Source organism: Balaenoptera musculus, chromosome 4, assembly GCF_009873245.2.
Source record: "Balaenoptera musculus isolate JJ_BM4_2016_0621 chromosome 4, mBalMus1.pri.v3, whole genome shotgun sequence".
Lineage (NCBI taxonomy): Eukaryota > Metazoa > Chordata > Mammalia > Artiodactyla > Balaenopteridae > Balaenoptera > Balaenoptera musculus.
Genome location: NC_045788.1, coordinates 50,489,715 through 50,600,198, shown reverse-complemented (window position 1 = coordinate 50,600,198; position 110,484 = coordinate 50,489,715). Strand labels below are relative to the sequence as shown.

Below are 110,484 nucleotides of genomic sequence, written 5' to 3'. Positions count from 1 at the left end.
AACTAGGGTGTGCCCAGCATTCCAAAAGGTCTCCTCACTGAAAATAAGTTAAGCCAGTGAAGAAAGCAACCTGTTTCCTCTGTGCCTTGCTCCGTTAGGCTTTGCACCCAAATCTATTGATTGCCTACACGGTATCACCATACAAATTGTATGCTAACCTAACAAAAGCTATACTTGATTCCTTTTAAGGGTTATATGGCAGTTTGACTAGCAAATAAACGGGCAATACAGTCTTCTAACATCTCCTAACCATGTGACATCCTTTTCCATTTCCTAGGCAAGTAACCTCAAGCAAATAATTTAACCTCTCTATGCCTCAGTTTGAGTTTTTATAAAAGGGCATGATAGTACTTACCTCAGAGTATTGTTGTGAGGATTAAAAGTTAATACATGTAATTCAAACATATTCTAGCATATAATAAACATTCAGTAGATGTTAGCTGTTAATATTACTACGACTTTGCTGCTGCTACTATTACCACTACTGTTACTTCAGCCGAGGCCCTATACTTGCCTGATGGGACTGATGGTCCTCTACACCGCCTTCTCACCCCTGACCACAGGAGCATTGGCAGCAGTGTTTCTGTTCCCTTTGCCCCACCCATCCCCAGCCACAAATCCCGCCACCCTCCAGACCAAGCTTGGTGCAGCGAGGACCTCCATTACATTCTTTTCCTACCAGAGAGAGGACAGTCCTTCTACACCAAACCTAATCTCTCTTCTCTTTTAAGGGAAAGCCTGCAATGCTCAAGATGTCTCCTCTTGTCTCGAAGATATGGCCTTCTTGCTGCTGCCCTTGGCCAGGCTTCTGTCCCCTTCCAAGGCAAGTCCCAGCCAAGATTCTTTATGCTAAATGCAAGCCTCTTCCTTCAGGTGCCTTCACTGGAAATGTAGTTATTGAATTCATATGTCAAGGGGACAAAACTGTTTACAGTACAGGATAAATAGATAGATAAATCAAAATGAGAAGTTCCTTGAAAGAATAAACCATTTAAAAAACTCTTACGTGTTATTCACAACTCCTAAGATGCTGAATGAACAGTTTTCAACAAAAAATACTAAAGGAATTGAACTAAAGTACTTAGTATATTAAAGTGCGTGACATATTTTCATCAAACAATACGATAATTTCTGAGGTGGGGAAATGAAATGTGGAAGATAGAACTACTGAGATTCTTCCTTTGGAGGATCAACTTCTCCACCTCCATCTCTGAATTGAGTGACACGCTGGACCATCTTTCCTGACTCTCATCTTAACATTTGTTCCTCTTCCAATTTATTCCCTCCTCTTTATTTATAGTTCCTTTCTTTCCTTACGCCCTCCCCTTTCCATCTCCATCTTCGTTTTCCATATGTACTCCTTCAGGGCAGCAGAGAATGGGGAGTTAGGAAAGTTAGTTTGGGGTTATGGAATATCTTTCTCCACCCTATACCCACCCGCATTCACAAGTATGCACACTGCCCATGCCATCACTCTTCAAATCAGAATGAAGATTTCTCACACTTTTGTAGTTTGTTCTTATCTGCTAATAAGAATTAGCATATCTGAAAAGACTATTAAATTTTTGCAATAAATGGGCAATATTTGTTGTGGTGGATTTTGTTTTTATTACCTAAAGTTGTGATGAAATAGAATTTCTAGGTTTTACTTTTTATTTTTATTTTTTAAAGGAACATTTCTTTCTCTTTTTTTTAATAAATTTATTTACTTATTTTTGTCTTCGTTGGGTCTTCATTGCTGCACACAGGTTTTCTCTGGTTGCGGCGAGTGAGGGCTACTTTTCTTTGCGGTGCATGGGCTTCTCATTGTGGTGGCTTCTCTTGTTGCAGAGCACAGGCTCTACGTGTGCGGGCTTCAGTAGTTGTGGCACATGGGCTCAGTAGTTGTGGCTCGCGGGCTCTAGAGCAGAGGCTCAGTAGTTGTGGTGCACAGGCTTAGTTGCTTCGTGGCATGTGGGACCTTCCTGGACCAGGGCTTGAACCCATGTCCCCTGCATTGGCAGGTGGATTCTTAACCACTGCACCACCAGGGAGGGAAGTCCTAGGTTTTATTTTTAAGTATGAAATGTTATCGACCAATAATACCATCTACTTTATAGTAAATTTAACTATTTCATCATAGAATTAAATGTTTTACTGTAACTAAATATTAACATTGTAATGGCACATAGAACTCATGTAATTGTTTTTCTCCTCTGTCACCATCCTTACCACCTCAAAGCATTTGTGAAATACATAGCTATATATAAAGCCACACTAGGTACAGTTACAAAGATTCAGTCCCTCTAAGAATTTATCACTTAAGATTTTTGTTTCGAAATCTTTAATGAGTAGCCATGGAATTCTGTACTTTCTTGGAATTATTAACATTTTCCAATTAAAATGTTGTATTTCCAAGTTGGTTATAATATAGCATCTTCCAACCTGTCATCTCTGCCTGTGAAACAAGCTTTAGAAATTGTAATCACTGTGAGCCAGAAGAAGCTATTTTACATACCTCAACGTCAGTAATTAGGATATGAATCATTGCTTTATTTATATGAATCATTAGGCTGTAAATCACTTGACATAGATTTGCAATACTGTACAAATTTACCACTTAAAGTTTCACTTGGACAAATAGAATTACCGTTCTTTGATGGAGCAAGAGGTTTCCAAATATGGTGAGGCCATTTTTAAAATTATGTAATTTGATTAGCAAAATTTTAGATGTGGAAAAAAAAATCTCAGTTCACTAGTCTCATTCTTTATTTTACAAATGAATTTTACCGAGGCCTGCAACATAGAGCTTATATTCCTTTACCAAGGTCAGGTAACTGGTTAATGGAAAAACCAAGATCAAAAATTTTATTTCCATTAATCTATTTTGTCTTTATTAAATTAAAGATACTAATATTTATATTTTACATTAAACTTATAAAAGTACCAATATCTTTATTCATACTGCTTATATATTTTACTTTTGAGGACATTAAGATGCTTTCAGGGACTTCCCTGGCAGTCCAACGCAGGGGGCGTGGGTTCCATCCCTGGTTGGGGAACTAAGATCCCGCATGCCACCCGGCATGGCCAAAACTAAAAAAATTTTTAAATTAAAAAAAAAAACGCGGGCTTCCCTGGTGGCGCAGTGGTTGAGAGCCTGCCTGCCAATGCAGGGGACACGGGTTCGAGCCCTGGTCTGGGAAGATCCCACATGCCGCGGAGCAGCTGGGCCCGTGAGCCACAATTACTGAGCCTGCGCGTCTGGAGCCTGTGCTCCGCAACAAGAGAGGCCACGATAGTGAGAGGCCTGCGCACCGCGATGAAGAGTGGCCCCCGCGCGCCGCAATTAGAGGAAGCCCTCGCACAGAAACAAAGACCCAACACAGCCATAAATAAATAAATTAATTTTTAAAAAAATCTAAAAAAAAAAAAAAGATGCTTTCAGTCCCATAAGAGCCTTGTTGGTCTTGTTCACCAATGTATCTATCTCCAGCACCTAGCAACAGTTCCTGGCATATAAGATGTTCTCAAAAGTTGTTGCATGAATAACATTGTAATTGATCTTCAGAATCCATATTGCCTTCTTCTAATTAATTCTCAAGTTTGCATTTAGAGTGACATTATGCAAATCCAAACTCATCATATCACTACCTCCTTAAAACCCTTCAATCCTACTAGGCCTCCATGGCCTGACCTCTACTCATTTCCAGCTTCATCTTACACCATGTTCACTTTCTTTCTCTTGAGTTCTATACCTGGCCTTCCTTCTCAAGGATTTTTGCATCTGCTCTTCTCTCTACCAATTCCTTTGATCCCCATTCTTTTAACCTAAGAGACAACTTCTAATCCTTTTAGCATTTGCTCACTTACTACTCCCCAGAAGATCTTTGCTAACTACCCATAACATCAGAATCCCCATTATACAGCCCCCAGCACCATGAGTATCTCTTTTGTGGTACTTATCAAAGATGTGATTATTGGATTAATGTCTCTCTCCTCCACTATCTAAGCTACTTGAAAGGGAAAATGTCTTTTTGTTTACCATTTTGTCCACAGTGAAGGCACTCAATGAAATATTTGTTGAAATAACAAGTAAATGAATTAATGATTAAATGAACTTATTTTTATAATAATATCAGTGATGTCCTTTCTAAAGTTATTTTAAAAGTTTTCTTTTTTTTTTTCTGATTTTTTTTTTGGCTGTTCCGTGCAGCTTGTGGAATCTCAGCTCCCCAACCAGGGATTGAATCCGGGCCACAGCAGTGAAAGTTCAGAGTCCTAACCACTAGTCCACCAGGGAACTCCCCTAAAAAAGGTTTCTATTATTTTTACTTTTATCTAACCCGTTATTTATGACAATTTTTCAGGAAAAATTAAGTGGCATATTTCCAAAATTAATAAATTTACAAAAGGATAAAATAATTTACATCTTTTATTGACAATTGAGTAAATTACCCAAGAACTGAATGCTTCTTATACCATGCCTATTCCAGCTATGAGTGGAAGAGAGTTAATGCTAATAGTACTAAACTGATTGGATAAAACTTGCCAGTGTTTATGAACATAGGCAATTATCCATATCAAAAATTCAGTTTTCCTACAACCTACACTTTCATACATTATACACTGATACTTATAAATTGCCTCTTCCACACTGTCAACTGACTTGTAAACATCAAAGTTATCCCAAAGTGATTTTGTCTTCAGTTTAGTTTTGACAGTAACTCCGTCTTTGTAGAGTAGTACTGAGATTTACTATGACAACAATTTGAATACTTGGATTGTACTTAGCAATATTTTGTTGCTGCTATTCAAATGAATGGAAAAATGGAATTGCTAATGCAATTGAAATAAGAATGGAACCCAGGTCCTCAAAAAATGGTGGATATTTGACCTCAGTTGGCATGAGGATTTAGCATAAGCAGATTAACCGTGGGTTTAATAATGAAGGAAAAATTACATGTAAATAGAAATGCATTGGGGAAGGTATTTTAAAGGTGAGATATACTGTTTTAAGTGATATTCAAGTGTATAATGCAACTATATATAAATCCTATGCCTAGAAAAAAATTAACATTAATGAAATACACAAAATGTTCTTAGTGTCTCTATCTTGACCATTGCATTTGCATTATTTCCCCTTCTCCTTTCCTTTTTTTTTTTTGGTACTTTTCAAATTTTCTATCATGAGCATTTTAGTGGACAGTTGTTGCTTTCCTGGCTGTTGAACATTTAACCATTCCTTCCTAATAATAGTCTGATTTCCCTTTTGAGAAATCACTCATTGAATATGGTTTTAGTGCAAGGTAATGTTCATCTGTTACCATAGATCTGAGTGGAGCCACATCCTCTTCCCATGCTTAGAGCTCAGTCATCATCTGCTCTTTCAAAGGATTTTGAATTTTTAGCATGTGCTAAAGATATGGGAAGGGTTAAGGATCATATATTGATACATTCTAATAGCATCAACAGTGTGCAGACCAGCTTCTTTGAGTCCAGTAATCTTTGATGGTATTTCCACTGCCTACACCTCTGGAGCTCTCTAGCTCCTCCCAATTCCCAAGGCTGACCCTCATACTGATTCTGTGAATTTGCAGAATAAATTAAATCCTTTTTTCCTTCAAGATAGTTAGAACTGGTTTCTATTGCTTGTGACCAAGAATGTCCAGACGCGTTGCTTTTACAAATCCAAATCTTGTTGTTTCTACCTTCAAAATATGTCCATAATTAAACTAGTTCTTATCCCTCCATTACCCTTTTCTACACTACCATTATCTCTTACCTGAATTATTGCAATAGCCTCCTAACTCATGCCCCCAATTTTACCCATAAATCTTCACCATCTATCCTCAAAGAAGCAACTGGAATATTCCTGTTAAAATATAAGTCAGATCATGTCACTCTGCTCAAAACCTTTATTGGCTTCCAATTTCTTTCATACTAAAGCCAAAGTTCCCACAGTAGTCTTCATGGCCCTACATAATCCTCATTGCCATCCTCACCCTCTCCCTTTCACACCTTTACTTACCTCTAGCCACACTGGCTTCTTTGCTGCTCCTCAAAGACATGAGGCACACTCCTAACTCAGGCTGATTTCTCTGCTTTTATGTTCTTCCTTCATATGTGCCTGACTTACCCCCTCTTCTCCTTCAGTTCTTGCTCACATTCACCTTATCAGCTAGGTGGCTACCCCTCCAAAAATTGCAGCTCCTCCTCAAGCTCTCCTGGTCCCCTTTGCCTTACCCTTTTAATTTCATAGCCATTATCAACTACAAGTATGTATTTATTTGTTATGTTATTATTTATTGTCTATCTCTCCATACTAGAATGTGAGCTCCATGAAGGCGGCAGGGGGGTTTTGTCTGTTTGTTCCCTAGTATATTTCCAGTGACTAAGTCAGTACCTGCCACATGATAGGTACTCAGAAATTTTTTGAGAAAAAGAATAAATGAAAGAAGAAAGGAAGGAATAAAAATAAGGAAGAAAGGAAATAAATATTTCTAAATATTACTTACATAATATAATGAAAATTTAGTTAATAGTTTATCCAGTGTTTTCAAGCTTTTTGAATATTTCTTCAAATGAAATGTCACAGTGAACTCCAATACATAAAACAGATAAATGCCAAGCTGAATTGACATAGAAGAAGAGAGGTCATGATTTATCTTCATAGAGACTGCAGGAATTTTAATTCTTCTAGAACATAGAATTTGAAAACCACTGACTACTGACAGAATTTGGAAATGATTGACCATGGTATCTGAAGGGCCAAACCCTTTATTTACAAAACAAGAAGATGAGATTTACTCCTAATAGATATTCACACCCATCTATGAAGTTATCTAGCAAAAAAAAAAAAAAAAATCTTTTTGAATCTGAATCTAGTTAATCTCTAGATCTGATTTTTAGGAAATACAGAGAACAGAGAAATGTGATAAATTATAGCACAGGGATACAGTCAGTAAGATCTAGCCTTGTAGAAACTCTACAAGAAACCCTGATTTCTTCAACAAATAATTGAAAGGGGAAAATGAGTAGTAAAGGGATAATCAATAGATGAGACTTAAAAGACATAAAACCAAATACAACATGTAGATTTTATTTGGATCATGATTCAAACTTTTTTAAAAATTATGACAGCAGGATTTCTGCTTCTCCTATAGCTGAGTAAACTGCTGAACAACCAACTCTTTCACAAATAACTATAGATATAGGGGAAAAGTACAAAAAACAATTACCCAAAGGATTTGAACAGTGAACAAAAGCAGGTAGACTCTGCAGAGGAGTAAAAACTTGGACTGACATGGGGTGTTTAAAAATGTTATAACTTTTAGAATAAGAAAACTCTGCAGTTATTGTTATGCAGAGGCCAAAACTAAAAGTCAGTCTTTCTGTCATAAGGAGCAGAGGACAGAGTTTGGGGCAACCACAGCTGCTGGAAAGTAAGGGGGTACAGAGGGTCCTCTAGAGAGCCTAAGAGAAGCATGCTAAATTCTGCATATAAAATGAAACCATCTCTAGCTGAATCCTTAACCATGCAAATACAAGGAGGACTGCAAGTAATCCTGTCAAGGAAAAAAGAACAGAACTGAGATTTGAGCTGCTGCTCAAAAGACAGAGTTTTCAGTTTGAGTTCAAACAAGTAATTGCCTGACAATACAAAAATATCAGCATGTTTTTGAAGAATAAAACAGAATTCAGAATCTCCAAGATATAACCATCACATCTATGTTCTGTGCCATATAAAAAAAAAAAAAAAAAAAAAAAGGCATGACACATTCTAAGAAAAATAAACCAATAGAGGCTAATTCTGAGGTAGCCCAGATTTGAAGATTAGGATACAAGGACTGTAAAGCAGTTATTATAACTATGCTGAACGAGATAAAGGAAAGTATTCTTGTAATTAGTGAAAACACAGAAAAATCTCAGCAGAGAAATAGTATTAAAAAGAATCAAATGGAGCACAAAAAGCAAGAATCATAATATAAATTAAGGAAAATTTTATAAATTATATTTCATAAAATTAAAAACTTCTACCCTCCAAAAGTCACTGTTAAGAAATGTCAACAGTTAAGAAAGTGAAAAGATAAGCCACAGACTGGAAAAAAATTACTTTAAAAATACCTATATGACTAAAGATTCATATTCAGAATATTTAAAGAACCCTCATGACTTAATAAAACAAGCAACCCACTTTTTTAAAATGGGCAAAGAAAGATTTGACAGATACCCCACCAAAGAAGAGACACTAATGGCAAATACGCACATTATAAGATGCTCAGCATCACCATTCATCAGGGAAATACAGGTTAAAACCACATTCAGGTACTACTACACATCTATTAGAGTGGTTAGAATTTAAAATAAAAATGGTCAGTACCAAGTTCTAGTTAGGATGTGGAGCAACATGACCTCTCATACATTGCTGGTTCTTACAAAGTAAAACATAATTGCCAAAAGACCCAATAATCCCATTCCTATGTATGAGAATCATGGAGGAAATTTTATTCATAATTGCTAAAAACTGGAAAGAACCCAACTGTATATCATTAGTGAATGCATAAACAAGTACATCTGAAACATGGGAAACTACTCAGCAGTTTACATGCAACAAAATGGATGACTCTCATAAGCATCATGTTAAGTGAAAGAAAACAGAAACAAAATACATGTTGTATGATTCCATTGATGTGGCATTCTGAAATAGACAATGGTAAAGGGACAAAAAACAGATAATGGTTGACGGAGGCTAAAGGGTAGGAGTGGAGGCTTACTGCAAAATGGCACAAGAGAACTTTGGGGGATGATGGAAGTATGCATGTCTTGATTGTGGTAGTGGTTACACAAATGTATATCTCTGCCAAAAGTCATGAATTTACTGTATTGAATAATGTCTTAATAAGCATAACTTTAAAAAAAGAACAAAATGGGAATTCTAGGATGGAAAATAAAATAGCTAAAACAAAAAATTAACTGGATGGGCTTAATAGTAGATTATGAGCCTGGCACACTGCCTACTGTGCTAAGGAGGCAGATGGATGGACCTAATAGAAGAACGAAGAGTCAGTCAGCTGGAACATAGACCAATAAAAATTACCCAATCATAAGGACAGAGAGAAAATTTTTGGATAAAAAATGAGAGCTTTAGGAACCTGTGGGAAAACATCACATATAATTGGAATCCCAGGAGGAGAGAGAGAAAGAGGAAAAAATAATTTTAAGAAATAATGGCCAAAATTTTCTCAAATATGGGAAAAGACATAGCATTTGCCAGAAGAAAAAGTTTCTATTTTCAGAAGCTCAGAAACCCAAATTAGGATAAATACAAAGAATGTCTCTCATATCATAGTCAAATTGCTGAAATCCAAAGATAAAGGCAAAATCTTAAAAGTGGCCATGGGGAAAAAAAAAAGACACATTACAAATAGGAGAACAACAATTTGCAAATATACTAACTTCTCATTAGAAATTACGGAGACCAGGAGACAGTGGTACAACATCAAACAAATATTGAAAGAAAAAACTATTAACCCCAAATTCTATATCTAGTGAAAATATCCTTCCAGAATGAAGGCAAAATAAAGACATTTTCAAATAAAAGAAAACTAAGAATTAACTGCTAGAACACTAGTATTACAAGAAATGCTAAAGAAAGTTTTTCAGGCTGATGTGAGATGATTCCAGCTAGAAACTTTAATACTCATGAAGAAATGAAGAACTTTAAGAAATGGTAAATAACTGAGTAAATGTGAAAGATTATTTTTCTATTGATTTCTTTAAAACACATGTAACTGCTTAAAACAAAAATTATAGGCTTTTTTATGGGGTTTATAATGTAAGTAGATGTAATACATATGACAACTACTGCATAAAGAAAGGCAGGAGCTCTAAACGAACCCACATGGTTGCAGAGTTTGCACATGTTGTCTTAATCTGTTTAGGCTGCTTTAACAAAAACAACATAGACTGGTTGGTTTATAAACAGCAGTAATTTATTTCTTTTTCTTTTTCTTTTCTTTTTATTTATTTATTTATTTATTTATTTATTTATTTATTTTTTGACTGTGTTGGGTCTTCATTGCTGCATGCGGGCTTTCTCTAGTTGTGGCGAGAGGGGGCTACTCTTCATTGCGGTGCGTGGGCTTCTCATTGCGTTGGCTTCTCTTGTTGCGGAGCATGGGCTCTAGGTGTGCGGGCTTCAGTAGTTGCAGCACGTGGGCTCAGTAGTTGTGGCTTGCAGGCTCTAGAGCACAGGCTAGAGCTAGCGCAGGCTAGCTAGCGCAGGTGCAGTAGTTGTGCTGCACAGGCTTAGTTGCTCCGTGGCATGTGGGATCTTCCTGGACCAGGGCTTGAACCTGTGTCCCCTGCATTGGCAGGTGGATTCTTAATCACTGCACCACCAGGGAGGCCCCAAAAGCAGTAATTTATTGCTCACAGTTCTATAGGCTTAAAGTCCAAAATCAGGGTAACAGGTGGTAAGGTTCTGGTGAAGACCCTCTTCCAGGTTGCAGACTTCTGACTTCTCACTGTGTCCTCACATGGTGGAAGGGGTGAGGGATCTCTGTGCAGTCTCTTTTAAAACAACAGTAATCCCATTCATGAGGGCTTCAGCCTCATGACATAAGCATCTCCTAGAGGCCCCACATCCTAATATTATCACATTGGGCATTGAGATTTCACCATATGAATTTTGGGGGAATGCAAATATTGAGACCACAGCACATGTTATATGAGGTAGAATATGAAAAGTTGACTGTATACTGTAATCCCTAGAGAAAACACTAAATTAATAATTCAAAGAGGCATAAATAAAAATGCAAAGAGGCAGAGAAAAAAATTAAGTAAAATTCTAAAAACATTTAAATAAACCAGAAGAAGGCAGAAAAAGGGAAAGGAGAGAATAAAAAACTGAGAATCCAAAAACAAATAATAAATGATAGATCTAAATCCAGAAGGTTTAAACAGACACTTCACAAAAGAATACAAACTAATGGTAATGACCAAGAAGCACATAAAAAGGTGCTCAATGTCATTAGTCATCAGAGATAAGCAAATTAACAGCAAAATGAGATAACACTATACACTCATTAGAATATAATAAGACTGATAATACCAAATGTTGGTGAGGATGTGAGAAAATCAGAACCTTCATTGTTGGTCGATGTAAAAAGCTACAACCTCTTTGAAAAAATATCTGAACCATTTCCTGTAAAATAAGTATGCACCTACCCTGTGACATTAATGCTTACTCAAGAAAAATCAGTACATCTGACCACAAAAAGACTTGTATAAGAACTTTCATAGCAGCTTTATTCATAATACTCCAAAACTGGAAACAGCTCAGATATCCATCAGAGACTATATAAACAAACTGTGGTATATTCACACAAGGGAATATTATTCAGCTGGAAAAAAAGGAATGAATCACTGATTTCCACAACAATGTGGATGACTGACTCTCAAAAACATTATGCTGAGTGGAAAAAAAGCCTCACACAAAAGAGTAAGGCTATTTATATAAGGTTCAAGAACAGTAAAATCTAATCTATTATGGAAAATAATCAGAACAGTGGTTGTCTCTTAGGTAATGGAGATAGGGAGTAAATGGGGAGGGGCATGATGGCAATGGCAATATTCTGTATCTTGACAGCAGTTTGAGTTACAGATATATGCATTTGTCAAAACTCAGTATATACTTAAGATTTGTGCATTTTATTGTTTGGAAATTTTATGACAAAAGAAAAAGTAAACAAATATTTTACTCTAGTTAATGACGTGCGTATTGAAGTAAATATTTAAGGGAAATTGTACTGATATCTGTAATTTACCTTGAAATGTGTAAAAAAAAATAGATGAACTAGTGGATACACAGAGGGATAGATATATGATAAAACCAGAAATAGAAAAACATTAATGGTATCATCTAGGTGGTCTGAAAATAGGTGTTCACTGTAAAATTATTTCAACTTTGCTGTAGGAAAATTTCACAATAAAATGTTGGGGGGGGCTTCCCTGGTGGCGCAGTGGTTGAGAATCTGCCTGCCAATGCAGGGGACACGGGTTCGAGCCCTGGTCTGGGAAGATCCCACATGCCGCGGAGCAACTAGGCCCGTGAGCCACAACTACTGAGCCTGCGCGTCTGGAGCCTGTGCTCTGCAACAAGAGAGGCCGCGATAGTGAGAGGCCCGCGCACCGCGATGAAGAGTGGCCCCCGCTCGCCGCAGCTAGAGAAAGCCCTCGCACAGAAACGAAAGACCCAACACAGCCAAAAATAAATAAACAAATAAATAAATTAATAAAAACAAGCTCCTGCTTTAAAAAAAAAAAAAGTGTTGGGGGAAAGATTCAGTAAAAATTTATTTAAAATAAGAGGATATCAAAGAAATGTGAATGCAGACTGGATATTTGATGGTATTAAGGAATTATGTATTTTGTGTGTGTGTGATAATGGTATTGTGGTTATAGTCTTTAAAGATATCTTTTAGAGATGCATTACAAAAAAAAAATCACGTTTTTGAGACCCTTGCAAGTTTTTCTTTGTTTGTTCCCCAAATTTATACTTTTTTATTCATGTAAATTGACCTTATGGGCTTCCCAGTTCTCTGTTTTCCTATGATTGTGATATATTGACCCTGAATATGATACCTTTACTAAATTCTGGAGCAGAAATAGAACAAAAGGGTGACTGTTAGCAGGATTCACAACTTATGGGATATGAGTTCAAAGGTACTGGGACTCGAGAAGTTTTAAACCCACGATGACTGAGCTACTAAAATTCTAGCAAGCGTTAGGGATCAAGTAGTATGTAAGATGCTATAGACCAGAGCCACACACAGGAAAAGAAATCCCATACTTTGGACAACAAAGGTGAATCAGAGGAAACCTAAAATTCAGGCAATTGTGTGATTCCAGAAGTTCTTAACCTTTGCCCTGTAGCAAATAAGCTAATGGGTACCCCATGAAGTGGTCTGTGAGTTTTTGTGCGAATTGTATAAAATGATGTTAGTGCTTAGAATAATGATACATAGAGAACACTCAATCAGTGCTAGATATTATTATTATTATGTATTTGACAAATATTTTTTAGGTACTTATTATACATCAGGCACTGTGCTAGGCACTGGGGATAAAATTATGAAACAAATTGGTGCAGCCTTTGCCACCATAGAACTCAGAGTTTAGTGAGCTCTATCTAGACAATCCCCACTCCATCATAGTGCTTTCCTTTTTTTACAACTGGAGTTCACAAGGCCATATAGCATGCTAACCATCCATAACAGGTAATTTTACGTTAATATGTATAAAATAGAATAATGTTTCCCTAATGCCTACTAACATGAAAGTTGTGATGCTTGATAGAGTCGCAGATGTGAAAAAAAAAAACAAACTAATGCTTTATGTCTCATTATTTTTACCTTCTCTTTCACACACAGTTGAACTTATAGAGGCTATTAAAATATTAGGCTATTTTCTCCTTCATTAAGCATAATTTCCTTTAATTTTTTATTAACATTTTGCATGCTTCTCTTTTTGAAGATTAAATGGAGCTATTATGTATAGTATCATAGAGTTGTTTATCAATATTTTCAAATTATGTTTCATTTTCCTAATTAAAATCCTTTCTTTGTTTTCTTTTTTGCATGAATATGACTGACCAAGCAATTGGTATATATTAAATCACTGCTCTTGAGAACACCAATGTGAAATTAAAAGCCAATATCTTATCAGATAGTAGATACCTTTAGACAGCACTTCTATGTTGATTTTTTTTTAATTGTAAACATGGATTACTTATATAATTTAAAACTTGGGAAAACAAAGCAGTCCTATTTATGCCATTTTCCTTATCAAACCTTTGACTTCCTGTTACCAGTAGCATATGTCCAAGCACTTTCCCATGAACATCCAAGGCCTTTTACCAACTCTCCCCCAAGCAGAAAGTACAAATATGTTTCCATGCTTTGAAAATAAGGAACATAAGTTAAAAGACCCATTTCCTGGAAACTCTTGGAATACTTTAAGGTAGAAACCACAATTCATATATTTATCTGAAGTTTTAATAATATCTAATTAGATATTAAATCATCTACCCATAAACTTTACAAGTATAGTGTAAATCTCAAAACAAAACAAAGCTTGAGTTTCTAGTCTATTCATCTATTGCATTATCTTGTTAAAATTGTAATGAATATATTTAGTATCTTACTATCTTAGGTTCCTAAAGAAAAACCAAGTATGTGTTTGATTATCACAAGATTATCATAGGGAAAAGAATTTTTAGTAAAACAGACTTTGTACTGTCTTAAGCAAGGTCTGCCTTGATTTCTTGAGCGTACTTTAGAATTCCTCAAGACAGAAAAAAGTTTTATTATTGTGGCACAATTACTTTTCTTGAACCAGGAGAAGGGGGTTTAAGCGTAGGCTTTGTTTCCTAGGCCATAGAAAGGAAGGACTGTGTTCTAGTTCACCATCTTTGGCTTATACCACATTACTGGGCTTTACCTCCACCTGCTTCACTTGGTGGTCCTTTTTTATATCTCCTCTCAAATGTGGACACATTCTGCCAGGAACCAGGGATCCCACAGTGGTCTCCCTTTTCTATGGGTCCTAAATAGCTCAGGCTGAGTCAGAGTACACTGGGCTGCACTATATTTGTAAAGGATATGAATCTGCTCCACAATCCTGGATCCAAAAAAACATCATTTTCTTTATTGTTCTAAATTAGATATGCATGCCTAAGCTTTCTACTCAACAGGATTGGTGGGATATTTAATCCATCTTGTTTAGCTGATTATACAGGAGAATGCATGTAAGGCAGATGGGCTGCACCCTTCTCTAGTATCATAAACAATCTGGGTCATCGTATACAATCCAGAAAATTTGGGGGAAAGGATTCTGGTCTTCAGTCCATTTTGATCACCGCTGAGATGTTAATTATTGATGCCTGCATAAATTATTTACAGGCAGCCACCTCTACTCTTGTCATACCATGCTTGAAGAAGAGTACCATCTGTTCCCCAAATGATGACACTTCGCTTCAGTCCCCAGGCATCCCCAAGCTGCCCCTACTCAGCAGCTGCCCCATTTCTTACTTTTCCTGGGGAGCCGCGTGGGAGTGGGTCTGAGATCTTTATCACTCTCAGGACTGCCTCCACCATGTTTCAGGAAAAATGCCCCAAAAGTCAGACCAGAATCCATCTTCACCTCAGGGAACTGGTCTCTATCTTCTCCCTCTCCTCTTTCCAATCTTCTGAAACCCAAAATGGCCTTCTTCCTTGAGGGCAATGGTGGGAGTGCAGATGGGATCTTCAATGTTATGGAGCTTTTCACGGAAAGGAACGCTCACTTCTATATGTACTTTGTTTAATGCTAACTTACTGCACTAACTAAACATGAGTTATTATGAGATACTAAATCAAAACAAATTTAAACATTGATTATTTAATGAAACAGAAGTGTATAATAGAATTTCATATTTATTAATTAAAAATCATGTCTGATATATCAGGTCTTCTTAAATAATATATACACATTTATCAAACTAAAAAACACAGATTATATTGATTAAAAAACTTATTACTACTTTTATACTTCAAGCAATTAAAAAGTATTAATACTATGGATTTAAATTTGTTTTTCATTATTTCTATACTATTCTCATTATTATTTCTCATTACCCTTAGTGGTTGCCTTCCTAGGGTTACAGAAATATTAATTACCTGGAGGGGTATAGTGCCAAATTAAAAAGGAGAAAACATCAATGCAGGGTAGCCAAGGTTGCAGTTTCTGGATTGTCAGTATGTTGGGTCTGGCTGTATCTTTCAAATCTCAGCTGCTGATCTCCAGGCTGTACTTACTTTTCATAATTATTTTTGTAGCAAAGACTCTAATGTGAAATTTATGATAAGGTATTTTGGGCAAAGCAGAGCCAGAATCAATAAGAACAGCAGGGGATAAACCATGGAATATTAAAGCTAGAGAACACCTTAAAGTCAGTCTCTGCTCATTTCATTTTTCAAATGAGGAAAAAGAAAAAGAAAAGATGCTGGTGGTAAGGAGACAATTAAGATGGCCTTTTTTTTTCCTCCCAGAAAATTGTTTATGTGATACTCTTCTTTTTTTTTAAATACATTTATTTATTTATTTATTTGTTTATTTTTGGCTGCATTGGGTCTTCATTGCTGCACGCAGGCCTTCTCTAGCTGCGGTGAGCGGGGGCTACTCTTCGTTGCAGTGTAGGGCTTTCTCATCGCAGTGGCTTCTCTTGTCGCGGAGCATGGGCTCTAGGGTGCGGGCTTCAGTAGTTGTGGCATGCGGGCTCAGTAGTTGTGGCACGCGGGCTCAGTTGCTCCACGGCATGTGGGATCTTCCCAGACCATGGCGCAAACCCGTGTCCCCTGCATTGGCAGGAGGATTCCTAAGCACTGCGCCATCAGTGAAGTCCAAGATGACCTTTTTAATAGCCCAGGAATTGTGATTCTATGGTCTTGAACAAGGGTGGCAGCAGTAAAAAAGAAGGCAGATGTCAGAGGCAGGGTAAACAAAACTGAAGACTTGCTGCTGACTAAGTTGAAATGCAAGTTTCTGTAATTGGTAACATGCTATGGGGAGTTGGTTTTATAACAAAAGTGTAGTTTATTTACAGCAGAGCTTGCCTTGTTTCTCAAAGCAGTAAAATTAGTAGAGCCAGCCAGTGAATGGAGTGATTGCCATTGAACAGTGTTATATCCCCAGAAGGATTGGTTATCAAATTGGTTTTCCTTCATACTATGCAGTAATTTTAGGTGTTCTAAAACAATGTTACCTAAAGTATGATCTGTAGATCAGAACCAGTCTATAAACAGTTATCAATTCACAGTGAGATAAATACAGAAATTATGAGTAAGCATTTAGAAACTTTAATACCAATTTAACATTGCTGTGACATTCAACTGCATGATCAGAGTAACTTAACAAAATATTGGTCTGAAAGGATTGGAAAAATCCCTGGTCCTTCACAGACAGTTTGAGAAACTCTGTTTTCAAAGACAAGGGAAGACTGGTGGCGCAGTGGTTAAGAATCCGCCTGCCAATGCAGGGGACACGGGTTCGATCCCTGGTCCGGGAAGATTCCACATGCCACAGAGCAACTAAGCCCGTGCACCACAACTACTGAGCCTGAACTCTGGAGCCCGCGAGCCACAACTACTGAGCCTGCATGCCACAACTACTGAAGCCTGCATGCCTAGAGCCCATGCTCCGCGACAAGAGAAGCCACCGCAGTGAGAAGCCCACACACCTCAACAATGAGTAGCCCCTGCTCGCTGCAACTAGAGAAAGCCCACACGCAGCAACGAAGACCCAGTGCAGCCAAAAATAAATAAATAAATAATAATAATTTTTTTAAAAGACAAGGGAAGATATTCACAATATATGAAATTATAAAAGCAGTTGATAAAAACTTAATATTGTATGAAACTATTTTTATAAATATATACATTTATCTATAGTAAAAAGATAAAAGTAGAAATATATTAGCCAAAAAAGAGATTAAATAAAATAATATATATAAAATACTTAGAACACTGCCTGGTACAGAGAAAGAAATACTCCATAGGTGTTCCTGATGATGATGATGACGATGCTGGGACCGCTCTGCAGTTGCCAGTCCTATTCTGGCTGTTCTATAACCATCAAGGATTTTAATTCTATTCCGTAGCTGCTGCTACTGCCACCACTGTGCTTGCTGGTCCCTCACTGTTGGTACAGACCCCACCCCAGGGTCTCTGCCTTATCACTGTGCCATTCCAAACACACATTCATCATTAATCATGGATTGTTCCCTCGGCAGCCAAGTCTCATGGCTCTTTCTCTTTCTGAGTCAGTTTCAACAGGAGTTAACAGGATGTTAAGCCTACCAAGAAACGTAACAATAGCTTAGGCTGCTTAAAAATCAAAATGCATAGAGTAGCTTGTGAAAGTCAGCTTACATCTTCCTTGCTGTTCTTATCTAGATTTACAAAAGAATACATTTATTTAGAGGGGTATAGCTGAAAGAAACACAAGAGATCACCTAATGAAGGTTAAAGAGTAAAGCTTTGGTAACAATGTGTCAAAGTCCATAGTCCAGCTCTGCCGTTGCCTAACTGTGACTTTGGGCAAGTTACTTAACCTCGCATAGCTCCTCTCTTAGCCTGAGATAGTAATATTACTTATCACTCCTTCAGCAGTGACTAGCAAAGTATGTGCTCAATAAATAATAGCTGTTGTTATTAACACAACCCTACCATTTACAGAGGAGGAAACTAGGTCAAAGAGGCCCAAGATCACATGATTGGTGCATTATTGAACTAGGACTAGATGCCAATGCTCTTTCTCATACCCCTCACTGCCTTTCACAACTCTGTTCTGAAATTCTATAAATCCTCAGAGATGCCTCAGCATTGTGTTTATTTGTGTCTTGGAAAACATGGGCAAAAATATAGATATCAGGTTCAGCATATGTTTTTATTTTGTGCACTCATTAATTCTGGAGATGCGGTGGTATAGACCTATAGATGGATGTATACGGAGGAGGAGAGGAGGAGAAGGAACAAATGCAACTAAGCTGTAATTCCTCTGTATCCTACGGATATGCCACCACTGGCTAGCCTCTACCTTCAGGAATTCTCATATATTAATGAGCTGGGTTTATAAAATATTAAAAATCATCATAATTGTGAATTTATTCTGTAAACGATTGTATCTGGGCTTTCTGTTATAAACAACAGAACCGACTCAGTCTAGCTAGTTTTAACAGAAAAGGACCAATCATTCTCAGAGGCTAAAGCTTCTTGGAGCAGTACCCAAAGCCATGAGACTGTCCACTGTGCCTTTGGGAACAATGAGGACAGACAGTACCACCCACCTTCACCTCTGACACCGCTGAGAGCTCTGTGCCTCTCAGCCAGACTCTTTTTTTTTTTTTTTTTTTTTTATTTATTTATTTTATTTATGGCTGTGTTGGGTCTTCGTTTCTGTGCGAGGGCTTTCTCTAGTTGCGGCAAGCGGGGGCCACTCTTCATCGCGGTGCACGGGCCTCTCACCATCGCGGCCTCTCTTGTTGCAGAGCACAGGCTCCAGACGCGCAGGCTCAGTAATTGTGGCTCACGGGCCCAGTTGCTCCGTGGCATGTGGGATCTTCCCAGACCAGGGCTCGAACCCGTGTCCCCTGCATTGGCAGGCAGATTCTCAACCACTGCGCCACCAGGGAAGCCCAGCCAGACTCTTCATGATGCTCTTTTGAGTCAAAGGCATTCCATGAGTGCTGCTAATGGCAGAACCTAGGGCACATACTGGGTGTCTGAGATGTGAAAGAGACTGGAGAGGTGACATTTACAGCTTCTAGCTTGCAGACCTGGGATTTACAATGTGGGAAATTACCAACATTTAGAGTGTTCAAAAGATTCTGAGAGGCCACAGATTTACAAAATGCCCACTATGATCCTCATGCAAGTTTTCTCTGGAATAATGTCCCATTCACCTGCCCCCAAATATATTTACTATAAGATGTATGAAGTCAGATGATTCACCTTTTAACATGGAATAAAATGAATATTTCTGAGGAGTTAAATAGTTAAAATTTTTTCTGTTCTCTTTCCCTCCAACACTCCCTCTTTATCCCCTACTTTCCTTCCTATTCTCCCTCCTTTTTCTCTTGTCTTTTTTCTGTATCTGTGATTTCTCTAAATACTTATCAATAACCTGTATAAGTGACAATTGTCATTAAATTTTAAGAAAATATTGAGTGAATTTACCAAGTTTTTTCATACTGTTAATGTTTTAAGTATTCAGATCTACATTTCACTAAGATCTCTCTCCTGAGATCCACACCTATACATTGAACTGCCTCCCAGAATCTCCATTTGGAAGTCTCACAATTACTCAATCTTCAGTAAGCCCCAAACTAAACTCAATATTATCTTACACAGATCTTCTTCTGCTGTATTTTCTAAGTGAATGGTGCCACCTACCCAATTGTCCATGACTTTAGAAGCTTTGGAATCATCTTCCACTCCTCCCTTTTTCCAAGCTGTAATAGCCCAGCAATCCTGTGTACTATGCCCCTCTAAAATCCATCCAGTTATTTCCACCCCTTCTGCTGCTATCTTATTCAGGGTCTTAGCTCTTTTCACACAGACCTTGGAAGTGATGCTTCCAGGCTAACATCCTGACTTTCATCTTGCCCTACCCACTACAGCAAGCATATGTTATCAGAATTATCTTTTTAAAAATGTTGATCTGATTATGTTATTTACCTTCCATTAGACTATCTCAAACAACTTCCTTAGCCTTCAGGTCAGTATAAAGCTTAAGCTACACCTTGACAATCAAAGTCCTTCATGATGTATTTACTGTCCCCTTCTCTTGCCAAGGGGTAGGGCTTGCCCTGAGTTGTATATTGGAGTCCAAGGGTCCAACTGGGGCAGGGCACTCTACCTATCTAAGGATGGCATATATGCACACTTTGGGCCAAGGATAGTTTTGCAGCATTTCAGGGTAACTTCCTCAAGTTTTTGAAGGGTTGCATTTAGCAAGTGAGCGATATGTATTTGTTTAGTATCTGAGACCATACAAGATTGAACATTTGTACTTACGAGATTAAGCTTAATCAGCAGGGATTTTGGTTAGTCTTAAGAGAGATAAGTATTTTCCTGTTAGTTTGATTAATCCTGAAAGCAAGTTGTCAAATCTCTAGAAGTGTTCAAAAACATAATCTTATTTTGAGTAACTAGACATTAATCTAATACCAGGAGACATGCAGTTGTAGGAAAGAATTTTTTTTAAAACAAAACATTTTATTAACAAAGATTTAATATACACAAAAATATTATATCTTATCACAAGAAACCATGGTCCACTCAACATACTAAGGGGATAAGACACAAGCTTAAAGTTTTATGGGGAACCTCATCCCCCCAGTCCTGCTGGCGTAGCTCTGTATTCATCCATTTGACCTCATTTGGAAATAATTCAAGGTTCATCTTTGAGGTTGTTTGTTGGTGTGAGTTCAGGGCCAAATGGCCCTCTGCAACAACCCCTCCCTCCAGTTTCTGGTTATGACTTTTATTTTAAAAGAATACTCTTTGTTCAAATAATCAGTATAAATTAACAATGCTAAAATAAATAGCTACATGGTTTCAGGCAATGCTTTCCAGAAGACTCTCTAAATGCTCACTGATTCATCAAGGGTAGGTTCCCACATCCTCTTCTGAGGGGCTTTAACTTGCTGCAGAAGACCTTGGCAAAGTGATATGTGATGGTTCCCTGCTCTGCCCCGGAGTGCTGGGCTGCAAAAAAGGGCCAGGATCAGGCAAGAGAAACACGGATTTTAGAGCTGAGCCCCGGCAGAAACTTATTTAGAGTTTGTGTCAGTACTCAATATGGGTGTCTACAGGGCATTCACTGTTCCCTAGGGAAGGGTTATATCACCTCAGCACTGAGATATGAATGGGGTTTCAGTCAGGCCAGTGGTCACTGTCACAAAACAGCTTTGCCCACCGTGCCAATCATACTGTCATTCTTGTTGACCTAAAACAAATAGACTGCCAGTTACTTCTCCAGCAGAAAAGAAGTGAGTTTATTCAGGATCAGCAGAGAATTGCAGTTTGGGTTCTACAACCATGATGAGCCACGGGCAAGTCCTTGCATGGCAAGGGAAGGAGAACTCTTTTACAAAGGGGTAAAGAAAGTTGGGAGGGCTATAGTAAACAAAGAGTCCATGGCTTTTCATTGGTTGAGTCCTTGCCCGGAAACCAGTCTTTCTTCTTCCTCTTGGGCTCTGCTATCATTCAGGGTGTGAGAGCTCCCCCTTCTGGGCTCCCAACTCAATTTTTTTGAGGTTTCTGTTCATTAATTTTTTAGTTGTAATAATTGTTATCATGGGATCAATACCTTCTAATGTATATCACTCTTTACAGTTTACAGCATACTTTCACTTGCATACTCTCAGATTGTTCTCCCAACCATCCTATGATGTGGGCATTATTATACTCCATGTGTCAAATGAGGGGACTGAGGTTTAGAGAGATTATCTCACAGCTAAGTCATTGGCATAGCTGGGATTTGAATTGAGAGTCCACGTTCTTTTTTTTTTTTTTTTTTGGCCGTGTCACGCAGCTTGTGGGATCTTAGTCCCCTGACCAGGGATTGAACCCGCGCCTTCGGCAGTGAAAGCGGGGAGTCCTAACCACGTGCGAGAGTCCATGTTCTTAACTGCTCCACTGCAACCATCTCAGCCAGAGCCTCTCCATCCCCAAAGCTGGTGCCAACCAGACTCTATTTGTTGAAATAGTCTGCTTTAGTGACTCAGCAGTCAGTGCAGTGGAGTGAAACAAGCATGGCTGTGCAGTCAGACCCAGGTTCAAATCCCAGCCATCTATCTGAGTAGCCTTGGGCAAATGACCATGTCATTCTCAGCCCCAGCTTCCCGTTGCAAAATGAGGCTATTGAAAGTATGCCTCAGGGAATTGTCATGGGTGATGGATGAGGGTGGGCAGGGCAGGAAGGGCAGAATTTGCTACTTCTTTTACCTTTATTGTACTTGTGGCTATGTTGTATGTTGAATGTCACAGATATGATCTGGTCCCTAACTTCAAAGAGGGGAGGGCCATATGTAAAGTGGGAAATGATTCAGAGAATTCAGAATAGGAATTAATTCTGCCAAGGGAGGCTCCGGCCAGAAGAGAGTATGCAAATAAGGCTTTGAGAGAGATGAGGCCATGGGCTGGGTACACTCACATCTGCACAGGATATGTGGTTGACAAGGAATCTCATACCTGTTATCCAGTTGATCTCCACAGTAATGCTGGGCTGAGAAGGGTCTTTAGCAGATTACACCTTTGCAACTGGGGAAACTGAAGCAGACTATATTCAGTCAAGGTCACAAGTCAGCAGGGAGCTTCCTGCCTGTCTTCTGACTCTAGACCAGTGCCCAATGCCTCTGTTCCTCTCATAATAAAGTGACCCCAGGGTACCCGACTATCCCTGAACAGCTTGACAGAGCTTGTGTGCCTTTCTCTGGTCTCTGGCTGAAGAGACCCGGGTCATTCACATCTCCCTGGATTCCCACAGGGGACAGGCCCCACTTACTTAGGAAGGGGAAGGTGCCCAATTTGTGCAGATTCTCCTTCAGTTTCCCGTAGTCCGCCTCTGCAGTGTCAGTGGAAGGGGTGGTCATGGAAGTAGATGCTTGTGATGCCCACCTTCCTCCCCTCCCTGAGGCCCAGCCGCCCAGGTTCCTAGACAAGTTCAGGGGCCCAGCATCTCTGCAGGAAGGAGAGGCCCATTTGGTCTCTGCCCCAAGGGAGGCTGAGTTTGGGTTCCTTCCTACCCCTATTAATGATAAATGTGTCTAATTAAAAATTTGCTACCCCCTGACTTGTCAGCCCTGGGGCAGGCCTAGGCTGGGTGGACTTAGAACGTCCACATGGACTTAGAAAGAGTGGAAAGGATAACGTTTTAAAACAACAAAAGTAAAAGAGCATAAAAGATAATTTTTAAAAACTAGGGAGATGCAGTTATTAAGTAGATGATCAAAGAATTTATAAAATTAATGAGACCTTCATTTAATAGAAATAGACCATTATATACAATAAAAAACTCATTATATATATGTTTTTCAGACTAGCCTGAGAAGTAAGTTTCTTCTTACTTCCTTACTAGGACTAGAAAGAACACAGTTTCCTTTGTTGGATGCTGAGATCTCTACCACTGATTATAGAATTGATCTTGTAATTCAATTCGTTAAAGCTCTATTTATAAAGTAATTAGTAATGAGTTAGTTAGTCATAAGTATTGCAAAAGCTGAATGATTCATTTTACCTAAGGAAAGGAAAAATAACTTTAGGCCAGTGAGTCTAGGAGAGCTTAATTATGCTCCATGTTTTTTCCCAATGATAGAGTTTCTTGCCAAATATACATTTCTGTGGATTATGATCACCTATTGAACTAATACTGTATTTTAATGATTCCTTATTTTTTCCCACATAAGTTACCTTTTTGTGTGATAGTTTTTGTATTTTTCTTATAAAAGTACATTTTTAGAGCCTTAAAGTGCCTTTTGGAATATGATTAGCCTGTATTTGCATTCTCATATGACTGGTAGCTCTTGGAGCTAGAAGAAATCTTAGAGATACTAGGTCCAAATTATTATTTTACAGATGAAGAAACTAAGAGTCAAGAATGATGAGTAATTTTCCCTAGGTCATATAGATAGCCCGTGATAGAGCCAAGTCAATAACTCCCAGCCAGCTTTCTTTCTATTAGGATAGGCTGTTTGAGGTAAATAAATTATAAAGGATTGTTTTATAAATAGAATTTTAAAATTGGATAAACAGATGTAAATAATGTAACTTTCAATGAAAGTCCAGGTTTATCTGGTATAAGATGGTTCCAGTACCAATTTTCTTTGGCATCTTTGTGACTTTTTGTTTCTAAGTTATTTTAAAAACATTATAGAGTAATGAATGAAGAAAATTGAAAATTTCAAAGTAATAAAAAGAAAATAAAATTATTCGAAGTTCTATTATACAAACACAAATGCATTTGAGGTTTGGGTGTATTTCCCTCCATTTATTGTATTTGTATTGTTTTAAACATAATTGTTACCATAATATATATTCATTCACTTATAACTAAGCAGTTGTTTGTGGTGGTGGTATCCTGTTTTTTAAATTATTTTAAGGAGAAGGTGTTCTATTTACATTTAGATATTTATTTTACTGTGTAGAAGAAACTTATATGTATTTACTTTAAAATAAATATTTTTCTACAAGAAACCATTTACATAGTTTCCAAGGTGTTTTCAAAAAAAATGTAGATAACTAATCTTTACTAAAGAATGTTTTCTACATAAAGATTCATAGCATCATTTATAAAAGGAAACTGGATACTGTCTATTTACCTACGTTTCCCAACATCTGTATGATGTATTCTAACTTTATAATTTTTTGGAGGGAAAGCAGGACCCTGGAAATTATTTTACATTCCTTGACTCTTGGAAGGTTAAACATTTTCCTATGTGTCTCTTTACTACCTGTGTTTTCTGCTACATGAATATAAACATTGTTAAAATGTACTTATTTTTATCAATGGAGTTTTATATTGATAAAAATTTTTAAATAACAGAAATTTTAAATGTTTAAACAAATGTATCAAAAGTCTACCATATTTTTTACTGTGTGTAGCAAATTATCATACCTGAGTTACAAACTTGAGGAAAAAAAAATCCTAAAACAGAGTTGACATGATACAATACTGCAATAGTTGAATCACTTTTCAGGAGTCTTGAAATTACAACTTGCTGAATTAATTGTAAAACTCCCCCTTTAATGACACACATGCACAAGCAAAAAATAAAATCCTGCACATTTTAACAATTTTTTCCCTTACCTTTTAATTATTGGTTTCAAGAGTTTGTTTATTTGTTTGTTTGTTTGTTTGTAAGGGTGGGGGCACTGATATTAGTATGATGGTGGCATAGATATCCCTCATTTCTGTCTTCCCTCCCACCCCAGCAACAAAAAAGTCAGCATCCATCCACAGACAGAAGTGCCTTTGAGGGGGCTGTGGGTCCCCGCATCATATGTCAAGGGACCCAGGAGGAGTCTTGCCAACCTCTGTGTCAGGTAATAGGCAGACAAACCTTGACTCCAACTGTGGACCTTGCAGTGACCCATAAACCATTTCCAGCTTTTCTCAGTCAAGATCTGGGAGTCCCTAGAGAACACTGACTTGGACAATCACTCACAAACCAAAGAGCCTTTGTGGAAGTCCATGTTTGCAGAGAAGTTCCCACACTCCATTGGAGAAAAAAAAAATTTGAGACACATTGAACTGAGCATTTAGTAAAGACTAGAGGAAATGAGAAGACAGCAACACAAAAACTACAAGGAACATGAAAAATCAAGGACACATGATACCACCAAAAAAATCACAATAATCTTCTGGTAACTGAACAGAAAGACATGGAGATCTCTGACTTACTGGACAAAGAATGCAAAATAACTATTTTAAGGAAACTCAGTGAGCTACAAGAAAACACAGAAAGACAATTCAGCAAAATCAGGAAAACAATACATGAACAAAATGAATTTAACAAAAAGATAGAAATCATCAGAAAGAACCAAACAAATTCTGGAGCTGAAGAATACAATGAATGAAATTAAAAATGCAATAGAGAACATAAGATCAGACTTGATCAAACAGAAGAAAGAATCAGTGATATTGAAGACAGGAACTTTGAAATTTTCCAGTCAGAAAAGAACAGAGAAAAAAGAATGGAAAAGAGGAAAGAAAGCCTAAGCGAGTTATGGGATACCATCAAAAGGATCAGTTTGTGATCATTGCTGTTACAGAAGGAGAAGAGAGGGAGAAGGGGGTAGAAAACTTAATTAGAGAAATAATGCTGAGAAGTTCTCAAATTTGGGGAGAGATTTGGATATCCAAGTTCATGAAGCTCATAGGTGACTAAACAAAATCAAAGAAACCCTTCCAAGACACATTAGAATAAAAGTGTCAAAAATCAAAGACAAAGAAAATCTTAAAAGCAGAGAGGAAAAAGAGAAACCCTCAAAAAGCTATTAGTAGACTTTTCAGCAGGAATCTTACCAGCCAGAAGAGAGTAAAATGATATATTAAAAGTGCAGAAAGAAAACTGCCAACCAAGAGTACTTTACCTGGCAAAGCTGTCCTTCAGAAATGGAGAGATGAATATTTTCCTAGACAAACAAAAGCTGAGGGAATTCATCACTACTAGACCTTCCTTACAAGAAATGCTGAAAGGAGGTCTTCATGCTGAAATGAAAGGATGATAATTAGTAACATGAAAACATATAAAGATATACAACATACTGCTAAAGGTAAGTATGTAGTCAAATTCAGAAAACTCTAATACTGTAATATGGTGGAGTGTTAAACACTTAACTCTAGTATAGAGGTTAAAAGAGAAGAGTATTAAAAATAACTATAGCTACAATAATTTGTTAATAAGTACACAATATTAAAAAAAGGTAAATTGTAACATCAAAAACATAAAAGGGGAGGAGTAAAGGGTAGAGTTTTTGTATGCAATCAAAGTTAAGTTGTTACCTGCATAAAATAGACTGTTATGTTTATATTTTATGTAAGCCTCATGGTAACCATGCAGCAAAAACCTAAAGTGGATTCACAAAAGGTAAGGAGAAGAGAATAAAAGCATACCAATACAGAAAATCATTAATTCACAAAGGAAGGCAGCAAGAGCGGAAGAAAGGAACAAGGCAATTGCAAAACATCCAGGAAACAATTGATAAGATGGCATATGTAAGTTCTTACCTATTAATGATCTCTTTTTCACAGTCAGCCTTTCAGATCTAAATATTAGACTTTACCAGCTATAACATTTATTGAACTTCAACTATGTGCCTAGAACTGAGAAGAGACCTGGATATAGGGCTTAGAGCAGGCACCGGAGTAGGTAATAACTTTAATTTTGCATTCAAATTTTTAAAAAGAATAACTTTCTGGGAATATGCTACAGAACTAACAAAAGTAAATGCCCAATAGATCTAACCAATCGTTTATTTTTCCAAGATGAGTATTTAAAAACCATGAGGCAGTAGAGAAACCTAACTGTGTACATAGCTCACTCGATTTACTTTTAACATATCTAGTTGCTAAAATTAAAATGTCATCTTGACTACTTCGCCAGTAGACATTTTTAATAGCTAATTATTACAAAGCATATTTTTATCAATATAAATCATTTATTCCTGAGAAGTATACACTGATTATGCTATCATTGATTTATATAAATGCAATTAAATCACTGAAATGAATTATGATTGTAAACCACTAACTCAGGTCCCACCAGTAGTTCAGTTAAAAACAGACTTGTTTATATGATTCATAAAATCAACAGAAGTTGCTCCTTGAAAGTGTCATGCTCTTGCACCCAAACCTTTGATTACACAATATGCTTGCATATGCCTTTCTGCCCTTGTCTGTGTACTTCTACTCAGATATTCTTTCTACACCTCTCCTATAGCACTTAGCAAGTTTTCTTCTGTTTATTTTCCTGTTTATTTATTTTCTTTCCTACTAGACTGAGAATTCCTTCCCTGCAGGGATATCGTCCCATTCCCAAGAATGAAACAGTGTTCAATACTTAGTAGGTCATCGGTAAATGTCTACAGATTTTGTAAATAAATGACATCTATGTCCAAAGATAATAAGGGAATTGTAACATATTGTGATATTATATACGTTTAAATATTATCAATTCCTTTCTACATAGTTTCATGCATAGACCATGAAAAGATATCTGGTTCTTGAATGCACACATAAAATGGAAGGAGCTACTTTATATCAAGAACTATGAAATCATTTTCTCAGAGTTTAAAGGAATATAAGCCTTAAATGTGTTACCCACAGTCGTTTGCATCAATCTGAAAATCTGAAAAAAAAATGGAAAATGGAGAAAAGATACTTAACCAGAACCCTACTAAAAGGCTAGCTTTTAAGCAGGCAAATATTCAATAATCTTTCCGAAACAAGATTCTGAAATAAGAAAATCATGTTAGTATTTCAGAAATATTGAAAATTACTTTAAAACAGGTTTCTTCAGGATACAAATATCCAATAACATAACTTTCTGTCTAACTCATCCCCTTTACCCAGAGGTAGGTCATTTAAGTTGGCTTTGTGAGAAAGGTAAGAGTCTTAACTGCTAACTGATCAGGTAGCAGTTACAGAAGGTGCTTCTATGACAAGCTTCAAGGTCCAAATGTATTACATGCTTAACATTGTAAGACATTGTCACTCTGAGGAAGTGACATTTAAACAGATACCTAAATAATAAGAATGGGCCAACTAGGATGAAAAGAAGAGGGCAGAGAGTGCCAGGTAGAGGAAATGGCACAGAATGACACAAATAAAGACCCAGAGGCAGAAGAGCCTTCGTAGAACTGACTTACTGAAAAGAAGCCAGTGTGGCTGCAGCATAGAGGACAGGTGAGGAGGGCACTAGGTGAGCTACAGAGTAGGCAGAAGCGGACCAGCCAAGGTTGGTAGGCTTGGGAAGAACTTTGGAATTTATTTGAAGATTATATTCAAATTCACAGGTGATTGACTGGAACCCTGATTTCCAACTCACCACTTTCCATCAGACGCACCCCAGGACCGAGAACCATGCCCAGTCATCTACCTGGGTCACACCTTTTCCGGTGGATAGATCCACCAAGGACACCTTAATAACAATCAGTTCCTTGGAGAGCACAGAAGTTTTTAGAAAATGGAATGTGCCTGACTTTAAACGAGAAATACCTTTGGTCAAAGATCCCAACTTGTATCTTATTGCTGAGTACCTTTCTCCTTTGGCAGTACCTGAGCTAATGCTGACCAGATGCTGGTTTAAAAAAATGGTCTCACATGTTTTCTACTGACCTTATTTACCTTCTGATTTTTAAATTTGGATCTTATTTTAGAAGATGTGTGTGTGAGTGTGTATGTGCGTGTGAACACGCATGCACGCTGTAGATTCTTTGAGCAGTGCCACGGCCATGTTTCTGCAAACAGCCATCACCACTGGCCATGATCCTCCCCACATATACTCTTCTTCTATCAGCCTGAAATCTGAACAGTACAGTTTTGAGTTAGAAAGCAAAGGAAGTATTACTTCCAAGAGGCCGTCAGTCAATCATAAGGAAAGTTCCTATACATCCCCTACCCTCACCCCACCCCTATTCCCATCAGTCTGAATTAGTTATTAGATTAGGTGTCAATCCAAAGACAAAAGACTGAGCTTCAGAAGATGAGCAAGGGGAACATCACCTGTATAGGAACTGCCCAAACTATCTCAGGAGGCCTGGGAACCATGCGCACAGCCACTGTGGGGGAAGGGGCAGGATGCCCAGCTAATGTGCTTCCATTACTCATCTGACTCGGGTACTGTACTGGATTGAATAGTGCCACACACCCTTCCCAAATTCTCTTCCTTCCCAGTACCTCAGCATATGACCTCATTTAGAAATAAGGTTGTTGCAGATGTAATTAGTTAAGATGAGGTCACACTGAGATAGAAAGGACCCTTAATCCAATATGACCGATGTCCTTATAAAAAGATGAGACACAAAGACCTGTACACAGGGGGACAGTCATGTGAAGACAAGAGGCAGAGATTGGATGCATCTACAATCCAAGGAACGCTGAGGATTGCCAGCAACCACAGAAGGTAGCATGAGCAAGGCAAGGAAGTATTGTCTCCTAGAGCCTTCAGAGAGAGCATGGATGTCAGACACCTTGATTTTAGACTTCTAGACTCCATAACTGTGTGACTATAACTTTCTGTTGTTTTAAGCCACTCAGTTTGTGCTACTTTATTACAACAGCAATAGGAAGCTAACACATTACTGAGGGCAAGATCCAGGAAACTGGGAGATTGGACGTCGCTGTGGTCGCTGAGTTGTGTGTTTATGATGGGAAGAGGAGGCAATATGATGCTCCCGATCAAGGAGCATCACGGCTGTTTTTGTGAAGTTGCCATAGGCTGGTCCATGCTGGATTCTTGTGTGTGTGTGAAGTCATAGATCTTTGGATGATACCGTAATAGGATGGTTGCAAGAAAAAAGAAAAACTTCCTTTTGTTCTTTGAACACAAGCCGAGGTTTTCTGTCTTAAGTGAGTATAATGTCACAATTGGCAAGATCAAGGATGAGCTTCAAACCATAATCAGTAGAGGGATTATGAAAATTAGGCACATACATTATAAATACAGTAATTCACAAACTAATTTTCTTCAACATATCATGTAGTAGCTTTGACCTTAATCAAAGGTCACAGCACTGAACTCATCATCTTACCCTCAAACCTGCTTTGCATTCAATATTTCTTATGTCAGTTGATGACATTACTCAAACCAGAAACTTTGAAGTCATTATTGACTCCATCCTCTCTCTCCCCTTTCAAGAATCCAGTTAGGAAACTCCATAAATTTAACTTCTGAATGATTTTCTCTCACTTTCACTATCCATCGTTACTCATTTGTCTAGATCAGACAGTCCCCTTTCTGACCACTTCTTCTTGGCCTCTGTTGTCAACTTGTCCTCTTCCTTCTCCTAATCAGTAAATGTCAAGGCCCTCAGGCCTGGCTTTCTTCCTCACACTTCCCAAGCTCTTAGCTTCTCTCTCTTCCACTGTCAGGGCTTCAGTTATAGGATGAAGACTCCCACACTTACATCTCTAGCTTGGACCTCTCCCATGAGCTCCTGACTTGTATGTCTAGGAGTCTACTCAATATCTCTTCTTGGATGTTCCATAGAAACCTTAAACCCAAATACTCCCCAGTGAATTTGTCATTTTCCCTCAAATCTTTTACTCTTCCACCATTCTTTATCCAGTTGCTTCAACAAGAAATCTGGGAAATCACCTTTTCCCTCCCTCTCCAAGTCCTTTTGATTCTACCTCTTAGATCTCTTCGGACTCTTCAACCCCATTACCAACACTTCATACAAGTCTGAACTACAATAGCATCCTCTTTCTCGGACACCTTGGAAGTGACACACTGCCAGCAGCTTCCCCTGCTCTCCTCCAGGCCGCATACCCTCTCCATTGTCACTAGATCTAACGTAAATCATCCAGTGCCTCCCCACTGCCTAGGGGATAATGTTCAGACTCCTTGGCACAACCCACCAGGCCCTGCATCGCATGACCTCTGCCTAACTCTTCAGGTTAATCTCTCCACCTTCCTGCATTTGATGCCCGAGAAGTACCTGAACTGCTTGCAGCTCATACCACATTTCAGGACTTTTGTGTGTGCTCTCCTCTCTGCTTGGGATGATCTTACCTAATATCCACCTGCACACTCCTGTCCAACCTGCCCAATCTGCTCCGTCATCACCTTTCTTGTAGGTCTTCTTACTCCTCACTCTTCTAGAACAGATCTACTCATGATTTCCTCCTCTCTGTAGCTCTGGAATTTGTATATTTCGAATAATAAAAAGTTTATCTGACTTTCTCTCTGACTAGAGTGGACATTGTTTTGTGGGAAAGGGACCATTTTTATCATGACAGCACCTACCACAGTGCTTTGTAGACAGCAGGACTCAGTAAGTGTTTGCTGAACTAAAGTTCTGCTTGTCCTTAGATGAAGAAGCCCACTTCACATGGCGTAGTATATGGCATTTTGGGTAAATTATTTCAAGTAATAAAAGTAAAAATTCTGTTAAGCAATGATATTACTATGTCATATAATTAGGAGATCTTAATAAAAACTAATTTAAGATATTCTATATAAATAGAAACATCAATTCACACATTATTTCCTTAGAAGCAGAGCATTTTATTGACTCTTCTCCTTTTATCACCCTTCACAATCTGTGAGTATGTCCTGTCTCCCCTTTCTCTAAAATGTATTCTAAATCTGCCCCTTCTCTCTGTCCCACCGTTAACACTGCCCCTCCAGGCCACCATCATCTCTGATCTGGATGACTGAAAAAGCCTCCTGTTCTCTACAATGCAGCTGGAGTGCTTCTTTTCAAATACAGATCAAATTCTCTTGCTCCTCTGCTGCAAAGTCTTCAATGGCTTCCCATGCCACCTCCTTATCACGACCCACACAGTCCTAGACGATCCACCCTTTTGCATCCGTGCTACCTCTCTGACTGTGCCTGCTCTACCGCCCCTTGCACATGACCCCTACCTCTCCAGCACTCTCTCTGTTCCCTGACCTCGTAACACCTCAGGGCCTCTACACTTGTTCCCCACCCTCTAGATTCCTGCATGGCTGTCTCCTTAGTCATTCATCTGTCAGCTCAAATGGCATCTCCTTAAAGAAGTCCCCTTCATCACCCAGTTTAAAGCAGCAACCAGCCACAAGGTATCACACTACCCTGTTCTATTTTCTTCCCAGTCCTAACCACTTGGCAGCAGGGTTGAGCAGTAAAGCACATGAGCACAAGGGCCAGACTCCATGGGCTCAAATCCCAGCTATACTTCCCACTACCTAGGTGACTTGGGGCAAGCACTTCATCTTTCAGTGCCTCTGTTTTCAGAATAAGAAGAGCACATACTTCATAGGAATTGTTGTGAAGACTAAATGAGTTAATACATTCAAAGTGTTAACCACAGAACCTGGCTTGTGGTTAGCGTTCCATGCCTGTTAATTGTTATCATTTATCTATTGTTTGGCTCTCCTTTCTCTACTTTCCTTACTCTCACCCCACAACTATCATCACTACCAAGCACGCAAAATCAAAAAGAGCAGAGACCTTACTGCCTTGCCCCCACTCCTTTATTTCCTAGTGTGGACCAGGTATATTTGTGGAATGAATGAAGTATTAGAAACAAGTGATGAAGGTGTTTAAATTTATCTCAGATTGGTTTCATTTTATAAAGACTCTCAGATCTACAGAAGAAGCACTGAGAATCATAGTGGTTTCTTTGTTTTTTCTTGGTTTCTATTTCTTAGTGCACTGCTGAAGGGAAGCTTCACAGCATTGAGAGGCAGGAGAAATGAATATTGGTTCTATCACTTACAAACTAGAAGACTATGAACAAGCTGCTCTGGGCCTCAAATGACTCATCTATAAACCAAGCTTGTAACTACTGGCTGAAGATGGAAGGATGGGTCAGGTGTGGGGTTGTTGTTGTTTGTTTGTTTTGTCATCAGCTCTAAGATCTATGATTTTATGAATATAATCAAAATCCAGGAAGAAAATATTAAAGTCTACAAGGTAAAACTTTGAATTATTTTACAGATTACCTGAAAGAAAATTATGTGGATCAATCCAGTTGTCAATTCGGTTGGTAGCTCTGGGATTGTTTGTAATCACCCGTAGAGATTAGCTTTTAACTTTGTGCACATACATTCACTCACAAACTTATATATCTCTTTCTGTTTAGACTTATATGCTTAACTAGTAACTACAAAGAAAGATAAAATGATGATCTCAAACTTGAATGCTTGAAACATCATTGAAGTTTACCCTTCGTATAAATGTCTTATTCCAAACTTTGAATAGGAAGACAACTTTTCCCAAGAATATCATTTTCAGTCCCAAATTTATGATTATTTCATTACTTTGGATTAGGTTAAATTTAAATTACTATACTAAGTTGCAAAAGTATATGTACCAGGTGTTTTAAGGCCTTGATCAATAAGTTTGGAGTTATTCTCTAACCACCTCCTTAAAACAGTTCTTCCAGTTTTTTCCTTCTGGATCTCTGGTTGTAATTCTGCTGGTGAAGTTCCCCCCCCCCCTTATCTCTCTCATTCTATATCCCCTCCCCTCCCCTCATCTTTAATAGGAAATATGGATTCAAATGCTTTTTCTGTTACCACTGACCCACTTGAAAGAATTTTTTTCACGTGGTGTTTCCCTATTTATTTATATTAGTATAGACTCCTAGATATTTATTTTATTCAATGGTTTGTAATCCATTATTATTTATTTTGATGCTAAAATTATCCCAGCTTTAGCCATGAGGAGACCCTTCAAGCTGCCACCTGTGTCCTTTTGACCAGTTCCCATCATTTTTTAGCACTTCTATCTTACAGAACAACAGGTTCATCCTGTACTTTACCTGTCCCAGCCCTATAATCAGGCTTTTCTCCACGGTGCCATGGCAAAGAGTCATGGTTCCTTTTATTGGAGAATGAGATCTGGAAACCAAGATTTGGGTGCTAGATGTACTACTGGCTTAGCATTGCTTGAGCTATAAGAATTTGTTACCTTCTCTCACCACATAACAGCTAGAATTTACATTCCATTGCAAATCTGGCTGAAGACAGTGGATTTTTATCATTATCATTTTATTATCTTTCTCACATCGGACTCCATTTTGAGTCAGACTGGCCCACGTGCTTTGGACAAACAGAAACTCATCACACCGAAACTATTCCAGGCATGTTTCCGTTTGGGAACCTTCAGGAGGGAGCCCTTGGTCACAAGGGTGCAATACACACCTGTGTCCTCCGGAGTCCGCTGTTCTGCGCCCAGCACAGCCCCAGAGCTTTCTCAAACCTGGAGTGTCTGCAACACTTTGCAAGGACACAGTGGAGGGGGCACGTCAGCGCTCCGACTTCCTCCCGACGCCGCCTCTGATTGGCTCCTGGACATGTAAGAAACCGGTGAATGAGCGGCTGGCCCTTGCAGAAACTTGCCTGAGGTCTTTGGTGGCATTGCCCTTTCCTCCTCGTCAACCCGGCAGGCCAGCCGATGCGGGGGAGGATGAGGTCGTCGTGTGTCCTGCTTACCGCCCTGGTGGCGCTGGCCGCCTATTACATCTACATCCCCCTGCCAAGCTCCGTGTCCGACCCCTGGAAGCTGATGCTGCTGGACGCCACTTTCCGGAGCGCACAGCAAGTGGTGAGACGTAGCCCAGCGCTGATTCTCTCTCCCTTCTCTTAAGCAATGTTTAAAGGGGGAAACAGAATTTCCGGACCTTGTCCCACGAGAATACAAATTCTTCTAACGCAGTGAGGCGATCGCTTTTTAAGGTGGTTCAGGCTGACATTTTCAGGGTGTCGCATTCGCCTCCTTGCTAGCAGCGGGTTAGGTCTATGTGCGTCTCGTAGTCTGTGTTGGTAATGGAGAAGGTGAAGTTCTTGAATAGAATTTGACGATTGTTTAATCCTTCGTCTTTCCTAAATGCCCCCCTCTTTCTTGGTTTGCAGCGCCAGAAACGGATCTTCCAGCCTTTTATAAACCACCCCTCCTCCATTTTTGTTCTCCTATAGAGGGCGGCAGAGAGTGAGTTAAATGTTTTAGGAAGGCTCTGGGAAAAACGGGTTCTGGTTCCTGGGAGTGCAGCCACCTTAAAAGCAGACTCGGGCGCGGGTGACCTCCCAATGTCCCCGACAGTGGAGCCCCCCATTCCCGGGGGCAGCAGGCTGGGCTCCTCCAAGTACTTGGGGAACAGCAAAGATCTCGCATTTCATGCGTGGCACTCATCACCTCAGCCCAAGAAAAGCGGCCAGGAGACCTGGCTGGCTGGAGAGGCAGTGGCAGCCGGTGTTTGCATGATGCATTTCTTTCCTGCCTGCCCTGCAGAATTTAGTTTGTCTTTAACTGTCGAGGAGATAACCTTTGCCTGAGCCAGGATACCCTGGCTTACCCGGGCAGGGTGACGGTTCTCTCTACTGTGTCATGGGTGTGTATTTCTTTAACCCCGTAGACAGGAAAATGTAACTTTCTGGTTTATTCTATGTAAGAGGCATTATTTTTAGTGCCAATCTAAAATCTAAACTACAATCTGTAGTCAAGGCTGAGCCCTATGACTGAACAGTATTTCTAAGCATCCTGCTCTATCTAAACTCCTAACCCTCCTCCAAAACCGAGTCTCCTCCCTTCCCCCAACCTTGGGCTTTAATCTCGGGTTATTTTGGTAAACTCCTTTCAAGAATGACAACTAGAGAGAAAAAAAAAAAACACGTGATTTTCCTAGAGGGTCGATGTTCCTTTTCCCTGTCCGTACTAATTGTGTGTAGGATTACATAGTCTCTGAAGCTTTGTCCTATCAAAAAGTCCCTTAACTAGGGTATTGTAGCACATTCCTAGGACTTTGCTTTTCTCGAATCCAGCATCGTTCTCCACCCCTAAGTCCCCTATTGTCTCTTAGGTAGGGCCCATTGAGGCTATAGAGCCTCTTCCTGACCTCCTGCTTACTACAGTGTTGACGTGGTGAAAGAATTACCATCCCCTTCTCTAGCATTGGCTCCAAGAAAGGCAATTTTCGTACAGGAAGCCCTACAATCACTCTCTTCCTCCAGAAATTATGTAGCTGGGGAGTAAAACCCTTTAAAGATTCTAGGGTACAATGGTATTTACCTGGGTGGCTTAAATGGCCCTCTACAATAAAAAGAATAATGACTAATAATAATAATAAGAAAAACAGAAAAAAAAAAAAGAGTCAAACTACTATGTTGGCCACAGAAATTCTTCCTTTTCTGGTCACCAAGGAAATCTTCCCTATCATAAGTAATTTGGGAAAAGCCAGGTTTGGAAAAAAGCTTTTCTTCCCCAACGAAGCAGCCAACCCATTAAGGCCTTTGGATCTTACAGTCCTCTGCAGAGTATGCTCTCAGCTGGTGTTTGGGAATGATAATGTTAGTAATGTCGGGTCACAGAGATAGATAAGGTAACAGAGTGTCCTTACTTGACGCTGTGGCCGGAGGTGGGTTAGCACAGAAGTGGCTCTCATCACTTGTCTTCTGAATTGTAAAATATCAGAAAGATCATTCAGACCACAAGGAAGCATATTCTACCCAGGAAAGCAATTTACCATTGTCACTTCAAATTGTCCTGGGGAAAAGGAAAAACATGGTTTGACACTTGGTAGTGAATAGAATACGACTGTTAAAGTTAAGAGTCATGCTTCCCTGAATCCCACCTCAGCCAGGCCACTTGCTGGTTCTGAGGGCAGCCCATTTACTAACCTTCTCTGATCCTCAGCTTTCCTTGTAAAATAGGGCTAATAGCTACTTTGTAAGAGTGCTATAATGTATTTAAGCGGCTAGAACTGGTTGTAGTTATTCTTCTAACAGTTGTCCCAAAGGGCCACTATGGGTTGTGGGGAAAATCTGTGGTACTGCCCAACTTTGTTGAAACAATAAAGCAAATGCAAACTGGAAGTAGTTTACCTCCTGGAATGAAACCTGGAATGCTGTCACTAAATTGCATGGCATAACATTTGTTACCCAAATCATTTTCGTTTGAGTTGATTAGCTTAACTACAAAGGCTATCAATACTTCAAAGATAAGGCTTGGCCTACTTCCTAACACAGCAGGCACCTGCCTAGCATCAAGAAATGTGACTGCTCAGGACTTCCCTGGTGGTCCAGTGGTTAAGACTCTGCCCTTCCACTGCAGGGGGTGCGGGTTCAGTCCCTGGTCTGGGAACTAAGATGCCGCAGGGCCAAGAAAGTGAATGCTACTCTTATCCTGTTGTCATTGGCAAATGATTCACCCCTAGCTGCCCCTTCTAATCTCCTTTATCTTCTGCAGATGAGTCAGATTATTGAGATTATGTTCCTTGTACTTTTCTTCCTTGGCATCCTCCAGTATTACGTAAGAAGAAACTACTTAGGATCTTTCTTAAGTCATCTCAAACACAGATGCTACATTAGAGTCACCTAGGGAGGCTTCAAAAATCCTAAAACCCAAGTCACACAATATACCAAATTTATTCAGAATCTTTGGGAGATGAGTCCCAGGCAGCAGTATTTTTAACAGTTCCCAAGGTGATTTCAATGTGCAGCAAAATTGAGAACCACTGCCCTGTAAGTTAAATAAAATGCACTGCTGATGTAGATAATATATTTTTGTTAAACTGCTTGAGTTATATTTCACACATGTGGCTGGAAATGAGCCCCTTAACATTAGCATGGATTCGTTTATCAGATTTGTTGGTTGATACTTTGGCTCTAAGAGTCTAAGGGGATAAAATACTAGCTAGGCAACTTTCAGTGTTATAGCAAAGCCATAGTAAGACTTGAGCAGTGGAAAAGCACAAACAAAAATAGATCTGGGAAGGACAGTGGAGAGAGGTTTAGATGAAGACTGGGCAGCAGGAGACTAGAAGAACAAAAGGAGGGAGTTTGGGGGAGGTTCTGAAGACATTTCAAAATGCTGTGCAAGCAAAGATTTTTTTAAAGTGGTAGTCCTAGTACAGGTAGAGATATTGAGAAGTATACACTGCTGGAGAAAATGTAAATTTTAACAAATTTTTTGAGGGCAGTTTGGCAATATCCATCAGAAGCTGTAGAAGCATTTATTCTTTGACCCAGAAATGCCTCTGGATGCATTTATTTTAAGTAATTATACATATAGTCAAAGCTGTAGCTATAAAGATAGAAACATTTCACAGGTACAGAAATCTTTTAAAACTAGTCCAAAAGCACTGCCATTTATGAGAAATATGAGGGAACATTCAGCAACCTTTCTCTTCTTTTTTTTGCAGTTATTTAAAAGAATTTAAGAACAATAAGAGATCAAGTAAATATGGTAAACCCATATTTTGGAAACTATGCAGTAAAAAATTTAAGTTGTAAAAATAAAGTTTAATGGTCTACAAATGATTTGTACTGTGTGTTAAGTGGGAAAATGCTACAAAACAGCATATATGCTGTTATCCCATTTAAAATATCTATTTATCAAAACATACAGTTTTATATATCTATATATAGATGTATAAAAAGAGCTAAAGGATATAATTTAAAATATAGTGGTTTTTTTCTGGGCCATAAGATTATATCTTCAGTTTTCCTATCTGTATAGTCTAGTTTTTCTACAAGGAACATGGAATAAGAAATTAATTAAAAACTTTTTTGTAGTAGGTTTTCTACTTCTAAAGCAGAATTGATATGCAATGCATATCAATGTGATTAATATTTTAGTAATTGTTCTATGAAGAAAATAGATTTCTTTCTTTCTTTTTTTTTTTTTGGCTGTGCTGAATGGCTTGTGGGATCTTAGTTCCCTGACCAGGAACTGAACCCCGGCCAAGGCAGTGAAAGCGCCGAGTCCTAACCACTGGACTGCCAGGGAATTCCCAAAAATATTGGGGAAAACTTCCTTTGGTTTTTAAGTAAAAATAAAAGACACGTTTTTCATTTTCACCAAAAACTTTATTGAACAATGTATTCACTGTTTTGTTCCACTACCTTCTGTCATTTTTCAGGCAACTTCATAATTCCATCTTCCCAAAACTTTTAATCTTTTTTGAGCAAAGAACTGTTCTAGGTGCCTTTTACAGTCTTCCAGGGAATTTTCCATTAAGAGAATTTTGGGGCTCCCCTGGTGGGGCAGTGGTTAAGAATCCGCCTGCCAATGCAGGGGACATGGGTTCGAGCCCTGGTCCGGGAAGATCCCACATGCTGCAGAGCAACTTAGCCCGTGAGCCACAGCTACTGAGCCTGCGTGCCACAACTACTGAAGCCCGAGCACCTAGAGCCCGTGCTCCGCAACAAGAGAAGCCACCGCAATGAGAAGCCCGCACACCACAACGAAGAATAGCCCCTGCTCGCTGCAACTAGAGAAAGCCTGCACGCAGCAACGAAGACCCAATGCAGCCAAAAATAAATAAATAAAAAATAAATTTATAAAAAAAAGAATTTTGTAAAGACCAAAATAAATGGAAATCTGAAGGTACAATGTCTGGTGAATATGGGGGATGAATCCGAACTTCCCAGCCTAGCTGTAACAGTTTTTGCCTAGTCATCAAAGAAACATACAGTCTTGCTTTATCCTGATGGAAGATTATGTGTTTTCTGTTGACTAATTCTGGACGCTTTTCGTCCAGTGCTGCTTTCAGTTGGTCTAATTGGGAGCAGTACTTGTTGGAATTAATTGTTTGGTTTTCCGGAAGGAGCTCATAATAGAGGACTCCCTTCCAATCCCACCATATACACAACATCACCTTCTTTGGATGAAGACCGGCCTTTGGTGTGGTTGGTGGTGGTTCATTTTGCTTGTCCCACGATCTCTTCCGTTCCACATTATTGTACAATATCCACTTTTCATCGCCCGTCACAATTTGTTTTAAAAATGGAACGTTTTCGTTAGGTTTAAGTAGATAATTGCATGCGGAAATATGGTCAAGAAGGTTCTTTTTCACTTATGTGGAACCCAAACATCAAAGCAATTAACAAAACCAAGCTGGTGCAAATGATTTTCAGTGCTTGATTTGGATATTTTGAGTATGTTGGCTGTCTCCCATGTGGTATAACATTGATTGTTTTCAATTAATGTCTCAACTTGATTGTTATCAACTTCAACTGGTCTACCTGACCGTGGAGCATCATCCAGTGAGAAATCTCCACCACGAAACTTTGAAAACCACTTTTGACGTGTTTGATCAGTCACAGCACCTTCTCTATACACTGCACAAATCTTTTTTTGTGTTTCAGTTGCATATTTACCTTTCTTGAAATAATAAAGCGTAATATGCTGAAAGTGTTGCTTTTCTTCTTCCATCTTCAATATTAAAATGAAAATTCACCGATTTTGATAAGTTTTTAAAAAATGCACGCTGATATGACAGCTGTCACAATACAATCTAACAAAATTGTTTCGAGTGAAGTTAAAGACAACTTAGCGCTACTAGATCCATCTTATGGAAAAACCGAACGAAAGAACCTTCTGGCCAACCCTATATATACATTTCTTTTAAAAACACATCCTGGATCCTTTGACAGCTATCACGATAGCAGGCTTCATGCTCAGTCACTTAGATGTAACACAGATTGAAAGCTTACTGTTTGAGTCTGACCTACAACAAATTGCAGCCTAGTATGATGAGAAGCCATGTTAATATACAGCTATTAAAAAGGCAAGGGACTTCCCTGGTAGTCCAGTGGTTAAGAGCCCACCTTCCAATGCAGGGGACTCGGGTTCGATCCCCAGTTGGGGATCTAAGATCCCACATGCTGCGGGGCAACTAAGCTCATGCGCTGCAACTACTGAGCCCACCCCTCAACTAGAGAGCCTGTGTGCCACAAACTACAGAGCCCATGCGCTCTGGAGCCCTTGCACCACAACTAGAGAGAAGTCCACGTGCTGCAACGAAAGATCCTGTATGTTGCAATGAAGATCCCATGTACCACAACTAAGACTCAACACAACCAAAAAAAATAAATAAATAAAATAAAATGTAAAAAAAAGGCAAGAGCTGAAAAGTTTTTCAGAAGCTCATAGGAGGGAGTGGTTATGTACAGTTCAGAGGGGTGATAAAGATGGTGACTAAAGGTAATAATGGTATCTCAAAAGAATTCAGAGCCAGAGTGTGGCTTGTCTTACCTCGATTATTTCCTAGCTTTCTAGTTCTTACCCTACGTATCTTATTTTTTTTAAATTAATTAATTAATTAATTTTTATTTTTGGCTGTGTTTGGTCTTCGTTTCTGCATGAGGGCCCTCTCTAGTTGTGGCAAGCGGGGCCACTCTTCATCACGGTGCGTGGGCCTCTCACTATCGCGGCATCTCTTGTTGCGGAGCACAGGCTCCTGACGTGCGGGCTCAGTAGTTGTGGCCCACGGGCCTAGTCACTCCGCGGCATGTGGGATCTTCCCAGACCAGGGATCGAACCCGTGTCCCCTGCATTGGCAGGCAGACTCCCAACCACTGCACCACCAGGGAAGCCCCTACGTATCTTTTTGATGACATAATATAAAAGAGAGATTATTGAACCTGGTATTTCTGCTGACTTTATTTCTTATAAATGGCAGTGCTTTGGGACTAGTTGAGCAAGGTTTTTCATCCCGTAAAATATCTCCAAACTTGTTGAAATCTAATGTGACCTCACCTGAATTCTCTGTGCATGTGCCTTTGGACTGTGTGGGTATGGTTTAAATGACAGCTCAGCTGGATGCCATGCAGAATTCCAACTTGGTAACCTTTTTTATAACCATTCATGAACTGGAATGTTTACTACTGCCACGTAAATTTAACTTTAAAACATTAGTAAATAATAACTTTTGCCTACTACCTTCTATATTTGCCTTGATACATATTTCTTCATGTAAATTAGAGATTTCACTAAGCACAATTTTTAGCTGATTTAATGGGATTTTCTTTAAACACCTGGCAGCAGAATGGCTTTAAGAATAGCTTAAGGGCACAGTATTTAATCAGCATTAGTTCTGACAGGTGCTCAATATGAGTTGGTCTCGGTAGACAGTACCTGCCGGTGAATCCAATCAAATATCAAGGTCAGATTGAATCAGCTACAAGTGTGTAAGACAATACCTAATTTATAATTCTCCTTTTTATTTTTCCCAGAACTCTACAAATATGGCCCTGAGCACAGAAATGCCATCATTATTACTTTATTTTAATGGGACATCCTATTTCTAACATGTGGCTTGAGCTTGATATGAAAACATTTCTGTGAGGTGTGAAAGTGTAATAATTGTTCTTAAACATTCTATTAATGCACAATTACTTCTTTTAAATTAGTGAGCATATTTTTACTTTTACTGCCAAGTGAAACTATATGGGAACTATCACTTATTTTCTTCTTCATTTATATTTATAAAGAATTAAGACATATAATTAAATTTCCAAGTGGCAAACCTAGCTATATCCCCTACCTAATCTGTCTTATTATGAAATTTTAACAATCTGTCTTTCAGTGTTTCCAAAATGAAATTAAAATCCTACTTTAATATCCTATCCTTAACAAAATTAAAATTCAGAAGTCATTGTTAATTCAATGAATATTAACTGAACCCTAATGCTAGGAGTTGGTGAAACAGAATAAGACACACACCTAATCTGGAGAAGTTTACAGTCCAGTGAAGGGAGATAAACCTACTGACAGTTACAGATTGTGCACTTGACTGATAGAGGAAGAGTTATGATGGAGGCATTTGTGGGTTGCTATAGGAGCCTTAAAAAGGACATCTAATGTTGACCTGAGCATTAGGAACAGATGTCTCCCTTTCACATTGATATCTACTGTGAATTATCAAGGTTGAGCATTTATGGTAAAAATAACATCTATTAAGGATATAACTCAGCATTTACTCTGTGCCAGATACTGTGCTATGTGCTTTACATGCAATTCATTTAATCCATGCTATAATTCTATGAGATGGACGTTCTCATTTTCCTTATCTTACAAGGGAGGAAACTGAACTGTGAAGAAAAGTAACTTGCTCATGATAACAAAGCTTATAAGAGGTGGAGTCACAATACAACTCGAGCCTGCCTTACTGTGAGTTCAAGAGTTCAACCATTGTGCTAGGTTGACTTTCCGTAAGAGCTAGCTGAGTGGAAGAGGTGGGGAAGAGAAGAGGGAGAGAAAGGAGGGTGAAAAGGGCATTCCAGCCAAAGGGATTGTTCCAATGGGAGAGGATGGTACAAGCTAAGTCTCTAAAAGTGGTTCAGGGTGGCTGGAGCATAAAACTCAGAAGTCAGAGAGATGAGGTAGGAAGGAAGCACAGGCCAGGTAATGAAGGGCTCTGTGGGCCAAGAAAGGAGCCACTGAAAAAGATTTTTAGTAGGGAAATCACATGCTCAGATCTGTGCTTGAGAACAGTCTTTCTCAGTGGCAGTATAGAGACTAGAGTTTAAGAAACCAAATGAGGGCAAAAGACCACTTGGAAGCAATTATCCAGGTAAGAGGGGAGGGCATGAACTAATAAAATGGGACTGGTTTGGAGTGAGGCTGACCAGAGTTGCTGATGGAGGGGGCGTGGGAGGTTAATATGGAGTGAAGGAGAGAAAGGAGTCAAAGATGACTCTTGGGACAGACTCTGGAGTAACTGGGTGAATGGTGATGATGACCCTGATTAGGAAAAGGAGCGTAGCTGAGGGTGAAGGTAATAGAGTTTGGCACCTTGCTTTGAAGTGTCCGTGGGACTGGTTTAAGGATCGCTGGTCATAAATAGTTTGCATATACAAGACCAGAGCTTGGGAGTGAGAGAGAGAGAGACAGCTGGGCTTGAGACATGGATTTGGCAGAGGTCAGTGAAGGGGTGGTGGTGGGAGTGGTGGGAATGAATGTGTGTGGGGGGAGAGGAGGATTGTTGATCCTACCAAGGAAACCCCAGAGGCTCACCAGTAAGAGGAGGAGGAGGCTAACCCTCATAGAAATGAGACCCTAAAGAACATAACTTTTTGTTATACCGTATATGTATGTAGCACTCCAGGTTTTACAAAGGGTTTCACTTACATCATCTCATTTTATTTTTACAATGAATAACTGGCTGACATTAGTTATTTCCATTTGTCAAGTGAGGAAATGGGTTCAGAAAGGGTCGATGATATCCCCAAGGTCACGTGATTAGTTATAGTGGCAAAACAGAACTAGAATAAAAATTCCTAGACTCCTAATTTCATGTTCTCACTGCTGGGCCAGGGTGACCTGAAAACAAAGTCCTCCATGATGGAGTTGCCCGTTTTTGTCCCTGGTGCTTGTTCTCTGACAGGCCCCTCATAGCTGTGGCCATGCACGTGGGAATGCTCATGATAACTTTATCACAACTACACTGTATCTTGACTTTTTTTTGAGCTCCTACCATTAAATTAATCTACACTGGTGTTTCCCAATCTTTTTTCTTTTTTTTTTTTTATAATTTCAGATTTTTTTATTAAGGGCTTATATTTCAGGAGACTTTCTTTCTTTCTTTGTTTATGGCTGTATTGGGTCTTCGTTTCTGTGCAAGGGCTTTCTCTAGTTGTGGCAAGCGGGGGCCACTCTTCATCACGGTGCGCGGGCCTCTCACTGTCGCAGCCTCTCTTGTTGCGGAGCACAGGCTCCAGATGCGCAGGCTCAGTAATTGTGGCTCACGGGCCTAGTTGCTCCGCGGCATGTGGGATCCTCCCAGACCAGGGCTCGAACCCGTGTCCCCTGCCTTGGCAGGCAGATTCTCAACCACTGCGCCACCAGGGAAGCCCCCAATCTTTTTTCATGTCAGAGACTTGATGACTTTTGTATGCCAGGAAAAAGTGGAGGAAATACCAGGGGAATCTATAAGGGCTTGAATGACAGAATTCACAAGATTCAGAAAGAAAATTATACAAATGGTTCTCAAAGAGAATGCCAACTCTGACAAATTTTGAATAGTTATAAAAAATGGTTTTAAGTTTTTACCTCTGTAAAACACCTAACCATCAATATCTTATAGCCCATCTGTAACCCATTAGCAGCCGACCTGTTGGGAAGCTCTCTTCCTTACAGTTTGTAACTATTTAAATACACGTTTATTATTACTGCTATTAAACACAAACATACAGTCCCCGAGTTACATATACCTAGGTAGCCACATAATTTATTGTCCAAACCATGACATTTTTGAGAGTGATAGGGGCTGCTGTTAGTAATCATGCCAGGACAACCGTTTTAAACCAGAACTATTCCCAGACAAATCTGGACATATGCTCAGCCTGCATTTTTGTGACTTGCATTGATCAGCATAGTCAACGCAAAGTTATGGAGTGATTCCTGTGCTCCCTGTTCTGCCCAGATTTGACTGTTAACCCTCCAGGGAACCAGCTCCCATCCATCACCCCCAGGCGGAATTCCTGTTCCCTAGGATAGTGGCCAAATAAAAGTACTAAGTTCCTTAGCTGGCACTTAGGGTCTGCTCCAACCTGGTACCACGCTGCTGAATCTAGCCTCACAGTGTTCCCATGATAATCCTGACAGTTGTCCTCCTGTTGTCACCTCTGCCTCACATGCCCTCCCACCCTCTTACTTTAGCCAACATCCCACATGTCTTTCAACACCTACTCAAAAATCATTTCTTTTGGAAACTTCCTCTTTTTCCCCAGTCAATCCTAATTTCTCTCTCCGTTATACTCTGCTAGCATTTCGTTTTTCTTTTATGGCCCTTGTATGTTTCTTTCCTAATGTTGATATTTCTTTACGTACAAGCTCCCCACCAAATCATAAGCTTTCTCACCTATCATAGACAATTTTTCTCTTACTATTTTAGGGCTTTTGTTTTTTGGGTTTTTGAGAGGGGAGGCTTGAAGATCATTCATGATAGAGGAAATAGGAATTCATAGTTCTGCTTTCTTTCAAGCCTCTGTGTTACTCCATTTGCCCCAAAGGGCAGACCTGGTGCTTTCTTGTGCACTGACTCTGAATTTATCCCCAAATGGCTTTTTGTTGTCCTTTGCAACTTTTTTTTTTTTTTTTGCAAGCCTTGCTGTTTTCTGGGTTTCTAACTTCCTCATAATATTTTTGTAGATTTATGGTTGTTTTTGAATTTGTAATGAATCATGTGTTTCTAGCTAAACATTAGTTATAATTACAGGCCATCTCCTTAAAAGATCACTAGCAAATTCTCACATTCATTTGGTATCATTCTACTTTTCTCTTTTCCTCCACAATGGATAATTGATGAATGCCCCCTGAGAAATTAATTTGACCGACACTCTTCTGCGCTTCCTGTCCCATAATATTTTATCTGCCCTAGGACACAAATTACCTTTTCCTTGACCATTCTAAAGTCTACTTTTCTAAAATGCAAGATGTTTATTTCACTATTCCTACTTTATGCCATTTCATGGCATAGTTCTTCCCTGTTAGAAGCAAGTCCAGAGCAGCAATAATCCCTGCTTCCTTGACTTTCTTAGCAAGACAAATCAATTTTGCTTTTAAAAGATGATCTGCTTTTAATAGAATAAGATTACTGGCAGATATCTGCATAATAATGGATCCATTTATTGAATAATAAACACAGCCACCTTGTGAAATGGCAGTTAATGTCCTCACTTAACGAGAAGGGAAACAGAAGCTCAGCAAGGTTGGGTAACTTGTTCACAAACACATGACTGCCTGGGAGGCTGGCTGTGAACCAGGTCTGCTGGACTCCGCAGCCCTTTCAACTGTATTCCACAGCTTCCTGTTATGATTGTTCAGTCTGCCTTCCTCTCCTTGTCACTTGCCCACTCCATTCTAAAATCTTTTGTGTAATCCACATTGAACAAGCATCACGAAGGCAAGGAGTGTGTTATGTACTACTTACACATTTTAGTCCTGGAGGGTTTTAGTATATGTTACACATTGAAAAGTGTTCCATGATTTTTTAAATAAGACTAGGAAATGCTGAGTTAAAGAAATCAGGATTTCTTTTTTAGCTGTGAAACATTTCAGAATTCCTACCATACTAACATGTATTTTGAATTTTAAAGAGAGAATATTTAGTGAGTCCCATATTTAATTGACTATAGATCCTTATTTGAACCTCATGATACTGATGGTGTATTTGCTAAATTTGGGGGTCCATTTTCATGGTGTTTAAGAGCATGGATTTTGGGGTTAAGAAGACCTGTGCTTAAATCCAGGCTTGAGCTATACTAGCTGTGTGACCTTGAAGAGTATATTTAACCTATGCGTGTTTCCTGATCTAGTAAGTGGTCACGATACTTAGCCCGTAAAGTTATGGTGAAGATTGCATGTGATAATGTGTACAGAGCTTTATCGTTTGTCATCATCATCACACAGTAGTTAATACGTAAAACACTTGGAACGGTACCTGTCACATAAGAAATATATTTGGTCCAAGTCTGATTTTTGGCAGTTGTCTACAGTATACTCCAATAGTAATATGCAGTTTTTTTATTTTTAATTTTCACCATTATTCTTGTCAATCTGCTACTGCTCTCAGGTTTGTGGATGTCTATACAGCTGTAGATCTTTTTCACCTGGACTGCTGTTGGCTACGGCTACTGGGCTTAAATCGTGACTTTAGCACTTACTAGTCGTGAGACTAATTGGGCAAGTTACTTAAACTCTTTAAGCTTTAGTTTCCTTATCTATAAAAGTGGGATAATGACAGTGCCCCCCTCAAGGCTTGTTATATGGATTAAATGTGATTGTGTATATAAAATTCTTAGCACAGTGACTGGTATACAGCAAGAACTAAAAACCTCTTCGTGCAGTTAAAATTTTGGAGTCCATGGGCTTAGTTTGCTGATGTTCTAACTGGATATATGAGTCATCGTCATCATAGCTAACTCATACAGTCTAACCATTTCACATATATATTAATTCAATCTTTATAACAGCCCTGTGAGCTAAGTACTATTATTCCTATACTAGAAATGAAGAAACTGAGGCAGAGAGGGGTTAAGTAGCTTGCCCGGATCATACTCCCGGAGCCAGAACGCTAATTCAAGCAGTCTGGCTTTGAAGTTAGTGCTCTAAAAGCTGAAGAAATTGAATGTCTTTTAGACTGTCATTGTCTTATGTCAAAGATCTTCATCAGACTCTGCCAAGGTATCAATTCATTTTAGAATAATATGTGTCACCTGAAAAGAGTTCTTTAGACTTTAGGTAACTAAGGTACAGTTGGTGACATGACATTTTGTTATATAAATTAAAGTGCTTTACTTGAATTCTGCCCTGATGGTGAGCCATATGCCACAATGTGAAGGTAGTAAAGAAGCACTTTACTTCAGGGTAGATACTTTCCTAAACAAAGGGCTCTGGATTTGCTCAAATGATTGCCATCTGTTGGGCCCAGAGATCTGGCCTATAACCCTGGAAAATATGACATTGACCTCTAAGGATACTAAAGGCAGGTGTCTTCAGCTGACCACCATAATAGAAGAAATTCACCATGGCCTCTATCACCTGTTTAATTGAGCAATCATTAAGTGCTGGGCCCTGCGGTTATAGCAATTCACAAAACAAATAGCACTTGGCCTTCCTGGAGCTACAACACTGAGCCAAAAATATGTGGCAAATAATTATAGAAAGGAAAATCCAGGAAATATGGAGAAATTTGTTGGCAGGTCACTGGTAACTGAAATCCCCTAAAGACATGAAAGTCCCCTAAGGAAACAGTGTTGAATAAGAGAATAGTTTTAGAGTTGAGGAGAAGAGGCGGAGCCAGCAGAGGAGATAGAGCAATCAGAGAACAAAGGAAAACTGGGGAAACAAGAGTGTCAAAGAAACCAAAAACCACCGAAGAGCTCCACTAGGAGCTGGTGGTCATCTGTGTCGAATTCTCCTGAGAAATGAGGAATCTGAGGATGGAATCAAGCCCATCAGCTCTGCATCCTGGTGGACCTCTCAGTGGATCAGCCACAAAATGTGCTTCCAGGCAACAGTGGCTTTTACATTTCACTGTCTCAACCTGTATCCTCTTCACTGGAATGATTTCAAGGATTTCTGCCGAAACTAATGTTTGACTTTGGCAGTGTTGTTATTGAGCTATCACTTCTGACAGGAGATAGCCGGAATATCCTTTATAACTTGCGATTAAAAAACCTGAGGTGGGAGTTACTGATGGATATTACTGAGGTACTAAATAGGGTTATCTATAAATATATATGATAATTATAAATATATAACTACTTAGTACATTAAAGAAGTAAATATATATTTAAAAATAAAAATAAAAAACAAGGGGAAAGAAAAAGTCAAGAAACACCCCTTCCCCAAATAACTATGTCTAGATTTGTGTTGGTTGGTTCATCTATGTGGAAACATATTTTAAAATCTAAACTCTTACAGGCTAAGTAGCTTATCCTGTCTGCTTCCCAATGAGGTTCACATCAGATAAATATTAAACTTGCTCCCTTGCAGGTTGATGCCTATTAATCCTATAGTTAGCAGTGTACCATTTTAAATGCATGTGCTATACTTTTGTCAAGGATAGTGGGCCAGTATTTTACGGGACACACAGTGTGCCAGATTCAGGGCTTACTGGCCCCCTACTGACCAAAACCAAAAACTTCTCAGTCTTATTGCCTCACATAGCTAATCCAAATGGCACCATCCTGCAACTTAAATGAAGATGTATCTTGGATGAAAAGAAGAACATTGTTATTGGTTATGTCTACAGAAGGAACCTGTTTGGAAGTGATTTTCAGTTACTCTAAAAACAGTAACATGATTTCCTGACTCCATAAAAGCATATTTTGGGGCAAATCATAGAATTTAAACTGCTTAAAAAGTTGGACTTTCATTTAGGTGTTGTCAGTGGTTAAATGTCTTCTGCCATTATCTCCCCCACCCTCCTTTTTTGTTTTTGTTTTTGTTTTGTTTCATTTCCATTTTCAGATTTCAGAGAGTGGCAAGCAACCATGGGTAGCATTTTTTAAGTTCTATACACCTGTGATCCTTAAAGTTGCTGCACTACAGATTGGTTCCTGTGGTTTTTAGTGCATGTGGGAGAGCCAGGTTTCCTTAGGGTCTTTTTGTAACTATTGAAATTATGCTTAATGTATAGTGTTATGCTGTTTCACCTCTTTCTCTTTCTGTTCATGGAGGAAAATGGTGCATTGTTCATTCTCTAAAGTGCCGATATACTTCCAGCAATTTATTGAAAGGTGTCAGACACTGCAGAGACATTGAGGTGCTCACATTTTAGTTTGGAAAAGCCAAGGAGACACTTCCAACAAAACCTACTAAGTGCTGTGGTTCGTGGTACGTAGTGGGTGCTGTGGGAACCCAGCAGAAGAAGCTTCTGTGTGTCTGGGGAACTCAGGCAGAGGATCCCAGAGGAAGTACTGGCTCAGCTGAGTCTGGAAGGATGAGAAGAAACACATCACACAGGTGTAGAAGGAAGGGCATTGCAGGAAGAGAAGAACAGCAGGTGCATATCCCTGAGGTGGGACAGCATGACACATACAGGGAGTTATTTCTATTGCATTTCTGAAAGGTATAAAATGTTTGAAGGAGATCTTTGTATAACTGGGCCATGGGTGGAACTAGTCTCATCTTGTGTTGTTAAGATACATTTCACAGTTTTAATTATGGTAACTTTAAGTAAGCTAATATGATTATGAAAGCACACAACCAATATATGATTCTTCAAGAGTAAGTACTACTTGGTGAAATAAGCTTTAATCTACTTATTAAAAATATTCTCTGTTATAAACCAGTAGAATAGCATTAAATTCTGGTGCCCAAATACATTAAAAAATTTATTTATTTATTTATTTATTTTTGGCTGTGTTGGGTTTTCGTTGCTGTGCACAAGCTTTCTTTAGTTGCAGCGAGCGGGGGCTACTCTTTGTTGTGGTGCGAGGGCTCCTCATTGTCGTGGCTTCTCTTATTGCAGAGCAAGGGCTCTAGGCGCACAGGCTTCAGTAGTTGTGGCACGTGGGCTCAGTAGTTGTGGCTTGCGGGCTCTAGAGCTCAGGCTCAGTAGTTGTGGCGCACGGGCTTAGTTGCTCTGTGGCATGTGGGATCTTCCCAGGCCAGGGCTCAAACCCGTGTCCCTTGCATTGGCAGGCAGATTCTTAACCACTGCGCCACCAGGGAAGCCCGCAAATACATAATTTGATTGAAAATAAATTATCTTTCTACTGTTGTTTGGTTTTAGTAACTTTTTGTCTTAGACTGACTTATTGAAATTGTTTTTCTTGTTGTGTTCCTACTGTGCTGCTTCAGAAAGTCTTTCTTTGTTTAAAGTTTGAAACAGACACTGCAGTTGTTGGCAGCTATGGTGCCTTAATTGAGACAAAAACTTCTTGCATGGTCATCAAAGGAGTTAGGTGTCTGGTTAGAGACCTCTTGTTTTAACCACCCAGTCTAGTTTCTGTCTCACCCCTATTTTCCTCTCTCACTCTACCCTGACTTTTCCCTCCATGGAACATACCGCTATTGGTGATTGTTTCTTTCATTCCTCCTAACTAATTTGTCTCTCTAAGTAATCCTGTCTCCCCTGCTAGGTTGGAAGCTCTGTGAGGGGAAGGAGCAGGTCTGTGGGCTTCCCTGCTGTGTACCCAGCTCCTAAAAGTACCTGGCAGAAAGTAAACGCTCCCATAATTGCTGAGTGACTCAATGATGAGTGATTCAAAAATCCCTGGACAGCTTCCACAATAAAGAGGGTTGGTGATAACAACCGGCCAGGAAGTTTTCCCTGTACATCCTACTTCTCAAATAAGGCATCATCATCAGTAGGACCAAAGAGCAAAATGTGTTTGCTTTTACCCTGGATTCCTGTTTCCTTTCCTTGAAGAGCCCAAGTAGGAAATGATAAGGGGTAAGCTGCCTGCTTTTTCAGAAAGCAGGAACTTGGAAGCAACAGAGAAAGAAAGCATAGTCAGCAATATAAGCCATTCATTCAGCAATTATACTGAGCACTAATTATGTACCAGGCAGTGTGATAGACCAAGGAGAACAAAGGTGAAGGAGATAGCTCTAGAAAATTCATAATGACAATACAGCAAGTATCAAAAATAGAAACTTGAACCAAGTCCTAGAGAGCACTGAGGCAGGAGCAACCGTCTGAGGAGTGAGTTGGATAGCGTGTCACAGAGGAGGGTGCATTTGAGATGGACACTGAAGGAGGAACTGGAATTTGGTCAAGCGGGAGAAATTCCATTAGCAAATGGAGCCCTGCAGTTCAGCCTTCTGTTATCTTTGAGGAAAGTAAATACTTCATGGGCAAGACAGACAAGGTTTATAGGCAAAGGTGTGTACAGGGAAGTAGTGTGTGGGAATATGAGTAGGTATAGGGTGTGTTTGAGCAGTAGGTGGATGTCAGAGAGTGGAGAGTGTTCTTTTTTTTTTTAATTTATTTATTTATGGCTGTGTTGGGTCTCCGTTTCTGTGCGAGGGCTTTCTCTAGTTGTGGCAAGCGGGGGGCCACTCTTCATCGCGGTGCACGGGCCTCTCACTATCGCGGCCTCTCTTGTTGCGGAGTACAGGCTCCAGACGCGCAGGCTCAGTAATTGTGGCTCACGGGCCCAGTTGCTCCGCGGCATGTGGGATCTTCCCAGACCAGGGCTCGAATCCGCGTCCCCTGCATTGGCAGGCGGATTATCAACCACTGCGCCACCAGGGAAGCCCAAGAGCGTTCTTTAAGTTCTATAATCTCTGGCTATCACAGCCACTTAAAAATTTTTTCCCGTAGAAGCATATTTCCTTTAGTAAATTAGAAGACTGGATTATTTTATATACTATAACAGGTACATAATTATGCTATAGAAAATTTAGAAAATAGAAAAATTCACCTACTCTAACTGTAACACTGCCACCATTTGCTTTTTGTTATATTTCCTTTCAGTCTCTCTTTTTGTGTATATGTTGTCTTTTGTTAGATGCTGTCATATTATACAACTTTATGCACAACTTAATTTACTTGTCATTATACCAGAAGGATATACCACGTTATTACTGCATAGCATTCCTTTCTCTTTGTAATGGACGTATCAAAGAGCAGGTGCCATTTTTAACATAACTATTTCCCTATGACCAGAAACTTAGACTGTTTCGTTTCTTGCTATTATAAGTAATGTTACAGTGAACATATTTGTGTCTATAATCTTTTTTGCTTTTAGGAGTTTTCCTCAGGAGAGTCCTCTAAATTAGAACTACTAGATCGAAGAGTATAAATATTTTTGCAGATCCTCCTTCTTATTTCCAAGTTATTTTCCTATTTATATGATTAATAACAATGTGAGAAAATGCCAGTCGTGCTATATTCTTTCCAGTGTGAACTGTTGTAATTGATTTTTTTAAAAACTTGTTAATTTAATAGCTTGCATGGATACCTTGTTTAATTGTACTTCTTTGAAAACAGTTGACATTAGAATTTTTGTTCATTCCTTCAGTGACTATTTATTGCATATGTATTTTGTATCAGCTCTACTCTGGGGAAAAAGTGGTAAACAAGTGTAATTCCTGTTCTCACACTATATATTCTTACATTTAAAGAAACTTTCATTTTAAAAAAATACTTGAGAGGTAAAGTATTTTTTAAAAACTCATACAGCTGGTAAGCGACTAAGAAGGAATTTTAACCGAGTCTCTTATTTCAATTCCTTGGTCTTTCCAATCTGCTACGCTACCCTTCAAAGGGAAATATAGTGACTTGTTAGTAGAGTGCCTGTTCCTCCAGGTATCTTCCTCTAAACTTTAATCTAATGATGATGCCATCGCTAATACTCAGAACTTGTCTAAAATATATATATTTTTTAATTTTATTTTTATTTATTTATTTTTGGCTGCGTTGGGTCTTTGTTGCTGCGTGCGGGCTTTCTCTAGTTGCAGCGAGTGGGGGCTACTCTTCATTGCAGTGCAGGGGCTTCTCATTGCGGTGGCTTCTCTTGTGGAGCACGGGCTCTAGGCGCGCAGGCTCTAGGCGCGCAGGCTCTAGAGTGCAGGCTCAGTAGTTGTGGCACACGGGCTTAGTTGCTCTGCGACATGTGGGATCATCCCGGACCAGGGCTCGAACCCGTGTCCCCTGAATTGGCAGGCGGATTCTCAACCACTGCGCCACCAGGGAAGCCCTAAAATATTTTTTAAGAAATTTCATTCCAAGCCATTTCATGTGGTGCATGTCAACGTCATTCTCATTACTTTATAGTCTCATCTTGTTTATGAACGAAATGGGATCCTCAGCTTGATCACACATCTTGTTATCTAGAGGAACTTTGGCTTTTCCAGAAATCAAATCCAACTTCAGGGAAAGAGGATTTGTCCCCATTAAGGGTATACAGAGGAGTGAACCAAGGTCTCTGAAAGCAGTTCTAAAAAAATACTTTAGTCAGTATTCTTAGTCAGTTGGATCACACATGTGAACTCCCTACTTCTTTGCAAGGGTTAACATTTACATGCTATGGAAGCTGCTTTGGTTTTCGGTTTGTGTGAGGACTGTCAGCTTCCACTCCTGCTGGAGTTATAGGGCCCTGCATGTCCAGAGCACCTGTGGGTTATCACCAAGTGTTTAACACGTCTGTCAACTTCAAGGAAAAGGGCCAGTGACCCTTAGCACAGTACTGAACACCTATCATTGTAACACCCAGTTTTAAATAGCCCACTTCCTGGCATCCTTGGGGTGGAGGGGAGAAGAAGGAGGTAGCATTTAGGCAGCTTGGACCTCCTTTCATACTCATATCATATGTCATATCATATTATAGTCTCTTTAACATATTTTCCTTTTATCTTCTTACTCTAACCCAGCTAATTGTCTCAGAAAAATTAGTCTTTACCCGCCATTTCTTTTGTGATCTCTCAAGAATGACCATAATTACCTCTAACAAGACTATAGTCAAATCAAGGAAAAGGAAATCTGTGTGGTTTTAAGGGAAAATAATTTTTTTTAATTAAAGTATAGTTGATTTACAACACTGTATTAGTTTCAGGTATACAGCAAAGTGATTCAGTTATATATCTACTATATATATTTTTCAGATTATTTTCCATTATAAGTTATTATAAGAAATTGAATATAGTTCCTTGTGTTATATAGTAAATCCTTGTTGCTTATCTATTTTACATATAGTAGTTTGTATCTGTTAATCCCATATTCCTATTTTATCCTTCCCCCCGCCCTTTCCCCTTTGGTAACCATAAGTTTGTTTGCTATGTCTGTGAGTCTGTTTCTGTTTTGTATATACCTTCATTTGTGTTATTTTTTAGATTCCATATATAAGTAATATCATATATTTGTCTGACTTACTTCACTTAGTATGATAATCTCTGCATCCCTCCATGTTGCTGCAAATGGCAATATTTCATTCTTTTTTATGGCTGAGTAATATTCTATTGTACGTATGTATTACATCTTCTTAAACCAATCATCTGTTGATGGGCACTTGGGTTGTCTCCATGTCTTGGCTATTGTAAACAGTGCTGCTATGAACATTGGGGTGCATGTATCTTTTTGAATTAGAGTTTTTGTCTTTTCTGGATATATGCCCAGGAGTGGGATTAGTGGGATCTCAATTCCCTGACTGGGGATTGAACCTGGGCCACGGCAGTGAAAGCCCAGAATCCTAACTGCTAGGCCAGTAGGGAACTCCCTATTTTTAGTTTTTTAAGGAACCTCCATACTGTTCTCCATAGTGGTTGCACCAATTTACATTCCCACCAACAGTGTAAGAGGATTCCCTTTTCTCCACACCCTCTCCAGCATTTATTATTTGTAGACATTTTGGTGATAGCCATTCTGACTTGTGTGAGGTGATACCTCATTGTGGTTTTGATTTACATTTCTCTAATAATTAACAACGTTGAGCATCTTTTCATGTGCCTGTTGGCAATCTGTATGTCTTCTCTGGAGAAATGTCTATTCAGGTCTTCTGCCCATTTTTTGATTGGGTTGTTTGTTTTTTTGATATTGAGTTGTATGAGTGCTTTGTATATTTTAGATATTAACCCCTTGTTGGTTGCATCATTTGCAAATAATTTCTCCCATTCTGTAGGTTGTCTTTTTGTTTTGTTGATGGTTTCCTCTGTTGTGCAAAAGCATGTAAGTTTGATTAGGTCCCATTTGTTTCTTGTTTGCTTTTATTTCTTTTTCCTTGGGAGACTCATCTAAGAAAATATTGCTATGATTTATGTCTGAGAATATTTTGTCTGTGTTCTCTTCTAGGAGTTTTATGGTATCATGCCTTATATTCTTGCCTTCTTTGTCATAGATTAACTGACTGTAGGTGTGTGGGTTTATTTCTGGGCTCTCTATTCTGTTCCATTGATCTATATGTCTGTTTTTGTGCCAATACCATGCTGTTTTGATTACTGTAGCTTTGTAATATTGTCTGAAGTCTGGGAGGGTTGTGCCTCGAGCTTCATTCTTTTTCCTCAGGATTGCTTTGGCAATTCTGGGTCTTTTGTGGCTCCATATAAATTTTAGGATTATTTGTTCTAGTTCTGTGAAAAATGTCATGGGTATTTTGATAAGGATCACACTTAATCTGTAGGTTGCTTTGGATAGTATGGACATTTTAACAACTTTAATTCTTCCAACATAAGAGCATGAGATACCTTTAAGGGAAAATAATTTTTAAAAAGAAACAAGTGCATCAACCTGTGCAGTCCTTGGGAGGACCCATAACTCCCATTCAGAGTCTCTGTAATCCCCATTGCCATCACCTTCTAATTAAACTGCTTCTATGCATCACTGTAATTTAAAATGTAAAATGAAAACAAGAAAAGCCAAATATTTCTAATATTATGCCTTAGTTTTGTTATTATTGTCCAGGTTTGGGGATAGAACATTGTCAATTACACACATTGTCTGTCTAAAAAAGTGATCTGACTTTCTCAAACAGCAAGCGTGAGAGATACAGATTGACATGCAGATATTATTTTTGGTCCACACTGCTTATTAAACATTTAAAAATTCATTGCCAACATCTAAAATTCAAAATATCTCACACAGTAATCTGGACTTCCTATTTTTTGAAAAATCAGATCATCTGACAGCACTGGGCCAGACTTTCCACATCACACAATCACCTGGGGAGCCCCACAGCTTCTTCCTTACTCAGGGCATTGTTTTTCCAGTTTGCCGCAAGCCTCCCCACTCCCTGATGTTTACACCTGTTTTACTCATTTGCATGAGCTGCCCTGGCCCCTGAAGACATGAGTTTATGACCTATGTTCTACAGTTAACACTCATTTAATGTTTCATGTAATTAACAAGTATGTTTCATTTTGCACAAGTGTTCCAAAAGGTTCCTATGCTTGAATGATTCAGAATCTATTTGGGGAAACAAGACATAATTGCATAGCCAATAAAGTCATAACAGGAGCATAAACCTAGAGATGTCAGGACTCAGTAAATACATGGGTAATTTTCAAATGGGCAGTGGAGTTAACAAGGGCTGTAAGCTCCAAGATTGACTGGAATGACCCTGGGAGGGTTAAGATCAAAGCTGTTCCTTAAAGAGTGGGTCAGAATAGCATTGCAGGGAGGCTAGGGGAAGGGGGGGGGAAGAAAAGAATAAAATATGTACAAAAGCAAGTTGGTAAGAATGAGCATTTGGGGGAACTGTAAGTAGGCCTGTGAGTTTAGTTGGATAAAGGAGCTGTTTAGCAGAGTATGGGCTGCCCCTCATCAGTGAATACTATCTGGCATCCATCCTTTAATTCTTCCCATCATTGTCTATTCACTTTACAGTTGTTCTGGAAAGGCCCACACCAAAGGTAGCAAGCAATTTGTGCAAACACTTGGCCCACCACTCTTTATGCAAAGCATGTTGTCCACTCTCTTAAAACTCCTTCTTTGTGTTATTGCTTCCTAGCTCTCCCTCCCTCAAGAAAATATGGAGAGGAGACCTTGATTCCTGGCCTAGTAAGGTCTCTAGAATCAACTAGGAAAACTTGGAGAAAATGAAAAGAAAGCACAGAGAGGAAGGAAGGGCAGTTTGACATGCACCAGCAAATTTTTGGAGAGGCCCACGTTCACCTAACTCTTTTACCTAGAGACTAAGGCCCCCATCTGGAGAGTCTTACCCTCAAATTGCCTCCATGACATTTTGCTCGGGACTTGTTCCTCTAATTCCCTAGAAACCCCTGAGAAAGATCCTTAGGATGGCTTTGCGTGCCTGTGTCCCAGAGTTTAGTGTTGCACAGAAGTTGTATAACTGAGGAAACCCAGCACAGTCCTATGTTGAATGGATGTAGGATCAAACTGAAATAATATGATCAAGCATCCACCCTTCTCATCTGCCCCCACAGGCATACACTACATGAACATTTGTAGTCCATCCCGGGACAAAGGGTTGGATCTTGAGTGTGCTGAAGACCAGAAAGAATGGATCCAGCAGAGGGGAAATAATACTTAAAGAGTAGGCCCTGGCCTGAGACTCAGAGCTGGATTGGAGCCCTGGCTCTGGCCCCAAAATAGAGTAGGACCCTGGTCAGTCATTCAAATGTGGATTCAGTTTTGATTGTAAAACAAGGGGGGGGGTGGACTAGGCAAGGCCTTCCCCAATCAGTTTTTATTTTATTTATTTATTTATTTTTGGCTGTGTTGGGTCTTCATTTCTTTGCGAGGGCTTTCTCTAGTTGTGGCAAGTGGGGGCCACTCTTCATCGCGGTGCGCGGGCCTCTCACTATCGTGGCCTCTCTTGTTGCGGAGCACAGGCTCCAGACGCGCAGGCTCAGTAGTTGTGGCTCACAGGCCTAGTTGCTCTGCGGCATGTAGGATCTTCCCAGACCAGGGCTCGAACCCGTGTCCCCTGCATTAGCAGGCAGATTCTTAACCACTGCGCCACCAGGGAAGCCCCCACAATCAGTTTTAAGGGAATTTAATAGGTGGAAAAGATGAATGACTCAGCAGAGTTAAATAAATTTCTCGTTTTCTATTGGGACTTGTCAGTGTCTTTAAAAACCTCATGTGTGGGCTTCCCTGGTGGCGCAGTGGTTGAGAATCTGCCTGCCAATGCAGGGCACACGGGCTCGAGCTCTGGTCTGGGAAGATCCCACATGCCGCGGAGCAACTAGGCCCGTGAGCCACAATTACTGAGCCTGCGCGTCTGGAGCCTGTGCTCCGCAACAAGAGAGGACGCGATGGTGAGAGGCCCGCGCACCGCGATGAAGAGTGGCCCCCGCTTGCCACAACTAGAGAAAGCCCTCGCACAGAAATGAAGACCCAACACAGCCATAAATAAATAAATAAAATTTAAAAAAACAAACAAAAAAACCTGATGTGCACTGTGAATCTCTGAGAAAAGAATTGATATGCAGCATATCCTAAGCTTAGTTGATCACAGGATCACAGAACCCTTCACTCTTTGTCCTCTGTGTGAAATCATCACCTCAAAACTGCTGCTCCATAGAACTCAGTTTGGGAAAACGTGCTCTGTAGTTTTCCTTTCAGATCTCACATGCTAATATTCTAAGTATGTAAAGAGGCAACAAAAGCCTAGAAAGCCAGAGGTATGAAAGAGAGCTCAAGAATCATGTCTTTGGACAGTTCTGTAAAGATTGCAGATGGTGAGGATTTAGGAGGATGCTGTTGAAACAGGGATGCTCTAGCTGTAGTTCTGGGAGGCGGATGGAATGGGAAAGTGGGAGGGTGGAATTAAAACAACAAAAATAAGTGTAGAGTTAAGCAATTTTGCTATGAAGGGGAAGCAAAAAAAAAAGGTTAGGGTCTCAGAAACTTTGAGGTAAATTGACACTTTTTTCCGTAGAGATGTAGTGAAAGAACCTGGGACCAGGGCTCTGTTGACCTGAGTTGTGGTCCAAACACGTCAGTAACTGGATGATTTGGAACTTGTCACCCCACCTCTCTGTGCATCAGTTTCCTCAGTTTTCAAAGAAGACAGTCTATATGCATAGGCCCTTAAGATTTTAAAATTATATGACTTTATTGGCATCTAGTTTAAGTTAGTAAGGATTGAGCCCTTCAGAAAGGGATTTGGCGAGAAAGATGTATGAGTAAATGAGAGCAGAGACCTAGATTAGAGAGAATTAGGTCAACAGAGGTCCTTTACAAGTTCCACAGGGATGGATCTTTAATGGGACTCTGTGAAACAGTGTGTTCCAAGTACTGGCACTTCTCTGCAGCATTGCACATAGACTAGATGGTATCTGTTCAGCTGGCTTTTTAATGTTAATGTGGTTTAATTTCCCAGCTAAACCCACCAAACATTTGAACTAGATGAGTTGTCATTAACTCTGCTGAAGAATTGATTTACTTGATTAACTTTCACCCTGATTTATTGAGTTGGCCAGAAAGTTCGTTTGGGGTTTTCCGTAAGTTACGGAAAAACCCGAACGAAATTTTTGGCCAACTCAATATGTTTTTTCTGTTAGTAGAGTTTCCAGATAATGACAGTTTAGTGAGCCATTGCCAATTTTCATTGTTTGTAGTCTTGTGACATTTTCTACATTTGATTTTCTTGGGTATTTGCTAAGGTAAAATTAGTTTTAGTAATTTCATAATTATGAGCCATGATAATGCATGTCTTGGTAAATAGTTTAGATATATGAGAAGTACCAGTGTATTTCTTTTTCAAGCATTAAACACATACTTCTAAGTGTGGTTATGGACACCCATTTGTTCCACAAGTGTTTGCTGTACATGTACTGAATGCCACGCAATGTACTAGAGATGAAGCAGTGCACAAATGCATTGTTATTATCCTTACAACCTGTGTTGATAGGTATCTAGCTTCAAAGAACTGTTGCCTATGCAAACATTCACTCCCTAATTCATTTTTATTTAATGATTCTTTTCATTTTGTGTTATAAAAGAATGATAAAGTGGCAACTTTCAGCGAAGCATTGACGGAAAGAAAATATGCTTAGTCACCTTATTTATCCAATATTCAGTAAGACAGGAGGAACATGTTTGACAATACTAGGTTTTATTAATACCACAGTGGTAAATAACCTTATGTTTATGTTTTTTTAAAATAAATTTCTGAGTCACTCACAATTCAAAACCCACAAAGAAGCTAAGTCTTTAAGTTAAATGCACTCTTCCTGAAAATTCTTAGCTGCTGTGTCTATCCTTGAACAGTAACATTTTATTATCTACCATTCAGTATCTACACAGCAAAATAATGAAGGCACAGCTACTGCAAGCAAACTTAAATCTTTTCTGCTTCTGAGCTGGGGGCGTGGGCACACACTTGGATTGGTGGTTTTCCCGGACTCGTTAACAATAATGTCCTGATCTCCATCCAACACAACCTTCTTCGAATCCATCACTCTCTTCTGAAGTGTAAAGCTGATGATCTCTGGGTTACAAAAGACAACATTTTTCTTGGGTTCTGCTTTTTCCGCACTAGGAAATTTCAGGGCTGAAGGCGTTGAAGAATTAAGCATCAAAAACATGTTCAGTTTTGTCTTGGTGTTCCATGTGTAGCATGCTGTTATGATGAATGGGTTTCAAAATGAAAATCTTTACCTTGTACCTACTTGACAACCTTTATAAGCCTCAATTTCCAATCCTCCCAGAAAAGCTCACGAAAAGGTCATCTCAAGGGTAAATCTTCTCCCACACCTTTGGATGTATTTATTGTGTTCAAATGAAAGTCAAATTTAAAACTAAGGGGCTGGCCAGGATCTGACTGCTTCCATTTCATATATTTTAAGAATGTCAGACCGGGTTCACGTTGTATTTTAATGATAAACCTGGGCGTTTCTTAAGTTCACCAATATTTTAAAATGCTTTAGTATTGGTTTTTTTTTTCCTTAGTTTTCTTTCTCCTCTTCAAGCTCTGCCCTTTCTTATTTCTCTGGGTCATCAGACACTTCAGAGTGGGGATCCTGACCATTAAATACACCTTGTTATCATCTTCTTCCTCTTCCTCCTCCCACCTCTTCGTCCCTTAGCCCTCAGCCTCTAAGGGTTCATCCCTGTCCCTCCATTTCGCCTGTGGGCTCGTGGATCTTGGCAAATGAGACCTTAGAGATGTCATTGTACTTGTTTCCCAGGGACTGAAATTCCTTCAAATATGGCTTCTATCTGATCTTGTCGCTTCTGCAGCTTTTTGAGGGCAAGGACTGGGCTTTTCACAGAGTGCGTCAGGCTCTCACGGAAGCCATTTTTAGACCTGGTACATTCTCCTCCGGGGCCTGGGGCTCCTCTTCCAGGTGACCAGTGCACCCTGAGTCCCCACTGTGCTCCGGCTGTTGCGCCACCGCCTCTTCCACCGTCTGGCTCGGCTCCGGGGGTCCCTTGTTCCCTGAGTCTGGGGTGTTAGAGAAGTGGCAAAGGGGAGGGGTGGCATTTGTGAGGGCCCAGCTGCAGGGAGAGAAACTGGGCCGCGCCTGGGAGGGGCTGGAGGAGGTGGGAGAGGGCAGGCCTGTGACCGGAGCTCCTGCACAAAAGGAGGCTGGGGAGTAGAAGCCTCCCCTGTCCGGCAGCTTTGAGGTACATCTAACTCCCCCCTCTGTATCCATTCATCTCTGCTTACCAGCTGCTTGGATATGCAGATTTCTTCAAATGGGTTCCTACTCTCAAAGAGTGGATGGGAGAGCAGGACACAAACCAAACCTCACACTGAGAAAGGAGAGGTGCAGAAATGGAGATACGTTCAAGCCACATCTTGACACACAGAGTGTGACACACAGAACACAAAGAGATCAGTTCTGTGCCGAGGAGGGTACAGTCGGGGGGGCCTTTACAGAGGAGGTGTCTTGAAGGATAAGAAGGAGTTCAGAGAAGGGATCATTCAAGCCTGAGGGAAGCCAGTGTGGTCATTCAGACGTTCCACTGTGGCTTGTCATTGCAAGCCCCACCCTTAGCAGCATTGTCCCAGGACTTTGACCCATTGCTGTTGCAAAGAAAATCAGTCACAACAAAAACTGCCTAATGAGAGACTGTTTCACACTTTGAAGAGAATAGGCCAGTGTTTCTCAACTCTAATGTGCAAAAGAACCACCTGGAGAGATTCCTGGGTCCCACTCCCAGGGATTCTAATTCAGTAGGCAGAGGCACAAGAATTTGTACTCAGATGCTGTCAGTCTGGGGAACACCCTTTGAATAATCTTGGACTGGACAACTTGCCTGATTGTGTAATGGTGATAATAGAAATAAGAGACAAAAGAACTAGTTCTCAATGACCTTCTCTTAAAAACAGGTGAATTTTTAAACCGAATGACTTGCTAACCTATTGTTTTGCCAAACTACTTTAGTGTCTTCATTTGGGATTTATATGTTTCAGTGGAACCAGACTTTTGCTTCCCTAGGTTTTGTCCCTGGGATTGAAAGGGAGGGGGGCGTGGAGAGGAAGAATAGATGTTCTTAAAAAGTATCATGAAGAGAGATGATTCAAAGTCATATCATAGATATGGACCATTTTCCTTATGATGGGATGTCTAACCTATAAGTTCACCTTAGGACAGCAATACAGTCAGTCCTCGGTTTCCACCGTTCCTCACCTGGATGGATATTCTATGCTTCAAGCCCTGGATGTAGAGAGCCTACTGCATTACGCCACTTTATATAAGGGGCTTGAGCGTCCACGGATTTTTGTATATGCTGGGGGTGGTGGTGCTGTAATCAATCCCCCACTGGTACCAAGGGACCACTGTATAGTTATCTCATCTGTTATACAGATATTTTGACTTAGACTTAATATGTTACACATTAAACACATTAGATTGTTGTGGATCATGATTAAACGTTTGTGAGGAGTAAATTGTTTCAATTTCCTGAATCTGTTAAATCGAGAAGCCTCTCCTGGGGTAAAAGTAAAACCTCCATCATTGGGGACTCCAGATTCTATCACAACAGCCCTGCCTTTTGCTTTCCTTCTTGAGCCTGGTGGTCCAGCCTGTTTCCTAATGCCTCAGGCCAAGGAGTGACTGAGCTGTATTAACTTGACACTGCTGGCTGTAGAAATTCTAATTGCTGTAAACACTGGCTTTTGCACTGATGCCAATTTTCTTAGGCACTGTTTACATAGGCAAACTGGTCCTGCTACCCAGCCCAGCAGATCTCCTGGCAAAGAAAGTATGTAGCCGGTAGGGTAGAGTTTGGGATACATTTCATGACCTTCTTCCCCTCTCTACCCTGATTTTACACTTTTTACTCCTAAGTGTTCAAAACCTGTGTGATGGGAAAAACTCAGCTTTAAACAGTGGTTTGGTTGTTGATTTTCTTCTGAGCTCTGAGTAATAACATTCAGAGTGATGGAGCAGTCAGTTGGGCTTTTGGGTACCCATACTCACTTTGTAACTTGGAGCTTTACGATCCTGGGCAAGACATTTAACTTCTCTAAGCCTCAAATGAGCAAAAAATGAGTGTAATACCTGCTCTTCCTATTTCACAGGTCCTTGTGAAATTCAAACCAGTGAAAGCTCAAATGGTCATAAACTGTAAAGCACTGTACAAAAGAGTAATTATTATAAATATTGTAATTTATTATGTATTTTATATAGTATGTATTAATTTATTATAATCACATTCTGAATGTGCCAAAGGGGTCTTAATTTATTATAATTATCATCTGAATGTGTCTCTTCAGACATGAGTAGGTATCTATAAAAATCACTTGCCTTTTATCTTTTGGGTTTATATACCATTTAATAAACAATTTTTCAGAGAGACATCTAATTTGCTGTTTTCTCCACTTTACATAGAGCAGAAGATTAACTCAACTCCTGGAGTATCCTGTGTAACACACTTGTGAAGTCAGGCAGAGGGCATGAGTGGGCAAGCTCTGAACTGCCATATAGCAGAAGGGAGTTTAGGAGGTTTTGTTTAGAAGTTTAATTCTTTTGTGCTGCGCTGATTCAGCTGCTATTTGGAACACTCAGATGAAGACAAATGCTGCTTGTCCCGGCAGTGGAGGCTTTTTGCAGCTTGAGTAGCCTCATAAAGGACATTTGTTTATGACCGTGTACATGGGACACTGGAAAAAAATTTGATCTCCAAGCCTCAGACCTTGCCCCAAGGAGCTCACAATCTAGTTATTGCTGTTGTAGGTAACAGAGATGTGAGTACAAAAGAACTCTAATTTTTTTAATCAGCTCTCATGTGCGTGTGTATGGAAGGTAAAGGGGAGTAAGATAGGAACAGGACTGAGAAAGGTATTAGCAGAGAAGGCTTGGGAGAGAAATGTGCTGGTGAGGAAGAGCTGGAGGACAGGGGCAGAGGGGAGTGCCTTCTCAGCCCAGAGCGGTCAAGGCTAACCTGCTGATCCTGGGAGAGTCATGTATCCATTCTGGGCCTCAGTTTCCCTTTGTGTAATATGGGAGACTAAAGGATCGTTCCAGATGTGAAAATCTTCCAGTTTTCTGAAGTAGGTTTGAGAATCAATTGACTAATGAATGGCTATAGAGGATGATGGCTGAAGGTTCTGGAGCCAGAGGGGGTTCAAATCCAGCCCACCACTTTATGCCTATGTGACGTTGGGTGATTCACTGGAACACTCTTGGTCTGAGACTCCAGACTAAGAACGGTGACTGGCAGAGAGCAAATGTCAGTACATGTGAGCTCTTATCCCCCTTGAATATAGGAGGCTTTTGGAGCTAAGCAAGTACATTGGCGATACAGAAACTGTCGTCTGTGTGATAGTAAAAAAAATAAACAAAAAAGTTTAGGGACTAGAAAGAGACAAGCCTCTCCTTTTTGTGTTCCCCCAGGTCGAATTGCAGTGAGAGAAGAAACTGAAGGCTTTAGGGTGAAGGGGTTAGGGTGTCAGATCCCTTTGAGAGCTCTTGCCTTTCTCTCTTCTAGATTACCTTATTAGTGAGTGGTGGTGAGGTTCTCCTCAGGTTTGCTTTGTAACTTATAATAAAATCTTCCATAGAGGACTAAACAAGTATGAAATTGTAGTACAGCAATCTCATCAGAGAACCCTACTGTTACATGATCATATTTGTGCTTCACAGGTTGGCTTCATAATTCCCTCCAGTGCTTTGCTCTATGGAGAGAGTGCCCTGCACAGAACTCTTTCAGTCCCTGACTGTTCTTAGAGTGTGGGCCAAAAGGTTTACTTTATAAAAATAATGCCGACTAAAGGAAATAAGGGAGAAAGGACAACTATAGGAAGGGTCCTTAACTGGATGGGGATCTACCAAAGGCCTGAGCAGGAATCCTGCCAATTCTGGGCCTCTGGAGAGAGGGGACAATGATTGATAACGTGGATTTACTCCTCACGTGCACTCTTTTTTACTCCTTTATCTGGGAAACTTGGGCCCAGACAACTGGGGAAGCTTGCCCAGGTCACGTAGCTAATAAATGATGGAGCCAGGACTTGGCCTTGGGTTCTGTCCAAATTCTGTGCTCTTGTCTCTCTATCTTATTTTGTTAAGCCTTTCTGCCCTTGCTCAAAGAATCTCAAGGCAGGATCATGAAAAGTGATTCTTCACAACCTTTTTCTTCTGAGGGAGCCTTGAAGATGGGGTTTACGTCACTTCAAGGGCTCTGCTACCCAGAAGTCCTTATATAGCTCTCAGTTTAGGAACATGCAGCTGATGATTCAGCCTGGCTCCAAGCTACTGTGAGATTTACTTTGTGAGTTACCAGAGCTGAGCTAAGGTAGCGAGACTTCATTATAGGACAGACTGAAGTGCTATGAAGCCCTGACATAAGCAAATAAAAAGAGGTAACATTATGAGAACTTACGTACTAAGTTCTATGCCAGGTATCCTTTACAAATCACTATAAAATATAGGTATTATGGTCACCCCAATTTTACAGGTGAAGAAACTGAGGCATAGAGAAGTTTGTGACTTGCCCAGAACTACCCAACTAGCAGGTATCAGAGCCAGGATTGAACCTTGGCTGACTGCCTTTATCATCCACACCCTAAAATGCTGTGCTCTGGATGAGTTGGGGATGGGGAAGGGTGAAGTAGAGGCAGTGGAGTGCTCTCTGGGGGTGCGGCGTGGGGAAACGCTGATTTGGAGCTATTGCTGATTTCCATGATATAAATACCCACCCCACCCCCATGGTCACTTTCAAGCTACTGACCTGATGTCAACTGACTTGTACATTTAACAAGTTGGTTTTCGTGACATGGCAAGAGCCGGCTTCAGCACAGAACTGAAGGGTATTGCCAAAGAGAATAGCAGGTACTGAAAAAAATTGAGTTATGCAAGTTATGCCTGGGTACGTTTGACTCTAGAGGACTAGAAAGTACAAGGGGTGGGGTAGTGAGAAATGGAGCTGGAATGTAGAGAGGGACCAGACTGGAATGTCAAGTTCAGATTTTGTTTTTTCTGTAGGAAACGGGAAGTCAGTGGAAGTTTTTAAGCAGCCAGGTATTGTGGTCAGTCTTTCAGGATAAGAACCCTGACAGCAGTGTGGAGCAGGTTATAGAGAAAGGAAGTGCTCTCTAGAATTCAAGTTAGTAGGCAAATGATGAGCATCTAATCAAGGCAGCTATGGGAGTCGGGCTAGAGTCTTGGGGTAGAGCTAGATTCAGAAAATGTTGGCAGGTAGAGTTGACATGAATTGATGACTGATTAGATATCCTGTGAGAAAAGTAAGGAGCTGAAGAAAATATTAAGATTTCTAGCTTGGAAGCTAGATTTATGGTCAGTTCATTCATTGAGAATTTAATGGAGTGAGTTGCTGAGTCAGGAGTGGAGAAGCAAGTGTAGAACATGTTCATTTTGAAGAGCATATAGGCTATAATCCTGGAGATGGTTGGAAAAGTGAACCCAAAGCTTAAGAAAGACAGATCATGGATGGGAGATGTGGAAGTCACCAGCATATGGATAGAGATTGTAGCCATTTAATTTATTAGGCTGCTAGTAAGCACTTCCTATTTGCCAGGCATTATGGCATGGTGGCACATTGGTCTGCTCAGGGAAAGCAGGAATTATGTAGCTGAATAAAATAAAAAATGGAACCTTGGGGAAAACCATCATTTACAGGGCGAAGGGACAGGAAAGGAAGAAACAATCAATTAAAAACCCAAAAGAAAAAAAGGAGGAATTAATTATTAGCATGCCAAGAGACTAGAGAAGTTCAGGAGGAAGAGAGCTTCAAGAAAGAGCAAGTTATTAAATGCTCACCGAATAGGTCATTGGTGATGGCAGTGGGGTCATGGTGTCATTGGTGAACCTAATAAGTCCAGTTTCATCAGAGATATGGGGCTGAAAGCCAGATTGTAATGGGTTGCCTTCAAAGAGGGTAGTCTTTGAAAAGTCACTGTCTTCTCTAGGGTACAGGTAGAACTGACCCAACAGAAATCAAGTTCTATTTAGAGGCAGATCTTCTCTGCTTTCCTCCCTGCTTCCTATATACTCCTCTCTTACAGCTTCCCCCAAGTCTAACCCTTCCTTATGTTTTCTATATCCTAGCTCCCCTTCATCCTCCAGGATCTTAATTCACACATCATTTCTTTTCTCCTCTGTAACCTTTGTTTCTCCTTGTTCACAGGCTCTTTCCCTAGAAGTGTGCTTAAGTGTCTCTCATCTTGGGAAAAAAAAAAAAAAGGTTTTTCTTTACTGTTTCCCTCAGGCTGTTGTCCTATTGCCTTCTTTATCTCTACAGTGAAAGTACTGTCTACAGTCACCGTATCTATTTCTTCACCCCTATGTACTTTGCAACCCATTCCAATCTGGCTTCCAGGCCCACATCTCTGACTAAACTGTACTTGCTGGGTTCACCAAGATCCCATGACCCCATTGCCAACACCATTGACCTACTTTTCCTCTCTGCTGGCATTTTTTTTTTTTTAATAAATTTATTTATTTATTTATTTAGGCTGCATTGGGTCTTCGTTGCTGCGCACAGGGGCTACTCTTTGTTTTGGTGCGTGGGCTTCTCATTGCGGTGGCTTCTGTTGTTACAGAGCATGGCCTCTAGGCGCACGGGCTTCAGTAGTTGCAGCACACAGACTCAGTAGTTGCGGCCAGCAGGCTCTAGAGCGCAGGCTCAGTAGTTGTGGCGCACGGGCTTAGTTGCTCCACGGCATGTGGGATCTTCCTGGACCAGGGCTCGAACCCGTGTCCCCTGCATTGGCAGGTGGATTCTTAACCACTGTGCCCCCAGGGAAGTCCCTCTGCTGACATTTAACAGCTTGCTCTTGAGACTCTCTGCCCTGCTGAACTTCTCCAATCTTTTATTTTTCTTGCCATGATAATAATTACTTCCTCTTCTTTTGGGGGTGGAGAAGGGATCTTTTAATGATCGATTCTTCTCTCCTGCCTGCTATCCCTCTAAAGGATGGTGTTCCCTAAGGTTTCATTTTTATTTTATTCAACTTTATGATTCCTCCTTTCCCTGAGCAAATTGACTTTCCCTCTTTGGTGCAATTTACCATGTAGCCTAAAGCCTGCCAGCAGAGCCCCATCCTTTCGTCAGAGTTGAGTTAGATTAGAGATCCAACCCCCAGCAAATAAAGGGATGTTTTTATCCTTGTAATCTGGGTGGGACTAGGAAAGAGGACTTCGATGCCTTCTTATCCTTACTGGAGGAGGGCGATGCTGAACACTTGCAAAACAAAGTACGATTGACGGGCAGGAGACTGAAGTGTGGCCCACATGCCCCACAACCACAGACGTCTGTGTGCCTTTCCCCACCCTCCTCTCCTTCACCAGCCTACTGACCACTCATTAAAGTCATTTCAATCAGCTGCTACTATCTCCAGGCAACCAGATGAGGCCGACTCCGTCTCTTCTCTCCTAAGCTGGTTATACTGATACATACTTTTGTACTTTAAGGTACATATCTCTACTTTTTAAGTTTCTACATCATATCATAGTCATCCATTATGTCTAGGATGTTCCCACGTTTATATGTTCCTCAAAAATAGGCCATTGTGCTTTGTTCATCCTTGTACCCCCAATGCGTAGAACAGTCAGGACCAAATAGGTACTTAAATGTTGGTCGAATGAATTTGTTGATTTACATAGTGATTCTCAACTTTGCTATGTATGCAAGGAATTCCTCTAGGAATTCACCTAGAGAGCTGAAAACAATACCTATGCCTTAGGTCACATTCCCAGAGATCATTGTTTAATAGGTGTGGAATGGGACTCAGGCATTGGTAATTTTTAAAAGTTTCCAGGTGATTCTAATATGCTTCCAGCTTTGAGAACCACTGGCTTAAAGGAATAAAATAAGATACACCAATGCCTGCTATGTGCTAGGTGTTTTAATTACATTCTCACAATAACCAAATGAAAGGGGATGAGATTTGATTTTGTTAACACACGGGAAAAACCTGAGGCTCAGAATGACATAATAACTTTGCATAACCCACAAAGTTGGTAAGAGGCAGGGCTAGGACCTGATTCTGTTACCTTGCATTACCTTTCCAGCTTCCCAGCAGCTTCCCTCCAGTGGTGAGGAATCCATTCAATCTCTTATCCATTCTCTCAGAGGTGGAGCGCTGGCCAGCTGGCTGAATTGTGTAACATTAGAAGAAATGTGTGATTAGCTCTATTCGACCTCCAAAAGTGAGGTTGGATTGGAATCAGCCCATGTAAGAACTTGTCTGTGTCATAACTTCATGTCTTTCACATTTGTAGGACAGTTATGCCTTTTTTTCTTTTTTCCCTGGGCTGGGCACTCAATCTTGCCTCTGGGTCTCTTTCTCTGAAGGATGGCTATTCCAGTAGCTTCTTAGTCAACCCTTTACACACCCCCTCTTACCCCTTCCATCTCTGAAATGAGCCTATAAATCTAATTTTTCTTTCCAGGTCACTTGCAATTTCTTTAAGGTTCTGATGCTACCAGTGTTTCTCCGTCTACAAGTTCTATATGATATATATTTATTACAAAGAGAACTAAAAAAATCACTTAGAGTTTTTGGGGAACTTTATGATATCTCAAATTCATTAGAAGATATGCTGGGATCTTACAAGTTAACCATAAATTACAAGTTAACATAAAAGTTACTGATGGCCAAAAGCAAGTCAAGTTGTTCTAAACATTTAATTTGTAAATTTTAATAAATTAGGCAAACATTCTCTAAATACTCTAGTTAGTCTTAATTAACAGTAAGTTAGACCTAAATATTGTCAAGTTTGTAATTAACAGTAAGTTAGACCTAAATATTGTCCAGTTTGTTCTGTGGGATAAAAACTAAGTAACACTTTCACAATATTAATTATGAGTTGGTAATCATCATAACAGTTACGTAGTGTTTGCTATGTGGCAGGCACTGTTCTAAGTGCTTTCTACATGTTAACTCATTTAATCTTCAGAAAAACTCTGTGAGTTAGGTACTATTATTCCCATTTTATTTTTATTTTTTATTCCCATTTTATAGATGAGGAAATTAAGGCATAGGAACATTAACTAAGACAAAACACCAGTATGTAGTAGAAATAAGATTCAAACCTAGGCAGTCAAGCTTCCTAGTGTTTGCTCCTAACCAGTTTTCTAGATTTGCCTAACACAAAGCTTGGAAATTAGACCAGTTTTGCACATGAGTGAGGAAGACTGATATGGTGCTGTAATTCCTGAGTATCATTTAGCCTGGACTGACACTTTTACCACTTGGCTTGAGCAACCATGAACACGGGAATTCTCTGCAGGTTGGAATGGGAGGCATGAGAAGATCTTGACAAAGCCAAAAGGTTGGTACAGCCATTAAATCTTTAAGGGAGCAGTACTCGGAATGCAGAGCTAGTAATGACGAGGCTGTTGAAATAATTGGATTATGCCTCCACAGTGTGCCTAAAACTTCTCCTGGCTAGTAGTGATGACTTCCTAATTATGTTAATGGCCATTTTTTTAGTCCTTAGCTCCCTCAAATTGCCAAATTATCAGTCTTTTAAAAAAATTCTTCCAAATTTGACTTTTACTTTCTGATTCACTCTCAGTTTTCCTCTTGCCACTCTTTGGATTTCTCCCTCTAGATTCTTCTTTTCAGCCTGTCAAAGAATGTTTTCCTCCCTGGTCTATTTCTTTGTCACTGTGTTCTGTCTCTTCACTAAATTTCCTGAGTCTTACTACTGTCTGAGTTGTTAACAGTTACCTCTGAGCTCTTCCTCCAGGCCTGACCTCCTTGAATCTCTGACCCTGCATTTGCTATCTGTCTTTTGGACCTATCTACCTAGATGTTCCATTGTCTTTAAATGGAATAATTTTAAAATGGAACTTTTCTTACTTTCGCTGACTGTTCTGCCTGTGTTCTCTGTTTCTCATACTCCAAGTGAGGACCCTCCAGGATCTTTCAATCCTTTCTCTGTGTCCTACCAGCCTGCCTACCTGATCCCATATACTACTCTGTGAGCGGTTACCAAGGCCTATCAACTCTGTCTCAGTGAACTCTCTTGAATATATTCCCTCCTCTATATTCTCCTGGGGCAGACCTTCATTTCTCTCCTGTGGACAATTGCCAAACTATGATAGCTGTTGCCCTCTAGTCTCTTCTCCCACCAATCTACTGAGTACACCTCAGCTGCATAATTTTTCCCAAAGTATAGTCTCATTAAAGAGTGTCCACTGTATAGCACAGAGAATTCTGCTCAGTATTCTGTAACAACCTAATTGAGAAAAGAATTTGAAAAAGAATAAATACATTTATATGTATAACTGAATCACTTTGTTGTACATCTGAAACTAACACAACATTGTTAATCAACTATACTCCAATATAAAATAAAAAGTTAAAAAGAATGTCCAAAATCTTTGTTGTTTAACCATTAACAACTAAGAGCATTTCATCTGCCACCACCTTTCCAGCTGCACCTGCAGTAAGACTGGATGGTCCTCTACATCAGAAGTTGCAGCTTGTGGCCCTTAGTCCAGATTTGGCCTGCAGGCAAGTTTTGTTTGGTCTGCAACTTAAAAAAAAATTAATCTGAATCAATGCTTTAAAACCAGAGGATTTCCCTTAAAAGTTAAAGTCTTAGAGAAAGTTCAGAGAACTGTGAAAACTTAAGGACAGATGGAAATTTGCAGGAGTCAGTCAACATTTAAATTCTTAGCTACGTAAGTTCTCAGTCCGTCTTTCACCCATCTTTGTATCCTTGTAACATGTAGCAGAATCTTTACATACAGTAGGTGCCTAATTAACACTTGTTGAATTATAGTTACTTGACTTTTGATAGTTTCTTGGTGCAAACATTGAGGTTGTTTGTAGAACAAAAGTGCTGCATTAGTGAATCACAGGTGATCTGTACCATGGTCTTAAGTGGAAGTCATATAATTTGTGCACCAATAGAAAAAAAAATCTGCATTTTAAAGTATACTCAAACTTTACAATGTTTAAAAAAATGTGACCATAAATTTTCATACACGTAAGTGTTCTACGAAATTGTTTTCCTGTAATAGGCAGGAAGAGAGCAGAATCTGGAGGGGAGAATTTAAAAGCTGCTTGACAGAATGAAATGGCCATCACTGGAAAAGTTGGGGAACCACTGGCATGGAATGCAAAACTTTGAATGTGAGAAATGAAGCAGGTAGTGAGTTATAATAGATGCTCTAACTATTTAATGTGGTTGGTTCATGTTGAAATTTGACCACGTGCTAAGTTATTGATGTGTGTAATATCAGTGTACTATGGCTCTTCCCCACCTCTCCCTCCCACGTTGACATGAACATGCAGATGAACTTTTTAGAAATAACTATTTGACATCTTTTTCACCTGTAGTAATTTCAGAACTTGGTGATCATTGGGGTCCTAATAACAAATGTACACAATGGGAGAAAATGATAGTCTTAGCTTCCCTGGAAACATCGAGCTATCTGTCCCTGGGCTCACATTTCTTCATGCAGTGATCTTCCGGATCAGAGGCGTGACAGTAACGATAACCAACTCATAGAAGGCTTGGTATGTGCCAGGCACTGTTCTAGGGGTTTTTACTTTTTTAAGCTTCACAACAGTATTTTGAACCAGTTAGTATGTCATTTCTGTTTTATAGGTGAGAAATTGAGGCACAGAGAGGGTGAGGAACGTGCCCAAGACCCCACTGCTGGAAAGCGGGGGAGATGGGCTTTTAACCAGGTATTCAGTCTGCAGTCTGTGCTGCTGACTTTGGCTCCCTACCTGCCTCCTAGACTGAGCCTTTTATTGCCAGCTCCCCCTGCCTACACTTGCCTTACTTAGCTTTTCTTCCCATAGGCATTTGAATTATAACACTTGCCCGACACTTTGGCATCTTGGTTTCCTATCCTTTTCCTTGCTACTCGCACTTCGTCTTCTATTAAGGCACAATTCAGAATAGATGCCTTATCGGATTTCATCCCAGAACGAACAGACATAAGTAATTCCTTCCTTCTCTGGGCTTGTGCAACCCTTTATCTAGGTTTCTCTTACTAAGCTTGTATTGCTTAACTAACATCAGCTATTCATTTACAAGTCTTGGCTCTCCTCTGTTTCCCTGAGCTCCAGAATATGGTCTTTTTCTCCCCCTTAAGTTTCCCTGCCCGTTGAATAGATTTTCTAATTTGTATGGTGAATGAATTAGCAGAGAACAACCCCATTCATAAACTAACAACAAACATATTTTAATAAGCAGGGTATAGATTCTGCTTGGCCACCTTTGATTTTTGCTTGTCCTCTGACCTTTGGTCATCAGACCTGGGTAGGGAGCCAGTGGCCACCTATTTTGCTGTATCTGGTTCTACTGAGGTGTAATAGAGTACCCTTCATCCCTTCCACCTCCTCAGGCAGAATTCCCTTCTAGAGCCTGAAATGGTTATGGGGCAAGTTTTAAGACCTCTAGTACTGCCCTGGAGTAATTCAACTAGCCAAGACTGGGTCAATTCACAACCTGTGAAATTCTTAACACTTGGCTTGCTTCTTTGTGCTACTGGAGTTTTCCAGCTACTTCTAAATAGGTTTCAGGAAACTTTGTTAACTAGAGAATGTTTCTTGGGTGGATCTGTATCTCATTTCACAAACTCAAGGATGCAAGAAATATAACTTGATCTATATTTTGAGCCTTCATTCTTTAGGTAGAACTTAATTCCAATGAATTTAGGTATTCCCCCATCACTGTTTTCTTTTAGGTTTTGAAGTGTCTCATGCGACGTTGAGGCATAATGCATGGGGGGAGCCATCTGGGTACTCATCCTTAGCCCACATTCATGTTCCATCTGGTCCATGGTGTTTGGTTCCTACAAGTTGCCCTGGGATATCCTTTGTTCTTATTTATAAGAGCCCTTCGGGTCCATTAGTGCTCTCTTCTATTCCTGTTAGACTCTTGAGAACATGTAGTGGGCCACGGATAATGGAGAAGTTGTCTCAGACCCATCTGCAAGACACTTATGCAGCCTTCCTATTTTTATGCCTTTTTGGACACATGGAGTCATTCTGCTGCTCTTGCACAAGCTGGAGCCTGAGGGGCTCTCTGAGGCCATTTGAGGCACCACCTTCCTAAACATACCTTGCGGTCACTCTTCCCTAGAGTCTTGCCTTTTTCCACGGTTCTGTCTGGGCATGGGGCACATGTCTGTTGCTCTCAGATTCCATAGACATATCTGAGGGTTGCTGTGTCCCAAGGTTCTTTTTTCATTGGATCTCAGATATCAATCCGTTCATTCCTCATTTCATCTCTAATAATTTCTCCTCCCCTCTTCCACCACCTAGCTCGGAGAATCACTTTCTATTCTAGGAGACTTCTTACTCATCATGTAATCTCCTAAATCAATGTCTTTTTTAATTCTCCAAAGGATACAGGCTTTTGAAAATCAAAAGCAGGAAGACATTTCTGTTTCTTTGCTATTTGTTCTCATATCCCTTCCCTGAAGTAACAACTACGTAAAGGCTTGGCTACTGATTTTACTTGCTGGACAGTAGGGATGGGAGGGGAGTAGTGAGAGGAGCTAAGGGAAACAGATATTAGGGAAAAAAGTTAGATACCATTCACAGTTTTATCATGCCACATGACAGCGCATACACATATGAATGTCATCCTATCCTGCATAGGACTCAGAGCAGCTTCCTGGGCCCACACTGTTCTCAACCAGCATCTCTAGGGTAATTCTGTATGTCCTGCAGCCCTCTCATAGTTCCAGGAATCCAGCTTCTATACTGGTTACTTAGTCTCTCAACTTCTCTTCTCTCTTCTTCACAAGGAGGAAAATAACAGAATTGTAGCCAGAATTCAACAACCTCTCCTCATACTGTAGGCACTCAGGCAGTGATAACTATTGTTATTAATAATAGTAATGATAAATTGGTTAATGACAGATTACTGCTTGATTCTCTTCATTTTCAAACTTTGAAACAAAGTCAGTATTGTCTGTAGGATAATGATTTTTCATTCTCTAATTTATCAATACAATTCCAAACATTAGCACAATTTTATTTTAACACCTTTCTGGATTCTTCTTTTCCCACCCATCCAGCCTTTCTTACACCCATCTGCTTATCTTCTCCTTCATAAACAAACTATCCCTTCTCCAATGAGCACTTCTGCTCCCACACCACCCTGTCAATGTTGTGAACAATGCAGATAGTTGTTCAGAAATTCTATTAATGCAAGTGCTCATAAGCTAATACAGCAGAGGTGCTTCTGGAAAGGTATGGGCAGACTGAGGCGAGTCTGCATGCACTCAGAGCATGCAGTACACATAAAGGAAACCAGGGGTGGATTCTATGAAAATGAATACTCTTCTCTAATCTGCCTTGTAAAGACAACTCACTTGTTTTACAGCTTTCCTTTAGTTGAAGAAACTCATGTGATTTGTCTTAAATATTCAATGAAGTCTTCATTTAACAAAAAATATAGTTCAGGGCTTCCCTGGTGGCGCAGTGGTTGAGAGTCTGCCTGCCGATGCAGGGGACACGGGTTCGAGCCCTGGTCTGGGAGGATCCCACATGCCGCAGAGCAGCTGGGCCCGTGAGCCACAATTACTGAGCCTGCGCGTCTGGAGCCTGTGCTCGGCAACAAGAGAGGCCGCGATAATGAGAGGCCCGCGCACCGCGATGAAGAGTGGCCCCCGCTTGCCGCAACTGGAGAAAACCCTCGCACAGAAACGAAGATCCAACACAGCCAAAAATAAATAAATAAATAAATAAATTTTTAAAAAATTAAAAAAATATATATATATAGTTCAGAAAGTAACAGAGCCAAGCCTGCCATTTCTTTGTTCATAGTTTATTATTTGATGCCTATCAAGCTACTTGGCCTGTGAGAAATGGAATGGATCTTGCGTGTTCTCTGTTCATTGACAAGGGTTTATTGTGTGAACTCTAGAAATCTTAGTGAATACATTCTCAGCCATGCCCTGGCAGATCTCCATATTCCCCAAGTTAGACTGACGTGCTACCACGAAACTTAAGTGATGATTGCTTTTTCCCAATTTGCCAAAGACCTTAAACCCTTAAACTTGTGGTTAGATCCCTCTGTATGTGTGTGCGTGCACACACTCACATTTGTTTGTTTCGTATCGAGAACGTTAACAGTCGTTTTAACTTTTTCAATAAATTGGTCAATTGTACGTATAGAAATTGAATTATTTTCTTAATATTCATTTGCTTTCCTGTTGCTTATATTTCCAGCAAATGAATATTAATAGAATTACTGGAAAAGCTGTTCATGGTCAGATAAATTGCCTCTTGTTCTTGTTTTTCATGAACACTCGCTAATGGTTTTATAATGCAGTCTTTCCAACTCTTTTCACAGCAGGGTGTATGTATACAATTTTATATGGGACACCGGGGTAAACAGCTCAGGAACTTGGCTGCCCAGGGGCTGAGGGGATCAGTGTCACAGCACATCTGTATCCTCTTCAAGGCATACCAGTGTGCCCCATGTACATGCTGGGAAGCTGTATTATGGTGTATTACAGACTACATACAGTTCTCATTTCTATTAGTAACACTGTTTTCTTGATCTTATCAAGGCATTAAATATTTCACTAATCATCAGTGTTCTGTTTCATATTCTACAGAAGGGCACTGTTACTCTACAGCTGCTCCCCTTCAAGGTTTGAGATCCACTAGGCGATAACAGTATCTGAGTTCACGCACCTGTGCTGGGAAGGTTTCTAATCACTCTGTGACACTCCTGGGCCTCTCTACCTTGACTAGTCACTGGCTTCCAGATGGCTTCTAATTCTCTGACTTTGAAACATGGCCAGTAGGTCTCGCAGGGAGGTCAGTTTTATAAGTGTACTCAATAGGAAGAGCTTGTATAAGTAGTAGAAAGAGGGAATACACTCCACAGGGTCTTTGCTGGGTGGATGGCCTGGGTCTCCTCTCCAACCAGATAACTTCCTGTGAACACTTAATGCAGAGCTCAATGCCCTCAGGGCTCAAAAGGGAAGAGACAACAGGCTGCATGTTCTTTGTACATTTCTGCAAAGCTCCTGGTTGTGTCTGAGCTGGTCTGCTTCTAAATGCCAGGGCTGCAGTTGACTCTGCTCCTTCCCTCTCACACACTCATTCCTTTCTCTTACTCTCAAAACAACCAGACACACTTAAATATATAAGCTTAAAAACACTTTAAAAATACTTATAGTAAATATAAAACTCTCCTCTCTTCTATTTGTATTCGAATAAAGTATTCTTCCTCCGTTCCTAGTATGTTATTGGAACTGTGATGTGCTGATTTAGGGTGGGCAGGGGTCGGGGGAAGGGACTGAATCCTGGAATTCACAGTTCCTAGGTTTGAGTCGCAGAACTGCCATTTATCCAGCGAAATGGGCAAGTTCAGCTAATTTCTAAACCTTCTTGATAAAATGAGACTGATGACACATTTCCCTCTCAGAGACTATCTGAAGATCAAAGGAGATTTACTCTGATATTTTCAGATGAAAATACTCTCGAAGCTCTGAAAACGAAAGGTAAATACGATTTGTTATTGTACTAAAAGTAGCCTGTGAGCCCTCAAGGGCAGCGACAATTGCTTGTAAGAATTCGAACACTGAAGGGTTGGTGAGTGTGGCTCAGGTGATAACTCAGCTGACACACACTCTCCCTCATTCCCCCCTCATCCTGCAGAGCAACCTGATACACTACTTGGGCCTCAGCCATCATCTGCTCGCGCTGAACTTCATCATCATTTCTTTTGGCAAGAAAAGCGCGTGGTCATCTGCTCAGGTGAAAGTAACTGACACTGACTTTGACGGTGTGGAAGTCAGAGTGTTTGAAGGCTCTGCAAAGCCAGAAGAGCCGCTGAAACGCAGCCTTGTTTACATTCACGGAGGAGGCTGGGCCTTGGCAAGTGCAAGTATGTCCTGGTCACGTTCAAGTTGTTTGGGGTTGTAGCTGGCCCACAGAGATGTGTGATTGAATTGACTTTCTTACTGGGTAAGGAGAAGGGGGCCACTGGACTTGGTTCCCCTGGCAGTCTCAGTTATCCCTATTGTCTCAGCAAAATTATTCATAGTGCCCCCCCTTTCCATTCTTGAAAGGGTCCTGGTTTGGATGATTGATTATATAGCTACCCTACATCAAGGGTTTTGCCTGTTTGTTTGTTAATTCAGGCAGACTGTTTTGAAAATATTTCCTGTAACCTAAATCCTAGACTAACTTGTTGTGAAGTACTGAAGTTGCTTTCTGCACCAAAACAAGGTAAAGTTTCCCTGGGCCAGAATATGAGGCAATTATCTGTAGCTCTATGCCAACTTGGGTTTTAAAGACATCTTTCTATGAAATAGAACAAGTATTTCTGAATACACGTTAACTCATCAACATTTCATCTGCTTGTGAAAACAAAGATGAAAATATAAAACATATGCCAAAGTTAAAAGGAAATGACCTTGCAAAGTTCAAGAACATTCTCTTTAGTATTGGTTCATTTAGTATTTAGTTCATGAGCAGAGCACACATTAAAAATGTCAGGCAGCCAAGGGGGGCAGCCTAGTGAAAAGCATACTAAGGAGGAAATAAGGGCCTTATCTCTGCTTGTAATTATTATGGCGCTACTTTCTCATCTTCAGCCCAGAGCTTTTGGCATCCCCTAAGTTTAAAGGCGATGGCAACTTGTTTTAGTTTGTCTTTTTTTTTTTTTTTAATGCAGCAAAGGCCAAAAAGTATAACTTTTCCTAGTAATCTCATTTCATTTAGCTCCATATTCATCATTTATTCTTTTATTCATTGATTTGTTCACATTTCCATAAGATGATTACTGAATATGTAGGTTTGCCCAGGACTGAGTAGTTTCCCAGGGTGCAGGACTTTCAGTACAAAAACTCAAAGAGTTGTATGCAAACCTGGACCTCTGGTCACCCTAATGTGTGCTTGGTGATGGGGATACGGAACTGAGTAAGACAGAGTCTCTGCCCTAGAAAAGATTGTATCTGTAGCACTGCACACTTGCCAGGTGAGATAGTATCAGTACATCAGAGACCAGGAAGTATAAGTGCCAGGAATGGTATGGATTATGAGTCAGCCTGGCCTTTTCCACATAATTTTGACTGATCACTTCTGCCAGAGGAAGAGCTGGAGGTAGGTATGCAGGTGTTTATGTAGTTATTGAACTTCTGGTTCTTAGACTGCCTTGGAAAACCTATAAATAAGGTAGTATTTGGCTTTCTGTTGACACAATCCAGCTCTTAATATATTATAAAAACATTAATATATTAAAAGAACAGCCTAAGGGATTAAGTTTTTACATATTAAAATTGCTTCTGTCACTGCAAACCTTTGGATTCTCTTTCTAAGAAATGCTAAGACTTCCTAAAATTCTATTTGTTCTGTGTTGGTTTAAACGGAATACCGTATTCTTCAAATTGGTGACTTTTCTGAATCACAGCAAATGATGGTGTTAAAAGAGAAAAATTTTTTGGTTCTAAGGAGGAAACTGCTTATTTTCTATGATTTCTGGAAAGGCATACATTTGAAGAACTACAAAATCAGAATGAATCTGATGCACTTCATATAGTCCATTATGAAATAATTTTTTAGTTAGTTAAAAATACATTCAAAGGTAATCTAATATGGATTTCCTGTTATTTTATAGTAATTGTATTTTATGAGAAACCAGATTAATTTTTAACATTTGTACATGTAGCTCTGTTAATGAGGTATATGTTCATATTTACTTTTTATTGTTTTTGTTATTAATAACTTAAGTCCAAGTCTAAAAACAATCCATAGTTAGCAGAATTTAAGAATGGACAGTATTAAATAAACTGCTTTATAGTGAGTGATTGCTCCTTTGTCTCTTTCAGAAATCAGGTATTATGATGAACTGTGTAAAGCAATGGCTGAGGAGTTGAATGCTGTCATTGTCTCCATTGAGTAAGTAATTAATAATAGTCATAGAAAAACATTTAAGAAGGAATCCTAGATAACCATCTAGTTATTTTATTTTACAAGTGCTAGAGTGTAAAATGAAAGTCCAGAGAGGTGAAGTGATTTTCCCAAAGTCACAGAAAATGATTTCTGATGTAACGTAGAATTTCTTGAACTAGCTTTATAATGCCTCAAACTATCTTTTTATTTTAGTTTTGGAACCTTCTGGAAATGGAATTAGCTGAAATTGAGAGAAATATATAATCAGTTATTTATAGTACATAGTTTGATTACTGCCTTTTTTTTTTTTACTTTAGTATAGCTCTGTATTATTAGACTATTGAAGTGTAAGAAAGCCATGCAATGCCTTTCAAGAGGAATTAAAGTATAGCTAACTAACTTTAATAAGTTATAGTTGAATCATTAACCTTGTGAACTGCAAGGTCAGACAGTGCTCATGGAATTTCAGGAGAAAAACCCTAAAGGGAAAGATTATTTTGTTATGCTGTTATGTGGAAATAAACTATGATAAAAGCATAAGAGAGAAGGGATTTTTTCCATCAAGTTTTTTCTTAGACAACCAAGTAAGAGCATATTCTAAAAATTACCACTATAAATTTCAACTAATGTTGAAGTTAAAAAAATTCCTGTATAGTGTGACTGTTTTCTGTGTTAATTCTCTCACTTTACCTTCACAAGTGCTGAGAAAGCAAAGGAAGTTTGGACATACCAGATAATTCCTACTATTCCATCAGATCCACTCATTTGAAATTAAGTGGAAATACAGTTAAGTCCCCTACAGTAAGTCTCAGAACGAACAAGTTCTGTTCCGAGAGCGCATTCCTAAGTCCAATTTGTTCGTAAGTCCAACAAACACAATCGTTATCGCTTGGTGCTTCTTAGCAGTGTACCAGCTACTTCACCGCTGCTTTTAGACTTGCTTCCGGACACCCTGGGCTTGAAATAAAGATACTGTACTACTGTACTCCAGACAGTACTATACATGATTACTGCCTTTTTAAATCTGAAAACCAATCAGCATTTTAAGAGAATCTCTCCTACACCAAGAGTTGGAGAAGTTATTCTCCTGGAGTTAGGTTCTGTAATTCAGACCTTGTAAATAATAGTGTGTTCAACCAATCTTAGTTAATGTAGCTATTATTATCATTATTAGTATTAATATTAATATCAGTGTTTTGAGTTGTTTCTACCAGTTCTATATTAGCTATTTTTCTGGGACACTAAGAAGAAAGTGAATAATAATTATAATGATTGCAGTGATGGTAATAATACAAAAATCATGGTACCTATTCCATGGCAGGCATTGTGCAGGTGCTATGTATATATTGTTTCTCCTCCTTCAGATCTTTGTTCAAATATCATCCTTTCAGCAAGGCCTTCCTTGACACCCCTAAAATTGCAGTCCACTTTTCTTCTGCTTTAGTTTTCTCCAAAATTATCATCAACATCTGACAGACCATATATATAACTTATTATGTATTTATTGTATTGAATATAAATAGACAATGTAAGTTTTATGAAGGCAGAGATTTTAGGAATTTTTGTCTGTTTTGTTCATTGCTGATCATTAGTGTCTGGAAACATCCCTGGCAGATAGTGGAAATTTATGATATTGTGATTTGTAAGAAATATATATTTGGTCATTCAGATGACCAAAGTGTATTTTTCACATGTACTTGGTCTTCGTCCAAAATTCCTGGCTCACAGCTCCCCAAATCCTTCAAATTTCCTAAGTGTTCAGAGAGTTAAAGGAGTCTTTTGTGGGACTTCCCTGGTAGTCGAGTGGTTAAGACTTCACCCTTCCACTGCAGCGGGCAAGGGTTTGATCCCTGGTCAGGGAACTATCCTGCCCCTGCCCCCCTTGCATGGCCAAAAAGAAAAAAAGGTGTCTTTTGTTATGTGAATGAGGTGACTTTTGGAAGCACCTAAGGATGGGGGCTGGTTGCCAGGAGAACCAACCATGTGATTAGAGGGTTGGGACTTTCCCACCCCGCTGGCCTCTGGGGAGGGGAGATGGGCTAGAGGTTGAATCAATCACCAATGGCCAATGATTTAATCAATCATGACTAGGTAATGAAGCCTCCATAAAAACCCAAAGGACAGAGTTCAGAAAGCTTCCAGTTGTTGAACACATGTAGATTTGGGGAGAGTAGTGCACCTCCAGAAGGCATGGAAGCTCTGCACCCCTTCCCACCTACCCTGACTTTTGCCTCTCTTCCATCTGGCTATTCCTGAGTTGTATTCTTTTTTTTTTTTTTTTTTAATTAATTTATTTATTTTTATATTTATTTTTGGCTGTGTTGGGTCTTCGTTTCTGTGCGAGGGCTTTCTCTAGTTGCGGCGAGTGGGGGCCACTCTTCATCGCGGTGCGTGGGCCTCTCACTATCGCGGCCTCTCTTGTTGCAGAGCACAGGCTCCAGATGTGCAGGCTCAGTAGTTGTGGCTCACGGGCCTAGCTGCTCCGCAGCATGTGGGATCTTCCCAGAGCAGGGCTCGAACCCGTGTCCCCTGCATTGGCAGGCGGATTCTCAACCACTGCGCCACCAGGAAAGCCCAATATGTATTTATGGAATGAATGAATAAAGAGTCTTGCTTAACTTTCGTATAAGTCATCCAAAGTAAGTATTTTGATATTTTCCTCATAGATGAGGAAATTGAGGTCCAAAAATTAAGTAACCTGCAAGAGGTCACATAGCTACTTAGTCGCATATGTGGAGTGGGGAATTGAGGCAGGTGGAATCACTCCCCAGGCTCCTATGCTTCTTTGACCCAGTATCAAACTAATATTGAAGGAAGCTGATGATGCTGAGTGACAGGGTTATGGCAACATCAGCCGCTTTCCATGCCCTACGTCTATTCAATGTAGCATCCGGTGTATCAGCAGATAAGCATCACAGCAGTGGGCAAGTACCATTACTCAAGGCTGTGTAATCTCAGCTGCCTCTCTCTGCCAGCTGCACTCCCATTCATAGCTCACCTCCTTCTTGCCCCTACTCCAGATCGCAGACCTAAGAGAATCCTTGCTTCTCCAGTTCCTTGGAAGGGTTGGTCTCCTAAGTCATTTAGGCAGCTCTGACCCTGTGAACAGGAGCCTTAGAATCAGAGTGACGCTGTGGCTTCCTCCTCTGCAAATGTGGCACTGGACAGCTCTGGACAGCTCCCAGGCCTCCCTGGATCCTCAGCTGGGCCTCCCAGATCACTCAAGGGCCCCTGATGCAGTTTTATAATGCATGAACCTTCAAGTAAACGATTGTATCATCTGGCCTGGGTAGCTGGCCAGAGGAAGGCAGGGCTGTTTAAGCAGCTGAACCCCATTATGGAGCAAGGCCCTGCAGCTTGGTGCTGGTGAGCTGGCCTTAGCTCAGTGCCTCTTCAGTGGTTTCCTGTGTAGCTCCAGCTCCTCAAAGGCCTGAGGAAAGGAGAGAAGGTGGACTTGTTTTACTTGGTACCATAAGGATTCTCCACACAAGCCTTATCCTCCAGGGCTAATGTAAGCAACTGGCAACATGCCTAAGCTCTTCCTGCATGCCCTTCTCCACCTGTTAGCATCTGTCTCCAGTGACACAGGGGTTCTTTCTTTCTTTCTTTCTTTCTTTCTTTCTTTCTTTCTTTCTTTCTTTCTTTATTTATTTATGGCTGCGTTGGATCTTCGTTGCTGCGTGCGGGCTTTCTCTAGTTGCGGTGAGCAGGGGCTACTCTTCGTTGCGGAGCGCGGGCTTCTCATTGCAGTGCCGTCTCTTGTTGCGGAGCATGGGCTCTAAGCGCCCGGGCTTCAGTAGTTGTGGCTCGCAGGCTCTAGAGCACAGGCTCAGTAGTTGTGGCACACGGGCTTAGTTGCTCCGCGGCATGTGGGATCTTCCCGGACTAGGGCTCGAACCCGTGTCCCCTGCATTGGCAAGCGGATTCTTAACCACTGAGCCACCAGGGAAGTCCACAGGGGTTCTTTTAAGTCTATGCTTATCATAAAACAAAGAAGGATGGATAGGGTGTTTTTGGTTTTTTTAAAAAATAAATTTATTTATTTATTTATTTTTGGCTGCGTTGGGTCTTCGTTGTGGCATGCGGGCTTTTCGTTGTGGTGGGTTCTCTTGTTGCAGATCACGGGCTCTAGGCGCGCGGGCTTCAGTAGTTGTGGCTCGCGGGCTCTAGAGCGCAGGCTCAGTAGTTGTGGCGCACGGGCTTAGTTGCTCTGCGGCATGTGGGATCTTCCCGGACCGGGGCTCGAACCTGTGTCCCCTGCATTGGCAGGCGGATTCTTAACCACTGCTCCACTGGATAGGGTGTTTTTAAGAAGATTTTTTTTTTAAAAAAAGAACTAAAATATAGAAGGGCCCTGCTTTCATCTTCACTTGCCACTGCACCAAATCTATTCAATGTAGCATCCGGTGTATCAGCAGATAAGCATCACAGCAGTGGGCAAGTACCATTACTCAAGGCTGTGTAATCTCAGGCAAGTCACTTAACCTCACGTGCAAAATGGGGTTAGGAATCTTTCCTGTGTATGTAGAACGTGAGCTACTGGGAACAAGAATCATGCCCTCTTTCCTTTGGGCCCACCGCACCCAGTACATGGCTTAAACGTGTGCTAATAAGTAGATACACTTTGAGTTGGGTTAATGATTTCAGAGAGTTGTTATGAGAATCAGTTTGGACATTTGAGATAAAAGGGTTTCTGATACTCTAAATCACTAGACAAGTCTGAAGGGTTAGTGCTCTAGCCCATAGGACAGAAAGGTCCAACTTAACTAATTTATTTATCAACGTGTTTGGAACTCACAGCACTTTTCTTTGCAGAAATAATGAGCTAAGGTGATTAGGATCCATCCAGGCGAGCCAACCCACAAAGAGCCACATAATCTATGCTCTAGTTGAGGTATAGCCAACATCATATGATCGTGATGTTTCTCTTGGAAAGTATGTTCAGAGGTCTAACGTGGGACCATATTTCTTCTTACTGCTCACCTCTTTCTTTTATTCCATAAACACCTATTGAATTCCTCTTATGTGCCAGCTACTGTGTTAAATTCTGGTGGCATAACAGTGTAAGACAGGCATAATTTCTGTCCGCATGGAGTTTACAATCTAGATGAGAAATCAAACCTTGAACAAGTAATATTAAATGTGATAAGTGATATGAAGTAGTAATGGAGGCATCGAGTAGGTAAGATCTTACCTAGTTTGAAGGGTTTGAATCGAGCTCCTAGGGATGAGCAGAACCTAGTTAGACAGAATGAATTGGTCATGGAAGTCCAAAGTGGTGTAATGAGAGGGCTTGGGAGGACGGGAGGAGGCAGAGAGCATTAAGGGAATGAAATATGAGAGAAGACAGATGGGGGGACTTATGCTTCTGGCAATGACTAAGGAAAATAAGAAATAAGGGTGGATGATCCTGAGAGCCTTCAGAAGGATGGTGGACTCTTGGTTCTCTTGGAATTCCTTCTCCTATCAGGGAGGTTGTCTGGAGACAGCTGCTCCTTATCCTTGAGGCCAACAGGAGTGGGTAGTGGTGTCATGGCTTTACTTCATGTAGGGAGTGGCCTTGTGGAAGGTTAGATATAATCTGAGGAAGCTGGTAGGCAAGGGTTGGGGGCAGCCCTGGTGATGGAATCACTTCACATGAAGCAACACCAGGAGCTGGAACTTCTGAGTTTACATCACTGCTATTGGCTCAAGATTCCGGGAACAGATCCAACAACTGAGGTAGACAAAGATCTCAAGGTATAAAAACAGGCCATGACTTCTATTTAGTAGCTTCTACAACACTATGCTATTTTTACACATAATTGCACAGTAAGTATTTGTGAAATAAATGGAAGAGTTCATCTAATAATACCCAAGATACATGGATGTATCCTCATTTACATAATCTGGGAAGGAAGTTTATATTCATAAGCTTATTTTCATAAACTTCATTGCAGTTTAACTATAATATGGTACCTTTTTACCTGTAGTTTATATAATAAAACACAATACTAGAACCATAAGACATCAGGGAAAAGGAAGATTTAATTTCTTTCTTCTTTTTTTCTTAAATTAATTAATTTATTTTTATTTTTTTGGCTGTGTTGGATCTTAGTTGCAGCATGCCAGATCTTCTTTGAGGCATGCGGGATCTTTTGTTGCGGTGTGAGGGCTCTTCGTTGTGGCGTGCAGGTTTTCTCTTCTCTAGTTGTGGCATGCGGGCTCCAGAACGTGTGGGCTCTGTAGTTTGCCGCCCGTGGCCTCTCTAGTTGAGGTGTGTGGGCTCAGTAGTTGCGGCGTGCAGGCTTAGTTGCCCCGCAGCATGTGGGATCTTAGTTCCCCGACCAGGGATCGAACCCATGTCCCCTGCATTGGAAGGCTGATTCTTTACCACTGGACCACCAGGGAAGTCCCTAGTTTTTTTTTTTAATTTATTTATTTTATTTATTTATTTTTGGCTGTGTTGGGTCTTCATTGCTGCGCGCGGGCTTTCTCTAGTTGTGGTGAGCGGGGGCTACTCTTTGTTGCGGTGCGTGGGCTTCTCATTGCGGGGGCTTCTCTTGTTTTGGAGCATGGGCTCTAGGTGCATGGGCTTCAGTAGTTGTGTCACATGGGCTCAGTAGTTGTGGCTCACGGGCTTAGTTGCTCCGCGGCATGTGGGATCTTCCCGAAGCAGGGCTTGAACCCATGTCCCCTGCATTGGCAGGCGGATTCTTAACCACTGCGCCAGCAGGGAAGCCCCCTAATTTCTTTTTTTTAAAAGATAAAATGCTAATGTACAGCATGGGGAGTATAGTCAGTAATATTGTATTAACTATGTATGGTGACAAATGGTAACGACTTATTGTGGCGATCATGTCATAATGTATATAAATGTCGAATCACTATGTTGTGCCCCTGAAACTAATATAATATTGTATGGCAATTATACTTCAATTACAAAAAGATAAAATGTGAGATAATAACAAAGTAGGCATGTCAGATATTACTAAATTCTACAAGGCATTTACATTGCTTTTTTTAGTTGTCAAAAACGGTTTCAAGTTGTGTTTTGCTTTTAACTAAGTTTTTACGACACTAAAACTCTCTGTTTTGTGTCAGTGGAGACCTATTCCCATCCACCAAATATCAGGCGGCACTATGCACAGAGAACTTAAAACTTGACAGAGCTGTAAAGAAGAACGTTGCTCACGTAGACAGAATAGAAGCTGGACCGCGTATCTTAGTCTGCTGCTAACAGAGTTATAAGCAATGGGACTTTTATGACTCTGTCCTGCTCATCCATAAAATTAGATGAGTGCAAGCTGACAAAATCACAGAGCTTCTAGAGGCACAATACAACACACATCTCCATAAATAGTTGTTCAAACAAGATACTCTGAAAGACACAAGCCACGGTGACCTAGCTGTGTGACTCTCCCTCTGCTCCTTTTCCTGCTCTTCTTCCCAGACCTGCACGCAGAAATCCTCATGCCTCACCCCGACCTGGGCAGCCCTGGGAGATGGGCAGACTGAGTTCCTCAGGGTTCCCCTCCAGGAAAGGGAAGATTTGTCCAAAACTTTCCTTTTACTCAGTCCAGGCTACCTTATTAGCAAACCCAAAGGCCAGTGTTACAAATAATTTATTAATGCTACAGAAAGATAATATTGAGACTTCTTTTAAGAAGTAGGTTGTTTTAGTTCCTTCACTATCATTAACTAATGAATCTCTTTTTTAGACATATTAAGCTAATGTCTTCTTGGCTCTGTTTTCTACTAACATTAAAAAAAAAAAATCCACTGGTTTCTCTCTTGTGGTTTAGGTCTTTTAGAATTTGGGGGGAGGGGGGCTTGGAGCTATACAGAAAGCCTGTGCTGCACACTGCAGCGAGGTTGGGAAGCCTAGTTCCACCCACACCTGAGCCCAGAGCTCTGTTTAGCTTCTGAAATCACACAGAGAAAGGAGGTCCGAGGGACTTGGCACCAAGCCTGCTTGGGCTTCTGTAGCCACCTGAGGGAATGTTTGGCTCTCTATTCCCCCTCGAGGTTAAAGGCGAAGTTTATATCTGAATTGGGGAGGGGAGGCCTGGGGAGCTCCCTGCCGTGTCCATAGAGACGTCTCAGGAAGTCTTAACTTGTAAACAGCGTCAGAGCATCACATCATTTAAACGGATCACAATTCTAGGTTCAATCACTCCTAGGATTTTGGTGACACATCCTGACATCTGTCAGTTCTTCTGAACGTACTTATTATCCAATCAGCCAAGCCTTTGTTAAGCTCCGCTCTGCCTTGCTGAATGACTCGTAGTCAAAGCTATCTCGAGAGCCAATTTTGAGAGTAGAAACAGAAAGGAAGACCCTTCCTCAATCTTTATGCACAAACCTCATTGCACAAATGGAAAGAGAAACAATTATCCATTCACAATCTTTCCACTTTTATGTAATTTTATTATATATTCTTTTTTTAAAAATAAATTTATTTATTTATTTTTGGCTGTGTTGGGTCTTCGTTTCTGTGCGAGGGCTTTCTCTAGTTGTGGCAAGCGGGGGCCGCTCTTCATCGCGGTGCGCGGGCCTCTCACCATCGCGGCCTCTCTTGTTGCGGAGCACAGGCTCCAGACGTGCAGGCTCAGTAGTTGTGGCTCACGGGCCCAGTTGCTCCGCGGCATGTGGGATCTTCCCAGACCAGGGCTCGAACCCGTGTCCCCTGCATTGGCAGGCAGATTCTCAACCACTGTGCCACCAGGAAAGCCCTTATTATATATTCTTTTAATGGAAAGGAAGCTTCTACCTATTAGAGGGATAAATAGATTCTTCCCCTGGAATTGTCCCCCTCAAATAACACAATATGACTGTAATTGTTGATTTGTTTCAGATAACCCCTACTGATATGGGTTCTTTAAGACTGAGGAGAATGTTAGCCTTTTTATGTTCTCAAGATGAATCTACTGAGGTCTTCTTGGGAGACAGTGAAAAAGGAAAAGAAAAAAAAAAAAAAAAAGGCCAAAATGGAATGTGATTTTATCTCACTCCTGAATCAAATAGGAGTATAATTTCATTCCGGAATATCACATGTACCTTTCACCTAACTGGCACTACGTGAAGAGAACTCAGTGTCCTTGCCCGCTGCCGAAGACTGTCTCTGTTTCCAGGCTAGGTTATTTTGAGGGAGAATGCACTTTACAGCACTCTTAGAGCACTAGTATTATTCAGGGCTTCCACATCCTTAGTCTTGGAAGCAACTCACGTTTCCCTTCAGCTCTGGGCTTGTGTATCTGCCTTTGACTTAAGGAAGAATTTGTCAGTCTTTCTGAGCATTGCTCCATCTCCCTGGTCACTAACAAAGTAGGTAATAAAGTAATAGATTGTAGAAATGGTGCTGCTTATTTCAGGTGGGTATACATTGAACTCTAGTACGTAGCTGTGACTCTCCATCTACTCCTAGAGGAAGTTGACATGTCTGTTATGACCTATTGTAAGAGAGACTTTGAGGGCTTCAAGAAAGGAGAGTTACTTTTGGCTGGGCTCTTAGAAGATTTCATGGAGGAAGTGGCATTTGAGATGAGACTTAAGCAATGGCAACATTTGATGAGGAATTGCTGGGGGAAGGTCATAGGGGATGGAGAGAAGGACCAATGCATTGGGAACAGGAACAGGGAGTTGTGTTCGGAGGAGAGTGACAGTATGGTTGGATTCAGTAATATTTCTAAACCCCGGCTGCACATTAGAATTACGTGGGGGAATTTTTCTTCAAATATAGATGTGCTGGGCCCCACCTCAGATCAAATAAATTGGAATGTTTTGTAGAGGAGCTCAAACCTCAGTGTTTTTTTATAAAGTTCCCAAGATTATCCTAAGGTGCATATAGAGTTGAGAAACTCTGAGCTATGCAGAGCATACAGGCAGTCCTTGGAGATGTGCCCGAAGAGTAGGTGGGTTAGGAACAATTTCTTTTTTCTTTTTTTTTTTTTTTTTAAAGGAAAAAAAATTTTTTTAATTTTGGAAGAAATGACTTCAGATCTTACATATCTTATAAATACATAAATTGACAATAAGCAAACTTACTACAAACAACATAAATAAGTGTTCCTTATACTAGCACAAATACCTTTTTATACAATGCTAAAATTTTTTCAAAAATACAAAGAAAGGTAATAGGAATGTATAAATAGCGTGATATTTGAAATAAAACATACCCTTGGATTTCCTTTAGGTCTAACCATTTGCAGTGGCATAGGACTGAGCAGACAAGTGGTATAATTAAAGGAAAATCAGAATGCAATTAGATTTTCGTAAATTCATGTATCAGAACCACCCTCCACAGTAAATTAGTCTTAAGTATTAAGTCACTGGGATAAAGACCTGAATTGTACAGAACTACAGGTCACTTCTCTGAGTAAAGAAGTATCCAGCAACATAAGATGGTTAGTCAACCATCAGTGCTTAGAATGATAATATTTTTACTTATAATCTGAAAAAGTTGTATACAACAAAACACCCAAATTTATGACACTAAACTCCCCTAGATACTGGAATTTGGGAAAACTCTACAAGAACATCCCAGAAAGATATACAAGTGGGCAGAAAAATGACAGATGTTTAACAGTGGACACCCTGGTAACATGGCGGGGAGGGGGGGAATCCAATGTATTCATAAAGGACCACCAGGAAAAGTGTTAGAAACAAATCGAAATACATACTTTGAGCTAAAGTAGCCTCTGCTACTCAAGAAAAAGAAATGTTTCAAATCCATGCTGAAAAGATGGACCAAAATTTTAAGTTTAAGAGCATGTTTTGGGGGGGGGGGGTCTGGGGGGGGAGTAGTCACTAGTGGTTTATTAAAACATCATAAAAGAAATGAATAGAATTAAAATGGACATGGGCAAATTCCCAATATATATAGAAATAATAAAGGATCCCTAGAGCTTGTAAGTGGTAGTGTTAGAAGAAAAATCCTCAGTGCATTGCAAAGTTATGATAGTTTCTACCTATAAATAGTATGGCCTAAAAATCTAGATAGCTTTGATAAAAGTTTATAAAACCACAAAAGATGAATGCTGCAGTTTTTGAAGGTGGAATACTTCAGAGATATAATTAATCTTGGGGAAAAAAGGGTTCTGGAAAGTGAGAGCTGTTTTGTGTTACCACTGTGAGAGAGCATTAAACTGAATGAAAATCACTGCCATTTACCCTAACAGCCTTTTCTTTGCAAACAAAACTTAAATAAAACAGTTTCCTTGCCACCTCTTCCAGCAACATACTCCCTGTTCCTCCCCCTATTCCCAGAAATCGGCATTGTTTTACAGCTGCTTACATGAAACTAACTGCTGAGATGGGCCCATCCTGGACTCAGTGATCTCATATTTTCCTTCTCTTTAGAGAAGACTGCAAGACCAGCCAGTTAGTGGCTTTGGGTCAGCTCCAGAATGGACCTGGATATTCAGTTTATACTGTGATATGTCAGGAAAGATATGAATTACTAAGAGCAATTCAAAGTTAAAATCCTGACACCCTCCAAACTTTTGTAGGTGTTGGCTTTGCTGCTGAAAGCTTAGCCTTTTTTTGTTGTTGTTGTTGTGTACTATCTTTATTGTAATCTCCTACCCAATTATCCTAGTTTTTCTGTCGTTGTTAGTACATTTTTTTTAACATTTTTTTTTTTTTTTTTTTTATTCACACACACACACACTGTATTTTATTTTTACAAGACATAAATAGACTGACACCAAGCATTGTACATGGATGACCACAACAAAAGCAACAATGATTGCAATTACCAAACATGAAACACACTCATACTATGTCATAATATTGACATTCAGTCCAGTAATCCTCCACTGTAACAGCTCCTTTACTTTGCAGTGAAAATTGATTTGTATATTCTTTGCCTCTGAGTCCTTGTGGGATTTTTTTTTTTTTTTAAATTCAGACAGAAAGTCACAAAAATTATACTCATCCTCATCAGTTCACTCAGTCCCATGTAATTAATTTTTTTTTCATCTTGATCTTTTGTTAGCACTTTTATGAGTTCATCAGTTTTTCATTAGAGTTCTGAAAATGCTTATTCATTCAGTTCAGCAGTACAGTCAGTTACAGAAACCTGTACTTGTCAGAGTCTTTTCCATGAATTTCTTGAAGATGAAACCCTTTTATAGGAACATATTTGCAAAATCATCAGAGTATACCCAGAACTGTCTGTAAATGACAAAAGACTTAAAAATGACCACGGTTAAAGATTTGATGAAAGTTCATAATAATGCAGTTGACAAGAAAATTAGTTATTTCTGAGATATACATTTTAAAGTAATAACTAGGATTATTACTTATAACATTATACCAGAACATATAAGATTTTTAGAAATTTCATGTAATGTCTGAAACATTTATATTAACATATTTCCATACATATTTCCATACAAATACAAATATAAGATTTTTAGAAATTTCATGTAATGTCTGAAACATTTATATTAACATATTTCCATACATATTTCCATACAAATACAAATATAAGATTTTTAGAAATTTCATGTAATGTCTGAAACATTTATATTAACATATTTCCATACAAATAACCCAATGAAAGTTTAGTATTAGTTGTTTTGTTTGTTTTTTTATACTGCAGGTTCTTATTAGGCATCAGTTTCATACACATCAGTGTGTACATGTCAATCCCAATTGCCCAATCCAGCACACCACCATCCCCACCTCACCGCAGTTTTCCCCCCTTGGTGTCCATATGACCATTCTCTACATTTGTGTCTCAACTTCTGCCCTGCAAACTGGCTCATCTGTACCATTTTTCTAGGTTCCGCATACATGCATTAATATACGATATTTGTTTTTCTCTTTCTGACTTACTTCACTCTGTATGACAGTCTCTAGATCCATCCATGTCTCAACAAATGACTCAATTTCGTTCCTTTTTATGGCTGAGTAATATTCCATTGTATATATGTACCACAACTTCTTTATCCATTCATCTGTTGATGGGCATTTAGGTTGCTTCCATGACCTGGCTATTGTAAATAGTGCTGCAATGAACATTCGGGTGCATGTGTCTTTTTGAATTACGGTTTTCTCTGGGTATATGCCCAGTAGTGGGATTGCTGGGTCATATGGTAATTCTATTTTTAGTTTTTTAAGGAACCTCCATACTGTTCTCCATAGTGGCTGTATCAATTTACATTCCCACCAACAGTGCAAGAGGGTTCCCTTTTCTCCACACCCTCTCCAGCATTTGTTGTTTGTAGATTTTCTGATGATGCCCATTCTAACAGGAGTGAGGTGATACCTCATTGTAGTTTTGATTTGCATTTCTCTAATAATTAGTGATGTTGAGCATCTTTTCATGTGCTTCGTGGCCATCTGTATGTCTTCTTTGGAGAAATGTCTATTTAGGTCTTCTGCCCATTTTTGGATTGGGGTGTCTGTTTCTTTGATATTGAGCTGAATGAGCTGTTTATATATTTTGGAGATTAATCCTTTGTCCGTTGATTCATTTGCAAATATTTTCTCCCATTCTGAGGGTTGTCTTTTCGTCTTGTTTATGGTTTCCTTTGCTGTGCAAAAGCTTTGAAGTTTCATTAGGTCCCATTTGTTTATTTTTGTTTTTATTTCCATTACTCTAGGAGGTGGATCAAAAAAGATCTTGCTGTGATTTATGTCAAAGAGTGTTCTTCCTATGTTTTCCTCTAAGAGTTTTATAGTGTCCAGTCTTATATTTAGGTCTCTAATCCATTTTGAGTTTATTTTTGTGTATGGTGTTAGGGAGTATTCTAATTTCATTCTTTTACATGTAGCTGTCCAGTTTTCCCAGCACCACTTATTGAAGAGACTGTCTTTTCTCCATTGTATATCTTTGCCTCCTTTGTCATAGATTAGTTGACCATAGGTGCGTGGGTGAATCTCTGGGCTTTCTATCTTGTTCCATTGATCTATGTTTCTGTTTTTGTGCCAGTACCATACTGTCTTGATTACTGTAGCTTTGTAGTATAGTCTGAAGTCTGGGAGTCTGATTCCTCCAGCTCCATTTTTTCCCCTCAAGACTGCTTTGGCTATTCGGGGTCTTTTGTGTCTCCATACAAATTTTAAGATGATTTGTTCTAGCTCCGTAAAAAATGCCATTGGTAATTTGATAGGGATTGCATTGAATCTGTAGATTGCTTTGGGTAGTATACTCATTTTCACAATGTTGATTCTTCCAATCCAAGAACATGGTATATCTCTCCATCTGTTGGTATCATCTTTAATTTCTTTCATCAGTGTCTTATAGTTTTCTGCATACAGGTCTTTCGTCTCCCTAGGTAGGTTTATTCCTAGGTATTTTATTCTTTTTGTTGCAATGGTAAATGGGAGTGTTTCCATAATTTCTCTTTCAGATTTTTCATCATTAGTGTATAGGAATGCAAGAGATTTCTGTGCATTAATTTTGTATCCTGCAACTTTACCATATTCATTAATCAGCTCTAGCAGTTTTCTGGTGGCAGTTTTAGGATTCTCTATGTATAGTATCATGTCATCCGCAAACAGTGACAGTTTTACTTCTTCTTTTCCAATTTGTATTCCTTTTATTTCTTTTTCTTCTCTGATTGCCGTGGCTAGGACTTCCAGAACTATGTTGAATAATAGTGGTGAGAGTGGACATCCTTGTCTCGTTCCTGATCTTAGAGGAAATGCTTTCAGTTTTTCACCATTGAGAATGATGTTTGCTGTGGGTTTGTCATATATGGCCTTTATTATGTTGAGGTAGGTTCCCTCTATGCCCACTTTCTGGAGAGTTTTTATCAGAAATGGGTGTTGAATTTTGTCAAAAGCTTTTTCTGCATCTATTGAGATGATCATATGGTTTTTATTCTTCAATTTGTTCATATGGTGTATCACATTGATTGATTTGCGTATATTGAAGAATCCTTGCATCCCTGGGATAAATCCCACTTGATTGTGGTGTATGATCCTTTTAATGTGTTGCTGGATTCTGTTTGCTAGTATTTTGTTGAGGATTTTTGCATCTATATTCATCAGTGATATTGGTCTGTAATTTTCTTTTTTTGTAGTGTCTTTGTCTGGTTTTGGTATCAGGGTGATGGTGGCCTTATAGAATGAGTTTGGGAGTGTTCCTTCCTCTGCAATTTTTTGGAAGAGTTTGAGAAGGATGGGTGTTAGCTCTTCTCTAAATGTTTGATAGAATTCACCTGTGAAGCCATCTGGTCCTGGACTTTTGTTTGTTGGAAGATTTTTAATCACAGTTTCAATTTCATTACTTGTGATTGGTCTGTTCATATTTTCTGTTTCTTCCTGATTCAGTCTGGGAAGGTTATACCTTTCTAAGAATTTGTCCATTTCTTCCAGGTTGTCCATTTTATTGGCATAAAGTTGCTTGTAGTAGTCTCTTAGGATGCTTTGTATTTCTGTGGTGTCTGTTGTAACTTCTCCTTTTTCATTTCTGATTTTATTGATTTGAGTCCTCTCCCTCTTTTTCTTGATGAGTCTGGCTAATGGCTTATCAATTTTGTTTATCTTCTCAAAGAACCAACTTTTAGTTTTATTGATCTTTGCTATTGTTTTCTTTGTTTCTATTTCATTTATTTCTGCTCTGATCTTTATGATTTCTTTCCTTCTGCTAACTTTGGGTTTTGTTTGTTCTTCTTTCTCTAGTTTCTTTAGGTGTAAGGTTAGATTGTTTACTTGAGATTTTTCTTGTTTCTTTAGGTAGGCTTGTATAGCTATAAACTTCCCTCTTAGAACCGCTTTTGCTGCATCCCATAGGTTTTGGGTCGTCGTGTTTTCATTGTCATTTGTCTCTAGGTATTTTTTGATTTCCTCTTTGATTTCTTCAGTGATCTCTTGGTTATTTAGTAACGTATTGTTTAGCCTCCATGTGTTTGTCCTTTTTACGTTTTTTTCCCTGTAATTCATTTCTAATCTCATAGCGTTGTGGTCAGAAAAGATGCTTGATATGATTTCAATTTTCTTAAATTTACTGAGGCTTGATTTGTGACCCAAGATGTGATCTATCCTGGAGAATGTTCCGTGCGCACTTGAGAAGAACGTGTAATCTGCTGTTTTTGGATGGAATGTCCTATATATATCAATTAAATCTATCTGGTCTATTGTGTCATTTAAAGCTTCTGTTTCCTTATTTATTTTCATTTTGGATGATCTGTCCATTGGTGTAAGTGAGGTGTTAAAGTCCCCCACTATTATTGTGTTACTGTCGATTTCCTCTTTTATAGCTGTTAGCAGTTGCCTTATGTATTGAGGTGCTCCTATGTTGGGTGCATATATATTTATAATTGTTATATCTTCTTCTTGGATTGATCCCTGGATCATTATGTAGTGTCCTTCCTTGTCTCTTGTAACATTCTTTATTTTAAAGTCTATTTTATCTGATATGAGTATAGCTACTCCAGCTTTCTTTTGATTTCCATTTGCATGGAATATCTTTTTCCATCCCCTCACTTTCAGTCTGTATGTGTCCCTAGGTCTAAAGTGGGTCTCTTGTAGACAGCATATATATGGGTCTTGTTTTTGTATCCATTCAGCCAGTCTATGTCTTTTGGTTGGGGCATTTAATCCATTCATGTTTAAGGTAATTATCGATATGTATGTTCCTATGACCATTTTCTTAATTGTTTTGGGTTTGTCTTTGTAGGTCCTTTTCTTCTCTTGTGTTTCCCACTTAGAGAAGTTCCTTTAGCATTTGTTGTAGAGCTGGTTTGGTGGTGCTGAATTCTCTTAGCTTTTGCTTGTCTGCAAAGCTTTTGATTTCTCCATCAAATCTAAATGAGATCCTTGCCAGGTAGAGTAATCTTGGTTGTAGGTTCTTCCCTTTCATCACTTTAAGTATATCATGCCACTCCCTTCTGGCTTGCAGAGTTTCTGCTGAGAAATCAGCTGTTAACCTTATGGGAGTTCCCTTGTATGTTATTTGTCGTTTTTCCCTTGCTGCTTTCAATAATTTTTCTTTGTCTTTAATTTTTGCCACTTTGATTACTATGTGTCTCGGCGTGTTTCTCCTTGGGTTTATTCTGTATGGGACTCTCTGCGCTTCCTGGACTTGGGTGGCTATTTCCTTTCCCATGTTAGGGAAGTTTTCGACTATAATCTCTTCAAATATTTTCTCTGGTCCTTTCTCTCTCTCTTCTCCTTCTGGGACCCCTATAATGCGAATGTTGTTGCGTTTAATGTTGTCCCAGAGGTCTCTTAGGCTGTCTTCATTTCTTTTCATTCTTTTTTCTTTAGTCTGTTCTGCAGCAGTGAATTCCACCATTCTGTCTTCCAGGTCACTTATCCGTTCTTCTGCCTCAGTTATTCTGCTATTGATTCCTTCTAGTGTAGTTTTCATTTCAGTTATTGTATTGGTGATCTCTGTTTGTTTGTTCTTTAATTCTTCTAGGTCTTTGTTAATCATTTCTTGCATCTTCTCAATCTTTGCCTCCATTCTTATTCCGAGGTCCTGGATCATCTTCACTATCATTATTCTGAATTCTTTTTCTGGAAGGTTGCCTATCTCCACTTCATTTAGTTGTTTTTCTGGGGTTTTTTCTTGTTCCTTCATCTGGTGCATAGCCCTCTGCCTTTTCATCTTCTCTATCTTTCTGTAACTGTGGTTTTTGGTCCACAGGCTGCAGGATCGTAGTTTTTCTTGCTTCTGTTGTCTGCCCTCTGGTGGTTGAGGCTATCTAAGAGGCTTGATGGGAGGCTCTGGTGGTGGGTAGAGCTGACTGTTGCTGTGGCGGTCAGAGCTCAGTAAAACCTTAATCCACTTGACTGTTGATGGGTGGGGCTGGGTTCCCTCCCTGTTGCTGTGGCAGTCAGAGCTCAGTAAAACCTTAATCCACTTGACTGTTGATGGGTGGGGCTGGGTTCCCTCCCTGTTGGTTGTTTTGCCTGAGGCAACCCAACACTGGAGCCTACCGGTGCTCTTTGGTGGGGTCAATGGCAGACTCTGGGAGGGCTCACGCCAAGGAGAACTTCCCAGAGCCTCTGCTGCCAGTGTCCTTATCCCCACGGTGAAACAGAGCCACCACTCGCCTCTGCAGGAGACCCCCCAACACCAGCAGGTAGGTCCGGTTCAGTCTCCCCCAGGGTCACTGCTCCTTCCCCTGGGTCCTGATGCACACATTACTTTGTGTGTGCCCTCCAAGCGTGGGGTCTCTGTTTCCCCCAGTCCTGTCAAAGTCCTGCAATCAATTCCCTCTAGGCTTCAAAGTCTGATTCTCTAGGAATTCCTCCTCCCGTTGCCGGACCCCCAGGTTGGGAAGCCTGACGTGGGGCTCAGAACCTTCACTCCAGTGGGTGGAATTCTGTGGTATAAGTGTTCGCCAGTCTGTGAGTCACCCACCCAGCAGTTATGGGATTTGATTTTACTCTGATTGCGCCCCTCCTACCGTCTCACTGTGGCTTCTCCTCTGTCCTTGGACGCGGGGTATCCTCCTTGGTGAAGTCCAGGGTCTTCCTGTCAATGATTGTCCAGCAGCCAGTGGTGATTCTGGTGCTCTCGCAAGAGGGAGTGAGAGCACGTCCTTCTACTCCGCCATCTTGGTTAATCTCCTAACCCAATTTCTTTTTTTTAATGTTTTTTAAAGGCATATAGCTTATTACTTTTCCCACCATAATAGTATGTAATAAAAGGACATATTTTAGGGCTTCCCTGGTGGCACAGTGGTTAAGAATCCGCCTGCCAATGCAGGAGACACGGGTTCGAGCCCTGGCCCGGGAAGATCCCACATGCCGTGGAGCAATTAAGCCCATGTGCCACAACTACTGAGCCTGCACTCTAGAGCCCACGAGCCACAACTACTGAGCCCGCGTGCCACAACTACTGAAGCCCGTGTGCCTAGAGCCCGTGCTCCACAACAGGAGAGGCCACTGCAGTGAGAAGCCCGCGCACTGCAAGGAAGAGTAGCCCCCGCTCGCCGCAACTAGAGAAAGCCCGCATGCAGCAACGAAGACCCAACACAGCCAAAAATAAATAAATAAATAAATAAATTAAAAAAAAAAAAAAGGACATATTTTATATGTAAAAAGTATAAAAGAAATCTCTAAAATTTTGTTTGGGACAAATAAAAATATCTTATTAAAGATGTACCATGTGCCAGGTGGTTTGTTTTGAGAATATTGCAAAAGCATTGAAATCATGAGAGAAGTTCTGGGCTGTCAGAAATCTACAGTTTTGAGAACTTACTGCTTTGGTGAGGTAATGAGAACATACGCACATACATTTAAAGGCTGTGGGTTTGGAAGAATGAGAATATTTTAAAAGGGGGAGGCGTGTGGATTTTGAAGTCAGTTGTGAATTCAGATCACAGCTTTGCCACTTACTAGCTGTTGTAGACTAGTTATGCATCCCCCTTGAGCCTCATGTTCTCAACCTTAAACCCACAGGTTTGCTCTGATATTTGAGTGAAGCATCTGTAGAGTACCTGGTGAGGTACCTCACCTAGCAGGAAAAAGATAATTTTTATAGAGTGTACATATTTATTAAATTGAGTAAACCTCATTCCTGAATTTACACCAAATTTTGTTCTTCTAGTAGGAGGCATGTGCAGTAATAGGTAGGTAGAAGCTGACACTGCAGAGTCATGTATCCTGCCCTGAGTTGGGCAAATTGAGACTCTATGTGCCACAAATTCATCAGATGCTTTCACTCAAGATCAACAATAGAAAAAAAAAAAAAAAAGTGGAATCTTCCGTCAGTACTTTGCAGGGACACAGCCTTGAACAAAAGCAGCAGATAAATGTATTTATGCATGCTTTCTTTGACTATGCTACTCATAAATCTCCTCCTGACTCTCAGTTTTCTGTGTCTATAATGATATTACAGAACTTTCGTGATACTTCTCAGGTCAGTTTCAAGCTACTTTGAAGGCTCATCTTAAAAATATCTAGTTTCACTATATCCTTCAGTCCATGAAAATAGTATCCCTTCTTATTGTATAAAACTAGAGAATGTTTCCAGAATGAACAAAGATAAGGGGAGGAGGGCTTAGGAGATAGATCTTCAAGGGCACCAGAGGACTAGGATGTTTACTCTTATCTGAGCCAGTTATTAATCAACTCATAAGATTTGAGGCAGTAGCATAGTTTTTAGATTACCAGTTCCTCTTGATTCAAAGTCATTAAGACCTTTTGTGAAACAACATCTGAAAATTTGATTCACGTATGTGTTCTAGCAACATATGGTCTGACCTCTTGGGCCACTAGGAAGATAGTCTATCATGCTATCTGGAATCTTCCTGAGACAAAATAGCCTTTATTTTCACACCTTGAGTCATGAAGTGCATTTGTTCTTATTTCATTGAAAGAATTAAGAATTCAGCTTGGTAATATTGAAAGTAACAAATTGAGACCTCAACCCAGAACTGAGGGTGAATAGACTCATATGAGATGACGCCACCTATTGGACAAAATGGTGTACTCCTACTCCTTTTACCCATTATTAATGAATGAAATAAAGTAGCAGCAGCTTCACTAAGACATTGTGAAAGTCAGCTGGAGAAAAAATATTTCAGATGATTACTTGATCATCACAGATGGAAAAAAAAAGAAATTAGAAAACTTATTTTATCTTTTATAGGGCAACCACTAAGGGAATTTCTTATTGCATTTTGTGTTTTAAAAAATGTAGTAATTCCTGAAAGAGCAGATCTACATTCACTACTTATCAAAGTATTTCACAAATATTTGTCGATTTGATTGTGTCTGCACAGAATGTCAAGATTTTTTTTTTTTTGGCTGCGCTGTGCAGCTTTTGGGATCTTAGTTACCCAACCAGGGATCAAACCCGTGCCCCCTGCAGTGGAAGCACGGCATCCTAACCCCCGGACCACCAGGGAGTTCCCAGAATGTGAAGATATTTAACTAACTATCTGGAATTTAGATGGGGGAAATGAATGACCTTATATAGAGTAGTATAGAAAAAACTAGTTTCTGAGAATAAATATGCTCATTACAAATTGGAAATCAAAAGACTTGAGTATTAGCTGACTATTATTAGGTTTTAATTAATTAGTTCCTATCCTACGTTGTTTTGATTTGTGTTTGGTTTATTTTACAAATCAAGTAGTTTTTCTATGCCTCAGTTTCTTCACTTGCAAAATGAAGGTATGTTAATACTCAGAAAAGTTTTACTAGATGCATGATTATGTGCTCAGCACATTGATAGATATACACTGGAAACACAGAGTCCCTGATATCAGAGAACACACTCTTAAGAGGAAATACGGAAAGAAATCATGTTACTATGAGGCAATATGAGCAATATACCCCAGCACATAGAAGTATCAAGGAATGGTAGCCAGCTGAGCCCCAGAAGCAAGTGGAGTTGTGGTCAAGGAGAGCTTCCTGGAGAAGGCAAACCCTCAAGTAAAGCTTAAAGGATGAGTGAGAAATAAGGAGGGTGGAGGCTGAGAGGGCACCTCAAGCCGAGACTACCAATGGATTTGTAAGGTGATATTATATATAGGTGGGGCATTTGACAAAGCCAGGGCTCTTGGGGCTCTTAAGGGAATCTGAATCCTACTAAGTGTACAGAGCAGGATCCCAGAGGAACTCTAATCTTGCAAAGTGGGGTGGTAGGAGAAGCCCCAGAAGCGTCCCAGCAGGCCTGCCATGGGCCATCTGGAAACTTGGTTTCCCTTTTGCTGGTTGACAGCTGACGCTTTAGTTCCAGCCTTCCAGGGAACAAACACATTGCTTGGGTTTAATGTCGGGCTGGCATGACCTCTTCAATGGAGTACAGTTTTACTATATTTATCATGTAAATCATGAAGAATACCATATGGACTCATTAAACTTGAGACCAAATGAAGTGGTTAGTGCTGCCGAGTCACCTTCTAACCCAGAGGTGCTGTGAACGGAACACTGACTTCCAGAAATAAAATTCCAGAATCTTTTGTGGTTCTATCTATATTTTAATAATCAACATCTGCCTTTTGCTTCAAAGTTTTGTTTTTGCCTTGGTGGTGGTTGTAGGTTTTTGTTTTTGTTTGTTTTGTTTTGTTTGGTGGCCCACAGTAAAAATTACTATGACAAAATCATTACTTATTAAAAGTAGGTATTTGAATTGCAAGAAAATGGTTTATTTTTATATTTATTATAATTCCTTACCTGTTTGTTTCTGGCTTCAGACGAACCAGTTTCCCCTTAAACTTTAAATGGCCTATAAAGACTTGGTGAAGTCCTTAAATGAATACAACTTTTGTCTTCACAGATACAGGCTAGTTCCAAAGGTTTATTTTCCTGAGCAAATTCATGATGTTATACGTGCCACAAAGTACTTCCTGCAGCCAGAAGTCTTGCACAAGTATTCAGTTGACCCAGGCAGAATCGGCGTTTCTGGTGACAGTGCTGGTGGGAATTTGGCGGCTGCCCTGGGCCAACAGGTAACAGAGAGCCCTGAGGTGCTGGTGGAAGGAGAGCATGTGATAATGTTCAGCAGACCAACAGATCGTCCACTAGGCATGGCAAAGGCCTAGCTGGGTGGGCTGGTCACTTGGGGGCCAAGTAATTCAGATGACTGCACTTGGAAAGCTCTCAGAGATCTTTTGAAGTAGGAAGAGGGGTCATTGAAAGAATTGTAATCTCTGAGTCCTTGGAAGGGCCCCGATTACAATTAAGGTGAGTAATGTGAGAGGAGGGCTAACATTTTAGAGGGCTCCCTTACTCCTCAGGTATATGCATGGAAATTATCTTCTGCTCCTTTTCCATGTTGGACTTACAAAACAAGATAATTTTGCTTAAATTCCAATTGCTAAGATTGTTTCCTTAAACTTTGAGCCAAATTAAAAAATTTAAAAGTGTCTCCCAAAGGTTTTTTTTTTTTTAATATAAAAGAAAGAGTTAAATGGTTCATCCGCTTTAAATGTTACAATACAAGTTAGTCTGAGCTTTAGCTGGTTAAATTCTTTGAAAACTGTCTAGCTGTAGTAGCATCCCCAATTTTGGGCAGCTGTGTAGACTCAAAGATAAGTACATTTTCTTCCTTTTCTGGGTTAAATAATTTAAGAATAGCATCTCTGTCTTCTTACCTCCAAATTTCTTTTGGCATTCTCAAATAGCATCTGCCTTTTCATTTGTGGCATGTCCTGATTTCTTCTCTTTTGCTATAAATAAAGAACTTTGTTCTCCACTTGGCATTGGTGGGTTTGCTATCCACACGTCCAAAGCGGTAAGAAGAAAGTCCTGGTACAGTGGGGAGAGCATCATGGGCTTTAAAACCGGACACAACCAGGATGGAATCCAGGCCCCCCTGTGAGAGCTGTGGGGCTTTGGCAAGTCCTCTCACCTCTCTGAGTCTCAGGAAAATGAGGCTCATTCCATCTGATTGCAGGGCTATTGCCAGGATTTAGTGATATGAGGTATATACAGTTCTTGGCACACATTAATAATACTATTAACTGATCATTTCCTCCTGCTTTTACAGAGCAGTTACATCTTCCCTCGGGATGGGGTTCTAAAGTGCGATGTGAAACAAAATTGTATGCCTAACGTTACCCTGAAGATTGTTTAGCTGCTTGTGAAACACAGTGACCTAGTTAGCTGCCTTTTAGATGTTATACAAAAAATACATCATTTTAGTCACTAGAATCACACAATGAGGCAATATATTTGCCTTTTGGGGAGGCCAGGGGGAATGGAGATTTGCAGGGTGGGGGGATTCATTCACATTCCATCTCAACTGTACTCTAAGGCACATGCTCATTAAGTAGAATGGAGGGTGCACTGCCAACACGATTTAAATTCTCACCCTCTCACCAGCCATGGGGACTAACGGCTCATGAGAGGAGACACCCTGAGGTCCTATTAAAACACTTTGGAGTCCCATCACCTGTTCATTTAGCTTTTCCTAGTCGTCTACTCTGGAAGAGTCAGACTAGTTTTTTCTCCCTAGTAAGCCATTGCCTTTTGGGGCCTTTCAGGGAATACAGAACTAAATAAGATTCACACATTATCCATCCATAATACCCAGCCCCGTGAGAATTATGCCAAAGGATAGATATAAGTAAAGTGTTGATTGGGGTTTAAGGACCTAAGGGGTCATGTACCTTTGAAGTGTTCACTCAGAACTATGAGTTGCAAACATCACACCTTTCTCAGTAAATATCCAGCAGCTTGAAGGGTGGTGGTAGTGGTGGCGATGGGGAAGTATTTATTTTTTAAACTACATTCCTTAATACCATGCCTGGTAGAAATGTAACACTTATACCCCTTTGACTGAGTCAAGGTAAAGCACTGGGCTACTTTAAAGGGTATGGTTTCTGTAAAAGAAGCCATTCAAAATGAAATAATGTGTTCGCTTTTTCTTCTCCAGTTTAATCAAGATGCCAACCTAAAAAACAAGCTCAAGGTGCAAGCTTTAATTTATCCAGTTCTTCAAGCTTTAGATTTTAACACGCCCTCTTATCAGCAAAATGTGAACACCCCCATCCTGCCCCGTTATGTCATGGTGAAGTACTGGGTGGATTACTTCAACGGCAACTATGACTTTGTCCAGGCAATGATAGTTAACAATCACACTTCACTCGATGTGGGAGAGGCTGCTGCCCTCAGGGCCCATCTAAACTGGACATCCCTCTTGCCCGCATCCATCACAAAGAACTACAAGCCTGTCATGCAGACCACCGGCAACACCAGGATTGTCCAGGAGATCCCTCAGCTGCTGGATGCCCGCTCAGCCCCACTCATCGCAGACCAGGAAGTCCTGCAGCACCTCCCAAAGACCTATATTCTAACCTGTGAGCACGATGTCCTAAGAGACGATGGAATCATGTATGCAAAGCGTTTGGAGAGTGCAGGTGTGGAGGTGACCCTTGATCACTTTGAGGATGGCTTCCACGGATGCATGATTTTCACCAGCTGGCCTACCAACTTCTCAGTGGGAATTCGAACTAGGAATAGTTACATCAAGTGGCTGGATCAAAACCTGTAAAGGAGTGAAATTTCTAAAAGGCTTGAGCCCCTCTTGATCTCCTGCACCTGCTTTGGAAAGACATTCACTCTTTAGTTGACTAATTTCCCCTCGTTACTTGAGTTATGGAATCTCTATTCCCTGCAGACTTTATGTTAATTTAATTTTAAAAAATGCTTTTGAGTAACATAAGTGCAAAAACATCTGAATCTGGTTCTCTAAGTGAGCCAGTCTCTCTGTTCTTGTTTTAACCAAATTACTACTAACACCCACAGCTGCAGAAAGCAGGGCTAGGAGCTGGAAATAGCTTTGGGTCTTGCCTCCAGTCAAGAAGTTCTTTTTAGAAGAAATTCTACCAGCTGTGGATGACCTTTAATGAGTAAAAAGAAAATGTGGGCTCTTCAGCTTGCTAGAGTTTACTTTGAGTTAAGAGTAGTGTTAAATGTGTTCACTTCAAGGTCAGTGCTGGCTACCAAGTGCCTTCTGTTCTCTGTGGATGGATGGCTTTGTTTCCTGTGGGAATTTTGGCAGAGCTGTTCTAGCAAGGACAAGTTTCTCAAATGACTTTCCTCCTTTAGAGTGTTAATTTTATGTGATAGCTATCTCTAAGTCCAGTTGGATTATGATAATACTTGAAAGTTACTTTCTACCACTATTATTAGAAACTATGAGGTTGCATGCACTGGATATCTGTACATCGTTAAGTTTTTTGGTTATGCCATCTCCCTGCGGGAGATCTTTTGGGAGCAAATTAATTTAGATTTAGAATAAATTTTCCTTTACAGAACAAGTAAAAACAGACAAATGAACCAACCTATTGTTTTCATAATGAATACTTCTCACATAAATTACCAAGAGTGGTGTGTATATATTTGGCATAGTCAGAAAAGAAGATACATTTAATATTAAGATAATGAAAAATAGCTTTAGAGGGTCTAGTTTATTCTTGAAAACTCAACTTTTTCACTTACATGGCTTTAAAATGGGGCTATTTTGGTATATATAATGTACTGTATTGTTTATTTTTTAAGTTATTTAATGTTAATATATATAGCTAGACAAGATTTTTCAGAATAAAGTCAGTAATGAATATTAAAAATAATGATTTTTAAAAAAACTACCTTAGGGTTTAAAAAAAACAACTTTAGAATTATATCCACATGTAATTTTATGGAAAGAGGTAAAATAGCTATTAATATTACTATATATAAGGCCTAAATATTTTGATGTTTATATGCATATACAAATCACAATAATTAGAAACTGACTACACCTAGTAAAGTCATCTAAGTTTATAGTTCAATAGCTTAGACAAGACACACATTGGTCACTTCTGCTCTCTGTGGTCGGAGGAACTACTTCATACTCTTCTGGGTGACACCCTTCATTATCGCCTTCCAGGTAGGTCTAAAGTTACAATAGACCAGGCTTAATTTCATGTGAAGCCTTCACTGCCTGTGGGACATCTTTGGCATAGAAAGAAACTCCCAATTCTGACTTGACTTGTGTACCTTCGCCCTCCCTCCTGCCACTCTTCCTACTGCTGCAATCTGTGCTACTTTCAGAGACTGCAGAGAGCGGCCACACAGCCAAGTCATGATCCAATAAATTTATCAGTGGAAAGAAAGTAGAGCCTTTTCACTCATTTGAAAGATGGGTATTTCCTACTTAGGAGGATGAAATAACAAGTGAAAATCTGCATGTTTATTTTTCATTTATTATTTAAGTCAGGAGCATTTTATGTACAAGACAGAAGTAAATGCAACAGTGAGTGTCTGTGTGCCTGTGTATGTATAAAAATAATCATACAAATTAACATGCTAATGGACTCAGGCAAGTCACTTACCATCTCCGGGCCTGTTTTCCCTCTCCTCTAAAGTCAGAGAATTGAATTACTTAATCTATGAGGTGTCTTCCAACTATAAATTCCAACCATTTTGTCAGACTGGAAAACTGTATTGGCCTCTTCTTCAACAGTGTTTTTTTGTGTGTGTGTGTTTGTTTCTATAGGTCATTATTCCATATACACAGACAGGTACATGATCAATTTTTTCCCCTAAAAACATGGGATTTTAGTTCTTACTCTATGACAGCTGCCCTCCTCATTTAATACTATTCTTTTTGATGCCATTTGAAGGAACCAATGTTTTGACCTTATTTTGAGGTTACCCACCTCTAGGAAAGCAAAGAAAATATAATACATGCACAGAATTCCTTAAAGTGACATTTCCCGCCCCCCCCAGAATTGTGAGCCAAATCTTGTACTAACTACAGACAATGAATGATTCTAGGTCTCCAAAGGGCTCTCTCAGGTGAAAAGAGGGAGTGAAAGAAAAAAGGGGTCAAGCACTGTTTCTGATGAAGCATCTAAGTTTCATTAAAGCTTTTATTGGGAATTCCCTGGTGGCCCAGTGTTTAGGACCCAGCGTTTTCACTGCTGTGGCCTGGGTTCTATCCCTGGTCAGGGAACTAAGATCCCACATGCCACGCAGCATGGCCAAAAATAAATAAATTAATAAATAAACAAAGCTTTTATATATAAAAGAAAGTGACTTGTACTATATCCCACCTCAGACCTTTCTTGAAGGTCTTCCTTGAAATTTTCCTTGGTATAATAATTGGGAATCATGATACACAAAAACCACTAGATACAAGAGAGGCTAAACCAACCAAAAATCTGAGTGCTAAGAATTCCTTTGGGAAGCATACAGAGTTTATATTGAAGATATTTTGGCTTGGAATCAGTTTATTTTGTTTTAATTTTTGTTCTTATAAAAAATGTTTATGCTCTGCAGATTGATTTTTTTTAAGTGTTATGGCTTTGTTTTGTTTTCCTATTTTAAGAAAAAATGGATAGTCTTTTTATAATATCGTTGTTGTTTGTGAAATGTGACCATAAATATATGATGAAAAAATCTTGAAGTGCTACAAAATATAGTGAAGTATAAATTAGTTACTGTTTTATCATTGATTTGTGAAGAAGTTAAGACTGTTGTATATCTTGGTGGATATAATATTTTATGCATGACCTTTTCACCTTTGACTTTTTGCTTATTTCTCACTGCAAAGGGCAAGGCAGATTTTATGAAGGATTTTGGTAGCCAGTCTATTTTGTAAGATGAAAATCCACTGTGGAGGTAGGAAAGTATAAATCTGTTTTGATTCATGTTTGTAAATAAAATGTCTCCATCTGGAAATGTGCCTCTTTCACTTCCCCTCATCTCATTTTCTGGTTCCCACCTCTCTTTTTCTTGGTATCCTAGATCCCTAGCCACAATTCAGCCCAAATCTTCTGCCCCCTGGAGTCCTCCAGCTGCCTTTCAATTACTGAGAGGGACTCAGTGGCCTCTCTGATGACATCCATTTCATGTCTGGATACAGTATGTGCTGCTCGTACTGGAAACCCGCCTTGGACTGGCTAGAATATTCATAAAAGCTAGGCAGGCCATGAGACAATTTGGGGACTTTCCATACACATATTAGGAAGGGTTGATCACAGTGCAAATGAATTTGGATTTGACTAGTTCGGGCAAAGAAGTATTGATACCACTGAAGGCAAGTTTTCACATTGACTCTGTCATTACAAGCAAAGCTAATAATTTCACGCTTGAGTTCATTATACTTAGTTCACTTCAATATCATAGGAATTTGCAAAACTTTTTTTTTCAAAGTAAATTGTTTGTGTTGGTTCTAAATGGTCACATATGTGTGGGTAAATTAGATTTTCCTATTCAATTAGAGTTATTTTCATCTTCTCCAACAAAACCTCTGGTGCGTGGCTATATTTTGCTGAAGGGATCCACTAATGGTTGCAACAATTCTCCTTTAGGGCATTTAAAATGTATTCTATGTGTTTTAATATTGTTTTTTCTTGTGATTTTCATTCTTGTTTGATCCCCCATTTAAAAAAAAAAAATAACATCTC

The 110,484-nt window shown here is 39.9% G+C and overlaps 1 protein-coding gene across 1 annotated transcript; it reads left to right on the top strand.

Moving 5' to 3' along the window:
* The first annotated feature begins 34,864 nt into the window (after positions 1 to 34,864).
* Positions 34,865 to 106,743, top strand: NCEH1 (neutral cholesterol ester hydrolase 1). Its single transcript, XM_036851449.1, has 5 exons — positions 34,865 to 35,345; positions 79,448 to 79,676; positions 81,622 to 81,691; positions 103,863 to 104,034; positions 105,963 to 106,743. Exons 1-5 carry the CDS (start codon positions 35,196 to 35,198, stop codon positions 106,578 to 106,580), a joined length of 1,239 nt encoding a protein of 412 aa, XP_036707344.1. The 5' UTR covers positions 34,865 to 35,195; the 3' UTR covers positions 106,581 to 106,743.
* Positions 106,744 to 110,484: the final 3,741 nt, after the last annotated feature.

Excerpts from the sequence above, each read along its gene's own strand:
- NCEH1 (XM_036851449.1), top strand. The coding sequence starts at position 35,196 with ATGCGGGGGAGGATGAGGTCGTCGTGTGTCCTGCTTACCGCCCTGGTG. Across the intron at positions 35,346-79,447 it reads TCCGGAGCGCACAGCAAGTG|AGCAACCTGATACACTACTT; the intron begins GTGAGACGTAGC and ends CTCATCCTGCAG. Across the intron at positions 104,035-105,962 it reads CGGCTGCCCTGGGCCAACAG|TTTAATCAAGATGCCAACCT; the intron begins GTAACAGAGAGC and ends TTTCTTCTCCAG.